We start from the raw sequence: 144,179 nt of genomic DNA, 5'->3' as shown, positions 1-144,179 counted from the left end.
TGCAGTAATGTTTTGTTCTGCTTTAATTTCACAGCCCAGTCATGAAGCCTGATGCCTGCAGGGTAGCATGTCTACAGCAACATCACCGTCTTTAACACTGCCCATCTCTTCCACAGGCTCTTTGCTCAACAGCTTTGGGATAGACTTGAATAGAGCTTGGTTTGGTTACTTCAGCTGACCCCCTCACATAACCATCAATGTCAGTCTATCTATCTCTTAACGGCATATAATTCAGTCATAGTCTTGCAAACCGAATGTGTTTTTTTTTTTTTTTTCAAAAGACAAATGGTGTTGTGAAAAGAACCCGATGTACTTGCTTCCCTTAACAAGTTCTTTTAGCGTCCTGTCTCACCTTGTATGACCCTTACAAGCGCTTGTCATGTTTCAACAAAATCAGTGGTGATCAAGTACTCCTGTTTGTTTATCTTTGTGTCGGTACTGGACTCACATGTATATGTTTAAGCAGGAGGTCTTCAGTATCAGTTGGTATACATCAATTCTAAAAGGCTGGGCAGATAGATTATTATTATCTAATAATTTGATCTATTATCTAATGATTAATTGTTGACTTAGCTGGAGTTACATAAAATGCTTCAATGTAAGAATTGTCTACATGAACAAACTGTACATGTTGCTGAATGCATGGCTTATGTTGAAATGATACACAGTGCCACCACACAGTCCTTCAGATGGGATCTTTTATAGTGCAGTGGAAAATTCCAGACTGATTGGAGCTTCTTCAATGACTTCTCCCCTATAAAGAGCGTCTGTGTTTTTCTTCTAACATCAAGTGACCGAGCCCCAGATTTGTTTTGAACTCTCAAGTCATAGGAGCGTTAAGCAGAGGTAACTTAATAATCGGAGTCCCTGCTGCCATGTGACCTTAGAGAGAAGAAGGGATCGAGTTAGTCACACCAGAGCAGCAGGCCCAGAATGCTGTGCTGCTAAAGGGAGCTGCCGTGCGTTTTTATGAGCCGTGAGGTCTGAGAAAACACGGGTCACACTCCTCCCCTGCCGGGAACATTCAGAGGTTTTCTACGCATCCCAACCGGGGGGCTCGTGCATATCGAGTGTCTCCAGTTTAGAGCGCGGATTTGGGATCGGCACAGACAGGTGAACCGACTCACGCGGCCTATGCGTCCTTACTCGGACCCGGTTGCCTCCGGGAAGCACGGAGCTGGCGGTGGACGCGGGCTAGGTGCAGGGGCCAGTCTGATTAGCCCGGCAGGCATTAGGGGATTACTGGCTGATTGATGACTTGGCTGAGAGGCGGCACGGCCCGGCACCCGCGGCCCCTCCAGTGACCGGCCCTCCCGGGGACTCTTCCACGCCTGTGGAGGGCTCGCGTGCTGCCGATCACGGCGTGCCAGGTGCGAGGGTTTGGGAGGGGGGGGTGCGGCTGAGCTCGGGTGTGTGAGGATTTATGAGGAACTACAAGTATCTGCAGGCAGACCTAGTCAGTCAGAGAGAGAGGCATGCATGCTGAAGACACACACACACACACACACACACACACACGCACACACACGCAGTCATATAAGATTGCTTATTTCAGTCATCCATCATTAGGTGAGTTAGATTTGAGTCGATCCCCAGTAAAAAGGTTTTTATGAGTGTTGGACTAGGATTTCTAAACATTTGATCTTAAAACAATGAAAAATGTCATATTCTTTCCAGAATCAACAGGAAAGTAACATAGAATACCAGATAGCTCATGACCCATATGTAGTAATATTAAATCATATGCTTTTAATGAATCTAATGAAAATACCCTGATAAAAGCAACTTAATAAAATACTGCAACCCTGTTTTCCGTGTTGCCTCATACAACAACGAAAGTCCAAAGTTCAAAACACTTTTGATATGTGAAAACTGAAAATTGTTGAAAGATGCCAAATGGAAAGTTTCAAAGTTGTTTATAGCTTGGTAAATGTTGAGATCTTTGAGATACTTCTGTAAGTGTAAACAACATTTAAATAGTTGCCGCTTCTCTGCCTCCGAGTAGCACACATCTTAGACCATGTTCCATTAGAGCTTCCATTGGCTGCTTGGTGTCTAGGGTCTGGGAGCAAATCCCAAGAACTTGACACATATGAATTTCAGTTATTGTCTGCCAGAGTTGTTTTGGGAACATGTTTGTGTTTCAACATTCTGGCAGGATGTCCCCATTCACCCATATATTACTGTCATAATTAATGTCAAGATATGGAGGTCTGTCATATTAGATGTACATCATACTGGTAATTTTGAAATATTTTCCTTTAAATGGTCACATATATCTGTTTTTGCATAACCTGCAGATTAAGCTATTAAAGGAAGAGTGGAGTTTTCTATGGGCTCATGTAAAAAGACCACATGGAATCACAAATTTCTGTGTCAGACTGTCCTCGTTTGAATTAAGTATGTTCCTATGGACGTGCGGGATGAGTTGTCTTCTTGTTGATTCATTCTGTGTTTCCTTCCTTCTCCATATTCCTTCCTGAGGGCCCTTCCCATGACCTTTTCCCCAAACCAGAAGCAGGGGCTGAGGGACAGCCCCACCATCAGGTTCTCACCCCCCACCATCAGGTTCTCACCCCCCACCATCAGGTCCTCACCCCCCACCATCAGGTCCTCACCCCCCACCATCAGGTTCTTACCCCCCACCATCAGGTCCTCACCCCCCACCATCAGGTCCTCACCCCCCACCATCAGGTTCTCACCCCCCACCATCAGGTCCTCACCCCCCACCATCAGGTTCTCACCCCCCACCATCAGGTTCTTACCCCCCACCATCAGGTCCTCACCCCCCACCATCAGGTTCTCACCCCCCACCATCAGGTCCTCACCCCCCACCATCAGGTCCTCACCCCCCACCAGTCCACCAGTCATGGCTTTTGTTGGAGAGGATGATGTAATCCTGGATCCAGCAATCTGGGAGTGGAGCAATACAAGCCTGAACAAAAGGGGCCAGAAATATTTACACGCATGAAATCTAGATAGAAGAACATGTTTAAACAGAGTGTGTGTGTGTGTGTGTGTGTGTGTGTGTGTGTGTGTGTGTGTGTGTGTGTGTGTGTGTGTGTGTGTGTGTGTGTGTGTGCGAGCGATAGAGAGAGTGAGAGTGTGAGTGAGAGAGTGAATTAAAGTGTGAGAGAGGATGAGAGAGAGAGGGAGAGAACGCAGGATGAAGTATCATGTGTTTAAATTATGACTGTGCCGATAATTATATAGATAATAGTTGTATAATACACGTTTGATTGGCCCTGCTTCCTTGCATTACACCTCTGCACTTACTAGAAAAGAATTTTAAACATGAAAGTTGGATTTCTCTATAAATAAAGGTCTGTTTGCTTCACAATGGATTGCAGTTTGTCTCCATTCTGCATGAGACACAGATATGTATCCTCCGATTCCTTGTGTTGGGCCATGGCTTCTCTCCCCCGTGCTCCTGGGAGTAAAGATGTATTCTTTCCAAAGACCTGCTCAGAAGAGAGTGAGAGGGGGTGAGCTGAGAAGGGTGAGATGAGGAGGGTGAGATGAGAGTGAGCTGAAGAGAGTGAGATAAGGAGGGTGAGATGAGGAGAGTGAGCTGAGGAGAAACCATGCTACCTCTCTTCCTTTCCATCAGTTTCACTATTTTTATGTGCCATGTGCCTGCTGGGTACAGCTATGGAATGCTTTGTCTGTCATACAAATGACCATTTCACTATTTAGATGTTTTCTCATCTAAACAGACCCTCACCATCCCTGCCTGCCTAAAATGCATTCCACAAGAGTGCCTTTTGGATTCATAAGTTCTTGTTAACATTCTTCGTGAAGTGTGGATGCAGTCACCAAGAAATAGGTGTATTTTTACTTTTCTACAGCTTCATATAACATTTCATCACATCTTTCCTGCGGTTTGTCTGGAATACATTACTGCGCTTGCCTTGGGACATGCTGACTTCTTAAGCTCAAGGCAAAGAGTGAAAAAGCTGATTCCTGATGACATCTCACATAAGCGTTCACTTCAGGAAGCCATTTTTGGATTTATATTATCTGTGTTTTGTTCAGTGGTCAGTTTTTGTGGAATATTTGTTCATCCGTGTTGGACACATCCCTGAGAGTCTACATGCTCTGGACCACACCTCTGTTCCATGGCAGAGAGTTTTAACAAAAACACTTCCCATGATGACACAACGCATTTCAGCAATCGGCACCTTTTTTTCTTCACATGGGCATTTTTGACAATCCGTTTCAGAGAAACAGCTTCCGAATGTAGAGGATCATAGAGGCACAGCTTCTTCTCAGCGTAACCTCCTGCTTGAGGTGCAAGAGCAACTTGCTGGCAAGGTCCAGCACGTGCCTGCTCCGCTGAGTGAAACGCTGGAGGCCTCTTCACAAGCGGGTTCGGCCCACCTTGGATCACCTGACAGGAGCACAGCTCCTCAAGTCCACGCCCGCCTCAAAGCAGAAACATACTCCTGAAACAAAGATATAAATTTCATTTTTACCTGCTTCTAATATCACTATCATCGGCGCATTAATTAGTTTCCATTCCTTTCTGTGTGTGCGTAGACTCGTCTTTCCAATAAAATCCTCCGAGGTAGAATTGCTGGAAAGCCGTGCTTGCCTCATCATGCCATTGGCTGCTGATTGGCGTGTGGTCGGAGCAGGGGTTGAAAGCGCTTTGCAGTACCTGCTGTACAAGGACATAGGTTCCTCAGGTCTGCCTGTCGACTCCTATCTGGAAATATACCATTATATAAGAACCATGAATGAAGTGGACAGTGGAATCAAAACAGGCTGTCCAAACAAAAGCAAACGTGGGCAGATCTGGACACTGGCACACTGGTGACTCACCCGCAGGTTCACAAAGCTGCTTGACAAATGGGTTTCAAGGCCGCTCTGTTTTGTTTTCAGTTTTCATTCCTTTGGACTGTTGAGACTGCGATAAACATCATCTCCTAAGTCTGATGCGAACTCAGTGAACCGCACCGAGCTCCTTAGCTCGCTGAAATTACAACTCTCTAAGCTTCGAAAGCGCCCAGGATAAAGAGTGAAAAATTTCACCTCGCTGAATGCTGTGCTGTCATTGCAAGAGTTCAGAGTGGTACCTTGCACACCCTTAGGTTAGAAATGAGAGGTTTTGCTGAAGACATCATCATCATCATTAATGCTCCATATTTTAGTATCCATACAAACATTTTAGCAATGATTATAAATCTATTATAAATTCTAAAAAAGTTGGTTCAATTAAATGCCTAATTGCGATCGGCCACGATAAACTTGCTTATTGTTTTCAAAGCCTTTCTTGAGGCCCCAGTAGGAGAGCATTTTAAAGATGTTCAAAAGGCATATCCTATATCCAGTACCTCTGTGATACCTCTAGCTACCTGGCTCATAAGCACCACAATCCTGCAGTCATAATGACGATTGAAGAGTGTCCTGGTGTAAATCCCACACTGAGCCGTGCCTGGTGGGCACTCGAGGCTCCTCACCGTCAGTGCCGGCTCTGTTTGCTTTGGATACTGGTGATATTAAATACAGGGTCTCCCCCCAAAGACCAACCTTTCTTTATAATTAGTGACAGAGAGGAATGTTCTTTGGCATGGTCATCAGCCCTTATTTTGTTAGCCTCAATCCAGGGGCAGGCTGGTTTGCATAAGGCCAAGCAGAAGGGAGAGCTGGGAAACACAAAGTGAACAGAGAGAAGGAGCGAGGGATGACTATTTCTCTTTCCCTGCTACGGCTTCGCATTGGTACGTCGGGATTTCAGAAAGCATGCGATATTGTTAAAGAGCAACATCTGGACACAACGGGCTACAGAGCGCTGAATCCGAGCCACTGGAGTTTTGAAGCTAAAAAAAGTAACTGAATTTGTCCTTGCAAACTTGTCCGTAATTGTAGCATTTTCCTCTTTGGGGGACTGAAGGCCTATTGAGGGTGAGGGGTCGGGTTGCCTGAGTGTTTTATATTCACTGGCCATTGTTCCTGTTTAATCCACGGTTAGTGGTTGCGTAAGTTTGAGGGGAATGAGCGTGGGAGCTCGTTTGGTGGGCAGGCGGGCGGGCGGGTGGGTGTGGTGGGGGCTCTGTGCAGAGGGAGTGGGCGGAGCCCCACAGGCTGGGCACCCTGGCGGGACTGGCACATACACACACACACACACACACACACATGCTCCTGGCCCTACAGACAGGGTGAACTCTGCACTTGATCCTGGCGGACACTGCACACCAGCCAGAGGAATGCAGCCGGGTCCCTCCTTATTCCATGATTGCAGCTCTGGTTGTTAGCTCTTCTTTTAGAGCTCTCATCAGTCCTCCATTCAACATTTATTTACAGTGGCTCTATCCTCCCAGAATTCAGAGCATTGCACGGCTCCTGACTGGACCCTGTCAAGTGGGATTATTAATGAACTAAAATAAGATTGTGGCTTAAGATGACATTATGTTTACACATCGTTCTTAATACCTTACCTGGAGTTCAGTTTTTAAAAATTCTGTCTGACAGATCAGCTTGGTTATTTCCCAGAACACGTGGCACACGTCCCCTGAAATATCTGTCCAGGTTTCCATTAGGAACATTTCTTTGTTCTTTCACTGAAAGTCACTTTTTGGTCAGAAAGAGAAAAGCTCCCTCTCGACAATGTTATGACAGCCTGCCCAAAGAAAATAAAGTTTACAGGCCAGTGCCTGTTTGTGTTATTTCAGTCAGGAGCCAGCCGATTTAATGATGAATATTTTGGGTGTAAATCAGGTCTTGAATAAACAATTTCACCAAATCGCCATCAGATCTGAACCGAATGGTGGTTAAAGGATCACTCTAGAAGTATGAAATGGCCTCAGGTGGCTGAAAGCTGTATGTTTGCTTGGCTGTGGAGGAACGTGTGTTCTTTGATTTTGATACACTATGCTAATACATGTCACCACATGCATTTTCATGAGATTCAAAGACAGACGCTTCAATCCTGCACTTTATTTCCTTTGTCTTTATTTCCACCAAAGCCAGTGTTTCGGCAGAAAGAAAATGAGAGGGAAAAGGTTGTGCGCTTGTCATTTTAATGGGCTCTCTCTCTCTGGCTGTTGCAACAGTCTTTCCTTTGTAGTTGGCCTGGAAGAGAGATAATCTGCATAATGTTGCCTTTGCTTTGCTGTATCAATGCCAGGCATCAGGAGATCTGCTTTGAAGGCCATTTTCCCGGGCCGGGTCAAACGCTGGTGTTTGCCCCCCTCTCCCCCTGCCTCGGTGTGAGACCGGTGCGATGCAAACCCCTGGGACCTGAATGGGCATGATTGCTTTCTTCTAGCGGCCCTGCTTGAGCGGGCGCGGGTGGAAAGGCCGGATCAGTGAGCCCAGTGTCTCTGTCTTCACCGGAGGGGCTTGCTGTGAACGGATCATCCCGGCTCATCCTGCTTTAGCCTCACCCAGGTCAGAGGTCATCTGCTTCCGCGGGACGAGCATCCTGCCGAGGAAGGACGCCCTCCGCATGCGCGTCACAGGGCGGACGGTGTGAGTAACCGCAAAAGGGCCGCACCCGTCTCCCGCCTCTCCAGGGGATTCTTCATCGCTGAGTATCAAACATCTGACGCTCTAAATGGCTTTGGCTATTAAATAAACATTAAGAGGTTCACCTCAGTGGTCACTCCAGAGTAGTTTAAATGGAGCCGATGGGCCAAAACAACTTTTCGTAAGAAATTTAGGCCACATGAACTGAAAAGGATGATGTCATGGTAGGGCTATTAGGAGAATGTGGATCGCATTAATATTGTATTGTGCAGTCTAGGTGGTTTAGCTGCCCTGTGGCATACACACCAGAATGTTGCTGCTCAGCAGAAAGCCTCATGGCACTTGGCCTTATCTACACTGGGGAGGAAAGGAATTGAAAGAGGAGTTTTTACAGCACAAGCATCTTTATTCAAATGTATTTTAAGCCTGAATGTGACGATGCTGTAATACATTTCATCTTCGATCACGGCCTTCCCAGCTATGTTTGTGACGTAAACACTCAACTCCCTGGTCCTTTGTTCCTCAGTGTAGATGCACTTAAGCTCCTTCAGGAATTCAGCTGAACTTCAACATTCTGGTGTTGTTCAGAGGTTCCACCAAGATGGAAATAAGCAGGGTTTTCACAATATTAAGAATGTTAAAATGAGAAATTACAAAAAGAGTGAGAAATGAGAAAAGAGAGGGAAATGAAGAAAAGAGAGAAATGAGAGAGAAGCCCAGAACAAAAGTCCTTGACTAAGCTGAGTCATTTCATGGGCCTTAACCATATCTGACCACAGAGAAATATTTGTATTTTACACTGGGAGTTTGGCTCCATTCTCTTTGGGCATTAGGCTCCCTATGATCAATTCTCCCATCATCCAGGAGACACCTGGCCAGAAACCTAAGTAATGACCACATAAAGTTAAATAAATACATTTCGATGTAATCTATGTGTCAGTGTAATCAGGTTTCAGCCTCAGTTAAATATCTCGCCCAGGTCCCCTCCCAGCTTTGTATACCAAATAAATGAAAGCACACAATTCACAGACTGTTAAATTTGGATCAGATTGCCAAACTGAAAACTGATGTCGAACTCCGTAGGGCAACTTCAGAGCTCACATTGCAATATTTATCACAATGACTGACAAGCTGTTTAAACGCTATGCATGGAAGGAGCTAGCCACTTATTCATGAAATGTGATTAAAGCCTCATTGTTTTCATCAGACTCAATAAATGTAGTTTAAAAGTGTGCATAGCAATGCTTTTGCATAACATGATAAGGTGTTTTTCCCCATTTTGACATAAGTGCAAGTAGAGTTGTTTGCACAGTAAGATTAAACAGTAGGATTAAATAAACTGGCTATGCAGACAATTGTCTTGTATATTTGTGATGTGCATTATACAATCAATGAAGTGCAGTTCTTCTATTGAATATCAGGTGATTGCATTTTAATATTCTTTATGTTCAGTATTCTACTGGGCTGGCAAATGCCCCTTCAAAACATCTTGTGTTAAACAGTTAAAACTAAACTCACAAGATTGTATCAACAAATACCCTGCCGTTCTTTACAACGTCCTGTCTACTACACCGTGCCATGCCAAACAAAATCCTTTTGCTAGAATATCAATAGGCCGATGCATATCAAATTCATTCGTGAACCTACAACCTGAACCTCCAGCTGCTATTGAAAACGTCTTTTCCCAAGGTTCATATTTTCTCCCTTTTTTAACAAACGCACTGCAAAACAGAGACAGAACATACCCGTGTTCAGAGACACTGCCCCTCTGCCCCGTCAATGTCCTTTACTAAATGGATTTGTAATGCGAGTGAAAAAATGTGAAGCTCCACTAGTTCAGAGAAAGATAATTTATTCCCCCACTTTGTTTCTAGGGCTTGGGTTCATGGGAAGAGGCCAGTGCCAAAGTGGGGTTGGCTGTGGGACAGGGATCCCCTTGGACCCCTGCTTGGCTGCTGCACTGTTCTGACTTCACACACACCGCACCTGAGTACACAGATTTATACACAAGCTTTGCGCTGGAGCCGGAATATTCTACTCACTGCTTACTGACATCATTACAGCTGTTGCAGATTTTAAAAAGAACTGGATGGGCGTACAAATGGCCGGAGGCCTTAGATCCCTTTTTCTTTACACGCTCGCTCTCTCTCTCTCTCTCTCTCTCTCTCTCTGTCTCTCTATGTCTCTCTTTCTCTCTTGCTCTCTATGTCTCTCTTTCTCTCTCGCTCTCTCTCTCCCCCTCTCTCTTTCCTTGCTTTGGCTTTTCCCCTCTGCAGGCCAGCAGACAGAGAAAGGGCCCTGTGCAGGAAGCATTCAGTGCCTCAGGACCACCGAGCCAGAGCCAGGTCATCGTAACCCCAGAGCAGAGCACACACATCTTTCCAATAGGTGAAAAAAAGCAGGCGTCCCCAGTCCCAAAGGGGACTTCATGCTCTCAGTCTACTCAATGTTTCCGATGTCTTTTTAAATGGAATTAATTGATCCCACCCTTTCAATATTATAGAGTCACATGTTGTATCATATAGACCATATCACATTACAGGGATTATGCAGATATAAACAGTTGGCATTTATTTTGAAAGTTTGCTCACTGCTTGTTAACTGATGCCCAAGACGACCTATCTGGATTCAGCTTCTTGTTCAGAGCCTCCCCTAGTTTTGCTCCTTAGGAATGTTCATAAAGAAATGTCAGGTTCTGGTTATGGATTTCAGAAAGGCAGGGTTGCCAACTCTCGCGCACTGAGCGTGAGACACACGCATTTGACCGTTTTCACATGCTCTCACGCCACACTTCCGATATCTCACGCCGAAAAAAAAAATCTAGTTTATTTACCTCTGATCCATATCTATGATTCAATGAGTTACTAGTTCGCTCTGGCGCCAATCACCGGCAATCGATAGATCGCGATACAACACTTAATTTGTGTCCATTTTACGTCCAGCTTTTAGGTTTGCACTGAAATTAATCAGCTCTGCCAACTTTGTGTAATGTGGCTGTAAATTCCCCTTGACATACACACCCTGTTGTGTGCCACTATCAGACAGGGTTTAGCCCAGGTGGCTGGCGTCAAGTCTTTCCCAGGGTGAGCTATTAACTAGGTGTTGGATGGCTAATGCCATCTGTTTGCCAACAGCCAACATGGTCAGTCATAGATTATTGAGTGTGTAGTCAGCCTTCAGATATCGGAATAAACACACAGAACTGCACTGGTGCTTGAAAACAAATGGCCTACTATTGGCAGAAGAACAGCCTCCATGTTGAATTAGGCTCATAATCACTATTGTTGATGTAGCAAAGAACCTTTAGCCCTTTAGACACAGCGACCATGTACTTTTAAGGTTGTTTGTGGTGAACCCCACTTTAAACTGGGATGTACTCACTGACGTGCTTCTTCGTGTAATATGTCATGAACAGGAAGTGAAATCTTGTTGCAAACATGGATTTAAATGTGGGGGTTGTTGGTGTAAAAGTGGAGTTAGATTTCTGGATAGACAGCACTGATGGAAACGATTTTGTTAAGGCCAATGTGAGAAACAGCATTTGGGCTTAAAGTTGTATGTGTCTTGTGTTCATGCCATAATGTAGTTTGAACCAGTTGTTATGGTATAGCTTATAGTCATTGTGGTATAGTTTATAGTCATTATGGTATAGCTTTGAACTGTCATTATGATATAGTTTTGAACATGAGTCACAGCACTTAAACGACATGATTCAGTTCACTGACTAATTGAATCGTTCATCACACAGGTCAGCTGTGTCGGAGCAGGAAACATGCTAAGCCGTCTGTTGCTGCGCTAACCCAAGACAGCAGTTTGACCTCCCAGCAGTTCAGTGTCATAGTTGTCAAAGTATGTTTTTCCATCTGCACAATGACGCCACATGGCCCTCTGTGTTGGGTAACAGAGCAATATAATGTATCTATGAAATCAGAGATGATTTTGCTTACTGGTTGCTGTGGTAACAGGACAGGACACTCAGTTGGCCAGTTAAGCTTCCTTTCAAATTCTTGCATGCGGTTCAGGGAAATTGCGATCAGATCATAGCATACTGTTAATTTGGAATTGTGATATTCCACTTAACATTCATAACTTTTCAAGAGAGCTCATCTCATATATGAAATCCTATTTCTCTATTGATGAGGTTATGCTGGATTCAATTTAAGCAGAAAAATAACAAGATGATTATTCACTAACAGCAGACAAAATGACTGTGAAACTATGTAATTAAATTCAAATCGTTCCCACGATAACGTTTCTCAGTATTTATGTGGAATAATTTAATTACAGTTGCAAGGAGTTCTGATTTTGGAAAATATTAAATTGATCTGATGTCAATCTCTGCTACATTAGATGTTGCAAACTAATGAGACAAATTATGAATCAATATATGGCAAAAAAATATGATGCATTCAGTATTATTCAATGCAAATGCTTTGTCAATAGAATCCCATTAAACAAATATGTGGCCCATATGAAATATTATTCCTAAATATTTTCAAATGTATACATAAACATGCTTCACTAAGGACTATAGTGTATCGTGACCACCTGAGCACTGATATGCAATCTTTGTTTATAATATGGTGTGTATAAAATAAGCCACCACCTGTGGAGATGCTTCATGCAGCCACTGTGGAGACGTAACCTTTAACAAACACTGGGCACTTTAATATGTGACTCACCCTCAGTTTATTGTCCTGGATATGTTCTTTTCAAGGACCTGAGGTCCAAGCTGACTGTGCGGGCTCTCGGCTCTGGTTCAGGACCAGTTGTGACACCCTTTCATTGCAGCTGGCTGGGTCCGATTGCTCCTTTGTGCAGGTCTGAAGAAAGATGAAGGGTATTACACCAGACAGGCCTGGAGGCGGAAAGAAGACCTGGCTCTGTTCGTAGACCTGGAGGCCCCCAGTCAGCTTTTAGACTCATCGTGGAGAGGATTCTGAGATATGGGATGTTTTTTTAAGGTGAAAGGAAAATGCCTTGTCTTCTTGTAACCTTACCCAGAGCCAGAAAGATGACACTTTATCGTTATTTAAAATAGTAGAAATAAGTAGATATGCAGTCTTTAACGTGCTGCAAAGACTTCTGTGAACGTGAGAGAACTATAAGAATGAATAAATGAAAAAAACACACTGTCTTGCCACTGTCAGTTATTCTAATATAAAAGTGTGTAACACAAATCTCCAAAAAAAGTTACAGAAGGAAAGTTTAAAGGAAGCTGAGGAGGATTTTTTCCTTTTTCGTCTGCTATGACAAAACTACTAACTCATGCTAAACCCCTGTGGTTCTCTCGCTGGAAGAGTGATGGTGTTGAAGGTGATGCACAGAGCAGCTTCAGGCCACAGGTCTCCGTAGATCCAGCACACGGTTTGACAGATGGCCTCCACCCCACCGGCCTGCCACCATAAGGATGTATAGCACTGCTCCTCACAACACAAATAACGTACGCTCAGGGGTTGTCATGGTGACAGATGAATCACCAGGCCCCGGGAGGTGGAACAGGTTAGTCAGTGAGACAGCACTTTAAATGGGACCGGGAGTTTCACGCCAGGAAATAAACCCGCGTGTTCATCTGAAAAAGGGTTTTGTTCAAGCAGTCGCATCGAAAACTCGTCAAATCAGTCGTTAATGGCTCGTTACTGAAAAACAGAAATATGCTGTGAGAAATAAATAAAACAAAAAAAATAAAAATAAATAAATAAATAAGGTCTAGAAGGATGAGTTTTGTTCAACTTTGTCAAATTTGCTGTTGAATCTCTGATCCCTTTCATGTGCCTGTAGTGCATTCTTGTTCAGCATGTGTGTGTTCATACAAATATGATTAAGAAAAATAACACATTCTAGGACATTGTTTTATTTGATCACAACAAATAAACCTATATATGAATGTCCAACACATCAACAGGGTTCTGCTTGGAATCACATGCAAGAAAACATATTATAACCTCACCAGCACCCCTGAGTTTGGACCTCCATGGGTCATTGCCTGGCAACTGCGTTTTAAAAAACAAACAGGCTGCCCAAAACCTGCTATCAGCACTCCACGTTCACACATTTCAGACCCATTCTGCCTGGCTCCCATCACTCGCCATGTGACACTTCAGGTCATTAACAGACAAGCACAGGCCCCAGATCAGGCATGCGGTCCCACGCACTGCCAGAGTAGAGGGCACGGGTGTCTCAGCACAGGTCTGAGATCAGCACATAGCACAGTACCACTGCCAGGGGTACAGCACACATCAGAGCTCAGATCCCAGGCCAACTCTGCAACTCTGTGCCCCGAATGCTCAGATGCCTTCAGAGCCTTCATATATTCATATAGCCTCCTATATTCATTATCGGTCAGTCGTTTCTCAGTTCCTTCGGTGGTATTTATGATCTGCATCTCTCAGCAACACCTCTTTTCTTTATCATCTCAACAGCCTTCTTACCCTGCTTGAGGCTTTCTGTAGAACTGATGCTGATGGTGTTCATTCCAACTCTTCCCATCGGTGAAAGGGTTAACTAAAACGTACAAGTGAGTGTGGAAACAGCTAAAGACTTGCTGACATTCACATGTGGACTGGCAGCTGTGCACAGAGGCAAGAGTGCGAATCTGCTCCTGAGCGTTTACGTGACGAAGGCCGTAGGGGCCAACCCTGAGAGGAGCAGTATATGAGAGACGCCTCTGCACAGGCCCGTAGCCCCACGGGGGCCTTCAGGGAGAGGCTAAAACGTGGAAAAGTGTTGCACTGCACCAGGGGATCCGAAAGTCTCACCACTGGCTCTTGTAAATGCCTGGAACAGGAGGCAGGAAGTGAGGCAGGTCAGAGTTACCTCCGAGAGAAAGAGCAGGTCCTTCCACAAACAGCACAATACAAATCACTGCACAGCAGCACAGCAGGAAAAGCACTTTACTGCAGGCTGCCATCAGCCCTGCGCTCCCGCCTCTTTTCCAGATGGCCGCGTGGAGCCCGCGACTCCTGCTTCCTCCTTCGCCTCCAGCTGTCCCGCTCCGTCGCCGAGGGGACGCCAATCATCCGCCGCCACGTGGGAGACCGCCGTGGCCGACGTTGTCACGTCGACGCCGTTTCCCGAGCCTCCTGCGCCAATACCGACGTCGCGCCGATCAGAGCGCGGACGCAGAGCGACGTCAGTCGGGCTGAGCGAAGACCCCTCGTTCTGGAGGGCTGCGGTCTTCAGGGCGCAGACGCCCGAGTCTGCATCCGCACGCCCACATCCCTGAACACACGTGCCTTGTTCTCACGCCTTCTGTTTATTGTGCTTCCATAATTTAAAAACTGGCTGAGAATTACCACATACACGACCCAGACTAAAGTGTGCGACAAAGCTTTTCTAGTAAGTGTTGTTCTAAGATCTGCATGCATAGGTCTGGTGTGATTTTAGGAGCAAGACACACAATGTAGCTGCTTCGTTTTGTCTGTATCATGAAAAATAGAAATAGGAAAAATGGCTCAAACACGTTGCGGTCTAAATGAAACCATTCACACATTCTTCTGCTCCTTTGGGCTTGTGCTGCCCGTTCTACCACTAATAAGTTCATCCAAACTCCAAGCACTGTTTTTTTTTTTTTTTTTTGCATGAAAACGCTGCAATGCAACAGAGTAATACTGCAGCTGAAGGTAATTATGTACATGAGTTCAGAGTGTCCAGGAGAGGTGAAATTAGACTTATTGACCTACAGATAAATCCAGGAAAGAGAGGAAGGGGAAGCTCAGTGAATTAAAGTCTTGGTTGTTCCTGGCGTCCTACAACACGCCATCCCTGGTGTAAATGTGAAGCAAAGGCCGCCTTACAAATTGCTTTGGGTCCAGGAATGGCTTCTGACGTGTGCTGAGCATATGTGTTCCCACTCCTGTCTCCTCGTGGTGAACGTCGAGATGAGATTTAACAAGAAATGCCCTTTGACCCTAGATTATAACGTCTGTCCTTAGGCTGTGGGACTGGTTAATGTGATAATCCTGCTGTGTAGTATATTGGCTTTTGCAAATACAGACTGACTGACAGTTTAATAAATGCGCATATGTCCTGAAAGTTTAATTGAGCTGTCCTTGGGAATGCCAGGATATCTGAAGCCAGCTGACATGGTTATGGCCTCAGCATCTCGGTTTCACCCCTGGAATGTGATTCAGGCTGATGGAAGTAGGCAGAATCTTTTGCCAAGTGTCTAAAAGACAACTTCAGTCCTTCCATTCAGCAAATGGGATCCTTCCCAGCTCAAACAGCTACTGCTGGGTGCCTGATTCCGAAGTTAAATAATTGGATCCAGGTGTTCAGACACAATGTGAAATCCAAATCCTTTAAAGGTTCACATTATTCAAAATTATGCTGCGAAAGCTGTAGCCTACTTGTATCTTATCGGATGGTAAAAGGGAAAAATAAATAATTGAAATGTATTATGGTAATGTTCATATGCTTTTTTCCCTGACATCTGCACATGTGTGAACTGTGTGTGTGTGTGTGTGTGTGTGTGTGTGTATGTGTGTGTTCATGGGTGCATTCATGTGAATATACATCTCTTTATGTAAAAAGATGTGTTGCATCTGTTGCTCCCTCCCTGAGGTGAGCGTGTGAGTGTAGAAGCATGCTAATGTTTGTGCGTGCCCTGCCGTCTTTGTTCAGTGGTGGTTTGGGGCGTAGGGTGGTGTTTTGTCCTCTACGTTCTTGAGGGGACGGCCTGAGAAGCTGGGAGGAACGAGGGTCTGGTGGGGGCTGCTGAGGCTAATGAGAAAAGTTCAGAGAAAGTCCAGCCACACAGATTCAATCTTCTGTAAGTACACAAAAGCACACTGAATTCACATCCAAGCACAGCGCAAGCGGAGAGGCAGCAGGTTCGAAAGTTCAGCCATCTTCGCCTGCCACCATCTTCTCGAACAGCCGCTCTCTTTCCCGTGTCACACGGACTAATTTGCTTCTTTTAGTCAACGCGAGGGTAGAATAATCCACAGGGAATACCCAATGAACTCCCTCAAAAGACCTGTCCTTTCCACATCTTAATCAACACGTAACATATGCAGATTGGTTTTAAGTGGCAGCAGGACCATCCACATGGACAGTGGTTTACAGTGCAATAAAGTTGGTGTGGACTGTGTAGCACAAGTGTGAAATCAGTTCATTCATCACTCTCCTAAACACCATTTGGGTGTCACCTTTCACAGGAGAAAGAGTGTCAGTCCCCCTGTGAGGACAAATAATGAGATTGCAGTGAACCTTTTCAAGCATTTATCCACTCTTTCGAACCTTCGACCTAATTTAGCCTGAGAACGCAATCACAGGCCTCTAAAAGCGTCTGATGCCTAAAAGCAAAAATCTGTTCCCATTTCTTCTTTTCTTTGATTTTCTCTCCCAGCAGTGCCTGCTCGGGATATGAATTCAGACACACTGCGTTTTTTTTTTTTTTTTAAGTATACAGCAAGGTATCTCACAAACACTTCCCCGGGCTGGGTTTTGCCACGTTGCCACGTTGTGAGTATGAGCTGTGCTGGGCTTGTGGGTCAGGGTCTGGCCTTCCTCCAGGGCTGCCTGGGCTTCACCCTGTTAACCTGGTCTTTACGCTCTTACCCTGGGTTTCGCACTGTTACCCTGGTCTTTACGCTGTTACCCTGGGCTTGCCCTGTTGCCCGGGCTTTACCCTGTTACCCTGAGCTTTACCTTGTTACCCTGGTCCTTACCCTGTTCCTCTGGGCTTCACCCTGTTACCCTGGTCTTTCCCCTTTTACCCTGGCCTTCACCCAGTTACCCTGGCCTTTACCCTGTTCCTCTGGGCTTCACCCTGTTACCCTGGGCATCACCTAGTTACCCTGGGCTTTGCCCTGTTTCATGCCCAGATGCTGCTGCCTCGAGGCTTACCTCCTGTGGGCACTACGCAGCCTGTCCATGGTGGAAGGCAGGTACGGCTGATCGATTTCAATTAAATCGCACGAAAAACAGGCTACCATAGACTAAAGTGAGGACCAGACGAGTGATTAAAGCCATCTGGTGTGTTCCGTTGAGAGCGACTAAGTGTCCACAAGCGTTTGGTTTTAATGACTTCTTTGACTGCATTGTGCTGACGACCTGACCTGCTACAGAAACTGGGGCATTATCCGTTGGCTGAGTCCACGCTCTACTCGAACCCATCAAGTGCAAATCTGTCCGAGCTAAGGCACGGCTCCTCTCCTCACACAGCCAAATACTGTTTGGGATGGAGTTCGAATTTGCAGAGACATATTAACAGCCCTGCTGCTCTGCGCTGATGGTGGAGACAGAGCAACTATTTCAAGTGTCCTGGTATGCTGTGGGAAGGCCGATTGGATTGTGTATCACCCTGGTCATGCTAAAGACAGCTGCTGTAGAAGTACAGTAGCACACTCTCACCGCAGCTGACCGAGCTTGAGCTGGAGCAATTAATCAGAGGTTAACCGGACAAACCTCACACGGGATCTTTAATTTGTTGTACCTAAACCCAGTTCTGAAAAAGCACCAAGCACAGCAAAGCTTTTCTAAAAGTAAATATGTTTATGGCAGAGCTTTGCCAAGGAATTTCCCATGACATTCTCCAGGACGTACATAAAAATGCGCTTTTAGAGCGTAGACGTGGAATTGGAGGAAAAACGCTGGTAGTGAATAGAAAGCACCAAACACATGCGTTGATATATTTTCTTATTCACCACAGAGCCATTTGTTCACTTACTGTGATTAGCAAACCAGAACCAGCTTCAGCATGGATGGGTTCTCAGATGTGTTGTGATTGAAACACTAATGCAGTCACCAATAAGTGACAGCAGGACAGATATTGAGAGGATGCACTACTTTTTGAAACATGCACATTTCTCTCTCTCTCTTCATATGTGAGTGCCAGTAGTGACTTCAAATGCCAGTGGATCAAACTGTAATCTGAACTGTGAACCAAGAGAAAATGTGTGTGAACTTTGCTTCTTATGCACGCACTGTGTAAAGTAAGTGTAAGAATAGGGGTCACTCCGTTTAGTGGATTACATTTTTCAAACCCAGTCTTCATTTGGCTATAGTTTGAGCATACATGCTGTCCCTTGTACACACACTGTGAAAGCATGCATATATATACTTTCAATTATATTATGTGAAACTGAATAAAAAGTTCAGTTCCAACCTTCAAGATTGCACCATTAAAGGTTTAAGAACCAAGTCCATAAGCAGATCCAGGATCAGGCATTTGTCTGGGTGAGCATGACATCATATTTTCTGAGGGCTTCATCTCATTTTCAGTATTGTGCTTCTGGAAGGGAACACTGGGGAGCGGATCACCTGCACACAATACGCTGAAGATTGGAAGACACAAAAAAAAAACATCTCAAATTTTCCTTTCACTAGCTTGGAGATTGGCTATCACAGCAGCACACTGTAAATCTGCACTGTTATTGCATTTTTCCATTTTGCCATTGAAATGGAAGCCTCCAACTCTGCCTTGAGATATCTGATCGTACACTGACGTGGAAGGAGTAGGTCCGAGCGTTAACTGTTTGGCGTAGACATGTGGGTTATATAGATGAAGATCAAACATTTAAAAAAAACTTTGCTCATGTATGCTGATTCATACTGTCATTCATAATTCGTACTGTTGATAATGGCTAAATCAAAACACTGTTTAGAAATGTTTTAGCAATAGCAATCTTTGCATTTTGAACCCAAATATGTTTTCAGAATTTCTCTGTCGTAAATAGTCTGGGGTCTCTTTGGGTAGAGTATGTCCACATGTTATTATGTAAACAACCATGGTACCAGAAACATGAAGGGCCTGGATACTCCTCAGGTTAGCAAACTACTGCTGGATATTCAAGAGGAATGTTCCTGAGGAAGAATCTATGCAAAATCATACACTATGTATTTTCGGAGTAGGTGGTTTGTACATATTTTAAGTGGAATAACAAAATTGTTTATGAATAAAAACCTAATGTAACATTAAATTGCCCTTGTTACTTAGAAATCATGCTAGAAAGTACAATTTGAATTCAGTGTAAAGTCCTATATGGTGCACCCCTATTGGCATGAAAAAAGGTCATTTTATTGCAGTGTAATTTGCTACGTTTTTGTAAGACATTAGAAAATGACAATTGTGTTTGTTTACAGTACTTCTCAGACTTTTTAGACTTTTAAAGAAAAAATAAATAAAATAATACCAGCACACGGCCCTTTCCCCACATACTCCATTAGCGCTTTAAGCGAAATATAAGCTGATCTCAGACAGCGCGAGGGAGCTGCAGCTTGAAACATGAGATCGTTCATTATTTATACAAAGAATTAGCTATGTGAGCTGTGACAGACACCTGCATAGGTTTCAGGACCAAGCCTAATTTAGTGATTCCTCTGCTACGGTTTACATAACTGTCCTTTTCTCTTCTGTCCTGAAGGGAAAACAGTAGCTACTAAAATTAACATAGCAGGATAAGTGAGCACACATCTATATCTGCAAATCTATCACGGGTGCTTTCAAATCATGTCAGGGGGAAGAAAATGAGGAAGAACTTAGAGTAATGCCCCTGCTGTCCTTCTTCTCCGTCCCTGCTGCCTTGTGGGCCGAGTGTTGTCTACTTCCCTCATGACGTAATTACGTCCCTCGTTTCCCTGAGCTCACACTTGCTTCAAACGAGTTCCCCTCTTTTTTTCTCTACTCTCCCATTTTGCTGTCTAACGAGGGCAGCACCTTGTCAGCGCCAAGTGTAGGGCATCAAACCGGGCTGAAACACATTGTTGAGAGAGCCGCTGCTCTGAACAGGTTGTAATCCAAGCCCTCGGAGATCCGGCTGTTCCACACAAATAGAGTGAAGGATCCCGAAGCTCTTGGAGAAATCGCCCTTTGGGTCTGCGTACACATCGGTTCAGGTGAGGAAACGAGAGAGCTTTGATTGTGTTCCAGTGCCTGCAGATCCAAAAGCTCTTTTGTAAGCACAGAAGAATGTTTGAAGTAATCAGAGACATGCCCTATAGAACTTGATCATAAATACCATCATACCACTTGTGTAACCCACCCTCAGCTGAAAACTCCGAGTGACCCCTGACGAAGCAGAGAAGTAATTCCATAGTGGGTACAAGCCTATATTTGGGATGGAGTGGGGAAATGATTGCTGCAGGTTTGTTTTGGTTCTTCACTTGAAGAGTTTAGACATGCTATCGGTATGTATTGGCAGAAAGGCCTGTGTAGAGGTTCGCACTCTCTGTATCATTAGCAAAAGATCATGCTATGATATAGCTGAATGCCATTTTACATCATGTGCACCGTGTGTGTGTGTGTGTGTGTGGGGGGGGGGGGGGGGGGGGGTTTATCAAAAACTGTAAGAGATCAATTTCCCCATAACCAAGGAAGGGTACTAAATGTCCAAGCGCTAAGACACAATGCGAGTGTAATCTCTAATCAGTCCCTGCTGTGTTTTGGCAATAGGGGCTGCTTCTTGAATACAAAGTGATGTGTGCTTAAACAAAGGAGGGAGCCCTGTTCGGAACTGGAAAGTGCACTGCCAAAGTCAGACACCGTGATCGAGGAGATAAGCCGAGGGCAGGGGAGAGCCTGGCCATGGAGCCGGGAGACGTTTGAGAAGTTTACAGAGATCAGGGGAAGATCAGTACCGTTCGTGTGCAGCAGTCCGGCAGGACACAGGCAGATAATGTCAGAGATAAGAAGGTTCCAGGACGTGAGCTTCCAGAAGATGCACCAAGGACGCTGACATTACAGACGGCTTTCGTGCATGAAAGATGAGTCAGGGAATTTTTACAGGGGATAATCTTTTTGTGCTCGGTGAGCCTTACTGAAATCCTCCCACTAAGCCTGCTGTGTCACTCACGGCCCGGACCTCTCCTGCCGAATTCTCCTAGTGTGATGCAACATTTTTGCACTTGGAATAAATCTCTGAGAAAGCACACGTAAAAGCACCATAGATCATGTTTATTTCAAGCTGTTGCACCAAAAATGCTCAACTGAATGGAGTACTAAAATAAAATTGCTCTCATATATTAGTTGCAAAATGTTTACCTGCACTGGAGAGTCTCGTCTCCATAAGGGATTCTGTGGGTATGCCTCTCTCTCTCTCCACTACTCATAAACACTACAATATCAACAGACACACTAGCGGAGTTTAACCTTGTCTAACGCTCACCATGTACTCATCATTCACTCACTCTGGGTGTCTTCACTGAATGTGTCCAGTTTGCAAGATCTAAAACATAAACCACTGCAAACTAGTTGCAGACCTGATGCCGTTCTGTGCCCTGCTGCTGTATGGCATATGCTGTATTTTCCCCGAGTGCCTCCTCACTCCTCCAAATCCAGCAGAGGTCACTGTAATTGTACAGCCTCCTGAAAATAATAGAACGATTCAAGGGGATGCAAATGTTGGACTTGGGTCCCAGGCCCGAAACACAACGTTAGGTTCGTTTATGATGTACAGAGCGGAAGTGATTCGTGTTGCCCAGATGCTGAGGGAGCAGATGCATGAAATGAGCACCACAGTTTTCGGTCCAAGGAATCTTCAAGCAGAGGTTCATCTGTTTCCTGCTTTATCTCCATTCTTTATGGCACTTTGGCATGATTATAGCTAGTTTATGATTCGATGCTATGCTTAGGGCTTGAGAAACAAGCTATTTGAAGAAACACCTTCATCATGACATTGTGATATATAGTCCTGTATCCTCATGCAAAAAAAGAATTTTTTTTCTCCTTAAGTAAGGTAATGAGATACATTCTTATGTGACAATGCTATGTAACGGTAAACCCTCCAACCTCCCATTGTTTAATTGCTTTTGGCATGATTTGTGAAGTTTTACTACAACTAGATAAACAACCATTCTATACTGTTCGGAAGCTGTAAACGCTGATAGTATATTTCACTGAACATGCAATTAGGAGACTTTTTAATTCCAGTTATTTTAGGAAAAACCATATTAAAGGCTTTGTTTCTCATTAGGAACTCGTTGAGTAAATCAATACAGAATGTTGGTGGCTAAACGCCACTGCATTTAATTGCACGATACAATTTATTTTTAACTGAACATATCATATGGGTATATTTAACGGTACACATTGAGTTGATTTTAGATTAATTTATTTTGTGACGAGCGCACTGCGGCTACGAACCTCGTCCAAGAAAAGGACGAGTGCCTGGAGTGTAATTGCATGTGTGCCGTAACTGAGAAAATGAATAACAACTTGCGGATTGCGCAGACATGGCCGCTTGGCTGTGGATGAGCTAACGCGCGGCCCGCGGACCTCAGCGAGGCCTGCGCGGCACCAACATGCACGCTGCTTACCGGACCCGGCCTTTCTGCTCTCTTCACAACCACCACGCGGTTTATGTGCGCTTTTTGAGATCTGAGCACATGATGTGTGTATAGATGTGGCGATTGTGTGTGGCGACAGACAGACGACAGAGCTAGTCTGGGGTGACTAATCGAGGGCCCTAATGCAACGCTGCAGTGTACTCGGAGAAAAGGGAACACAGCCGATGCAGGCGAGAGAGGCGCTGCGGAGACGGGCCAGACGGGGCAGCTCTGGGAGGGACACGCCACAGCACGTCTTATCTCACTCCACACAATTTCATGGTTGTTTGAAACAAGTGGGCCATGTGCTACTCAATCAATGGGATTTCAATCTCCAAATGTTTCTAGGATTCGCGGGGAGCTCAGAGGGTCGACGGGATGGCAATTTCCTGCAATTAGCCAAAACCGTGTGCATGCACAAGGCCTTTGAGCTTCATGCCGTCCTGTTGAACTAAGTGTCAAAAAACCCTACAGGTCTTGAACTCTCATGTGTTTAATGCCGAATTCAGTCACTAGGACTGCAAGTTGTTTGTCAGGTAATATAAGAGAAAGATAGCATTATATAAACATAAATGAGATATAAGAGCATTATCAAAAATTACAACAATGTGCTAAAACTGTTTATTGTAAGTTGTAAAATTTAAATATCTTGACAAGTTTATTTTTGGTTTTTTAAGAGATAATTACGTAGGCGCTATGCACTACACTCATAGACTGCCCTAAAGGCATTCAGCAATAGTGTCTGGCAACAAGCACAGAGACCCTGGAGATAATTAGGTACTGGTTAGGAGCCGACCAAACATCACATCAGAGCTATCCAGATAAACGTCACTTCAAACCCCACAGAAATATATTCTTGGTAAATTCCCCAGTGATCAACAGTCACCCAAACCAGCTAAGTCCAGGAAAAAGCAAACTCTCAGAAGATTATTCACAGAATGAAGAACTCATACACGCCTCTACACATTGTTTTTAGCAACTTCTTGAAGCACTTTTTTTGTTTGTTTCACAAATTTCATAATCAGTGGTTTATTCAGCTAAACCAATTCCATGTAATCTATGACACAACAATTCTTACTATAGACCCAGTGGCTTTGTGTGAGTGACCAGCTAAATGTAATGTCTAGGGATAACATTTGTTAACATCAGACTCTTGTGCAGTAAATACTTTCAGCTAACCATCTGCTTCAGGTTCAGCAGTATTCTTTGAAGATGACCTAAGCTCCTGGGCTGAGAACTCCTGGTCAGCGGCGGTTCTCAAGATTGTCCCACACATCCACAAATTTGTTGGGTTTATCAGATGGGATGGAGCATTAAAATAGCTGTTTCCTCTGGAGCTTCAGGAAATGCTCTGACCTTTAACTCCACAATAAATCTATTATGGGAAAAAAACAACGACAAACAGGGCTTGTATAATTCGATGTGTTTTTGATACTCTGGGAAAGCTATTAGAAACTTTTGCTTAGCACAGCACTTCATAAGCATGTATATTTCATCTGTGTCAGTGATGGACTACAACTGCAGTTTTCTTTTACAGCTAAGATTTGCGAGGCCGATGTCCTTGATGGGTATAGTCATTAAGGTGTTCATAAAGCCTGTCGTGGGCTGGCTGCTAGGGCAGAGGCCCACTGTAACACAGAAAGCCGCTCTTAATTCTTGCTGAACTATAGCCACTCGTACATTTTCACTACCTGCATATGGATTAGAGGGAGAGATTCATGGCTCCTCCAAGCCTAGCTCTATAAATTGAACACATAAAGAAGACAGCGACCAGTAAAGGATACTGGGGTTTACCTTCCACTGTGCACTTAAAAAAAAAAACGCATGTCAGAGAAAGATTGCACATGGTCAAAAACACACACATACACACACACACACACACACACACATGCACACACAAGTATGTGGATGCAGACTCCCCCTGCAAAAGCGCACTTATTTACAACTGTAGTGACTTTAACAAGAAAGCATTAAGATTCTCATTTAATCCTAAAACTAATGCTGTAATCCATCCACACATGCATAAAACCTTCTTCAACAACTCCAAGGGCTATTTATTTTTGTCTCCAGATGTTTTCTGACATCCCATCTCAAATCACATGCATGCTCTTTCTTCCTCCAATCACAATGCTCATCTTTGTTGACAGTGTTCTTTGGTACTGCTGCGTGTTTAAGTCTACCATGTGAGAGAGATCGCAAGAGGTAGGAGCTGAGGCCGAACAAATATGAGGCCTCCTGCGCTCTCGGGTTTAATTGGGAGTCATTTAATATTTACACTCATGTCTGCCAATTAGATTAGATTTCTGTAATTTATATACAAGAACACACGAGTGTCTCAGTTTGTGTTTTTGTAACATATGCTCTTATTGTTGGTAGTTCAGTCTTGGTTTTAGTATGCTGAGGCATGTATGCTCAAGTCTCACTAATGTTTAGTACAATTAAAGTGTGACTAAATGTTTGCATTAAATGTTCAATAATTTTTTATAAATGTATCATATTCATAAAAACAGTACTGTAAACATGTGAAGTGTAGCTGCATGTATAATTAGTGTGCTACAATTAGTAGAATATTAGTATGCAGCCTAAGTATTACATACTAGTATTAGTATGTAATTAGCATAGTATAATTAGTATAGCATACATTTGTCTTCTTTTTTCTACCAAAGCACATATTATACTCATTTCCTCCTCTGTAGACTTATGACTCAAAAGGCCAGAACACTGGAAAAAGAAATACAATAAAGAATAAACACCAAAATGGGTCCTCCTATATCTTTTCAGTATGCTGAACTACATGCTATGCCATTTAAAAATGAAGTTGTATTAAGTAAGGCAGGTTGATCTTTACTGCTAGCATCATAGACTAATTGTTTGGTCAGGTCTATCACAATGATGAGAGAGTGTATTCATTTTCTTATTGCAATCACCATTAAAAAAAAAAAGATAAAAAACACATAATAAGTCAAACGTTTGTACAGTATGTAAGATTGAATTCTGTCTGCTTTAAGCATATAATCATAAACTTTTTAGCATACTTAGTCATTTCTAATAGGTGTGCTTGCAAGCATTTAATGAATAGACAAATTTAGATTGGTTTTACATACAATTAAATGCACGCTATCAGCAAGACTGCTTAAAAATGTCTGAACTTGTATTAAATGTAAGTGTGAGCGAGCTTGGCCTGGTGCTGTTCTGGGCACACCTAGGTCCTAAAGCCAGACTCTTCCTGGAAGCAAACTGTGCTCTGTAACCCTAACCCCCTGAATACCCGCTTGTGTATTTTTATCAGGACTCCAGGCTGTGGCTGATGCAACCCGTTGAGAAGGGAGAATGGGGGCATGGAGAAGGCTGGCAGAGCCCTGTACAGACAGGAAAGGGGAATGTGTGTGTGTGTGTGTGTGTGTGTGTGTGTGTGTGTGTGTGTGTGTGTGTGTGTGTGTGTGTGTGTGTGTGTTTATGCACATATAGGTGTGTGTGTGTGTGTGTGCGCGTGTGTGTGTGAGTGTGTTTATGCACATATAGGTGTGTGTGTGTGTGTGTGTGTGTGTGTGTGTGTGTGTGTGTGTGTGTGTGTGTGTGTGTGTGGTGGGGTTGGGTGGTGGAACTCAAACCCTCATACTTTACATTGTAATCCCATCTCCCACTAGCACCTCAGCAAGATTACAGAATTCCACACAGGTCTCGACGAGATGAATCCCGGTTGACAAGCTAACAGAGGAACTGTTTGGAGGGGGAGAGAGAGCAGGGTAATGGAGCTCTGGCCAGCTACCCCCACCTTTTCACTCCCCTATGGGGTTTCACCACACCGCCGCCTCAGTTATTAGTGTCACAGGCAAGCTCTCCGAACGCATTATTAGCATGACAACGCAAACCGCAGACAGAGATGAAATTTGCAGAGAGCCAGATGGTTTCGGGAGTCCTTGACAGTCCCCAGGACATTGTAAATGCTGGGTTTGGTGGTGAATATTGCTGTCATTACTGCAGCTGGGCAGTTTTGTCAGCAAACTGCCACCTAGAAAAGACATTGCTCATCCCAAACTCACTTATGCAGTCAAATACTTGTGATAGAGCTGTTAATCTCTTTATAACGACGTGCTAGAATTGACACCTATATAGATCGTCTAAGCAGAGGATGCTGATTTTGCTAATGTAGAAATTCAGAGTTAATCTACAGATATTTTTTGCAGTGTGCTGATTATACCTGGTCATTGTAAACCACAGATTGCAGATTTATATTGTTAATTTCTATCACTGTTAATTTCTATCACTGAACTAAATAAACTGAGGTTCTATGGTCTGTGTGACACGTGTGATCAGCCTGATCATTGAGAATATGGAGCAAAGGCTTCAGAAGTCACGGGGGAAAGAATATCTTCTTTGAGAAATCAAGTGGATCCATTAAAATTCCATTTAGGTGATATGTTTCCTTATGTACTGCATAATTGCTCATAGCATTTGCCAATTCAAGCAATTCCAGAAAATTGGTGCGAAATGGGTAAGAAAAATGACCAAACCATATCAAACAAATGGGAGAGGTCATATTATTTTATCTGAGACCAGCCAATGTCAATACAAAATTGATGTTGTCAAAAAATTCACATCATTCCTATCAACTAAGGATAGTGGGTAACTTGAACCTCTTTGGAAAAGGCATAATCAATATAATTTCACATCAGCATACATGTTTATGAAATTGCAGTGTTTAGGCAGATAAGCACAGCATTTCGCAGGAAGACAGATCTCCTGCCCGAGCTTCCAATTATCTTACACAGACTGACAGATGGAAAACTTCACATGGCCTTTTCATAGAACACCCCCCCCCAACACACACACACACACACACACACACACATTTCTATGACATGAAAATATGGATACCTTTAAGCAAGGGCCACACCTCAGTGAAACTCAGTAAAATCCTGGAAGAAGTGCCTAAGACAAGACTGGACATAAAGAGTTGGAGGTGTTTTGAATTTGGCATGGCTGTCTCCATAGGGATTTTTTCCAGGACATTCTTCAGTCGCTCTGATATTTGTTTTGGTTAATCTCTCACAAACACTGAGGCTTAGCTCACAGCTTTCCTGCACACATCAGTTTGGCTGAGATGAGCTTGGGGTAAATAATGATGAGTGGAGGACTATTTCATTGTAATAAGAACGGCCGTAAAACATGCCATCAGTAGACAACACAGCAAAAAGGAGGTGCAGATCATAGGCTTGATTTACCGTGGTAACATGATTTATTTTTTTATTTTTTTTGAAACAGTGCCCTAATAGTCTTGCATAGCCTTACGTGTACCATAGCCTCCCTGTTATTCTGCAGTGTAATTGATGAGTTCAGCTCTCAACCATTGTGTTGAAAAATTACGAGGCCACCCAAAAGAACCCACCTAACTTATTTGGCTCTAAGGTTGCCAGGTCTAGCAAAACAGTAAACACATATCATGGGTTCTACCTAGGTTCATGGAATAAATTAATCTATAAATTAAATTAATTAAGCCTCTCCTTTATGAGTTGCTACAGTTGCACCACTTACTACTTTTTGCCAGAAAACATTGACTTAAATTCATTCAAAGTTCCAGCAAACCCACTTTATTAGTTTTGATTTAGTTTGCTAAAAATCTGGTGGGTCTATCCTACTGAACCAGACATTAATATTCAATTTTACTGTTGATGCAGCCTACGAAACTTTGTAACTCAACTTATTCTTTGGTGACTGGTGAAAAAACTAATTATATTTGGTGGCTGGTGAAAAAATGTTCCAGGGGGTTTGTAGTACGGTCAGTTTCAGGAACCATCCCAATATATAGAAGTTAGCTTTTGGCAAATTTCTATCTAAACAAGCAAATGCTAGCTAAATCAATTCACAAGAGCCACTACATTAGCTACACAAGAAGTTAACTAGCCAGCAAATTAAGTTAACGTGGGCTAATAGTTAATAATTAACACTTGCACAAATCTAGGTTTCCCTAGCTTAGCTAGTTAACTGGTATTAAAGGTTAAATAAAAAATAATTATCACAAAATACACAATACACAACTAGAATAGCCAGTCTTCTTAGTAAGCTACTCAGCAACGTGTACCGGGAATTAGAAATACCAGTATTACGGCCAATTTATCTACTTCTGTAAAGTTCTCAAAATTCCCTTTCAGGGACTTTCCGATTGCTGTGCATTTCCTCCAGTAAACCAAAGTTCAGAACCATCTCACTTTGTCAAATGCAAAAGAAAACTCATTTGCATTCAACCCTGAATGGGCAGAATGTCTAACGCCTTACAGTAGTAATCATGTTTGTCACATGTGACGTTTCAGAATTCCCCTTCTGGTCAGTGGGTTTCCTTGTTAAGGATTATACACTGTGCCAGGCGCTAGGGTGGTGACTAAAGACTACGGGAAAACAAACCAGGATGTTTCCTCTTGTCTCTTCCTTACAGTTTCTTCTGTTCCTGGTCAGATCCACCTCATCAGATGCTGCTTACGAGCATTTTGTAATAGAACTTGGTAGCTATAGAGCTTCATTGTGTCTTTTGTCTTCATGGAAATAGTCTTCAAGTCCACAATAAATGTTTCAGGCACCTGTTGCTCTGAACCTTTTTTCACCCCAAATTCCCCAAATCAAGGAACATCAGTAAATGCTAACATGCATGGACCTACAGTCCCTGTTGAACATGGCCACAGCATTGCTCCAGTACCAAACGAGGAAGCCTATCTAAGCCACACTGCCAGCTGTTGGCAAGAGGAGTGCAGATGTGCCGAGTGGATCACCCATGGATTTTCTGAATGCGTCTGCTCCTTCTCCGGAGCTCTAACGCATCTTCAGTGTGTCATGTAGAGATAGCCATGGTGTTTTTCAGACTCCATTTGTCCTTCCTTGTGATTAGTGCTCAGCTTTTAGAGCTCACCTGGTTGACTGTAAATGGGAATTTAATAATGTCAAAAAGAACTTCTCTCCACCACCTCTATGACCTGCCAAGATAAACGCCACGCTGAAACCTCACACCCATAAGTTCCGTGGTGTTCGTGACTTGTCAAGACCTTTTGCATACTAAACTTGCGTCTGAATAAGCATTGCGTTGTTTCCATCTGTTTGCTACACTTTGCCTTGCTCCTAGATTACCGACAGTGTGGTGGTATGTGCAATATGTTAATTTGCCCAGTTCTTCAATAATCACACTGTGCTGTGCAGATGAGGCAAGAGATTAATTCCTACATAATGATGTCAGTTCATATGAGCAGCTTGTTATGATGGTGCCATTTGGCCCGGCACTGCTCTGCAGTTCCATAACTGATCATTGTTGGACTCTTGCTCCTCAATCTGCTCCTTACTGTACAGCCTTGGAGAACAGTCACAGTCTTGAAAGCTCCTTCCCACAATGCCTCTCTGCCGCACAGCCACCAGGAATGGCGTTATCTGCTGGGCAAGAGCATGGTTGCATGATTATCCCCTGGCAGATGCTGAGATGAAGAGGCCCACCACGGTCGCCTCAGCTCAATCATCTCCCCTGTAGTTTTACTGATCCCAGAGCCTCATCAAGTCCACTCGCTGAGAGGCACATGTGAGTCAGCACACTCGCTAGCTCTTGCTAATTCGTTCCATGCACAACATTACTGATTTGTTAAGAAAGGGGGTGGGGGGGTGGACATGTTGTCTGTGTCTCCAAGCATGAGAGCATGAAGCATGCAGGTGGGGTTAACTCCCCTGTGGCTTGTGGTTTGATGATTGTTCCAATGGCAGGACCACCTCTCTAGACTCTCAATTAAGTGCAAAAGGCCTTTAATGTCAATGACTCAACAAGTTATGCTTGTATTTTTTATAGGGCCTGCAGAGTATCAAAATTTGATATGCAAGCAAGAAGGATCTTTAATACATGTTTCCCTGTTTACCTGTGAGGTAAAATCCTGATATTCAGAGATGAACGGAGATTAACTGCCTGTGTGGTGATGGAGCCCACCTGATTCCAGTCTTCAGTTCCTCAGATGACATCTTCATAGAGCTGCATAGTATGTTTCTAAAGGATGGCAGAACAGAAAAAAAGCAAAAAGAAGTCATTGCAAGTCAATGAAGCCCTTTACTAATTATCTTTCTAACCTCAAATTAGCCACAAAAAGACAATTTAAACTAAATTGTTTGATTTAAAATGCTTATCAGCAGTAATGGGGGGAGGGGGATATCCTTTCTGAGTCATTCAGTGTGAGGTCATAATTTTCATTGATTCACTTCCCATTTTCAAATGTAATGTTTGGGGAGTGTATTAATTCAAAAAGAAAGGTTATCTGGTGGCTCCCAGAAACGCCTCCTCATATGTCATCTTTTGGGGAGGTGTCAGATGGACCCTCAGTGGGACTGTGATTAAAGACAACAGCTCTAAAGTTTTATATCATCATGGTGAACACACGCCCTCCTCAAACAATAACAGAGACGGCTCCATTTCACTTACATCCGGAAAGAAAAACATGGAACGTTTTCCCTCAGCCGTTACAGATGAACAGCACACCTCGCATATAACACTGATATTTCCCTCACTGTTTCCAGTATCGTCCATGACTCACTAGAGGTCACGAGGGGAAGGATTTGTCATCAGAATGGCAAGAGTTTTGCTCTCTCTTATCACTTTCAGTGCCAGCAGTCTTTCTTCACACCAAATCCCCTCATGTGCCACACAAGAACCTCCCGAGGCAGTCTGGATCGCCTTATCTCTGTGTGGGATCAGGCCACACTGGTTACTGGATCCACTCTTTGGGAGGATCATCATTTAAACAGCACCAGGCCAGAGCCTACCGAGCCAAAGCCGGTGACCCTTGACCTCATGCTCATGATTGCTTGTGAAAGAGGAAATGGTCTCCCCGCTGTCATAAAAATAATCTAGTCGGTTATAACAACGTTATGCACTGCGAACTGCAGAGTCTTGAGACTGAAAAGAGGTGATGGAAAAATAACCAGGTACGTAAATAACCAGGTTTCAACTGCAACCTAATACAAAGATGAAAATCCCAACCCTGGCGTTTACCCCTCATATTTTGTCTTGAAACAAAAGGGATTGTGTTTTCACCATTTGTAAAGTGATTTGTGATATTTCAACTGACAATGACTTGGCAGAGCAAGTATATGTGTCTCAGCTCCTGGAAACCCAACCCTATGGTGTCTCAAAGAAAGCCAATAAGTACATTATCTGATTCCTTCACATGTTGGAGCACTAAACAACCTGGTTCAGTATATTAGGGCACAGAAGTTGTTTGTTGATTGACACCCACAATTCTAACACTAAAGTGGAGCATCGATTTCTGGAGCATCCTACGTTAACGGTGTTGGTTGGTCCCATTTGTGGGCGATCATATCACCTGAACATATTCCACATTGCCATAATGGAATTTGAGGAGGAGGGGCCTCTTCCTTCATAAGGTGATGCACGCCACCCATATGTTCCCCAACAAAATGGTTCTGAATGCAAATGTCAGTGGGGACAGCTTGACAGCTGGGTTGGTGAGGAGACTCTGGTGTTAGTCACACTAGCTGCGTGTAAATTTCTGCGGGCGAGATGAGAGTGGGAAACAGTCAAGGGGCGAGTGGAACGGGCGGGTGCAATCCCAGCATGCCGTTCGCTTCAGAGCCCACGTGCTCATCGCCGTCCTCATCTGATCTGAGATGTGCTGCCTCGTGTTATAAGAACCCGCCAGCCATATCAGTGATGTGATCACTGCAGCTCAACACGAGGATGCTGCCAGATGCATTGGAGAAGATGGGAAGGGAATAAAAAAAACACAAAAAAACAAAAAACATTGTGACAGAGTCTTGGCCAGTGCTGCACCCGCCATGGCTGCTTCTATCTACTGGTTCCAGACCGTGTGTGTTAAAGACTCACATACCCCCTGTACCATGAGCTTGTGTTACAGAGACACCCTTCACACAGCTGTGCATACGGCTGTCTCCGTCCACAGCCTTATTTGATCTATCTAATCCTCACATCGCACCCATTGGAGATGTAGGTCCTGAGCTTATTAGAAAGGGGCTTCTGTTTAGGAGTCTCTGTGGATGCCAGAGGAAAGAGGTGATTGCCACACGTGTCTGAATGTGTGAAAACTCATTCTGGACCAGATGGGGACTGGATGAATGAATTTTCAGTGCAGTGTTTTTGCAAAAGAAAGCAAGCAGTATAATGTTGCACACTAATCTTATCGCCCTTGCGTAATGACTCTGTGAGGGTAGACATACCAAGTTGTGTCCATATCATATGTGTCCTGTGTTATTGTCATAATTTTATAGAAGTTGAACTTGCCAGAGGAAAATTCAATTGGATATCCGATTACTTGTCTTGAAGTGCAACTTTAGATTGTGTATCTGTGCTGTTTTATCTGATATATACATCCAAATAAATTATATCCTAGAAAAAATAAAAATATTGGCCAACAGAACCGAGAGTGCATACACACAAGTTCTAGGTTAAATAAAGTTTGGACTACTCTCATCATAGTATATCATATAGTGCAATGGTCTCAGCAGATAATGTTTTTGAATCTGTTTCATGGAAAATGGAATTGGAAATGGCAAAGTCACAGAATGGAATATGACTAAAACATTCATATTCTTGGCATTTTGATTTGGATCAGTTTGGCGTGGCTCTGGGAGTCTGCGTAACACCGGCAAGTAGAGGAACGTTCACATGTGAAATATTCCTAATTTTGGCAAAGCTGATCACTTGAGTGAAATGCTGTCACTGGTTCCAAGTTAATCATGAACCTAGTTTCCCAGCCATGAACACCGGCACTTAGCAGAAACCCTCACCTTTCAACTAAAGAGATAATACATGGAAACCCCCACAGAAAGCAATATGAATACCCTGAGGTGTTTTTACTGACCCTCCTCTCATTTGCTTTAAAAAAAAGAAGCCCAACTTCTTCAGCACTTTTTGGACGTGACTCATCTCACTGTGTCGCAGCCCATGTCCCATAGAGACGCCAGGGAAGACCCAGTCATCCATCTTGCCTTTTTTAACAAGAAGCGGGAAAACATCACTGCAGTCTTATAAAACTCCCCAAGCAGTGCTGGGATGCTGAGGGGGTGAACACCGCATGTTCACGAGTCTCACAAGAGCCAGTCCTCAGCAGGCCTGGCCACTATGTGACATTCAACCCAGTTTCTACCCGACAGTCTGTACACTTCATTTGTACTGAGCCTCAGGGGGGCAGAAAGGACACAAAAACACTGTAAAATGATGGAGGGCCAGTGAGGGAGTGTTTAAATTCCTTCAATATATCATAGGCTGTGCTTATTGTGCTTTAGCTGAGGTGTCTTGGTTGGGGACATCAGTCGTATTTTTGCTACCAATGATTTCAAATGTTTATTCAAGAGCACAGTTTGCTGACTAGCAACCCAACAACCACTCCCCATCACTCAGGATCTGTGAAACAACTTCTGTGATGCCATAGCTATGGAACCATTTAAGAAGCTGAATAATCTCTTCCCTGAGTCACATTGTGAGAGATTATTTAAAACTGTCAGAGGTCCTTGCCTGGTCTTCATCTCTTTTCAACAATCAACTTCATGTCTCACCTCTGCTAGCAACAACTCAAGATTACCACGCATTGTTTCTGCATCAATGTGCATAAAGTTTTAAGAAAAAAAATTCAAGGGGGAAGATTATCGATTTTCTGCTCTCACAAATTCTTCATTCAGGATACTGGACACAACTAGACTAAGCGATACACAACCTTTGCATTCAGTCCTGGCAACACATTCTAACGGTCTCTGAAAGCTTTCCTGTCACTCTGCTAGTACAGATGTCTTACAGACTACCAGCTGAATGGGCCCTTTTGTTTATATTAAGACTGAACAAGTGTCTCAAGAGGTGAGGGGTCAGGAGTGGCAAAAGGCATTAGATGCCCTCTGTCATGACCTTTCAAATAACTGCAAGGTGAAGCGAGTCTGAGGTTAATGGTCCCATACTGAGACCAGGCACAAGACCCGACTGTAGCTGCTGAATGTCTACTGCGATGGAGAGTGGGGACGTGAACACTAGAGAAACACAAAGGTATGCGTGAAGAACCACATCAGAAACCGGAAGCAGAACCGAACCCAATGGATATTCCACAGAAAGAAGCTGCTGGTGTTTAAAACAAGAAACTGTAAATTTCCTTGATTTCGTTACTAGAAATGGAACCTGGATTGAAATAAAAAAGCCCTATAGCCCTTACACAGAATTTGCAGTGTGGTTAAAAACACTTGCATCCCACCAGGACAGACCACTCGGAGTGAATTCTCCTCAGACAGCCTGCACACAGACACCCACAAGCTGGAATTCAGTAGTCCTAGTCATTGCAAAAAGATTCATAAAACAAAAATAAATCCCTCATAGGCTATAGAGCAAATTATTTATAATAACACTCTGGAATAAGATAAAAATAAAAACTCATTAAAGCACTGGCTAATAAAATCCTTAGGAGCACTCCTGAACAGACATCAGAGGTCCAGAAATGAAACGGCAGAGCATGTTTAAAACGACCCAGGTCATTTAGTAGTAATTATGTGTTTAAAATGACCTACTTCATTTAGTAGCATTCCTGCAGGCCACCTGTTTCATCTACAGATATCATGTCAAAATAAATCAATTAGCAAATAGAAAATTAGTAATCAGTAGATGTCAAGAGTGAACGACGGGACCCTTTTTAATTCATGTCTATTGACGTTCAATGCCGGGGAAGGCGATGTTGGAATCAGAATTACCGAATCGTACAGAACGATTTGATTCATCACTTGGAAAAGCTGGAACATTTTTTTTTTGCGTTCATACAGCAGCTCTATTAATTTTGACTTCAACGTATTAAAGATTTTGTAATACATGGACGTAATCTGGACCAAGATGATTCACTGTGAAATACATTATCTAAGCCTATCCATGACGACTCGTCACCAGGCCTGCTAATATCAGGTCTGTGACATAAAACGCTTGCGACAGTTCCGCTCCGAGATAGACCAGATGCACTGTGGAGCCTCCAGGATTCTACGGCCATACTGAACAATCTCTGACTCAGTAATGTCAACACTGCAACCAGATGGACCCTGCTAATTTGCAGAGATGCTTTGATTGCACCCAGTAAAATCTTGGGCAGGCAGTAGTTTAGCTTTCGATATGTTGCTGAAAAACTGCTTAGGATTTACAGGCCTCTGGCAAAGCTTCAAACATTAGACTGGAACAGTACAGAGAGGAACAGATATGGTTTTTTGCCTCTTCTAGTAATGCTTTATTTAGTGAAAAACTGCATAATAAGGTCTCTGTATTTCAGCTAACTTCTTCCTCTGCCATTTAGCGTCTCGTATTTCAGATTCATAAGACTGAAAGTATGGTACAAACATTCTGGCTAACTATGGGTATTGTGAGGGCCTCAGGCTGTAACCACACTGCTCAGTGCTCTGTTGTTACTGGTCTTTCATAGCAACATTGAATGACATCCTTCACAATACCTAATGTTGCTTCTTCAGTCAGGAATGGGACTTCTTTCTCTTTGTTTCCAGAGAGATTGTGCCCTGTGAGAATGAAGTCCCATTTGTTGTAAGAAAACAGTTATATCAGAGTTCACATTTTAGCAGAACAGCATAAAAGAGGGTGGGACCATTGAAGTCCAGCAAACTAAAAAGAATGCTAATACTTCATGGGCTATAAATCATGAGGCATAGGGACATTAAGAACTAATGAACTCTGTGTGTGTGTGTGTGTGTGTGTGTGTGTGTGTGTGTGTGTGTGTGTGTGTGTGTGTGTGTGTGTGCCTTTTTTGTTCTGCTCATTAAACATGTCCATGACTACTATGTCAAAAGGCACTGCTGTTAAAGGATTTGTGCTATTTACTGTAAAGAAATGACACATTGACCGTAAAACCAAAGGATATATCCATGAGCCCCAGAGTAATCTGAGATCCAAACGGTATCTTACCGTAAATATCACCTGGGGAGCACATTACTACAGTACTTTGTGCATGGCTGGGCTGTGTGCAATCTAGAAGCTTCAACTGCAAGTGGTGTTGTCTGAGCCACCTACTGTATGCTGACCTGAAAATCTTCCGTCATCCGACATCAGGAGAGTGCAAAACCCACTCTCCCTGTCGCCTTTACGAACTTGACATGTCAGCAACACTTAATTCTGCTCCATCCCTATTGCCATAGTAACAAAAACTTGTCACCATGGTTACGGTGAAATTAATGGGAAAACATGCAAAAATTCATTGGCAACCCAACAAAAAACATCAGTGACCATGGCTACAGTGGATGAGTGCAAAAATTCCCTTTTGCCCTGTCAGTAGCGAGGCTCTCAGGAGCAGTCTCTGTTTCTGTATATTCTGTCAACTTGTTTCCCAAGACTTACAAGTTCCCCCCACTGGGAGGCAAGAAAAACTATGCAAAAGACACTTTTAGGGCCACCAGATGAAGTGGATGAAGAAGATGAAGTAGATGAAGATGATGAAAACTCTTGGTTTCGACTGCACAGTCTGTGTGCAGCTTTGTCCAGGGCTACACCGTGTGGGCAGTTGAGACTGGAGATAAATTACTGGAGCATAAATAACGTTACTCTGTTATAAATATATATAACCACTTTATTATGTACACTTTGCTAGTACCAGGTTGGACCACCTTTTGCCTTCAGAACTGCATTTATCCTTTGTAGCACAGATTCAACAAGGTACTGAAAACATTCAGTCTGGTCCATATTGATATGACAACATCACGCAGTTTGTCTATTGGATTGAGATCTGGTGACTGTGGAGGCCATTGGAGTACAACTCATTGTTGTGTTCAAGAAAGCAGTCTAAGATGATGCCGCGTTATCCTGCTGGATGTAGCCATCAGAAGATGGGTACACTGTGGTCATTAGGGGATGGACATGTTCAGCAACAATACTCAGGTAGGCTGTGACAATATTCAATTGGTATTAATGGGCCCAAAGTGTTCCAGGAAAATATCCCCTACACCATTGCACCACCACCACCAGCCTGAACCGATCAACGTGGTGTTCAGAGATGCTCTCCTGCATGCCTCGGTTGTAACGACTGGTTATTTGAGTTACTACTGTCGTTCTATCAGCTCGACCAGCAGTTTCTGAAATACTCAGGCCAGCTCGTCTGGCGCCAACAACCATGCCATGTTCAAAGTCACTTAAATTACCTTTCTTCCCCATTCTGATGCTCGGTTTGAACTGCAGCAGATCGTCTTGGCCATGTCTACTTGTTTAAATGCATTGAGTTGCTGCGATGTGATTGGCTGATTGGACATTTGCATTAATGAGCAGTTTGACAGGTGTACCTAATAAACAGGCGGGTGAGTGTTTATACATATATAATAACTATCAAATCTGATTGCAAAGTAGTGGAAGATGTGCATGTGTTTACTTAATAATAATGTACCTTTTAATGAAGACTGTCTACCAACTTTCTGCTTCATCATTACTGACAACAGAACGGCTGGCTCTGTGTTTTTCTTTGCTTCATTTTCTCTCTCTCTCTTTCTCTCTCTCTCTCTCTCTCTCTCTCTCTCTCTCTTTCCACTCCTGGTCTGTCAGCAGCTTCTGGAACAATATTTATTTCCAGTTTCAGCATGAAATTCATCCTCTCATTGTCTTACCAGCACAGAAGATCCACAATCAAACTTTACAGTAAAGCCATAAAGAGGATCATAGTGTCCACCTAAAAATAAACTCTTGGTGAGAGTGTTATATATTATTTTAAAAGATAGTTGTAGGTGTTGTTGTGGTTACATTCATAATTGCTTTTAAAGGTAAGTTAAAGACAGTTTCCTCAAAGAGAGAAATTAAGGCTATGTGGGATAGCTGGTAGCGAGCGATCAGGATGTTGGCTTAACCCCTTGCAGAAAGAGGAGCTTCAAGCATGTGGCTTTGGAAATGAGGGCCTTCCACAAACTCCCTTCTAGCCTCAGGAAAATTTACTACATAATTACATACTCTGAAAAGCCATGCCATGTCCTCTCTAGGCCTATTTGAGAGTCTCTGCAGAGCTGTGGACACAGTGAGATCCTTGACCAAATCAAAATTCTTACCCACCCTCTAATCAAAAAGCGGGAGTCCAGCACTATGCTAGAAATTCACCATTTGCTCCTGTATGCGAGCCTCAAAACTAACAATTTAGGTGTAATTCTCAGCCTGGTCAACATTTTCATTTTGGCTCAGGACAACAGCTCCCTGTTACAGCTGGCCTGAAGAAGACAAGTCCCACCATTCCTACTGGCGTGTGCACAGAGGGCAGCAGCAGAGAGCAACTACCGCCAGGTTCTCAGTGCGGTCGAGGCATGGCCGCCTTTCTGAATGGGCGGACACAGGCTCCAACAATACTACCACTGTAATGCATGCAAAGTGCATATTTTTGGTGGCACGCTGTCAAAAAAAGGAAGATGGCTGGAAGGAGAAATGGCGGCTGTCAGAGTGACAACACAGAGACTGAGCCGTTGCGGTGTTGCGCACCTGACCACTTTGGGAGGGAAGTGTTGCACTGAGGATCTGAAGCACAGTCAGCAACCTTCTAGGAGAGGACTGACATAGCCGGTCTGGTCATTTGGCTCGTGTACTGATGTGGTGGTATGTCTCAGTGGTGAAACTAGCCATTGACAACTGGCTGTTTTAGTATGGCAGTGTACCAGGACTGATATGGTAGAAGACTGAAGGTCAAATAGAGTTTAACATGCAGTTTTCAGTAGTCCGTGGTAACCATAGCTGTCTGTTTGTCTTTCTTAATCAGTATGAATAGGACAGACTTGTTTATTGTTTATAAGGTTCCAGGCTACAGGAAATTCTTGGTCAGTATTCAACAGATGTAAAATTGCATATCCTTCACAAACTTTATTTAGAACAAATTTAGAATTATTGGAGCATGATTAACTTTTTAACTTCATTATTAGTGTGCAGCGTCGCACCTGGATGTTGTTTTCATTTTGATATACTAACTTTGCCATTTTTACATACATTTGTAAAGATTTAAAACTGGACAAAATGGTCAGAGAATGTAGAAAGATGTGTAATTGTAACAACTTTAACCCAAACACCATTACATCTATTGCAATTTACAATAGCACCATGCTGTCTATTTTTAAATAACTTTACATGTTCAATGTGCTTCTGTACACTTCAGCACTCACAATGTACTGCTGTTGGTATTCTTCTTGTCAGGGTAGAAAAGCTCAATGTGATGGTTGATGGCAAGTTATAAACACTCAGGGTCTGGTTTCCCAAAAGAGCCGTGACCTTGGAATGGCAGCACTGTTGGGAAAACCAGCCCCAGATCTGTCTCCTGTTCGTTTGTTTAGGTGTTCAAGTGAAAAGTGAAAATAGATTAGAATTAAAGATTCATTAGAATTCTACCCACACAGACGCTGGGACCACGTGGGGTTGGAGAGCGGACTATGGAATAAGCAGAACAAGGAGAGGACTTTGGAAAAGAATGAGCTGTGTACACCACTTCATTCAGAAGGCGGACTGTTTAATCCCAGGAGATGGGCCTGGATGATCTAGGCAAACAGGGATCACTGAAACCCAGCACCGATGCCTGAGCCTGGGGCACAACTCTCTATCTACGCCTAAAACCTTCTGCACACAGTCTGCCATAGACACCTATTGGTGAAAGTCATTTATGAATATTCCTGGGTGTTTTCGAGCAAAGTTCAAAATTAAGGGTTGTTTGTAAGATTCTGTGTGGATCTTGAGAGTTGGATCATGGTGACTCATCCCCCCCACCGCACCCATTCGCTTTACTGTCCCATTAATTTTACAGCGATGATATCTCACTACGTAAAACACATATGTTTTATACCAGCCACTCGGATTACTGAATCCAGTGCTTCAAATGCAGTGTGTTATGGCATTTAATGAATATAATAAATCTATGTTTATTTGCCCACCATCTTTGTTGTCTCTAATTGACAAAGAGGCTGAAGCAGAAAAACCTCACGTTTTCATATCCACAGATGCATTATTCAAAGCATCAGTTTATTACTTCTGTAAACGCTGGTAGCGCCAATGTGATTTATATTTATTTATGTAACATATGGTACACTTGGGCACACGGCGACCATATTTGCTTATACTAATGGGAACATCCTGAGAGGGTTGCAGTAGGATTTCAGCTGATGTTGTGAGGGCCATTGCTCATTCACTGCACAGCGCTCCCCCCATTTGTACACAAACAGTGAGACAGACCCTTCTATCAGCAACACCCAAACTTTTTGTTTCTTCTTTCAGTCAGTGTGTGTGTGTGTGTGTGTGTGTGTGTGTGCACGCGCGCACGCACGTGTACATGTGTTTGTGTGTATGTTGGCGAGGGGAGCTTTCTATGTGGGTGACTGTATACACAAATTGAAGACAGGGAAAATAATATTTTCAAATCGGGTAAATATTCCCGAGACACGAGTAATCATGGTGACAGACGTTGGTGGCGCCCATCTCAAAAAGTTTGATATTGGAAAGGTTCTTTGGATGCCTTTGTTTGTTTCCAATTAAGCCATGTTTTCAATGTCTTGTTAAATGAAGGTGAAACCGTACTGCAGAGAGTTTCGCCGAGGCTGCGCCGTCACAAGGCTGGAAAAAAACAAAAAGGACATTTGAAAAGATCCTCCAGGAGATGCTCCATGGCTTCCCCTGCAGCTGACATTTACAGCGGAAAGTCTTCTCTCAGAGTATTAAATGCTCTGGCCAGAACAAAATCTATAGTCTTCTAAAAGCCTCATATGCTATTAGTCATTTAAAGATGTAATTGTAGATGGGGATAGGCTAGCCTCCGATCTGATCCAGCGTAGTGCTGTTAAGATTTACAATCATGTGGCAAAGAACCTTTCCATGTGTATCATATCAGCCCAGTAAAAGCAAGCACTGAGGAACATCACTGTCACCGAAAGGTACACAACAAGTCTCCACACAACACTGGGCTAACCACAAATCTCAGCTGCTAATTTATGGTACTTTGCTTCCTCATTAGTAACTGGGCTACATTTCCTGCTTGATTCCAGTAACTCTAGCAACTTGTATCTACCTTTTTTTTCTGAACAGCAGAACAGAGCAGTTTGAAACCTTATATGATTGGAAAGGCGTCTAGGTTCAGACTGAAAGCTGTAGCCCTCAAATGACTCAGGAACTCAGAGGAAAAAGACTACAGAGAAGGGTCAGGGGGCAAAGTCTGTCTTCACTGGAACACCTACACTATTGTTCACACTTCAGAGTACCTTTCTATATCGTAATTAGCATTGTTTGCCAGGTAAGGACGATTTACAAGGAACCTAACTTTGCTGTTACTGAGACTGCACATGGTTATTTTTGGACACATGTTTAGTTCATCTCAGGCACATTTAAGGCTCAGAGAAGACCCAACTGTCCCTCACCCCCTCACACTACACCGCAACAGATGTGACACAGACATAAGAACTCCACTAACTACCAGCTGGTCCAGGACACACATTCTGCTCTGAATACTTTAAAAGCAGTGTGTTTTTAATGCAATATGTAGAGCATCAATCCTCCATATTGCATTACTCTACTGATGTCTAATTGTCCAGTACATTTAGGAACCCATCAGTACCTCCCTAGCATGGAAATATTCAGTAGTAATATTCAGTAGTCGAGGGACTGGCCTACAGCAATTCTAATCGTTGCTAAGAGCGCCTTCTACTGGGCATCTATCAAACTGCTTAGATTAAAATTCGTAAACCCTAAACAAGCATCTGTAGCAACTGTGGATTTGCAAAGCCAGACGCACAGTGTGAAAATTCATGAAGCGACATGGGAGATAAGATAATAACTACCGAGGAGAGGATTTCTTTTTTTTTTGGCACAGTTCATAAAACAGGATTTTCGAACAGCAGCAGTGTCAGATACAACACACACTGCTCTTCTGATGGACGGCACATGGGGGACATGTGTAAAAGCCATTCTGCTGCAGCCTATAAAATAAACGAGGAACATTATAACAGAGAATATTCAGATATTTCAGCAGTGGTACAATAGTTTCAAAGATTAACCGTTCTTTAAAGCTATTAATACTTCTTATATAAGCCACAATTAAAAATTCACCACTATCGCTCCCTGGATCTGTTTCTGTCAAATAAGGATTATATGTTCCTCCAAGAGCCACACGCTTGCTAGTGTATTGCAAAGATACAAATATTTTATAAGAGAGAGAAGGAAAACATATTGAGCAGTGCTGATATTTGAAAAGTTCGCGCCCACAGTCCGAATCTGTTTTTGATACTGCGGTGCAATCAATTCAGTCTCGCCTGGCTTTTTTCACACTACCAAGATGTTTTCTCACAGAAGCATGTCCGCCTTGTCCAGATCTACCGATCCATTTATCCACCGTTCGGTCCGAGCCGTACTGCAGGAACGTATGATTCAAATGTAGATCAAATTCACATTTCATAGACATGTAACGCTCACCTGACTATGCAAACGTCATTTGTGTTATGGCAGTGTGAGGATATAGTATTAGATTTGTGCGTTTGTGTCCTTAATTCTACGGAACCATACGAGTCCATGTGGATGAGGCGACTGGACCGACGCAGAGTGCGCACAGGAGCGCGTTACTGCAGCGGCGAACGGTGTCCATTTACACGGGGAACGTATGTGGCAGCGACTGTTTTGATTAAGGATTTCGTTAAATGCGTTGTGTCTTGTTTTGGTCCACGAACTTGGCATCACTTTAGCCATCAGCGTGAAAGACGGGATCCTATTGCCGAGGGGAGGAAAAAACGCTGGCGTCATGCCCAGAGCGGGCAAGTGCGCCTCCCTTCACCGCTCTTTGGGTCCGGCTGTTTTTAAAAAGCCAAGACCGGCCCGCCGCTGCTCAGTCTGCTCAGAAAACTTCTCCAGAGGGGAAAGTGCTTCTCCAGAAGGTCCAGATTCGAGAGCACCGAACTGCCTTTGCGCACAGATCGGACAATACCGCCATCAAAAGAGGAATGGTTAGAGAAAACATCCTGTTTGGACGCTGTGCATAAATTAGACTAGATGGTCGGATGGTTTTAAATATATAACCTTCACTGAGGCATTTCTTTGTTTTGGCTGACTTTGGATGTGGACTTTCAGTTTTATTTATTTCAAAAATCTAATGACCTGAAGCAAACGTCAGTTTGCTTAATTGAGTATTTTTGTCACAATTCTCATCGGAGGGGAAGCATTTGAAAGAGAAAAAAAACATGCTATACAATTTTTTCGTGGTTATTACATTTTTCATGGGTCTGTCCCGATGCTTCAGCTCGTACGTCCCCTGCGAGCCCTGCGATCAGAAAGCGCTGTCCATGTGTCCTCCGGTTCCGGTGGGCTGTCAGCTGGTGAAGGAACCGGGCTGTGGCTGCTGTCTGACCTGCGCTCTGTCCGAAGGTCAGGCGTGCGGGGTCTACACCGGGACCTGCACACAGGGGCTCCGCTGCTTGCCACGGAACGGAGAGGAGAAGCCCTTACACGCCCTTCTTCACGGCAGAGGAGTGTGCACCAACGAAAAGGGATACAAGCCGGTCCATCCACCTATCGGTAAGCCGTCCAGCATGGTGCGCGTTGAACTGGTGAGACTAATGGTTCTTCCTTGCGATATGTTATGATGGAGACAGCTGTCGTTGGCGTCAAGGTGAGCATATATCGCAAGATAATGGCATTTTATAACCATGCAAAGGTGCTTTCTTGTTCGCTGATGGGTTTGGACAGGTATCATTTCGTTTAGGCTTGTGCATAAGTGAATGTATACCGGATATGTTGAGCTATCTTTGGAGAATGGTTGCTGAAATTCACAGAATCAGCCTCACGAAGCTTCTCCGCTGGTTTATTCTCAGATGCATGACCATATCCGCACGTGCTCTGCTCACCAAGGCAGTGCGAATGTGCAGTTTCTTTAGCTGTGCGCAGAGGAATGAAACCCGTCCCCACAGTTGACAAACGTGGAAAGACACACATGGTTAATATGCGCAAATCACGGTTGATGTATTAACTCATTCCGTAATGAGTTGATATAAGGAACGTTGTTAAAGGTAATGCAAAATGACCGATCCTCAGAGCCATGATAAATTACATTTTCCTAACAGAGTCCTCCAAATGCATCTGGATGAGAAAAGAAAATAGTTGGCGTGTAAGACATTTTTGTTGCCTACTAAAGATCTTTTTGCAGTATTCAGTTCATTAGGTCATTATCTACCCATAGGAGAGTGCGAGGGAAGAGTCGTGGGCCAGTGAATCTTGGTTACTCTGAATTTAGGTTTACTGGGGGTGGTGCTGAGGGTCAGATTACTGTTCAAAGATTATATCAAAGGGGAGGAGGATGGCCCTGGTCTGGGCATGTGCTAGATTCAGTGAAATGCTCCAGAAAACATGCACTTTTATGTTTACTTTTGTCTGTATGCATTGTGTGCATGTTAAATACATACTATAATGTCAATATATAGGCCCATTTTATTATAGACTTATTTTAGTGGCCAATTTAAATGCTAAACACCCCCCCCCCCCCCCCCCAAGATCCGTCCACAGAACAGCATGAGAATGGTATTTGCTCTGTTGTACACACATTGTTTGGGAATGGTAATGACTATCAAACATTTCTTAAAATGGAACAAGAGATAATAAATATGGTCGACTTCCTTCATTATAGCCTTGTTGGTTACATGCATACACAAGCACACAACACATTCACACACACACACACACACACACACACACACACACACACACACACACACACACACACACACACACACACTCACGCACACATATTTCAAAAACCTGACTGTGTCAGAATCTGGACATGAGTGTGTGTGGAGCAGCACTGAAACCGGAGAGGCATTTCCCAGCGTGTGATTGCATTGGGCGCATAGTCGTGCCACAGTGATTCAGCAGATTACATTAGGAGCTGCTGTCTGAAGAGCTATTTATCAAGCACTGGATGGATTTAGAGGGTCACTTCTCGTATACTGTAGTGTTGTGTTTCAGCCAGGTTTCACCAGCTGCCTGTGGCAGACACAGAGAAGGAGGTCAAGTGTCCTTGACCATTGGAGGATTATGAGACACTAGCCTCTGCCTTCTGATTCTCCTGCTTTTGTGCTTCTAAAGCAATAGTTCAGTCGGTTTAATTGTCCTGCACAAAGTTGTTTGCCCATCACGGGCTGGTCAGATACAGTTTCACAGCTGCTGCTGTCAGGTGCCCCACACCCTGAGAGACTCTTCTGCCACATTATGGGTGAGGTCTTACGTCTGGCTTTTGTTTGGTCTGATCCTCCGGTCTTCGTTTGCCTTTCAGTTGAAACAGTGCTCAAAAGGGGAGCTTGTGATTTGGAGGTGAACTTGTTGGAAAGCTCATGTCTCCGGAGCAGGAAAAGCTTGCAAACATCGCAGTCAGATCACATTAATAAACGTTAGCAAGCCTGTAAACGTTAGCAAGCCTCTTCCCCTCTGAGTACATCAAGAAGCCTTATGTTACATTTCATCCGATTGCCCTCTGGGATTTGGCAGCCATGTTTAAAGGTGCTCATGTTCAGATTAAAAGCTGGAATTCCATTTGATGGAGCAAGCAGTGCATTAGCAGTGCAGCCTTTATCAGAGAATCATCATCTGTGTGGAAACATCAGAGCTAAAACTCCCAGTGCATATCCAAATGGAATGACTGGGACTGGGTCTGTATGTGAGACGCACTGACTGGGAGTTTTACAATTGCATTGTCTAGTACGTGGAAAATATCCATAACTGTAACCACAAGGAAACGGAATGAAGGTGTATGATTGTTTGGCTCTGATTCGCCTATATTGTATCAGTGGTGAGACGCATTCCAGTGGCATTGAAGGCAGGCCTCCAGTACTCAGTTTTCAATCATTACATTAGCTTTCTGTGCCATATTCCATTGCAGTATCCAGGCTGCAGAGCCCAGCGGAGTCTCAGAAGGCCACTCACCTTCAGCCGAGGCATGTGGCCCGAGATCCTGTTTGGCACGCCTAAGTGATTTCGTCCAATAAAGTTTAACAGGGATCTGTGCAGTGTGTATTTGTCAGTGACACCTGGGGGAAGCTGGTCGGGTAACGGCTGCAAAGCCGCCGGCTGCCTCCTCTGTCGGAGGAGAACGCACCGCAACGCTCCAGCTCGCCCCCGTGACACCTCCCCCTCCCTCGCACCAGCACCGCCCCCAACATCACAAACATCCCAACACCACCCCCCCCCCCCCCATCCCTCGCCGCCACGGTCGTGCTCTTATCATGCGGCGCTTCTCGGGTCGCGCAGAGGAAATGAAAGTCGTGGCCCGGAGCGACAGACGTGGTGGCAGAGTCTCGCCGTCGAGATGCCAAGCTGCTGAAACATCCTGTCCTTGGCCGGCGCCGCTCGCTTCAGTGTCACATTCCTCCCCAGCGAGACGTACAAAAGGTGCCTAAATCCATGCCTGCAACACCGGTTCAGCCGTGGCTGCAAGCGTGTGGAGGGATTGCGACACGGGCCAAGATTGTTATTTTGTGTCGGGGAGCAGCGGAGCTTGTCACAACCGGTGACTGTCTTAAGCTTTCGTGAAGGGGGACGAGGCACACGCACTGGTGGAGTGAGTTTCATCCAACCCAAACTTAGATGTTGGGTGAGACCTCAGACCGAAATTAGGTTTTGCACAGGATCATAGTTGCCTGTGCTTCCTCTTGGGGGTGGGGGGGGGTCTTTCACGAGGTGCGTGATGTAATGCAATGAAACACGCGTGATTTAACAGTAACAAAGTTGCATCAGTTCATTTTGTATTTAACAAACAATTCTTTAGGCCTTTTCATTAAGCATTATTGTCCATTATTTAGAGCTAGTATGACACCAATGGAATGCAGTGAAAAACGCTTTCAGATGAATGAGTACACTGTGATGCAGTAGATGTATTCATATTATTGACAGTGGTGCTTTTTATCTTTAATGTTTATTTAATTTTACTGGCCAGTGTAATTGACATACTACTTGAATGTATTCCTTTAACGTAAGTCTGCCTTCTCGGAGTACTCCAAATGCAGAAGACTGTTGCCAGTCTTACATCGGTTCAAACGGAGAATGCAGATGTACATGCTTCGTAAGTCCCAGCAGGTGCTGCAGGTGCCGGGCACCCAGGTCCTGTCCCGCAGCGCGGCGGACGCAACTGGACGGCTGAAAGCAGCTTGCGTCCTGGTCTTCCTTCGTCTCTTTGTCCTCCTGCAGCTCTGCTGCAGTTGCACGATCACACCGTGGGACGTGGGCCAGCTTTTAAATATTGAGCAGCGGAATCTGGCGTAGGATGTCGACGCTGGCCAGGAACCTCGAACAAAGCATTGGATGCAGGGCCAGAGTCTAGGCGAGTGGTGTTGGCTGCTCAGAAATGCGGCTGGTGCACTCTGGGACGTCTCTTCTTAATCGCCCACAACGATGAAGTGTGGCATGGAAGTGGAACTCTTATGAGCTATGTGTGGATAATTGAAAACAAAAACAGGTTTGCGTAGCGCGAGCCAAGACTCAGGCCTGACGTTCATGACGATTTTACCACAATGCTGTTATTGCCATGTTGAAGATATGCAATGATCGGTCCATCCTGGAAAGGAAAGGAGAGGGATTTGATTTCGTCATTATACCTCAGGCTGCAAAGGAGCGTGGGATATTGATGAAGTATAATTGCTCCGTGCGCATGTTAATATTTAAACAGAGGCCTATCAGATGCACCTTCCGTGGCCACTCAGGTCCTCTCGCCTTAATGAAAACTTTGCAAGGTCTGAGGGGAGAGATACCAATACCTCCTCAGCAATTATTCCAGAGCTTATTTGAATAGAGAGGGTGCACATGACGTGTCTGGCTTGGCCTGGGTCCAGTGTCTTGGCAGGGGTTCAGATGTTAAACACAGACTCGCTAAGCTGCCTTTACAAGCTGGGGACCCTGAGCACGGAAAAAGTGAGGTTTGTCCGCACACCAAACAGTTTGGCCCACATGCAGAAAAACTTCAATTTGTCTGTTAAAATAAAGAAAGAAAAGGGAAACAAAATAGGGGTAAGAAAGAGGGAAAAAGTTAATTGTCAGCAAATGACCTTAGAGCGACCTCTGACATCTGCTGTTAGTGTGTACCTGGCCTGCATATATATATATATATATATATATATATATATATATATATATATATATATATATATATATAATTTGCACCTTTGCATTGTCGGCTTCTTAACTCTGGAAGGGCTTTTGTAATTGGGTGAGACAGATAGCATGCTAGCCTCTCATGGAGCATGGCAACAGAGCACTTTTCAGTGCAGAAATATCAGTCTGCCAAGTCATGGGTTGTAAGATTAAATTCAAGGAGCCAACCACGGATCTGATAGCAAGTTCAGAAGCCAGGAGCCCAGCTCCACTAATCACCTCTCCTCCACGACCCCATGTCTGAAGCTTCAGACAGGCTCTTTCAACACTGGTCTGCAAAGAACATGGTGGTCTTTTACAGCAATTATGTGGAGAAACTAGTTGAATGATTTTTAACAACGCACTCCCATCCGCCGCCCCCCCCCCCCTCACACACACACACACACACACACACACCCACCACATACCTTATTGCTGTGTCCTTAACAATACTTGACACATTCCCATTCCAATATTTGACCCTGCCTTTAACACCTACTGCCATTCTGTCGGATTTCAGTACTGGATAAATATAGCCAGCACCCTGTAATACTGCCTTAGACTGCTGGGTTGAGACGTTATTTATACCCTCTATACTGTAAAATTGTCTGGAGGAATCAAGTTTGATGACATTCTCTCAGACATTTGTCCTCAGATAGTCTTGACATTTGCCAGAATTGCCTTTGTCTGGCAGTTGGGATCTTGAAAATTTGTGGTTTAGAACTTTTAGCCTGTGTCTGCTGAGGTGTTCTAAACTTCCTCTACAAGTTTGTTTTTTACCCAAACACTCAAAGATAAAGTTACCATCACGCCTTACATTTGTCCAACTCACTAAAGCCTTTTGGTTGCCATGGTATTTGTGGTTGCCCTGACTTCAAAGGATCTAAGCATGGCTTAAAGGGGTAAAGCAGTCTTTGAAAACAGTTTCTGTTTTCCACTAGAAAAGCAGCAGTCACTGCAAAAATCTGTCATCAAATCAATGGAGAAATATTTGTGGTTCAGTTCTAAAACCCATCCCTTACTGCAGAAATAAACTAGGACTTGTCAACACTGACAAATATGTCGATATTGTCACATTCTGGAAAATGCTATTTGACCATTATTTGTCATTCTCATTAAGAAGCTCTTAATAAAGCTTTTAGGCTACTTGGTCTCAGCTATTTGGCAAATGAAGTGAAGTCACAGTGAGATTGAAATCCCATGTTATGCTTATTCCAGTGTGCACATTTTGGTTTGGATCGGGGATCTGGAGATGTGGAGGTTGGTCTTCTCATCACCTGTCAGTCCCTTTTGTAAACAAATCCATAGGAAACATTTGTTACGGAAAGCAGTTGGTATTTTCAGTCACCACTCAGGCAAATGGTGAAAAAATTACTAAATCTGAGTATAACAACAACAAAAATTGTAAACATGATACATTTGTGTGTGGAGAGGGTGAGTCTAAGAAAAATAAAAGGAAATGACGGTTGTGAGAAACAATGCTGACTGGCTCGTTGTCGTTCGTGTTTTGAACAGATCGTGAATCTAAAGAGCACGATGACACGCTGAAGACCGACATGACCGATGAGCAGTTGCCCCATGCCAAGGTGCCCATTTTCCCCAAGCAAGACATGATCAACAGCAAAAAGCAGGCCGCCATGCGCAAGGACAAGAAGAAACAGCAGGAGAAACTGAGATCTGTGGGCTCACCGGACTACTCGCCGCTCCCCGTCGACAAACACGAAACGGAGTTCGTAAGTTGGCCACGGGGGCGGGGCATGCTTTGAAGGTGGGGCCGGTGGCCTGATCACAGATGGCTAATGGAAGTGTTGTGCTGTGTGTTGTGTGCGTCGCAGGGCCCCTGCAGAAGGAAGCTAGATGGAATAATAAAGGGCCTGAAAGACACCTCCCGTGTCAAACCTCTCTCCCTCTACCTGCCCAACTGCGACAGGAAGGGCTTCTTCAAGCGAAAGCAGGTGTGGCTTTTGGCTCCTTTTGCTCAGCACGGAACAACGCCATGTAATATCGTAGAGAAATGCCTGATCAGGCAGCTCTTTTCTAGGCTATGCATGCATTCATCTTTGTTCCATGTGGCCAGAGCTGAGCTGGAAGTGATGGCTATCCGGTACTTTTCTGTAGTACTCATTTCCCCATCTTGCCTTTTCATCAAACCCCCACCCCAACCTTTCCCCCCTTCCCTGCCCTGCAGTGCAAACCCTCGCTGGGGCGTAAACGAGGCATCTGCTGGTGCGTGGACAAGTACGGCGTGCAACTGCCGGGCACCGACTACAGTGGAGGGAACATCCAGTGTAAGGACCTGGAGAACAGCAACAACAACGAGTGAGGGGGGGCGCGTCCGGATCGCCGGACCCAGGGCACCGCGTCCGGATCACCGGACCCAGGGCACCCGTCCTTCTTTCCTTCCCACCTGTCCGCCCGCCAGACACGCTGAGATTTGATGCGAAAAGAAAGAAAAAACAAACCAACAAATTGAAAAAAAACTTAAAGCTAAACTAAGGAAAAAAACAGGAGTGTTTTTTTTTTGTTGTTGTATTTTTTTTTTGTTTTTTTTTGACTGAGCACTCATCTCTAAGCCAGAGGTCCCAGCCAATCAGAGGGCCTCTAAGGCATCCACTTTAAGAGCTGGGTCCCAGCAAATGATTTTTAAAAATATATACATGCAATTATATATTTTTTATAGAAGTTGGGGTTTGAGCATAACATACAGCAAAAGAGTATATGGCATGTTGAATATTAACAGGGCTATCTGAATCTTTTACATCTTTGAATTCAAGGTGTCAAAGGAGATAGCTTGAACTCTTATATTGGATGAACTATTGTGATTTTTGTTTCGTTTTCCAAAAGAAAGAAAGAAAAAAAAACGATAGGAATGTGCTTATGAGGCTGTCTCTTATCTGGCTGTGTGGTCCTGTCAGAGCACTTAGGCATTGGGGAACCTGTTTGGAAATGTGTAACTTCACCAAGTTCAGTGTATGCGTGTGTGAATGCGCACGCATGTTAAAGAAAACAGCATTTTTGTTTTTTTTTTCTTTCATAACACCTTTTATAAAAGAATGTCCCTTTTTCTTACTTTTCCAACTATGATTTTGTGGCCAGTCCTATACCCCCATCCCCTCTCTTCCCCTCCCAAGTCTCGCGGGAGCAGCTCTAGACTAGGTCCTAAGATGGTGCCCTCTCTCTCTCTCTCAACTTGCAGCTGTGAGAAAAGGGGCGGGGTTGAAACGCAAGCGCGTCCGGCCGGCCTGTACTGAGGGGATGAGTGAGTCGGTAGCTCCTCCAGAATGCCAACTGTGCCTATGCAAGCCGGCGCCGGCGACATGGCAAGCCGACGGCTCCCGACCGCGCGCTCGGCTTCAGTCACGTCCGCAGACTCAGATTCCTCGCGAGGAGGCCGAAAGAAACGTCCTCCACAAAAAAAAAAAAAAATCTTTTGGCACCAAGTTCTGGCATTCGCAGTTAAAAAAACGTTTAAGGAAGTATTGGCATCAAAAGTGGGACACGTGGTGTTAGTTAAGCTTGAAATAGCTTCCAAGGTCCTAACGCTAGAATCTCCCCTTCTGAGGATTGAAGAAATGGCGATGTCCACCTTCACGAGCGGTCGCGCGGTCCGTTTTGGTGACGTTGTCTTCAATGCATTTTCGCGCTCTTTTGTTTTGCCTTCAGTGAAGTGTCGACTGCCCACTTTTGAGCCATTTTCCTAGACGAAGTGCTCTCACTGAAGTAGATACGACCTTGACACGATGTTACCTTTAACTGTAGCTTAATGAATGTTTTGTTTGTTTGTTTGTTTGTTGTTTTTTAACGAACAAAAGAACTGGTGCTTGGAAAAGGAGCTGTTCATTTTAGCGTGTTACGTGTTTTGCATTGTCGCATCCACCTTGTTTATATGGAACCTTGGTCGTTTAAAAACGCAGGTCTTCCCAAACGTTCACTTCCCCCAACCTGCTCGTTTTTTTCTTCAGGCCACAATAATTGCTTGTGCCGTTTTGGTCAGTCAACACAACACACACAGCTGCACCTTTATGTGCTCAAGGCACATCTACTACCATGTCATTCAGTGTTTAATTTTAGTTTGTGTGTGCGTGTGCGTGTGTGTGTGTGTGTGTGTGTGTGTGTGTGTCTCAGTGCCTTTTTACATACAAATACATTTGAATAGTGATGTGAACGTTACACAGTAGCCAAGGGGTTAAAACTTGTTAACCTTTTTGTATTGATGAGGGACCTCAATCACATCCATATATATATATATATATATATATATATATATATATATATATATATATATATATATATATATATTATGTGTGTGTGTGTGTAAAAGGACACCAAAAAGATATTCCATCACACATTTAAATTTAAAACAACTCTTTAGAATCACTCCATGTAATGAGGCGATGACTGAGTTTTTTCATTATCAGCTCAAACTAGTGGATGCACCTGTTTCTCTGTCTCTCATTTTTGTTTTTTGTTATCTCTATGAATAAGCTGATTATTGATTTGACAGAGACTGCAAATATATGTAATCGCTGAAGAGAATAATTTAAGTTTGATTTTGTTTAGCTTTTTTTTTTTTTCCAGTCAAGCTACATATTAACAGGGATACCCTGAGGCCTCAGTGGTCATCTCCAGCTGGTGTTGCCCTCAGAGGAAACCAGTGAGAAAAGCCATTCCCTGTCACAGTGGTTCCACTCAGATCTTATTACACAACTCCTGTGATCATAGTTTCATGTCTGGGAGGGGGCCAGTAATGCTCAGTACAATGAGATTGAGAAGCTTCATCAGTGAGCTTGACTCCTGTGCTTCTCTGTTACACATAGCTACTATATTATAAAAAAAAATCAAAAATGAAAAAAAAGAAATAAATAAAACTATCACTCCTGTGTTGTCTCACAGGTAGACAAAGAACCACAGGTCCCCAGAATGGACCAATGGCGTGTCTGAATGGAATAACGTGATAAGGGACTCTCTGAAGGTGTGGAAAGAGAATGAGAGAGAGACAGATAAAGAGAGGGTGAAAGAGTGTTCTTCAGGCCATGGGTTAATCAGACCTTGGCGTGTGTTTGACACGAGTCGTGGAGGAGGTGTACTTCCCTCTGTTTTTTGCACAGAAGGCCGGCGCAGAGCGTTCCCGAGTGCCAGCGTCACCCAGGTCCCGATCCGTGCTCAGCGCCCCCTCCCAGATTTAGTTTTTATTTTATTAATTTTTTTTTACAAAAAAAAAAAAAAAAAGCAGCTTGCACTTTTGCATTTCCTTCTTTTGCCACATGACAGCTTCCTCCTGGTGGTGCCGAGTCATCGGCACCTCTGTTCAGGTGTAGGAGGAGCAGGCCTCACACACAAACACTGCCTGCGGATCTTTCGACAGGGGCTTAGCGGCCCAAGCCCAACAACCGCCTCTTCGTCCGCTGGGGGGGCGGAGCAAAAACAAAGTCATACACAGCTACTGATCTCAGTCCAGTCTTCATCTACTCTTACAGCTTACAGACTATGTGCCTCAGCGGCATCCGGGGAGAGGGAGAGAAGGTGGGAGCCCTAAGTGGTGATCTCACTCTGGGCCTCACTATACTGCCCATCAGGGGGCAGAAGAACTCACACAGCAGCACACATCACAGTAGATACCGTTAGCAGGCTAGGTTTACGGGGGTCTCGGAATCTGTGGAACAGGTCCAGGCGCACCAGTGGAAAATTTATGGCAACTTGTAACTGATACAAAAGGCTGTAGGAATCTGGTGTCCATGGTTTAGGTGTTATACGCATTTGAATCTCGTGGAAACGAGCTGATATTAAATGGTCCTGGTGCTTTTGTGTGTTTTAGTTTCAATACTAAATGTTAACTGGTGTATTGGAACAATGGTGTTCACATCAACCAAAGACACTGCTCTTGTACAAACAAACCACAAGTCGGACTGAATCCGGTCACTGAAAGAGAACACGTCTCTGATTCGCTGAGATTCTTTAATCGCGTTGTTAAGTGTGATCAATAACGCTGAGAACTGTCCCATCAAACCACTACAGGCTGGAGTGTTGCTTAGTGCCTTCAGCAGATTCCGAATCTCCAAAGTGGCTAGATGAACACAATATTCACACAACTCATACAGATACAGTAGTGCTACAGCTTTCGTTCTGAATGCATAACAGTTTTTCTTCTTCTTGTTTTTTTTTTGTTTTTGTTAGTTTTTTTATTTGGTTAACCTTTTTTTGTGGATGAGAAAAGACTTGATGATAGATTGATCACCCTGACATGTGGCCTAACTTGGCATTTGAAAAAAAAAAGACCCATTTGTGGCAGGAGGACCGTGAAAATGTTCAGCATTTGGAACTCTTAATAAAACAAATAAAAGAAAAAAAATCTCAAATTATTAAGAAAGTGAATATCACTGTGTAATATTTATTCAACTTGTAATTTATGTACTCTTTTAACCTTTGTCTTTTTTTGTTATGACAAAGCATTTATTTAAATAAAGTTATGTATTCATTTAAGGTCTGTTGTTAGTTGCTTTCTTACACAACTGACTTGTGTAACATTTGTCACTTCTGCTTGCTCTAAAAAGGAAAGCTGTTAAACTACAATCTTTAAACTACATGAGAGTGTCTAATGAGACTTCTCCTCCTGCACATGCAGACTAGTCTCTGCACTAGCGAACGGCATGAAAGTGAGAATAATTTCATATCGTGCATGGAAGTAAAATGTGGGGTGCTTATGATGAGTGATTTTTTTAGTGGCTGCAGTAGAAATAGTAGCGATAGTATCACCTTGTTATTAGTTTAATAGATATGTCAAATTGTTTTGCTTTGCGATTTAATTCCTGTAAACGCTGCTGATATTGCCGATAGGCTAGGGTGGGGAAAATGGCCTAGAACAAGTAAATATTGCAGGTTTATTTCTGGCAAAGACTTCCTCCATTAAAAGTCTGCCTGGAGGCTAGTCACCTGGTTCCCAGTAGAAGGCAAAGAAGCCATGCAGGAATTAGGAAGTCATTCAGCACGAGCTCCAACATCAAGGGCCAAACATAGACCAACACAAGGGACAAACTCACCATTCAAATGAGAGAGGATGCCAACTCTTCTGATCAGTTTGGAGAGGGTCGTGTTGTAGAGATAGCACATTTTAATCTCCATTACGGGCAGATTAGATAGTGGTGGGAGGATGGGATGGAGGATCTGAAAATTGGCATCTTCTGAACTGAAATGTCAACAAAAGTGCAGCCTTCACCTTTTGCCGCAGGTTGGTGGCGGAGATAAAGGACGGATGCTGAAATGGTCAAACATGGTGTAATCCAGACAGCATTCTGATAACAACTTTCACCCTATACAATGCTGATATCAGTGCCGAATATGTTTTTGCATCGCATATTGCAAATGTGTGTATGTGTGTGGGTGAGTGGGGGGATGACGGGTGGGTCGTTTTCCTAGCGTTCAGTTCAGGCCTTCCTTCCTCGGATAACTGATAGCTGAGGCTTACAAAAGCCAGATGTGACTTATCACGGCGTTCGCTCTTGAACTAATATGGGACGGTATTTATTCCCAGGAGGCAGATGAAGAGCAGAGCAGTAGATGCAGACTGGAACACGTGCAGGGGATTCGATTTGTGAGGCAGTGAACATGACAATTACCATTGCCTTCAAAGAATCCAACAACTGCACATTAGACTTCAAAGAATCCGTGCCCCTTTTATTGCTTAATTAGGCCAACTACTATGGTTGGTTACACGTGCCTTGTTACACCATGCCTAGAATAATGATTATCACAGGCTAGGATCTGCATCAAACTACAAGCACACAGACATTCCATGCATTTTAAAGTCATATATTGACCCATATCATGTATAGACCAAAATAAAACGATGATAATATTATCTGTATTATCTGTAAGCAGTCACAATGAAATGTGACCAGCTGTAAATCTTTTCTGTATTAGTCATGGGGCAGTAGACAAAGTCCTCCCAAAATTAGCTCACGTAGCCCAAATCAAAGTTTTATTTTCTATTGTATCACAGACCTCTCCTGTGATGCTGTTGTGAACATTTTGCCAGTGTGATGTGGGAGGGGGAGGAGGAGGAGGATGGGTGGTTGTGTGTGGGGGGGGGCAAGGTCATGGCAGGCAAAACACACCTACACAAGCAGCACACAGCAGTCTGCTCGACCGCAACCTTTCCATGAAAGAACAAAGTAAAGAACTGCCCTAACTTTTGCTGCTGGTTTCATCCGATCTTTCTGCATGAATCATAAACGAAGGTACAAAAAAACAAGAAACAGGTTTGAAAACAGTGTGATTGTTCATATTGCCCTTTATTACAGGACTTTAACAATAACTGCTGGTACATGTGCATTTACAGCTTTCTCAACCCCATTCTGAATCAGCGCCAGGCACTTTTTATTTAGCGACTATTTCAATGATAACAGGGCAAAAGCAGGCAACGTCTGATGGGCACCAGAAACGCTCACTGTCCGACGCTAACATGCCTACAGCTACACAGTGACACACAAAAAGCAGGAGAAAGAGCAAATGCCAGAGATACGGGCTACGTTGAACCTGCCTAAGAACATCTCCCTGTTGTCCAAACACAGTGAGCAGCTCTGACAGTTTTACACGGCATCAGATGGTAAATACAGCTTCACTCCGGTGTCCTCTGGCTTCAGGAACGGCCCGGAATCTTTCTACACGCATACACACATGCATTCATGTCACTATACGCGTGTGCATACACAAACATACACACATTCAACAAATTCTTTCGACAAATCAATATGACCAAAGATCACAGGAATTGGTTTTGCTTCATTTTCAAAGCAGGCCAGACTTCACTGTAACATCGGAGCGTATACACCAATCTACTTCAGAGACCAACTCAAATAAAAAGCTCACGGCCAGGGTCTCAGCAAGCTCTCTGCTGGCAATGGCACCGAAAACGAACACAGCCTGCACCACCACAACGCCAAGTACAGAAAAGCAAATGTACCAAAACTAATTTTAAAGGTGGCTCTACATGAACTTTCCATGTGAGCTACTGGAGGTTAATATGGCTATCTGAGAGGTGAACTTAAGAGATCCAAGACACATTTGTTTACAATCAATCAAACTTCATAAGCTGCTATTTCGGGGTCCAGTCATTCTGGATGCTATGCTTGCAGAGAGGAAACAAGAGGGCACAGACAGACAGACAACATGATCACATTTCACAAGACTGATTAAGATGTGATCCCCAGCTTTCACTATGGTCAATCGCAGCCCTAATTTAAACATGCCTACCGAGCACCAATCATAGCCCTGTTCCTTCTAAACATGCCCACTGAGCACCAATCATAGCCATGGTCCTTCTAAACATGCCTACTAAGCACAAATCATAGCCCTCGTCCTTCTAAACATACCTACTGAGCACAAATCATAGCCCTGGTCCTTCTAAACATGCCTACTGAGCACCAATCATAGCCCTGGTCCTTCTAAACATGCCTACTGAGCACCAATCATAGCCCTGGTCCTTCTAAATGTCCCTACTTATGCAGATCAGATCTAACCAGGTGGGAAACATCCCGACATTTGCTCAGCCTGCTCACTCACCTCTGTGCACCACTTGGAATCCATTTGCACAACTGCGGAGTTCCATTCCCCTCCACTAACCCCTGCTCTGAGCCCTCTCCTGTGGCCCGCCCCTGGAAGATGTCAAATAGCTTTGTAAAGCATGGCCCATCTGCATTACAAGCATATATCTGCAAACCTGTGTTTATTTATAGGAACCTAACCCACTTAGTATCCCATTTGTCAATGTCAGCTTGTGTCCTAATCTCAACCTCTGTCAGCACGTCATTAGTAACTATCCCCAGTCCCTCAAAGCCACCCCCCCTCCACCCACAACCACACCCCCCCCCCCCCCATGCTCCCTGGCCCCCAATTTTTTCTGCCTTTATACAAGTCCATGCCTTTTTTTCCTCCTCCACCTTTCTGAACAGCCTGAACACCACAGGCAAGGCACATCCACTACAGAAGATGCAGCTCCGCAGGTTTGGGTGGAGGAGGGATTGCGGGTGGGTGATGGAGGGGGCAGTGAGGGGGGAGGAAGCGCTTTGAAAGAACTGTTGAATACAGGAAGTCAGCACTGTTGCACTCATCATCACAATGCATCGTGAATAGCCACAAAAAAAGTCAATAAAACGATATTGTTCTAGCTAAAACTGCATACATTAGCATAACAATAAGCCTATGATATAATTCTCTACTTTGTGTGCGTTTCCGGTTTGAATTCGAGTGGTTACAGCAATAGATAGAAAGGTTCTAAAAGAAAACGTGGACCAAACTAAGACAGCAATGGAGCCTCAACCCAGGAATCTGCTCTCATACATTCAGGAGAGCACAAGAACCTCTTTTCATGCTTGCTGAGTTAAGGTCCAGGACAAGCCTCCGAACAGGAGGACGTCTGTCTCTCATTGTTAAATTTAGCATACAGATGGACCGTAGAGGCGGGGGACACCGTTCGTCTCTCCTTCCTTTGCTTTTGTCATGACACGCAGCTCTTTCTCTTCCCCCGTGATTAAAATGCAAATCAAACCAGAAATGAAACATTTATACACATGTACACACAGGAATATATGCATGCAGGCCTCGTCAGATTCCTCTCTTTGTTCGGTGGCTTCGTTTGCTCCCCGGCGGGTGTGGACACGTCTATTTCTCCAGGCCCGCGGGGGGCTCCAGCTCCGGTCCGCCATGGAACTGGCTACAGTTGGGGTCACCCCTCACCCTGACAGAAGATGGAATCTGGATGCCAGTGTGGGGGTTCACGCACCAGCATTCGCCCCTCTGCCCGTGGGTGGACATGTGGCACTGGAACACAAGAGAGGGGCGGGGACAGTGAGGCAAGGGGAGGCGGGGTTTAGAAGGTTAGTGGAGTGCTGGAGAAAAGCAGCGACCGAAAGGGAGGGGTTTAGGTTGGAGCCAGGCGCCCGGTTGCGACCGCACCCGCCTCATTGGCCACAGCGTGGCTCTGTACCTCCCACTGAGCACTCCCAAAATTAGGTCATAATTGAAGTGGACGTCGCTTACATGGGGACCCAAAACATGGTAGAAGAAGAAGAAGAAAAAAAAAAACTTTCCAATTTTTTCCTTCAGTGACAAAGAACAAAAAACCTGACAGTTACAGTAATGGTGAGCGGAACAAGACAAGAGTGAGGAACAAGGAACAATTTGTGGTGATGAGGATGATGAGGTAGACTTTCAGCAACAAAACAGAGCTTTCACATCAAGAATAATATGCTCATTCACGTCTCCTGGGCACAAACACTCCCGTTTTACCACCACTGTGTAATCCTGTGCGTCATCGTGTTGGTATGGATAGCCCAGCTCATATCATTGTTTTGACTCTAAAAATAAGCCGGTCTCTATCAAGGGCATGCAAGAAATCGAGAAAAAAAAAGCCAGATTGCAAAACAATCTAAATTTCCCACAATCTGCTGGCAAGAGAAGTACGGCCTTGTGACTCCCAGTTTAGACACAGACACCTTCGTATCAACATAACATGGTTACTTCCGAAAGTGTGGGAGCAGGTTTTCAAACACGTCTAATCTCACTGTCATTCCATCATGTTTTCATGCCACGTTGTGCAATGGATGTGGATCAGAGGTTGTGTGTTGCCTCATGCTAACGTTATGCTACGGGGGGGGGGGGGGGGGGGGGGGGGGTTGTGCTCGTCGCCGCCGTGCCGCCTGGGTCCAGCGCTAACAGCTTCGGAGACAGCGTCACCTGATGGTTGTAGTATCTTGTTTATCGGCTTTTGATTAATGCTGGACAAAGAGGACAAATTCTTATCTTTCTCTCTGAATGAGGAGTTGAGTTATGGCGGGAGACAAGGTCTCCATGTTGCTGCTGATATAGCATGAGGCTAAGAGGAGAATGAAGGACAGAGAGCTTAAGAAGGTTAAAGTCTTCCGATAGGTTTCAGTCTTGCGCCATTTCGAGGAACACGGATGGTGAACCTCCACAGGTCTGCTGAAGCATGGTAACTTGGATAACCTTGCCTTGAGTGAACACATACCTGTTTCAGATTGTATTGTCCTTTCTGGTCACAGTTAGGGAACTTTAGCTCGTACAGGTTCTCCAGAGGACCCTTGTTGTCATGGAAGGTCATTTTAGAGATCTCGTCCAGCACCTTATCCAGCTCTTGCTGGCACTGACTCTGTTCAGCCCAGCCAGACACACACACACACACACACACACACACACAGAAGAAAGAGGGAGCAAGATAAGAACCAGTTCAGCAGCCTTATAAAACATAGCTGATATTCATCGCCCGCTAGCCCTGGTCTCTCTGCTAACACCAGGAAAAGCAGCTGCATCAAAAGAGCTCTCTCACTTTCTACCTCCTCTCGTTCAGGTTCTCCTCTCCCTCTCTCCCCCTCGCTCTCTCTCTCTCCCTCTCTCTCTTGGCCCAGGATAAGAGGGTACCAGGAGTGCACTCAGCCAGGGATCTTATCCGTATCATGTGGATGAAAAGCCCAGCAGCAGGGCGCACGCTACGCTCAGCACCCAGCTCTCAACACACATGACATCAGCATCACATTCTCATAGAGTTTCTGCTGATCATAGGACGTGTGATGGATGGACGCTGATGATTTCGGAATCCTTCCCAGCCCTCCATGTCAAAGCCAGACCCAGGTTCTCTGGGTCCATCCCTGTAGGGAACTACACAGTAGTGCTATTACTATCATGCTGCTCTGTGCTAATGGTCTCATCGGATGTCTTTTTGCTCGACCACTTTTTATTGCGTGTCATCACACAGAGAATTAAACGAAGGGGGAAATTGGAGAAAGTATATCAGTTTTTCAAGCATCTGTAGTGGCTAAAGGGTCTGTGTTCGTGAAGCCATCCATATCTGGCAGCTTCAGAACTTGTGAAATTAATTCTAATAATATACTTTTCCAGAAGACACTACACTGCTAAACTAGAAAGGGCTGAGACTATTTCCAGCCAAGCAGCTCTTTGAGAAGAAAAGCTTGTGCAAAGAAATGTCTGAAATCATTTTGAAGGAGACAGAGCTGGCAGGTTTAGGATGAGGTCATGCAGCGCTGGTCACCTGGCTGAAGGTGCAGGTAAGCTACGTTACCTTTCCAAGAAAACTTAATTAACTCACTGTAGATATGTGCTGATGGCCAGATGTGATAAAGGTGAGCAGCAGAAATACCAGTACGATGAGGGTTGGCATTTGGGTGCATTGGCAGAGCTCACTGAAGCATTTCTGCAGAATAGTCTAAATACAGTCATCAAATCACTCACCGCTACACCTATCTGTCATTAAACTCATTCTAATGGAGCTTGCACAGTAAAAACATGGACCTGCTACAATGATGACTAGTTTTCAAACTATTAAAGCTGGTAAATATTTGCAAAGATGCAAATATTACATTTTTGTGTGCCTCTGTGTGTGTGAGTATGTGTGTGTGTGTGTGTGTGTGTGTGTGTGTGTGTGTGTGTGTGTGTGTGTGTGTGTGTGTGTGTGTGTGTGTGTGTGAGGGTGTGGTATCTGCTGGTTTTTCTGCTGGCAAAAATATTCTGCCTATAAAACCAGACAAAATCAGTGATCACCTACTGGGGCAGAAATTTTTTAAAAACTGTATATTTTGTTTTTAAAACCAAAGCAACAAAAACATTTCTTTTTGGTTACCGAGGTAATGGTTAGGGTTAGAATAGAGCTCAGAACCTCATGTTTTGACAAGGCATAAAAGCAAATTTGTGTGTGTGTGTGTGTGTGTGTGTGTGTGTGTGTGTGTGTGTGTGTGTGTGTGTGTGTGTGTGTGTGTGTGTGTGTGTGTGTTTGTGTGTGTGTGTGTGTGTGTGTGTGTGTGTGTGTGTGTGTGTGTGTGTGCGCGCATGTGTGTGTGTGTATGTGTGTGTGTGTTTGTGCGCGTGTGCGTGTGCGCGTGTGTGTGTGTGTGTGTGTGTGTGTGTGTGTGTGTGTGTGTGTGTGTGTGTGTGTGTGTGTGTGTGTGTGTGTTTGTGTGTGACAGATAACCAGAAGAGGGCACTGCTGTACTAAATACAATGCCAAGGTCAGCACTGGGATTTCAACTGCATTTTCACACTGGCTCAGCCTGTACCATGTCACCTGACTGGTAAACTTGGTTCCTCGGATGACACTCGCCTGTCTGGGCCGAGGACCCTTGAGCTCCTCCACACGGTTGACCATCATCCTGGTCCTTTGCTCGTTCTGATGGTGCCTATAAGCAGTCTCCCTGATGTGCCAGTAGTTAGCGTCTTTGGCCAGCTTCTTCTGAAAAGGAGACCTTGTATCGTCTGGATCTCCTGAGGTAGGCAAAATAAAATGGCACATTTTAAACAACAAGCACATCAAATCACAAATGGGATAAGCAGAAAAAACCATCGCAATACGCAAGCTCAGTTTGCAGTGGCGCGTACTGCAACGCAGCCAGTGACTCTTAACGGTGCAGTGGAAGCACTTTCACTCAAATCAGAGTTGGCAACATGGGGTTTGGCAGATAATCAGAGGACAGACAAAAGTGTCAGCTGGATCTTAATATCAGATCCTGAACTAGACAGAGATAGCAGTCTTTCATCTGCATAGGGCTGGTTCCGTAACGTGCAGGTGAGCTGCTGGTAGCCATCTTGCACTCTACAAGCACTCTACCACTCTTATAAGCAGACAGGCTACAGTTGAAGGCTGTAGACTAATCATTTGTGAAGGAGAAAGCAGTGATCATTTGGAAATCGATCCGTTTGAGTGCCAAGCCCTACTGTGGTGTTCTGAGGCAGGTACGGGGCCCATTCCAGACTTCATGGATCCAGATGTGCATGACCTCAGTCTCTGTCCCTTTCCTCCAGATGCCCTAAGCAAACGTTATTTTGTCTCCTTTAATCAGTGGACCATCAGGGTGCAATTACCATCATAACGAACCCATCTTAACGAACCCATCTTTCTTCCTGTTTGTTCTGGAATGTGGTGTGCATGCAGTCCCTTAAGGGGCCCCACTGGGAAAGTCCCACTCTGCGACGTCATTTCTGCTGCGAGCGGGCCGCTCGACCTCGACGGGGTCGTCTAGCCCGCCGTCCCATCATGCCACGGCTGCAAGTGGCGCTCCGCTCCAAGATCCCAGCTCCAGAGTGACTGGATATCAGTACGGGCCCGAGTGCCGGAGTGAACGAGCATGTGCAGGAACGACCAGACACTCTCCTTCGTCCGTAGCGTTGCACCCATTCGGGACAAGACAGGCCTAAGAATAGTGTGAGAAACTGCCAGGCAACTTTTCCAAGACTTGCCTCATTTCAAAAACTGGCGCAAGCTCTTTGCAGTGGACACCTGCCATTACGTAGATCCTAAAGCATCCTCACTCCTTGTTCACATTCCCGGGACTGGCCCCAGCAACGCCTCCTACTCAAAAGGCCTTTCCTCTCTCTGTGTGCGGCTTGTGTGGTCTGGCCGGACATGCTGACCTCTCGCACACTCTCCGACACTGCAGTGCAGGCGGCCACACTGCTCACACTGACGCGTGCAGTTCAAAATCAATTTCTATATTGCATTATCTGCCTTGATCACAATAACTCAATTACTTGATTTCATTCTCATTTTTCTTGATATGAAAAGGCTAATAAAATCAGAAAAAACAGGAAGTATTTAAAAAGGCCATGCTTATAATACTTATATTATTTTTAGATTTCCCCTTAAGGCAAAATGGGTAAGGCAGAGGAAAGACCAATATTATTTCATTAAGATACAAATTAACAAAAATTTACCTCTAAATGTACAAACTCTTTAGTTCTCAAGATTAGATTAATTAATCTCATTGGATTTTCACATAACATACAATATACATATGGAGTCTATTTAAGTAAGCCCACAACTGTATATATTTTGACTATATTCATTATAGATTTTGACTACATTCATTATAGATTAAAGCCTGAAACCAGAACCACGACATAGTCCAAGCACAAGATTAAACTGAGCTACTTGTATTTAATATGTCTTAAAAACATGTACACTATTATACTTGTGCAGAAAGCTCTGGTGACTGCACTGGTTTGCTCGATTAGTTCAAGCCTTGGGTGCTGAACCACCACCCCAAAGTGCCCCATCACTGCACGCAGGGAGACAAACCAGAAGACAAAGATATTGATTGAATCTTGTCCAGCGTTTACCCTTCTGATCAAACATTGACAGAATGGCTTTGCAGCCCCACTGAGCTTCTCGTAGAAGAATAACAAGAACTGCCACAAGAGCAGGGCGGCCATGTTGTTTTCCACAGACGGCTGCAGTAAGGTCTATGTGTCTGCCAGACCTGCGCCATCAAACAGTAATGGAAGAAAAACACAGACAGCTGGGATGCCTGAAAAGCTGGCGGCTTCCTGGCTCTGTCGCTTATGCAAGCGCTCAACTTTTGCAAGGGTTCTGATCAGGCAGTACGCAGAGGCACAAAACCAAGGTCCACATCACAGCAGAGTTTCCTTTCTCCGGTGAAGCTGTTACTCACCGTGGCATTCCCTCACGGGTGTGTGTGTGTGTGTGTGTGTGTGTGTGTGTGTGTGTGTGTGTGTGTGTGTGTGTGTGTGTGTGTACACAGGCAAAAGGTGTTTAGAGAGGGACTGTGAGTATATCACTAAAAGGTACAATGTTGTATTAAGCCACAGAGTTTCAAACATTCACTCTTCACTTCTTCTACACAGTTTCTACACAGTGTTTATTCAGCTTAAGCCTCGTCTCAGCCAGGATCTATTGTCATATTTTCATATGTGGAACACATCAACTACTATTTCGAAAAGTTCAAGTACCGTTAATTCGAAAGTTGGAAAAGACTTTCAAAAGTTTCAAAGAATTTCAAAGGTTTCAAATAGACTAAACTGCCTTTCCACAGTGTCCCATAATGGAGTCAGTAATGGTGCTTTGTGGCAGTATGCAGTATGGTGCTTTTTAAAACAGGACTTAAAACTTATCTTTTTAAATTAGCATATGGATGAGATTTTTATGTTATATTGTATTTTTATGCATATTTATTTGTATCTCTTAATTGTATCTTATTTTTCTTGTGTTGTACAGTGTCCTTGGGTGTCCAGAAAGGCGCTTTACAAATAAAATGTTATTATTATTATTATTATTATTATTATTACCTACTGCACAAAGTTCTAAACTGAGCACACGTGATCCAGATCCCTGTTGTGACTTTTCTAAATGGCCCTGTTCTTCAGACGGTGTTGAGCTGCAGCCGTAGAGACATTCCCTTTCAAGTGGATGGCTAGAAAACAGATCTTGGACTTAGAAAATGCATGTTTTTTTGTTTTTGCCATGTGTCTCTTGTAATAGGAAGTGAAGCAGGGCTGTGTCTGCACCACAGGAAGCCCTCCTGCTGTGGCCATCAGGCACTTTTGATATTGCAGCTTTAAGAGGTAAAACATGTGACTGCCTGGAACTTAAAGCTATAATTAAGGTACTTTTGAGCGATATTCCGCACAGCAAGCTTGATCACGCTGGTGGTGGCTATTCCGCAGTCAGGGTTCATGATATGGGTGCTGATGACTGCCGGGCACTGTGCTGCTGTGTTTATCAGGATGGACAGACCATTCCTGCAGCGCCCATTTAGTCGGTGTGTTCATGTATCAGCTTGTAAAGGTTACATGGAGAAACAGAAGATCTCCTTGACGAGTTCACGGCAAGACCGTGAGCCTCTTCCAAGGCTCCATGTAGCCAGTTGTCACTCTTCTAACCATGCACGTTTCATATTAGTCTCAATGTAGTTACTCAACCACTCACAGTCATTACTGAGCATTACGCCCCAAGATGAATAACTTCTTAATAAGTCTGGAGGTTAGGAGGTTATATGATGTGAGGCTTGGCATCTTCAGAGGTCTCATTTTGGGAAACACTGTTCAGAGAAGCATCTTAGTCACAGGCCAAAAGGGTATGTTCCTGTCACGGCCTGTGACGACCTGGGCCTATAGAAGCATGTTGCTTGATTCTTGCTGATAAAGCATTCTCAGCCTGTGGTTAACCAGAATGTGAATATACCACCATGTAAGCTGCTGTTCTGTCTTGTCTTATCTGTAATTAGAATTGCAACGGTGAAACAGAAGTGGTGTGATGTCACCAGCCACAAACGCGCCCGAGGCCGGGCTGGCGAGTGGGCGCTGGTGAGGGCGCTAGGTCGAAACGCCGTCCGCAGGAGCCGTGTGCGCCGAGGTCCCGAGCTTGCGTACTCCACGTGCGAAAGCGCTGCGTGGTCTGCTTGCTTTCGGCGCCTCCCGTGAGCAGCTCCCTATTGCATGCGCAAGGTCAAGTGCAACGAGGCGTTTGAGTGCTCGCGCACGAGGAGGCGGTAAGCAACATGGGGGAGGAGGGGCTTGGCACCACGTTTCACCTCAGAGGAGAAGGCAGTTTCGGGTTTTCCTGAGGACAATGCTCGGCCAAAGCCAAGATGCCATTAAACCGTTTGATTTGTTATGTAGCATATTGTTGATCTCTTTCTGACACCATAGCAACTAGATTCTACCTGTCATAGGCTCAGGCTTTTGACATCATTCCCACCTGCTCAGCACTCAACAGATAACACATATGAGATGTTGCTAGGTATCTGATATTTTGGACAGGGGTTGCCATGTACAGCAGTTTCTAAACCAAACAAAAATTATTATTATTATGCAAACACCCAAAAAATCCTCCTTTTAGAAACAAACAGTGCTGATATGACATTCTTCTGATGCAAGCGGACTGGATGAAAAGTAAGCCATCTTTCTTTGGGATGAGGTTACACAGTGTGCAAGTATCCCTTCTTCTGCCCTTCATTTGAAAGCACTATGCCCATATAGCACAGATTTGGCTATCACAACTGCCAAAATATCAGAAACAGACAAAGCAACTCTGAAAGTTCAGCATCAACCATGCAGAGGTTGCGGAACAGTTTCTTCTGCAACCAGAAAAGGCTTACACTGTCAGCACAGCCACAATGAATATGCACAATTCGTTCCACAATTTTCTCTTTTTTGCATATCGTTTGTGCTGAAGAGCACACACAATTACAAAACGCTGCTGTATTCTTCCCCTGCACTGAAAAGGCAACAAGATTTCGCCTGCAAACTGTTTGCCAACAAACTGTTCTCCTGCCTATGTTTTAACTTTTGAACTTTTCATCTCTGTTTTCTGTCTGAGTATCGGCACCTCAGGCCTTGTCAGTTTTACAACACGAGGTGAAAGACAGTTGGACGTGTCAGCCGAACGGTGCTGCTTTGAACACAAACGCCCCGATTTCTTTTCCAGACTGCGGGGGGTCACATGAGAGGGCTCGGGGAGATGGGGGGTCAGAGTTTATTTCCATCGCATGACTGACGGCCCTCGACACCCTTAGGCGAGAGTGAAGCAAAGGAGCTTCAGCGGGGTCGCAGGTGCCGACACGCTGCCACCACCCATGTCCCAACCCCTCCCAACCTCCACCATCACCCCTCCACTATAATTAGGCTGTGTGTGTTGGGTGTTGGAGGGGTGAGGGTTGGGGGGGGTGGGGTGGGGGGGGGCATGCTCGAGCACATCACCACACTGCAGGCCTGTGAGGGCAACCAGAGCAGACATGTAACAAAAAAACAAGAGGAAAACAAACAGATAAAATCATAATGTGCACTGAAACATAAAAATCTACCCAAATGTTTCAGCCATGGAGAGAGAGAGAGAGAGAGAGAGAGAGAGAGAGAGAGAGAGAATGAATAAACATAAACCCACATCTGAAACAAAGAAATATCAGGGTCCTCAATGTCATTTTGAGTAATTAAACCTCCCCACCATCACTGCCATCACCCCTTTGGTGCAGAGTTCACTACTCATCCATCTACATGTTTCATTATTTTATAATTAATATGTAATAATACGGTGTTAAGAAGGGTATTATTGTGGCTTTTTACATCTATGTGAAGATTCCATGGGCAGAGGACCTAAAACAGCAGATTCTATACATGTTTCTGAAACATCCCTTGCATGATAAAAACAAGGACAATTAAGTCAGACCTGTCCGATGACACCATACACATATACCAAGGAATACAAATTTAAAAAGGCAACAGCTATCTCGCGCATTCAAGTAAAAGATGCTCTGCTGTGTGGCCCAAGGCAGAGTGCCGGGACGCTTACCTCAGTCTCACAGCCCAGGGCCATATCTCACACTTACAAGCACGCTTTGACTGCAGCCCATTGATCAGCTGTCACTGCCAGAGACGTGAAGGCCCAGGGAAGAGCACGCAGGCAGGCGGGAGCCCAGCATGAGGAGGTGAGGGGGATACACGTCCCTTGCGGACACGTCGCTCTTAGCAGGGAGCGCTGCATGTTCACCCAAGCGGCCTGCAGCACGGGAGCCGAGCACAGGTGGGGCGACGAGCTCGCGGTTCGAACGCCACGCGCTTCACGTGTGACGACCGCTGCGACTTCACACAGTTCGGAGCGGCAGGGCTTTGCGCACAACTGGAGCTGCGACCGGTCTGTACGCAATGATAAACCGCACCCTATAAAGTGATAAAAGGACTTGGTCTTAATTTGCATATTTCAAAAATATTTAAACGGTAGATAAAATACTTTTGCGACCAATCAGAATCATTTTTATTCCGCAGTGCTTCTAATGTAGGCCCTACACGAATTTGCTCTGATGTGGTACAAATAGAATACAACATTCAACAGAATATGTTGAATAGAATTTATGTTTATAAAGAATATTAGTAAATGTACAGTATGCACATAATATATATGACTTGAAGAAACAAAAAGGTGTAGTTCTCCGATCTTATCACACTCGCTCACTTGTACGCAGTATTGCACGCTCACCGTCTGATATATTTTCAATGTCACGTAAAACACGTTAACTAGCACTGTCATTAAAAGCCAAATGCATACTAGATTGATTTGCAACATGAGACTAAAAGCAGACTTTCCGAACTGCGCACTTGGGACTGCGGCCTGTCTTGGACAACGAAGCAAAACGGATGAGTCATAGCAGCAGCGTGGCGCTATAGAGACACGCAAACCTCGCATCTTTTTGTTGGGCCTCGCCGTTACACTCGTGTTAAGAGTCCCACCATGAGCAGGTCACGTTCAGCAGCGGAGGGGATCTTCTGCAGGGCTCGTTTGGAGCACATATCTCACACAAGCCCATGATGACAGACATGCGCACAGATACTATTTCTGATTCTTCATAAAACTACTAGTGGTGCATGGGATTTGGTATAACTGAACTCAACTTTTTGAGGGAGGTGATCTCAGTTTAATAAGCCAGCCTTCAAAATTCTTTTTTATATTAGCTGGATTTTTACATATTGGACCGTATTTCATTGTTTAAACTTGCAGTAGTGTTTTATACGGCAAATCTGAGTCACTGGTTCTGACAGGGCCAGATTATTTACCCCAAGGGTTTGGCAGGCCTCGGGCAACCCAATGAGCTCTTGGTCATTCCAAAATTCACTGTTTCATGCAGAAACATCACAGGCACCACAGCTGGGCAGATTCACATGAGAGGCTGGACCAAGTTCAAAGTCCATTGTGCTAATCGTTGCCAAACTACATTAACCTTTTCCCCCTTTGATTTCTTGGAAATTCAGCAGCACATTATGATAATGGCGGGCAATTTGTTTCAAAGCAAAAGCCCCTGGCAGGGTTTAGTTGCTGCAATTACCAAAAAAGAAACCTGTGACAAGGAATCTGGGTCGCATATTGAACCTGCAGAGAGATGCCAGATAATGTAAGTTTATTGCTCATCCTGTAGTTTAAAGCTGAAATGACAGAACTAATCTTAAGTTACAAAAATGCTTTAGATTTCCCTGATGCACATTTCTCTACCCACGCAGTTAAATCAATACACCATTTAAATAGGACGAGTTAATTTAATAACAGAACAAAGTAAGCAATGCGGTCACCATGTAAAATGCGACCATCAAATGCAGCCCCCATTTTAAAAGGGAAAAGCAGTTCTTGGATTTTTTTAAAGACATGCATGACATCTGAAATAAAGAAGAATGTAACAAGGTTGTCTTTTATCTCGCTTCTAAATAATCTGCTCAAATTACGTTATTACTGCGGCGTTATCGCGTCTTCAAATGATTGCACTGCATATTCCTAAAATAAAGAAGGTGTAAAGTCGCGAGGCTGTGGGCGGAGCGCGAAGCAGTGGGCGGAGCGCGAGGGCAGAGGGATGGGGAGAGAGGCGCCAAACTGTAATGCATAGTGAACGAAAGTCACACGGTCAACAGTTCAACAGGTGATAAACTTGTTAGCTACAAGAATCCCAGCCTTCTGGTAAACCGATGAACTGATATATTCTCAAACTCAATGGCTGACCGGACACAGTAACCTAACGCATTCCCTGATAAACTCTCTGTGGATTTCTTAGCAGTTCACTGAATTATCAGTCCGTGCAGGAGCCACCAGAGCAGATTACGCATGAATTACATATGTACGTACATATTAAATTCACGATTAATAAGCACTACGTGTTTAAAATGCAGTCTTAAAAGTAGAAAGCTCAAGGACATCAATTGAAGGGCGTATCAACATGATATGACCATATGAAGTACACCAGCCTCCCATACGCGCAGTATGTAAAGCACAGCAGCGCACAAACGCTGTGGCACGTAAACTTCACGCAACGCACAATAACCGTGATCACAGTCGCAGATAACTCACCGTACTCTGGATCAGAGTCATCCTGACTGGCGGTGGGCTCCACTCTGCTCTCGCACCGTCCGAGCCCTTGTAACAATTTCTGCAAGGGTAATTCTTCACCCGGACTCGGATTACACCGCAAACCACTCCCGCACCTCGGTGTGTAGACGCCGCAAAGTTCTCCGAGTTGTCGGGCGCAGACGGGGCAGCAGCCGCAGCCGGGCTCCCTCACGATCTCCACGCAGTCGGTGGCGGGCGTGCAGGCGGCTTGGCGCTCCGCGGTGCAGCTCGGGCACCGAAACACAATCTCACCCGACGAGCTGCACGGCAGGGCCAGTGATGCCAGCAACACACTGTAGACCAACTGCAAGAACATCGTGTTAACGTAAAAAAAATGTGTTTAGATTACAGTTTGCGAGCTGCAAAGCTCAGGTAGAAAAGTAAAAGAGGCTTTGAACAGGTGAGGTTCGGCGAGGCGGTGTGCAGGGTCCTGTTCTCTGTCATGTTCCTCTGACATCACGTCTAAGGGGGCTCAGATACCGTGGAGTCCAATACGCAGTTGAAGTCAGCCTCGCACAACTGTGGGCTCACGCAGACACGAGAAAAAATGTTTTGGAGGAGAAGGGGAGAACCTGTGTGCTCTACACACTCTGTTTTTCTACTTTATTTGCTCCGTGGTCCAGATTGTTTCTTATTATACTTAATGCAATGTACGAAGTAGATGAAATACGTGCCAGATAGTGTGTTATTTGTATGAAGTCAGCTATGCGTTTGTAGAGGATCTGTCTCGGTTGGTTGGTCTATGTGAAGTGGGTCTGTTTACATAAAGTGGAAACGGAATTGACTTTAACATTATTGGGTAGTTTGTGTATTTTAACAGGAGCACTCTGCCCTTTTGTCATTACCATAGCAACTAATTAAATCCACACCTTACATCCAAAGCCCTGGTTTCTTCTTGTGTATTGTGGCTGGTAGTCTGACAACGAGGTAAGTTGGAGTTGCCTATTAACATAACCTAGGGTTAAAGTTACTGTGTGTTATGGTTGTTTTCCAACCATTTTCTTCCATTGCTGGTTTAGGGGTGTTAGCAGGTTTTTGCTAGTGTCCTTTCTCAGGGGAAATAATATGCAGCAGCTTATCACACAATATGCTTAGAACCTATTTGGAAGGAGAGAGGTTTGATGAGTTTAGTCTGAAATGTATGTTTGATGGAAATACTTGAAGAGAACGTCTTTTTTGAATTCATACATAATGGAAGATATGAAAGATTTGATTGTAGATCCAACTGTTCTCATAGTTGGTCCATGATGCTTTGATTTCTCGGTTCTTGCATTGGATGCATTGATTTCTATGAAAATTCCAACTAATTTCTAATAAAACCAAATTTGTTAATGATACAAAACCACCTCAGTACTAGAACACAAGCTAGTTTAGCCATACTACTGCCAAACTAGCTCACTCACCTTCTGTCAGTTCACTGGTTAGCACAGTAACATCAGATGAACATACATCTCAGTACTGTGTCACGGCAGTGTGTTCTTCACATTTATGACTGACAATCCAGGTTAAAGATCTGGACATCTAGGTATTGGAAGACAAAATTTCAGCATCTGCAGATGTGCAAAAAAGGGGGTTAGTGTCTAAAAAGCTGGATAGGATATATTTTGCACTTCTGAAGATGTGACAGACAGGTTTTAATATCTGAACTTCAGGTCTTGGTCAGTTTTTAAAATCCATTTCCTCACACAGAGCAAATACATCTGACCAAATACATCTGACCAGCTTCACAGAAATATTGCTGTATCTGGAAATCTGCCTGAAAACCCACAATTAACCTTCATGAGGCAAAATACTTCCCCAATGTTGTTAAAATAAAATATATATATGAAGAAAATTCCCTGGTTAACTGCAGCATATTGTGGTTAAAGATGTAGAAATAGGAATACTTTCAGGGAAATTCACAGGGTTTCCAGGTGAAAAAATAGGTATATTTCAGACAGACGTTCTCCATCAGCTGTGGAAGGAAGGTGCTTCTCCAACTGTATCTGTTCTATATGCTTCCTCCTTCAAATGTTGTCCTTCCTTTGGACTACAGCATTCCTGATTTTATTACGGACCAGTTCCATGGCAGCCTCAGCAAATCACCCTATTAAAAGTTGAGAAACTGATTACTCTGGAGTACCCTAATGTGTCATAGTGGTGCAGAGGGCTTGTAAAAAAAATAGAGAGAGAGAGAGAGCGCGGGAGTGAGAGAGAGAGAGAGCTTGTAATGTGCAGGCATGCACAGACTGATACCAGTTGAACAGTTTGGGGGTTGGGGGGTGGGGGGGGGGGGGTAAGCTGAAGTGAAGAACCGAGCAGTCTGGACATGTGCAGGAACCGGGACTAAGCCTTGTACAAATGTGCAAGGATGTAGTTGATGGCAGGGTGTTCTTGAATATTTATCATTTGTAGTTTTACAACTGATGCAGCAGCAGTCGTGAAACGCTACAGTAAATGAGCGAAGGAGAGGGTGCTGGGAAAGGCCCCCACGGCCCCGTGGCCCGTCAAGACCTGGCGGGACACTACGTCTCAGACGGCTTTACACTGACAGCTACTGCTACTTTTAGAATTAGCTATGGTTACACTGTACAATTGTGCAATTATTCGACTACAGTACACTATAAGAAGAGAGTTTAAATGAGTCTTGATGCTGAAGGTATCTAATGATGGCATATATATTTGCATTGATTCTTGTAAAGACGTCAACAATACACATCCTGGAGACATTAAAAATCATCATAAAATGTTTTGTTCTGGTTCCTCGGAGGACGCCTTTTAAACGTTAGATAAATACGTTAAAATGATATTTTTGTGCATGTGTTTTTAGGTGTGTTATCTGTTGGGACTATGTTTGTTACAGCAGGGCTAAAGTAATAGGCCCCTTTTCTTGCAGTTTTAAAATAATCGACGTGTTTATTTCAGTATTTTTATTAGACTGTGTAATTACAGAGGAAGGGTGAAGAATGAGAAAAGTTGGAGAACGCCACACAGCTCATCAGGGTCTGAACACAACAGCCAGCTAGCTAACAGCAGCATGAGGAAAAAATCTCTAAAAATGTTTTCAATTCTTCATATAGATTTAGTATTAAATTATTCCAGTGGTATATCCAGTGGCGATATTAGTGGATGTCCTTCAAGTTCCTTGAAGTTTCGTGAAGTTCTGACATGTTTTGTCACACCCCTAATTAGAGCATGCTGTGACTATCTGTAACCAAACCTGCACCGATTAGAATTGGGGTCAAATTTGAGGATTCCACAGTAACATTTTCCTGTTTCAAAATGAATAAATTATGGAAATGCACCCCTAAAGATCGAAGAAGAAATGGAGAAGGTTTAAAGAGCCACACACAGGTGGCTCCAGTATCAGATTTGTCTTCTTTCATTCTACTGGATACTGAAACAATACTGCAACTATTTCACCTGCAACCCAGGTGAATGAACATAATTGGTACATTTATGGTTAGAGTGCTGGCATTCAACTCAATGCGTAGCATTTATTTATATTTTTTGACTAAATATAGCTAGTATTTCAAGTGTCAAAAACTTGAAAGCCTGTTTCCTGTTTGGTCTTGACTAAAATATTCCATGATCTGTTTCAGCCCAACCCAGTGAGGCAAACATCATTCAAAAGTCACCAAGGGTCGTGCAGACTGGCAGCAGAGCAGAAGACCACCTGTGTGACTCTCACAGTACAAGGCAGCGGGGTCAACACGCTCTGACGCTTTCTTGATTCCAAAGCTTCCTGCCTGTGATGCTTGGGTAAAATCCCAGTGACCAGGCACACAGCTATGTGACAGAGCAAGACATTATATCTGGGCCATCTTGAACCCTGTGACGTGATGTCTGATGGGGGAGATGCTTCCTGAACATCGGCTCAGTCCACAATGACGCAGTGTGTATGAGCACGTCAGGAACATTACTGTTCTGTTATCACCACGCTCTCCCTGTTAGCATGACCAAACTGAAGACTGCAAGGCAATCAAATCCAAGGTCTGTGACATTTACGGTTATTACAGAGCATTATCGGTCTGTGCACATGTGGATAACACATCCCCGTGCATGGTTTGCATCATATTTAGTTTGCTCTTTACACTGATGCTGCAGTTTGTAAGCATTCACAAAGTATAAATAACATTATGGAGAGGATTTAAACTGTATACTTGTGTTCGGCAGTTATCTTTACCCTACTCAATGTAAATACACTTTGCTGTGGCCATTGGCTCAGTTTCGTACTGGACAATAAACCAGATTGTCTTCTCTGCAATTCCAAATTATGAAGAGATGTAGATTTATTTGTAAAGTAGACTTTGAAGAGGGTTGAAAAGGGTTTTTCTTTCTTTCCACTCTTTATTTCTTCACATTGAAGTTTTATCTCAAACTGAACAGGTCTTTGGAACCCCATCCAGTGTGCCCGGGTTATTTTCCACACTTCCTCCACCTTCCACGGATTTTTCCAGCCTTTTCTCCCACGCTGTCTCTTGAAGCATAAAGCCAGACAGTGTCACCTCGTCTCTGAGCAAGGCCTGTTGGGTAATGATGCGTGTGCAAATGTAGCCGAAGCATCAGCTCTGTGTCTCACACCTGGACAAGCGATGCAGTTTTCCACAGCAATCATGAAGCTCCTCTAAAGCTTCTTAACTAGACATTTGACTGAAATGATCGCACATCGAGCCCTTGGGGGCAACGTGGCAACTGACTACTTCAAAGTGTCATGGAACGTTCTAGATCGAACTCTCACACAAAGCCATTTGCCCCTCAGAATAAAGGTGTTGCGGCCTCACAGCTGTGTCCTTTTCTCAGTGTCCATGGAACACAATAGGCCTCTTGCATTCCAGACATGAGACATGTACCAACAGCGTATTCAAGATGACAAAAACTCTGCGTGCGTATCCAGTGTGTCTGTTCAGAGGCTAACAGGATTACGCCTGCATCATCTTCAAATAGAAATAAATTCTTGCCATCACTCGTGGAAATTTCTTCCTTAACAGATGGATTGTGATTATATTATGTGTTTGTTGCCTGGCAACCTGAGATGGATGTGCATTAGTTAAATTACAGAAACATTCAATTTTACTCAAAAGAAAAACGTAAAAGAAAAATGAACCAAATTGTGGTAAAAGGTATTTTCACAGCTTTTGGAGAGGCCCATCTTTCAAGTGGTCTGCTCGTCAAAGCAAATTAAACATGGCACTCTGGCCCCCTGTCAAGTATTCACTCTCTTCGTGTAACTGAACTGAACTGAAGCGAAAAGAGAAAAGAATCATGTGGCCATGCAAACGGTCGGCTGCACTCTTACGAGACGACAGGCTGCTCGACACTTTCCAGTTCCAAATGCTGCTCAAACGAAGAGGAACAAGCCGGGCCTCATCTGTTAATAATAATAATAATAATTTTATTTATGAGTGCCTTTCAGGATACTCAAGGACACTTTACATGGTGTACATAATTTAAGACATGGCACATGTTAAATAAATTAAATCAATGAAATACATTACAATTAAAATAAATTAAGAATTCATATAAGCAATCTCAAAAAGATAAGTTTTTAAGTGCTTCTTAAAAACATTAATTGATTGGCAAGTGCGGAGATACAAAGGGATAGAGTTCCATAATTTTGCACCATGAACACTCAAAGCTCTTTGACCGTACATACACAGTTTAGTGGAAGGAACTGAGAGCAGTTGAGCATCAGCAGACCGGGGAGAGCGAGGAGGACAGTATCTGGACAGACTAGAGAGAGCGAGGAGGACAGTATCTGGACAGCAGACTAGAGAGAGCGAGGAGGACAGTATCTGGACAGACTAGAGAGAGCGAGAAGGACAGTATCTGGACAGACTAGAGAGAGCGAGGAGGACAGTATCTGGACAGCAGACTAGAGAGAGCGAGGAGGACAGTATCTGGACAGCAGACTAGAGAGAGCGAGGAGGACAGTATCTGGACAGCAGACTAGAGAGAGCGAGAAGGACAGTATCTGGACAGCAGACTAGAGAGAGCGAGAAGGACAGTATCTGGACAGCAGACTAGAGAGAGCGAGAAGGACAGTATCTGGACAGACTAGAGAGAGCGAGGAGGACAGTATCTGGACAGCAGACTAGAGAGAGCGAGAAGGACAGTATCTGGACAGCAGACTAGAGAGAGCGAGAAGGACAGTATCTGGACAGCAGACTAGAGAGAGCGAGAAGGACAGTATCTGGACAGACTAGAGAGAGCGAGGAGGACAGTATCTGGACAGACTAGAGAGAGCGAGAAGGACAGTATCTGGACAGACTAGAGAGAGCGAGAAGGACAGTATCTGGACAGCAGACTAGAGAGAGCGAGAAGGACAGTATCTGGACAGACTAGAGAGAGCGAGAAGGACAGTATCTGGACAGCAGACTAGAGAGATACTCAGGTGCTAAACCATTCAAACATTTAAAAACCAAGACAAGAGTTTTGTATTGAATGCGATATTGAACTGGGAGCCAATGCAATTCATTCAGCTTTGGGGTTATGTGTTGTGGTATCCAATAAGACCATGGGAAGACAGTTGGGTGTGGGCGACCCCGGGCGGGTGGAGGTGTGACCCGGGTGGGTGGAGGGTGTGACCCGGGTGGGTGGAGGTGTGACCTGGGTGGGTGGAGGTGGTGCTGCTGAGATGTGGTGTCCAGTCAGTGGGCAGCCACATACTACTCTTTCTCTCTCTCTCTCTCTCTCTCTCTCTCTCTCTCTCTCTCTCTCTCTCTCTCTCTCTCTCTCTCTCTCTCTCTCTCTCTCTCTCTCTGAAAGAAGAGGCACTTCAGGATTCAGAAACTGAGCACAGAATTTCTTCCAGAATCTTCCAGATATTCAATGTCCTTTGCATACTGAGCAACATTTGCTTGGACTTTTGTTAGTTTTCATTGGTGACCTAAAACCATTCCTGTTATTTAAAAGAATAAGAGAACAGTGTCACAAAAGAACACAGACACGTCAGTTCAGAGTTTGGGACTCCAAAACACATGTCCTCCTAACAATTTTTCTACTTATACTTGATTGGCTAATACAGTATATTCAAAGTATCTCATTTAATGGCCACTGCAGTTTTACCACAAATATGGTTATTTTCTGATTAGCATAACAGTGCCTCTGGTGGTATTTTTGTGAAATAGCTGTTTTATTAGGAACTCAACAAAAAATCCTTTTTTTTTCAATTTCTCTCTTGTATGGCAGAGAGGCATGGGTGCTGAGCTCACAGAGTGTTTAATGCCAGTCTTTATTCTTTTGTCTAAATTTAGTCTGAGGGCCTTTGACTTGCAAAGACAGACAGAGAGAGAGGGAGGGAGGGAGGAAAAACAAAAAGCCACAAAGCACAGGAGTCTTGTTCTGCTCGTGGAGTTGGCCACAGTGAAAATGTTTTATGGGTAGAATTCAGGGGAATTATTATGAAAGTACTTGTAGGCAGTGCCCTGCCTGATTCAGCTCTCTCATTCTCTCTGCAATCTCACTCGAACACATCTTTACAAAAGCATTCTTACTTATATGCATGTATTTGTGCACTCTCTTACATCCGCATTACACACACACACACACACTGCACACTACCTCCCCTCAGAGACTTGTAGGTCATGAAGAGGTCTCCTAAAAGCACAGATTTATGGTATCAACACTCAAGGGTTAGCATTAGTGGGAAAACTGCCAAGTAGTTTATTGCTGATATCTCATTACAGTCATTGTCTTCAAATGTTTTAGAGACCAGTGGCAGAAACAAGGCTCCCTTAAAAATGGACTATTGACTACCACTGTCCTTATTCATCAAATAACCGTCATTGCATTGGAGGCGTGGTGGGAGTGAACGTGTTTTGAACCCAACCGCTGCAATGGCTGATCCATCAAAAATCCCTGATAGTGGTGAAGCTGGCCGTTTGCTTCTGGAGCAGGCATGTCCCGCCTCTCCTCGCTGAGTGAAACAGAGGGTGTCTTTGTGCTATTCACCTGGGAATAAGTAGAGTTTAGAATATGCCTGAGAAAGAAGATCACCAAAGGACATGGGAAAGGAAGCAGGCGGCCCAGCGCTCAGGGTTGGTAATTGCGAAAGCGAGTTCTCAGTCCCATTGCTAAAATAAGTGACAGAGGACTTCACTAAGGGTTTCAGTGCAGTCCCTCCATGTGCTTCTTGAGCGGCACTTCACGGACAGTGAAAGCTCCTTTCAAAGCCTTCAGAAGGTCATATGAAGTGAGGAGGCATTCAGGCCCAAGGTAAGCAAAAACAATTGCTCCAAATTAAGCCAAGTATTATTGGAGAATGCCAAAAATGATTCCAAGAATAAAGTTCAGCAACCTTCATTGTAATCATGTAAATGAACATATCAGTCATTTATTGGAAAGAGCTGTTGTAAATTGTACTTTCCCCATTAACATTTTGCATTGTGATGTTTGAGGAAAAGGGAAAAACATGGTCATATAAAATTTTGTTAAAATTTTCAAATGGAGTTTTCAAGTGTGAGACTTGTTTTCAAATAGCATATTTTATAAGTGGGAATATATTTCAGGAATGTTTCATGGTTCCCAGCTGGTCTCACGGAGAAACACGGTCTCATGGAGAAACACGGTCTCTGGAGAAACTCATTAATGGTGAAAGTGTAGAACCAGAGTAAAGAATGACCATCTGTTATCAGAGGAAATATTTGCTGGGAAAATTTGGTGTTTTTCTATCTCCATGCCGACAAAAGAGTACAGATGCAAACATTAATTGCTAATAAATTCCTGATCAAACACGCACAAGATGTGTTGTGAATTTTAATGATGATCAATCCTAATGATTCATGGTGTGAGTTATTGAACTGTATATTCTGAAGTGAGTAAGGCTGGGGTCTGTTTTATAAATAATGCAGACAGTAAGTAAACAAGTTATCTTTTTAAAAACAATTGTTTAATGTTGCTTAATGTGCAGTTTAAACTTTAAATAAAACACAATGTAAAGTATTAGATCTTCATAATTGTACAGAGACAGAACTACTCAAAACTTTGTTTTCTGTAGTAACTAAGTTCATAAGAAGAATTGGAAAGAAACTTGAATGACCAATATGGGAAGAGCAAGACTTGCTGTCTGTAAGGGTTTTCTCTTGCTTTGACTACTTATCTTGAGCCTCGTAATACAGTGAAGGAAAAAAACTGTTTCATAAAAGCACGGCCAAGACTAAATGTGCATCTTCCCAACACCAGCAAGAGTCAGACATATTCATGAGGCATCACTCATGAAACATGGGAAGCTCATCAAAAGCAAAAAAAAGGGAAAAGGGAATTTTTGACATGGGAAAAGAGGGAGTGGCCAGATGAAACTGAGCAAGCACAGATACCGTCTAATAATTTTGCTGGAGAAGGGAACCTTTCTTAGCCATCCTGTGTAATTAATTTTCTCTTCACAACTCACCTTGCCGCCATAACACATGCCAAAAGGCAAACCAGAGACGGCTAAAGTAAAAATGGCATTCCTGGATTTGTTGGAAGTCCTTAACTGTTGCGTGCTCTCTTCTCAGGGATGGAGTGGAGTGTGAGCTCCGTGTTCGCAACAGCGTTCGTCATCTGCTTAGCGTCCGCAGGTGATTACAAACATACGCTTGGAAACAGACACTGCCGTGGGATGAGCTCTGGAAGGGAAGATCAGCCCTTTGATTAAGCAGAAAGGTCCTGTGCTTCAAACCCTGCTTTCTGCTCTTGGGTTTTATATCTAAAAATAATTGAAACCATGCCTCCAATGTTAGCCACAGTGAGTAGCGTGAAGCACAGGGCCATTTTTCACTGCCTCGTCCTTTCTTTTAGTAATGGACTGTGATTTATGTACAATCTCATTTGTTAATAGAGGAAAATGCCTTTTATAGTCTTGAAACCACCCACTACCTAAAATTTACTGTGCTATCTAACGGATACTGTTTGTTCCAATAGATCGAGGAACATATAATATTCTGTTCATTAATTATATTAAATTGACGTTTTTTTCAGGGCTTAATGGGACAAGGGTTTGGCGCTGTGACAGGGCCACATTTGATAATCAGGTTCACAACCACTGTGTACCTCTGTACAAGCAAAAAATGGCAGGCAGTAACTACCAGAAGGAGTGTCCCTGGCCCACCACTAAAGGGTGTGTATATAAGTCTTACAGCTTTTAACAATGCCCTCTGAAAGATCTCTGCTGTGCAATCAGGGGAAAGTCATGGCTCTCTGCTTCCCTGCAGGGTGTTGTATCAGGTATGAATTCATTAGAGCCGGAATTAAACGTGTGACTGTACCCTTTACATCCTGAGATGCATGTGTCATGTGCTGTCACAACTCAAAGAGCTTTGCTGTTACGCCGAGTGCTTATGTGTATGGATGAATAAGCCCGTCTCCCGTCAGCAGAGCTGCTAAATCACGCATGACCACATGTGTAAGCGGCATGGCTCTCAAAACATTATCTAGTTCTGATGTGAGACATAGACAGTGTGTGGTGTTTAAGAGAAAAACACAGCTAACCTACCTTGAAGCAGCAAATAGTCGCTTTTTTGGTCAAAAAACTTTTTTTTTTTTACCAAAGGCAACACACACACACGCACACACACACACACACACACACACACACACACACACACACACACACACACACACATATATATATATATATATATATATATATATATATATATATATATATATATATATATATATATATATATATAAGTTATATATATATATATATATATATATATATATATATATATATATATATATATATATATATATATATATATAAGTTATATATATATATATATAAGTTATATATATATATATATATAAGTTAGGGTTAAGATATATATATATATATATATATATATATATATATATATATATATATATATATATATATATATATATATATATATATATATATATATATCTTACATTAATTACATTCATGTCTTGGGAATTCACATGCATATGGCCCAGAGACATACACTCAGTGTGTGCTGTGGAACTCCTTAACTTCACTGTCACCTCTTTGTCCCATCAGCCACTACACCCAGCTGGACATGTGCGTGAGTGAGGTGGCCAAACGCAGCAGGTGCGTGGAGCCTTCCCTGAAGGACGAGATCTTCCTGGAGCTCCATCGGACGTATTTCTCGCTGTGCTTCTTCATGCAGGACCCCGGCGTGCATGTGACTCTGTTGCTTGTGCTGCCCTGTGTCATAGCCACGTTCCTCTTCCCCTTCTGTTGTGTACATCTCACCAGCGCCACCACCTGACCCTTAGGGTCAGCACAGGCGGTCAAGGGTCAGGGTCGGGGTCAAGGTCAGGTCTGGGAAGCTCCTGGATGTGCATCCATCTTGGTAGTCTCCATTTGTGTTTCAGTAAGGGCAATGGTTCAAGCAGATGTCACAATATTCACCAGCAAATATTGACGGTCACCAATGGAAGGCCTGTATAGATGAAGGAAGGCCCTTATAGATGAAGGAAGGCCTTTATAGACATCCAAACCAATGAAATGCAAGTCAGTAGGCTGCATCTGTTTTTATCATTGATCTATGGCCTAAGGTCTTTACAGATTACAGTAGATTAGGATTGGTTCTGAAATATATATATATATATTTTCTATTTCTATGTTGTTTTTCTATTTCTGTGATTGGCAGTATGGCATTCACACACCAGCTCTATTCACAGTTTCTAGCTGACACGTGATTAATAACATTAAACGTGGTGACAGGAACGTGTGTAAATCACTAGTTGAGCTTGTCCATTCTTAACATGACCTCGTTGCACCCTGTGTTTTTATTCCTGGTACATGTTTTAAGTTACTGAGTTATTTTTGCTGACATGCAGTCTTTCATATTTGTAAGTAGGTCACGCCAATGGAAACACTGCTAGTCTATGGCTTAGCTGCAGCATATTTGTAAGGACTATCGGGGGCTAAAAGGGTACAACATAAACCTCATACTTCCCTATAAAGTATATAAGCATATTTTGCAACAAAGGTTTTGAAACACATAATAAATATTTATTCTGAGACAAAAAAATAACAATTTATTTTACAATGTTTTGAAAATGTTTTTACAGTAATGGCAATCAGTACAGCTATTAAAATAGCCACATAACAACAGCATTTTTTTTGTATTGCTAAAGCTAAGGTAAAACATTATTTAACTACTGAGGTTTGTCGTATTTTTGACAAACTACACCTCTCACATCCAGTCAACAATCTGAATTCTTAACAAAAATTCTACACAAGGTTTGTTTTGGGGACATTCTGTTGACAATTTCAGTACAAATGGTACAGCATATATAAACCATAATAATTCCACTTTTTTCATTATAGAAATTCCAATGCGATCCTCATCGTTACACGTCTTTGTTCATAAGTGCTAAATGTGTCATAACTAGAGTACTCAGGACCTTAAGAGAAAACATAAACCAGTGTGATTTTGAATGTGACCTTTAAGCAGCTCCCTTTAGACACTGAAAACCAAAGTGTTAAACTAAGATTCTCCAGCCATGCTGAGATGATCTCTGTACCGAAGGTGTATCCCTATTCTTCCCAATGAATGACTCTTGAATAGACCGTAAATACACCACTGAATATGCACCGGCCGGTGGAACATCACTGACTCCAGCTGCTTCCGATTGTCATCACTCACTCTCAATAACAGGTCGTTTGGAAGGACTGGCGGGTGGTCTGTGCAACTAGGGTGGTCAGATCCTGTCTGTAAGCCATCTCAGAGTCTACACCCTGCCAAGCCCTTACACCAGTCCAACTTGTTTATTTTTCTCCAAGTTTCATCTCCATCTTTTAAAAAATCCACATGAAGGAAGTGGTGGTCTTCTGCCTTTTGATTATCTCAAATAATACCTTCATGTCTTAATTCTTTTTACATCTTACTAAAAGCTCGTCTTAGTTCTTAAGCGTTTTGTGTCCACCATTTTAGGCCACAGCCTCACACACAGACACACTCGTTATTGCAGTGATGGCTCCTCTAATATTGACATCACAGAAGCCTGCTACACGCAAATTAGCCTGTTTACAAGTTCCCAAACTTTTAACATGGGCTGTGATCATCATAATCTATGATGCTCTAAATGGGATTCATTTATATTTTCCTGAAGCACGACATTCAATGGAACATAATAATTTAACAGTGTAATAATTTTCAACAAACATGAATAATTTTGGTCACAATAATGCAAATTAACCATTAATCGTCATATCAAGGGTTCACTGAGCTTTGCAATGCATCGTGAAAGGTATAGGTTTGTTTTTTTTTACCGTATCGCATTAGTACAACCCTGAACTAATGGTGGCAAGGGGGGGTCTGTGCAAGGACTCTGTGCGTCTACCCCGGCACTCAACACGGACACCCCCACCCTGACCCCAAAGCCCTCTGGGTCATCTGGATTTTTGGATGAGCAACCTGTCTGTAGCCTTGGCAACCACCACCACTGCCTGGACATGTCAGCTGTGCTCACAAAAGCTGCCTCGTCTAGAGCCCCTTTGTTCCCCGCGCACAGTTATTGGTTTAAGCCATTCCTCCTGCTGTGGCCAAGCAGCCTTACGACGGGGGCTGAGTTAGGCGAGGTGAAGAGGGGGGCACCGTGTTACCAGCCGAGCACAACAAGAGTCGCTGGAGTACATACATTCACCATGTCACACAGCATGTGGGCCCCGCTAGCACACTGGCAGGAATTTGAGACCAGAATGCATTTGTACATAGTGTACCATCTTGGTGTGTTCCTAGAGTAGTAATACACCTCTTAAATGGTAGGTACATCCCATACTCAGAAAACACAAAGGTATTACACAACAAAGTTCTGCACAACAACTGTTTTTTTAAATCTATAATAATCCAATGAAAATGTTAAACATTTCACAGTTATGGCTTAATGTGGAATTAGACGCTCCTCTAGACTAAAAAAGGGACTCAGTAACTACGTTTCCTTCTTTAGATCCACTGTGTGCTTAGTGTCTCCTGCAAAGACAACGAATTGAGCAGACTTGGCCAAGATGGCAGTGCTGCTGCCTCCCATAGCAACAAATCCCCAAACCTCCTACCTCCCATAGCAACAAATCCCCAAACCTCCTACCTCCCATAGCAACAAATCCCCAAACCTCAGACCTCCCACAGCAAGAAATCCTCATACCTCGCATAGTAAAAAATGCCTAAACCTCATACCTCCAATAGCAACAAATCCTCAAACCTTGTACATCCTAGAGCAACAAATACCCAAACGTCATGCCTTCAAGAGCAAGAACCTCTGCACCAAACTCGAGAGTACACCAAAGCCAGGTTTCTGTGTTCTCGAACCTTGCGAGACTGTAGTAGAACTTTCCAACAGCCACAAGACAATTCACACTGTGATTACTGTAAAGATGTAAACTATGGGCTCCACTTTGGGACGCTACTCAAGGCAGAAGTGAATATCTGGTGGGCCAAATGCCCTCCCGGGTTCGGCATCAACACAGTGCTCAGCTCAGTTCACGTTTGAGGACCACCCAAATGAGTTCCTCGACCTACGACCTAGGACCTGAAGGCCAGACTGGGTAGCAGCATTTGGTCTTATGTTTGATTGAATTAAGTATTACTGAAGATTTTCAACACTCAAATCCCTCTCAACATAATTCCCTATTGCAAGTAAGCAAAAACAAACAAAACCCAACAAACCTCAAAAAAAATAAAATAAAAAAACTTTGCAATGGTCTGTAGGGAACTGACAATTTCTGGGAAATTTTGCACTTGAGGTCTGTGTGTTGTGGGGAATGTACACAACTAGTGAGTACACGAACAGCTTTTTATTTGCAGTCTAAAGGGCGACTTTCTTGATGGCCAACCACAGCGCACAGGCCAAGGTCAGAGACGTGCGCATTTGGACGAGAACTGCAGCTCATACTTCTGTTCTTCCGAAATTTACGATAAGAGCTTCACTGGACCTTAAAGCAACCTGGCTTGGAGCCATGCTAAACAGCACGGATCTACTGGCTGTGGTGTGAGGTGTTTGTTAGAAGGCCATGCATGTTCTTTTAACTAGTTAGAGTTTGGTGAATGGGACCAAGGTCAGGATTCATCTATGACCCCTTCCACAAATTTGGCTGCAGATTGCAGATGAGTCAAACTCTCATGCCAAGTGCATCCCTTTATAAGGGCAGTTCAGCAGCCATGGAATAACATTGCCATTAACATTACGTAGTACGTCTGTACACATTTAAATAAACTTATCTTGTATATTATGGCTTTAAGTGTTCTTATAAAACATTAGCTAAAATGGAGCTGAAAATGTAGCATGTCTGAGGAGGTCACACTGTGAACACAAAAACAAAGAAAAGTGATGGTAACAGACCCTAGAGAAAAGAAAGAAAATGTCTTTTTCAGTGTCTCTCTGCTGAGGAGGAAGTTCTTCAACAACGAGGAACAATTAGAGAGTCTGTATAGCAAGCAAAGCACAACAAATAAACACAACGCCAACGCCAAAGTTTAAAGTTTGGGATGAGCCGTAAACTGGGGTCTGAGCAGGCAATCAAAGACATCTCCTTCAGTCCTCCCAAAGGACATGGACTAGTTTTACAGCACACAAGCAGAGGGACTGCACACAAAGTGCATTAACCACCCTGAGTTTCCTGAACTTAGGTGCTACTGAAAGTCATTGAGACCCTGTGGGCAGAGCCTACAGTAAAAAAGAGAAGGCAACTCAGATCTACAGGCAGTGGGCTTCTATGGGGGAGGAGCGTCCACTTTATGAAGTGTAACCAGCTGTGCTCTGTACACCATCTTCTGTGCATAGGACACATTATACACACCCTACACAGCACTGCACACTGTGCTCCCACATCCGAAACAAACAGAAGGAAATCTCTCAGATAGTGAGTGGGCTTTAAGGTGCATTGTACACTCTGTGTGTTTCAGTTAAAGAGTTCTAGAGGCATTAGCAAGACACAGACCTTCCTCTTTTTGGAGGAAACAAAAGCAAATATATAGAGAAATGGAGTGTATGTGTCTTGCTAATGCCCTTAGTACTCATATATTAGAAATTAAATAACAGGGACAAACAGTATCTAAATAATATTAATCTCCTGGAAATATATCCCACACCCCCCCCCCCCCACCACCCCCCTCCCGTGATAGCCTTGTCTACACAAGCATGTGAATCTCATTGTACTCATCACGACCGTCCTCGTCGAAATTCGGTGCATCTTCGTCCGCATCCAGCTGAAGGGGAAGAGCAGACACACACACACACACACACACACACACACACAACCAAAAAAAAAGTCACGTGGCATGGCCATGTTGATCCAGCCACAGATTTACTCCCCCCATCTGTAATGCCCTCAGTCTCAGTCCTATGAACTGAGGAGCACCTGAGCGAGCTGGGCTCTGAGTGGGTGGGGGCGGGAGTGTGGGTGGAGCCTGGTGGGTGTGGGGTGGAGCTGAGACCACTCACCGCTGCCAGCTCGCGCTCCTCAAAGATCCTGGTGAGGATGAGTCTGCGTAGAGGCACGGTCATGATGAGGATGAAGGGGAAGGCCAGCGAGACCACGGTGGACTTCACCACCCACAGCAGTGCTATACACAGCAGCTGGATGATGGTGAACAGGTTCATACGCCAGGTCTTCACCTACACACACCCAGGCAGGGAGACACGGCACCTCTGTTCAACTACAACAGATCTTTTCTTTAGTTCTTGTCTTGCAACTACCAGAAACTGCAGTTTGGTCTAAAAGTTGTGACGTTAATTCAGAAGGCCTGCTCTTTGGGTATCTGTCAAAGGATGACAGAAATGTGTGTTTGGGCACCACCTAGTGGGTGTTAAAAAGTGTTAGGTGAAGTTTTTGGTAAATAATTACAGATTCCTCATCTACACACTGACACTGGCTATCTTCATTCAACTGAGAACACCAGTCTAAAATAGTACATGCATCATCTAGTAAACTAATTCAAAATATGCAGAGTATAAACAGTATATAAATATGCACAGTAAATGGTCAATAGCTTTGCCAGTGTTATCGGGTTACCTTGGTAACGTAGGTATGATCAGGGTGGTGTTTTGCAGGGGTCACCATAAGCGTGATGCGCTCATATAGCTGAATGCCAGTCAGAGAGGTGACGCCCATATACAGGAAGATACCAAACAGCACAGCCAGAGGGATGTGTCGCAACACGTCCGTCATCACTATGGACACGCCTACGGATCAGAGGAGAATCAAACGTGAGTCCAAACACAGGAAATGGAAATGCCGAATTCATTTTTGCCCTGGTTATAAAAGCTACGAGTTCACTCACCTACAAGTATGGCCACACACATGCCGGTCACCCTCTGCTCTTTGACCTCCTGAATCACGGGCTTCTCTCCTGGAGCAGTGGCCTTGCTCATGACGGTCAGCGCGTTGACGTGGGTGACGGAGCGCACGGTGGCGGCCGTCAGCCAGGGCAGGCCGAACAGCGGGCAGACCGCCCCCAGGGTCACAATGAGCAGCAGGTCCAGGTGGAACCCAGATCCTTTCACCAAGTGCCTCTCCTTCTTACTCACTATCAGCCTGGTGGGTGGTGGTTGGGGGGGACGACTGAAAACCAATCGAGGCTACACAATCCCCAAATAAACATATTCCCATGGAATAGCGAAGACCACACTCACGAAGTGATCTGCGTCTCCATGAAGATGAGGATGAAGACCAGCAGGGCAGGGATCACTGACGCCCCCATCATCCACATGGGGAAAGACTGCTTGTCTCCAAACGGGCTGATGAACCAGCCGCGTTTGTCCGGGGAGGTGACGGAGAAGCCGGAGGGCACGTTCAGTTTCTGCAGCGACACAACGGAGGCGTTAAGAATCCCGGGCTTTGCTGGTCAAGGTACCGTGCCGAGCATTCCACCCGCTTTCATATGAACTCGGACAGAAGCCTGTCGTCAATAACTGTTGTGGTTACCTGCGTGTAGGTGTCAGGGATACAATAGTCCACGATCACAGAGAGTAGGATTGAGATGGGGATGCCAAAGTCTCCGATGACTCTCCTGACCTTTGGATTTAAGCGAAAAACCAGACAAACAAAGCGAGGTTTGACTCGGACGTAATTTAGTTAAATCTCAATGCTGTTTTCAGTACCAGTGCTGTGTGGTTCCTCAATGGCTGTACCTTGCCTGCAAGGAAACGGCTATTACGGAACTTTCTAAGGAAGAAGGCCACGAAGAAAGTCCCCACCATGAGGACGAGGGAGAGCAGGGCCGTGTTGGGCTGGTTCAGGACGGGTCCCTCTACCAGCACACTCCCTTCAGGGGGCCCCAGAGGGACAGCAGAGGACGGGTAGCTTCTTAACAGCGGGTGCTCTTGGAACACCTAAAACCAAAACCATTAATTCAGTGAAAACCAAGTAGATACTTGCCTGTAGACATGTTTGCAAACAGTGGAAATTTGGTGGAGGGCTTAGGTTGTGGTTTTGTCAGTGCTGCGCACCACTGCGTGAACTTTTGGATGGAATGACTGTGTGTGGGCACTTCCGTTCTTGGAGACGAGCCCATACCTTAAAGAGTCTGGAGAAGGTTTCATAGATGAAGATGAGTGAGATGAGGAAGGCGAAGATCTCCTGAGTGAACGGTGAGATGTAGCGCACGAGGAAGCTGCCCTCAACCGCCACGATTACCAGCACGATGAAGATGAGCCAGAATCCGATCCACACGCGGCCCGTGAGGTATTCGAATCCCTGCGCCTGGCAGAACTGATCCGGAGAAAAGGACAGCTCACAACCGCGCTCACAACCGCGCTCACAACCGCACACCGCCTGGCTTACACTCACGTTACAAACACGGAGGAGGACGAGTGGAGAAAACGCGGTTGAGGTGCTGTTCCTACTACTGAACATTTGAGTGGAATCTGTGAACCTTCGTGTCAAACTGTAACAGCAATGCGCGTTACACACCACAGAGAGGCTGGTAAGAAATGAGCATTCAGCACTGGCAGTAGCACTGCAGCCCTGATTGGCTGGCGGTTACCTTGAAGAAGGCCTCCTCGAACACCAGGAGAGGCCCAGAGAAACCGATGATGAGCAGGGGCTGCCCCGCCAGCAGGGAGAACAGAACCCCGACTGTCGCCGTGGAGATCAGAAGCTCTGACACTCCCATCATGCCTTGCGTCTTCTCCCCTAGAGATAGCAGAACGTACGCTGACTCTCTAATCACGATTCACATGAATATATTCAAAGTAATAGAACTCTTGACAGTCAGCATGTTTAATAAAGAGCTTTGTATTGGTTGGTTTACAAAGAAAGGAGCTTGGGAAGATTAATTTACCAAGGTCTAAAAACCTACATGCATTGCCGAGCAGGCTTAGGCCTAAGAACTGCATTACCCAGCAGGTCTGGGCCTAAGAACTGCATTACCCAGCAGGCCTGGGTCTACGAATGTCATTACCCAGCAGACCCCCGAAGGTGATAGTGGGAGAGAGCGCTGCGAAATATATGAAAATGACAGCAGCGATGCACTGAGAGTCCAGCGCGTCCTTCAGGTCACTGATGTAATGTGGGTAGCGCCGCCGGATGTCGTGGATCAGGCCTCCGAACGGGATGCCGGAGCGCTTGAGCGGGTCCACCTCCGGTTCCTCATCCTCCTGCTCATCGAGACTCCCATCTGACCCCAGGATGGAGGACACACTCAGGCCAGGTTTAAACAGTCAAACAGATCTTTATTCTTGGCCAGATCACATTTGTGATCATATCAGGTGAAAATGAATAATATATGATTCACTCATGTTTGTGTTTAGGCTGTGATTGTAGAATGGCACTATGGCTAAACCAGGCAGACAGGGTGGTTTATGGCGAGAGAGGAGACACTCACCTTTGGTGTCCTGGCCAGATCCAGACACAGCACCGGTGCTTCTCCTAGTCTCCCTCTCCTTCCGCTTCCGAAGCATCTGTTTCTGGAAGGAGGCCACTGTCTTGAGCAGGTCTTTGCCCTCCACATCGGACGGGGGGATGACAACGCTGCAGTCCAGGAACTCATTCATGCCGCTCAGGAGATCCTGCCGGTCATCGGCAAAGTAAGCCACCTCGTGGAAGTTCTGAGGAGAACACAGAAGAGCTCTGAAGAGCACTGAAGATCACAGAAGCAAAGCATAGCACACAGACAGCAGGTCTGCCAAACGCCTCTCTGCTAGTCGAGCTGATGGTTTCTATCATTACTTCAAAAAATACACTTGGGCTGTTCTCAGGCCAACTGTGGGCAGGAGTAGACGTATAACATAAATGTGTCCTCACTCCCCAGTTAACATGTCAGCCCTCTCCCTGAATTTCTTCAAAAAGCTGGACAGGAACACTATGAACTTTTGTTATAGTTACTAAAATGGTCATTTTATGAGGCATCAACTTCTTACCTCAGTTTAGGTGCGATATCTTAATGGTCTAAATTTGTACATGAGAAGATTATGTAACTGAAGTCTGGAAATGCATTTCTCCAAAGGATGTGAATCCTTGTGTGAGCCCCAACCTTATCAGACATGAGTGTGGAGAAGGATCGTCCAATCTCGTGGTAGTCTATGTTGGTTTGTGGAGGCCCCAAGAGCACAAAGATGAACCGCACAGGAACCGGAACCTCCAGAACCGACTCCAGCATGACCGCCTCGTTCAGCCGCACGAATGCCATGGCAGGCTGCTCCAGGAAATCGACACAGCCTACACACATACACCAAGCCACCCACACGCACACACACACACACACATACATACTGCTATCTCCTTTGCAGGCTCATAAGTCAAAGTTTACACCTCGATGAATCAAACTAAAATTGGATGCATGGACGCGGACTCATAAAAGCTAGCGAGGGCGAAGGAAAGCGGGAAAACCGTGACACGACACGTCTTCTTCTGAGAGTGCAACGAAAGGCAAAGCGTCGGAGCAAACAGCGGGCCTCAGAGCTTACCCACTAAAACCACCGTGGCCTCCGCATCCTTGGGGATCTTTGCCAGCAGTTTCAGAGATCTGGCTGCAGCATGCACCTCGGCAGGAACACCGTGCAGGGTTTGCTTTTGTTAACAGAAGAAAAGAGTTACAACTGTATTGACATTAAACACCACTCCAAGCTGCAGCTGAAGAGATTTGGCAGGGAGTGCAAGTAAATGTCTCCCCATGGCTTTGCAAGAGATGCCTGTTCCACATGTGGGCTTTGTGTCTCCTTGTGTCACTGCTCTCTGGATTTTAATGAACCATTTCGCCAGGTTTTTATCAGTAGACACTAATATGCAGAACCAAGTTGCCAAACGGTAAATCAGTCTAAATCCATTTAACATGATCGTCTTTTTTTTCTTTTTTTTGCCCTTTTATGGGTTGTTTTACATTTGCCAACATTTTCAGCCATGGGGACCGTTAAAAGTTTCACAGTTACCGTATCAGGAGGCTTTAACGAGAAGCACCTGTGTGCTTATTCGGGCCCTAATTGCACACACGTGCTAAAATGAGCCCGGGCGTGACCTGTTTTCCCATGGCACATGCGCCATACCTTCCCCGCACTTCACATGGAGTGACCTTAGCACCTTAGGAGGTCACGCACCCAGCCTCCTAACGAGACCTGCCCAAAGAGACAGCCAATGATATCAGAGCAGATCGGAGAGTGTAGCATCCAGGTGACAGTGCCCCTCCACTGAGAGTCTGAGACATCTCTTGGTAACTGTGAAACTGAGACGGACACGCATCTGCAAAATGCTTATATGCAGCTGGTGACTGGAGCTCGTGCACAACTCTCACGTGCACCCTTCACGCGCACCTCTCACGTGCACCTCTCACGTGAACCTCTCACGTGCACCTCTCATGCAAACCTCTCACGTGCACCTCACGTTCACCTCTCACACGCACCTCTTTGTCATGCTCTGCTGCTTTGATGTCACATGTCTCAGCATGATCTTCAGACACCAATGGGAGGCTCGTGTCGTGCACATGGTTGTGGTTGTCACGGAAGGTGCCCAGGCTGTTGACCGAATGGTTCTGGTGGAAAAGGCCGTCCTTCTCATCGTTGGGGTGACTGGAGAGACGAGCGCTATGTTAACAGGAAGGCCGGCTGTAGTGTTGTATCAACTTTCAACTGCACACGCTAACTTTAGCCAAGACCAAAATACTTGTGCAATCCTTGATCAAATTTAGCAACATTGTGCAATCCACAAACCAATTTAGGAACATTTGTGCAATCCTCAAACCAATTCATGAACATTTGTTCTGATCTGCATGTCAAGAGAACAAATATGCTTGCGTGTTGATTTAGGTGCTCGGTTGGCTATTTCCCGGCTTATCAATGTCCCACCCGGATGCCGTCCAGCTTCGTCTCAATATTTGCAAACCAAACACAGAATCCCCACAATTCAAGAATCCAAATTACAGTCCAAATCCACATCTTCTGTTCACTCCAAAGTAATCAACATGAAATGCACAAGATAACCAAAATGCAACATGTGGCACAATAATATCAGACACAAATTGAACAGGAAACATGAGCCTCACATCCACAAAGTGGGGGAGGGGTGGGGGGGGTGGGGTGGGGGGGCAGGACTTGAGAAGGGCTGTTGCTGTTGAAAAAGAACAACCCCATTCCACCCTGCAGCGACTGCCTGCGGTGATGAGGACCAGGCGGTGAGTCCTCCCGCACGCTGCCTCACCCCCCGCACACACACACACACACACTGTCATCGGCGTGCGTCCAGCCAGTGACGTGGGTCCATTGAAGCGAGACAAACGCAGGGACACAGGGGCATGAACAGCACCGCGAGCTTTCCGCTCTGCAGAAGTACACTGCACCTTGAAGTATTTCTTTCCACTTCATAAATACATATCTTGGAATGGATGGCCTAATTAGACGTGTTTTCCCATGAAACGCTGCTGCTGAGATGATGGTAAAAATTGCAGAGCGGGTTCTGTCACCAATGGCCAGTCTGGAACAGTGTAGGAAGAGAGCTATAATTATTAACAACCATTTCCAAGGCGTGTGTGTGTGTGTTCATGTCAGTGTGTGTGTGTGTGTGTGTGTGTGTGTGTGTGTGTGTGTGTGTGTGTGTGTGTGTGTGTGTGTGTGTGTGTGTTCCATATGTGTGCATGCTTGTATTTTACAGTTGGCCAATAAATGACCACAGGTGTTGCCATCTGGCTCTGGATGCACTGTGACATTGAGGACATTCCGATCCGACCTGTAAAGGAGTGTAATGTCTCGGAAAAAGTGCCCAGTATGTGGGGTGAAGGATTCTAGCACCAGTGGTCTGGTTTTGCTGCCCCACCACTGGGTCTGTGCTGGTCTGGTCTGGTAGACTGGGACCCAATATGCCAGTACTGAACAATAATGACTGACATAACAGAAAGCCTCAAGGGCCTGAAATCAACGTGTATGCAATTCATCACACCATTCACGCAAAAAAATAAAGGGCACACAAAAGGGTAGCACAGAGAGAGCAGCACATAGAGAGCAGCAGAGAGAGAGCAGCAGAGAGAACAGCACACAGAGAGAACAGCAGAGAGAGAGCAGCACAGAGAGAGCAGCAGAGAGAAAGCAACAGAGAGAGCAAAAGAGAGGGAGAACAGCAGAGAGAGAGCAACAGAGAGAACAGCAGACAGAGAGAGCAGCACAGAGAACAGCAGCACAGAGAGAGCAGCAGAGAGAGCAGCAGAGAGAGAACAGCAGACAGAGAGCAGCAGAGAGAACAGCAGAGAGAGAGAACAGCAGACAGAGAGCAGCAGAGAGAGAACAGCAAAGAGAGAGCAGCAGAGAGAGAGAGAGAGAGAGAGAGAACTGCAAAGAGAGAGCAGCAGAGAGAGAGAGAGAGAACTGCAGAGAGAGAGCAACAGAGAGAGAACAGCAGAGAGAGAGAGAGAACAGCAGAGAGGGGATGATGCACTGCAGGGTCACAATCTTAATGAAAAAATAAAGCCCCGTGTCATGTGATGGCCTTTCCAGACGTTGTAATCCAAACGGTCTTTCATTGAGCTCATGTACCATCTGTGGGTTTCCTGCTATTTACTAAAACAGTGGACGTTTCTAAAAGGGTCACCGCTTCCTTCCTACAAGCAGTAATTCTCAGTGGGAGGGAGGCCATGCAGTATCGGTCTGGATTAGGGCTCAGGGTGCTGTTCTGACCTCTCTAAAGGGCCCCGGGGGAGTTATTCTGAAACCCAGTGAAGCACGGCACAAAACCACTGCGCACACACACACACACACACACACATACACACACACATACACACACACATGCTGGCGGTCTTATGCTTTTCACAGAGAGAGATGTGTCTGAGGACACATTTATCATTGCAGCATCAACTACACAACACCTACACAACACCTACATGACATCTACACGACATCTATACAATACCTCGGCTGCACCAATATAGAAACAAGTATTTTTTTGTGAAAAAAAGAACAAATCTCAGCTCAGAAGGGACGAGCATTACCACTACTGCCACCTAGACCTCGATTTGTGCCACATCAACTCAATCTATTGGGAAGCTAAGGGTCGCTCTGAGCATGCTCAGTGCACAGGCAGTGTGGTGGTGCTGGTGCAGGACGTGGGATGCAGGACGCCCTGACCTGTGCTTCAGCAGTAAAGCGCGCAGCACGTTGGCCCGGTCCTCGGCTCGGATCTGGTCAGAGATGATCATGCTCTCTACGAGCAGGTGAGCAATGCCTGGCAGCGTGGTCTGATCCAGGTCCAACATGACCACACCTGCATGAGCAAACACTTCAGTGAGACATCAGAACCACAGTGAGGTACATAACACTAATGGATGTAAGGACAGGCGTAAAAAGGAAAAATATCATGAGGTTTTCATGAAACATAAGACTGGACATCCCAGTTCATGGTGTGAATGATGTAAAAGAACACCATGAGCTAGTTGACCAGCTGTATCCTGTTTACTGACCACTGGTGCTCATGATACGGGAGAAATTATGGGTTATTATTAGTTACAGGTTATTGTCATTTCATAACTATATTGTTTAAGCAGTTTAAAGATATGCACCAATGTGTAATAGATTTCTCAAACATCATTCTTCACAACCTACTTCATCATTCACAGTGTTTGTTTTTCAAGCTTTGGAAATTGTGCTGTTAATACTCTAAAAAAATCCTTCATTCCTTCATTAGTTGCGAAGTAGTAAACATGAACAGGGTCTTCACAGTGTGTCATTAGCTTTCTCACAGCTTGTATTTGGCAGAGAAACACGTGAACTATTTCACAATAACTCCGCAGAGCTCTGAGATGAGCAGGAACCCAAATCAGCCTTGGAAAAGTTTACTTTGCACAGAACGCTTCGTGTCTGCATGGGACGGCGTGTCGGAGCGTGTTGTGCTCGGTTCTGATGACCAGACACGGGGCCAGGGCCACACACTCACCGTGTGTGATGGTCCGGCGAAGCTCCAGGAGGCTACGGAAGGACAGGGACGCCACGTGAGGTTTCCCCCAGCGGTCCGTCTCCTCTTCCACGTCCTCTTCGAACTTGATCCAGCGCGCCATCTCCCTCCAACGCATCTCCTGGTTCTTGTCCACGATAAGCTCGTTCAGCTCCACAAAGACCTAACGGAGCCACGAGGAACCCACTCATCGAGCCATACCCACAAACAGCACGGTCGTCCACAACACCACAGCCCAAAACAGAACATTTGCCATGCAGACAGGAGTGGTACGGCTGAGCTGTCCAACTACCTCCGGGGCTAGCATGTATCATTTACTTTTTAAAAGTGTATTCTAATATCAGTTCTCTGTTTGTACATATAATTAAATTCAGAAGAATATGCTGACGTTGGATCAACATTCGTACTCTGTGAAGTGCAAAGCTTATGAAATCCGAACGTACAGAGGAGAGCCAACCTTCTCTGGCTGAGGCGCTTACCACAGCCTGACAGGCAATGCTAATAAACAAGGCTCCAGCTTCAACTAAGGGATTTTTTTGTAATTAATCCATTTGTCAGGTCTGAGTGAGCGTAGACTTGGTAGGCGGTGGGCTAAAGGCAAAGGATCAATACATGGTTAAAGCAAAATGCAGGCCAGGAAGCTGCGCAGCTGTCTAAGGTTTAGCGCCTCTATTAGTGCATATTGATGCTTCGGAGGGGATGAAACGGGAGGAACCCATGGGGAGACGGATCCGTAACGGTAATCAGTGAGGGCAGGGTCATTATTCAGCCCAGTCTAGTCTGCTCGGAGACCATTTCTTTCGCTTCCAACCTCATAAGTTGTCATTACACGGGCCAAGCCAAGCTCTCCGCACAGCAGCGTCTAGGTTTGATGTCTTCGTCCTCACCTCATGAGTCTTTTTGTCCTTCTTCTTCCTCATCTTCAAACTGGACAGAGGAGGCGAACTGAGGCCCGTCCGCGTGAACTGGCAACGCGACGACTTCTTGACCAGGTGCCGTCTCACGCCTGGGTTATCCTCGAACCGGTGACCTGCAAACAAACATCAAAATAAGCAGAAAACGACTCAGAACAACGATAACATTACATTATTGGGAAAGGTAATTTCAACTCAACTTAAAACTTAGAGTGATGTTTTGCTTTGAGAAGAACAGAAGAGCAGAAGAGGAATTCATCACCAAGCTAAATTATGTGGTAGAAAGAATTGTTCTCAGTCCCTGTTTGCAGATAAACATCACTGTATTAGGTCATGTTACGAGAGAGAGCGTTCAGCGTGATACTTGCATTACCATTTAATGGACTCCTAAAGATTCGGAAAATCAAGCCCTGAATTGTTAAGACAATAGTTAATTGCCTCTCTGAGAACATGTCGATTCCAAGGATCTTCTTGAGTTTGGGGAAGTGATAACAAAAGGCTCTGGTATCCCGTGCAGCCCAGCAGAGAGGCAGGGTAGCCCGGGGGGACGGGGATGGGGGACGGGGACGGGGACGGGGGCAGGCCGGGTCCTCCATCAGAGCAGCCCCAGGACGTTCTGGGAGCAACACTGACATTCTGCTCGTTTTGCTCCTGGTCTTCTAAGCCCTGCTCTTCCAAGGCCTGCAGTCAGAGTGACCAGCCATAGTTCCTCCTGGACATGGCTGCCGTGCCCTTTGGCTGGACTCTGGTTTGGACTGTGAGGGAGTGAGTTTGGTCAAAACACCAGGGGATGAAACCAACTCAGACCATAACCACACACTAAACACACTTTTAAATTATTTGTGGCTTTTAGTAATAGGTTTTAACTCTTATAAACCAGTCATTTCTCTCTCTCTCTCTCTCTCTCTCTCTCTCTCTCTCTCTCTCTCTCTCTCTCTCTCTCTCTCTCTCTCTCTCTCTCTCTCTCTCTCTCTCATTTTCTCTCGTTTTCTTTTACTCATCCACTTTCTCTATGCAATCATATGCGTATCACATACTGGGATCCATTCTTACACAACACTCTACAGAGTACACACATTACACAGGTACTACGTATCTGACCAAGCAGTTATCTAATGCTGCATTCCATAAATATCCGAGTATCTGTTTATACAGCACATTACAGTTTAAAACACAATTTACTCAAATGACTTGTAACTGAACTTAAATTGCTTGTACAGAACCTTAAATGGCTTATGGGCGCAGACCAATGCTGTCGATTTGCCTGGTTGACTTCCATGTAAAAATATAAATTAGGATAGAGCAATTGAAAACTGCGCTAGACAGCACACAATGCAGTGTTCACAAACTGGCCCTGTGTTTGAGAGCACAGCAGAGGGGATTGTTGGGTGTGCAGAAGGAAGTCAGTACCACTGTCTCACATTACAGCTCAGCTGTCTCACATTACAGCTCAGCTGTCTCACGTCACAGCTCAGCTGTCTCACGTCACAGTTCTACTGTCTCACGTCACAGTTCTACTGTCTCATCACAGCTCTACTGTCTCACATCATAGCTCAGCTGTCTCACATCACAGTTCTACTGTCTCACGTCACAGTTCTACTGTCTCATCACAGCTCTACTGTCTCACATCATAGCTCAGCTGTCTCACATCACAGCTCAGCTGTCTCACGTCACAGTTCTATTGTCTCATCACAGCTCTACTGTCTCACATCATAGTTCAGCTGTCTCACATCACAGCTCAGCTGTCTCACGTCACAGTTCTACTGTCTCACGTCACAGTTCTACTGTCTCATCACAGCTCTACTGTCTCACATCATAGCTCAGCTGTCTCACATCACAGCTCAGCTGTCTCATGTCACAGTTCTACTGACTCACGTCACAGTTCTACTGTCTCATCACAGCTCTACTGTCTCATCACAGCTCTACTGTCTCACATCACAGCTCAGCTGTCTCACATCACAGCTCAGCTGTCTCACATCACAGCTCTACTGTCTTATATCACTGCTTGGCTGTCTCATCACAGCTCAGCTGTCTCATCACAGCTCTACTGTCTCATCACAGCTCTACTGTCTCACATCACAGCTCTGCTGTCTTACATCACAACTCTACTGTCTCATCATAGCTCTACTGTCTTACGTTACAGCTCTACTGTCTTATATGACAACTCTACTGTCTTATATCACAGCTCTACTGTCTCATCACAACTCTACTGTCTTATATCACAGCTAAACTGTCTTACATCACAGCTTTACTGTGCAATCACAACTCTACTGTCTTACATCACAGCTCTATTGTATCATCACAGCTCTATTGTCTTACGTCACAGTTCTACTGTCTTACATCACAGCTCTACTGTGTTCTATCACAGCTCTACTGTCTTACATCACAGCTCTACTGTGTTATATCACAGCTCTACTGTCTTATATCACAGCTCTACTGTCTCATCACAGCTCTACTGTATCATCACAGTTAAACTGTCTTACATCACAGCTCTACTGTATCATCACAACTCTGTCTTACATCACAGCTCTACTGTCTTATATCACAGCTCTACTGTCTTACATCACAGCTCTACTGTATCATCACAGCTCTACTGTCCCACATCACAGCTCTACTGTATCATCACACCTCTACTGTCTTACATTGTAGCTCTACTGTCTTACATCACAGCTCTACTGTGTTATATCACAGCTCTACTGTCTCATCACAGCTCTACTGTATCATCACAGTTAAACTGTCTTACATCACAGCTCTACTGTCTTATATCACAGCTCTACTGTCTTACATCACAGCTCTACTGTATCATCACAACTCTACTGTATCATCACAGTTAAACTGTCTTACATCACAGCTCTACTGTCTTATATCACAGCTCTACTGTCTCATCACAGCTCTACTGTATCATCACAACTCTACTGTCTTACATCACAGCTCTACTGTCTTATATCACAGCTCTACTGTCTTACATCACAGCTCTACTGTCTTATATCACAGCTCTACTGTCTCATCACAGCTCTACTGTATCATCACAGTTCTATTGTCTTACATCACAGCTCTACTGTATCATCACAGCTCTACTGTCCCACATCACAGCTCTACTGTATCATCACACCTCTACTGTCTTACATCATAGCTCTACTGTCTTACATCATAGCTCTACTGTCTTATATCACAGCTCTACTGTCTTACGTCATAGATCTACTGTCTCACATCATTCTGCTATACAAGGGTGTCAGCCCTCCATTACAAAGAAGAGACAAAAACCACCACCCTTGTGATCCTCCCAGTCCCGTGTTGGACAGTGTTGCTGGATGACATCAGGTCTGTTATCAGTAATCTAATTTTATAAATTAGCTCTTCAAAGCAAATCACAGTCAGGGGTCAGGGGTCAGGGTAAATGTTAACCTTTGGTTTGAATGCAATAGGGAGCAATCTGATATTTACTCCCACCCCCTGTTTTTACAACTGAACCACTGGGTAAACCACATTTCAGTGAATCAGTAAACAGGATGTGCTCATGCCTCAGTAAGCTGCAGACTGGAGTGGATGAGCCTAGGGCCGTGTGTGTGTGTGTGTGTGTTTGTGTGTGTGCGTGTGTGTGTGTGTGTGTGTGTGTGTGTGTGTGTGTGTGTGTGTGTGTATGAATGGAATGAGGTCCCTGATTGATAACCTCGGTCTCCATGCCCATGTCTTGTTACCATAAGCCCTAGACTGCTTCGATCGTAATATCGCTAACCCTCGTATTAGTCCTGGGCCTCACAGTAATTAGCTTGTGTTTCCGAAACAGGATCAATGAAACAACTCAGTCCAAATTTTCCACTGACAATTTTCCAATGTCAGCTACAAGTACTCATCAGTGAAAAATGCTAAATGTAAAGTTCAGTTTGATAGCATCAAATGTTTCCAAGTCAGCTAATTATGTCCTAAGAGAGACTGACCACCACATGACCTCTCTGAATATCCCTCCAACGGCTCTACAAATCATTGACTCCTCAAAGGCTCTTAGATGAACATGCATTATATGGCCCACAATCACCATTAACAGCTGTTCTCCAACAGGTGTGATTCACACTACTCACAAAAAGGTCCGGCAGGGGAGCCGAGATGGCTGTGGATGGCCTCCAGGAGGTCATAGTCCTCAAAATCCAGCACAAACTCCTCAAAGTCCTCAAACCCATCCACGGGAAAGCCTCTGGAAGGTTCCTCATCTTCCCCGAGGTGTCCTTGAGTTTCCTCATCTTCTGCCTCCCGGTGGTGATTGGCTGCTCCGTCTTCGTGCTCCTGCTCCACTCCAGTCATGTTCACGCTGATGCCTGTGCCTCTCCCTGGCCCTGGTGGGGGCCGTGCCCATCCAACGTGTGTCACTCGGGCACCACAGCCTACCTCTGCTGAGGTTAACGTTAGTGACAGGCAATGGTGCAGGCCTCCATTAAGCTGTTCTACTGGATGAAAATAAAAATGTTTCCAATCTGCAGTCTAGTGGATGCAGCCAGCTGTTAGCATAATCCACAGCTGCTACCGGTCTCCAAGCTCTTAGATCTTCTTGCGCCCGCTGGTGGGTTTCTTCAGTTCCAGAGGGAGCTCAGAGACGTCACACGCTTCCTGTGCTCACCAGAGAGAAAGCACACGAGCAGAAACCAGGCCAGCGAGTAGAGCAAAACAAATGCGGCAAACAGCAACGAAAGAGGTGTGATCGAAGCGCACAACGCATCCAGCATTCCACAGTGCCGTCCTGATGAATCGACCAATCGGATCCACCTGGGACGCTGCGTCTGACGAGGGATTTCTCGAGAGGAGGCACAGCTGAAGTGCAAGAGCTTCTGTGGAGGACCAGGCTCTCTAGCAAACGGTCTGAAGAGCAAGCACTCAAGCAAGCAGAGGGGATGCTGGAGATGTCTGACAGTTCTGAAAAAAACACCGAAACAACCGATCTGCTTGAGTTTTTTTTTTTTTATGGTCTCCTATTGGTTCCCGTTCGACTTTCCGTTACGTCATCACTGAACCATTGGCTCAGCCGCTGTCCTGTTTTCCCAGCCCCGCCCTGCTGGCGTGAGTCACGGGCCCTGTGCACCATCCACTGCCCCTGCCGCCCCCCGGGCCCCTGATGCCCCCCTAGAGGCAGGCAGGTGACCATCCAGAAGGCAACCTCGATGATGCTGCCTCTCCAGATTCACGACACGCGCACAACGTGCAGACCCGCTGGCCGGGCATGGCGCGGGGGAGCCGGCTACCACATCGCACTTAGTCAGACGATGTCCAGACGCATCCTTGGGGAGTTGTGGGGCGGGAGGGTTGGGGGGGGGGGGGGGGGGGGGGGGGTGACAGAGAGCTACACATTAACGAGCGCTGTCTCTACATCGCAGGTCTCCATGGAAACCGTGATCGCCTCCGGCACTCGCGCATCTCTCATCTCCGCCTCTCTGGTACCTGACACACACTCCACACACACTCCACACACACCCCACACACACTACACACACACTCCACACACTCCACACACACTCCACACACACCCCACACACACTCCACACACACCCCACACACACACACCCCACATGACGGCTCACACCGACATGGAGCCAGAGGCATCTGGCAGAATGCACTTGCCAATCCTGCCACTTCAACCTGCTAAAACAAGCCAACTTCAACCACGCTTGCTTTTCAAGATACAGGCAGATGATACTGTATAAACCAGCTGAACGTAAACAGTATCAACCACACCATTAAGTCAAGGTTAAAAGTTAAAGATTCTGAGCATATGGGAAGTTAATATGTCATTCACAGACATGCGCTAAATGCTAACTACAGACACTAGGAGTGTATATGTGAGGTATCGACAACTCCCTTTCAGGACAGGACTCAAACTCACTGGTCTTTTCCAGTGCTAGTCCAAATTCTCCAGTGTAACAATCAATGATTCCCACTATGTGAACACAGGAAGGGTCAACAGGGTGGGAAGGGGGGGTTCCAGGGATGGATCATTGATCCAAACGACTGTGTTAATTACTGCCTGAAGACCCTGTCTACAATTCTCACATAGAAATGCTCAGTCTCTCTCACTCTATCACTCTATCTATCTCTCTATCTCTCTATCTTGCTCTATTGTAATCTCTCTGTCCCTCTAACTCTATCTAACTCTCCTAAAAAAAGGCAGAGATTCATTAGATAAAGTATTCATACTGTTCTTCGATTTACACAAATTCTACATCAACAGGCCAATAAAACTTTTGCTATTAAAGTTTTTTGAGGTTAAAATAAGTTGCTATTAAAGTAAAATGAACAGTTAAATGACTTTAGCGTATGGTTTGACTGTTCTGCATTGTGAATGCAGTTGTCACGGTGCCCATCCCCTGGTAACGGGTAACCCGTGGTGACAGCTAAGCAGGTGCGTTTGTTTGTTTACTCTTTCTCTTGTCTTTCTCCTTCGCGGTAACTCCCTCAGGCGGCAGCGTGCAGCACCTCAGCGTGCACACTGGGGTCGTCACTCTGTTGTCCTGCTGTTGTTGGTGTGACCTTGTCAGTCATTGGATGTTACGCTAACTTTCTTTCTTCGGTAACGTTGCTGTTGCTTGTACCATTGGAGACTGACGTTTGCTTCCTGCCTTTTTCCTTCTGTCCTTTTTCACACGCGACATCGATGTTTTGAGTGTGACAAATAAAGCTTTACTTTTGTTAACCTCTTAAGTTACCTCTCTTTTCTAGTAAATGAAGTAAACTTGATTTCAAATGAATCCCCTATTCCAAAATGTAACATCTGTCTAAAGCTTCCAGTTCTCAAACAGAAAGACCGGTTCTTCTCCACTATAGTCAGTGTGTAATCCTGATAACATTGACACTGATACTTTACATCTCTTATATCTTGAGGATATGTATTTGAAAAATGGTTGCAAAGCAATTCTGTAAGCTTCCCTGGACAAGGGTGTCTGCCCAAGGCCATCTACATAGATGTGGATGTACATCAACATTACCACATATATACACTGCTCAAAAAAATAAAGGGAACACTTGAACACAATGTAACTCCAAGTCATCCACACTTCGTGTTCAGATAGGAAGCAACACTGATTGTGAATCAATTTCAACTGCTCTTGTGCAAATGGAACAGACAACAGGTAGAAATGAGAGATTTTCAACTGATTTCAAAGATTTTTATTAATTGAGATCTAGAATGTGTTATTTTAGTGTTCCCTTTATTTTTTTGAGCAGTATATAATGCAAGACAAGAGACAGTATATATGTGACGTTGGGTGCGAGGCGAAGAACGAGACACAAATCCAGCTTCACAGGCACAACGACACGTTTTAATGCTTACAGGTATTGCGCAATAGCGCACGCTAAACAGACACTTACACACGTAACGTGTAGACTCAAACATTAGACAACGACGAGCACAAGACACTGCGCGAACGCACATTAAATAGACAGACCACATCAACCCCACGTGATGACGAGACGAGCCACAGGTGAGACGGATAATGACAAGACGCACCCGCACCCACGGAGGTACACAGACGCAGACGAATAGACGCAGACAACGTTAACACACGCCCCAAAGGAAGGGTTCGGGGACCGTAGCGTGACAGACGCCCCCACCAAGGGCACTACCCGTCCCGGGGTGCCAACAGGACTGAGTGCCCCGAACCCACGTCGATGGGCGGATCTGAAGCGCCCAGTCCTGCGTCTGGGAGATGAACGCCCTCGGCGGAGAGTCCGCCACGCACAGTCTAGAACACCCTCCCTGGGAAGACGGGGGAAAACACGTTAGACACATTTAACGGGACATTCACAAACACACACACAGGTACACTTACACATAGTGGCACGAAAGGGAAAAACAGGTTAGGCACACAAATGGGAAGACTTACGAACACTGGCATACACAAACATGAAACAGGCGCCAGACTACGCGCCAGGAGTAGAGCGATAAGGGGAGAGAGATCGGGAGCTGCCGGTGCTGCAGCGGACGGTCCTCCTCCGGTCCTCGCAGCAGACCCTCCGCGGGGTGCAGCGCGACCGGCGGACGTGCCGGGTGCAGCGCGACCGGCGGACGTGCCGGGTGCAGCGCGACCGGCGTAGGCGCCGGGTGCAGCGCGACCGGTAGACGCCCCGAGCGGACCGCCTGGGAGATCCCCTGCGGTCTCCATCTCCTCCTCCTCTTCTCCTTGGTCCCACTCCATGGACTGCTCCGGGCTGCCACCCCGGGAGCAGTCCATCCTCTCTCCACCGTAACGATCGGAGGATGGAACCGTCTCTGGTGTCCACCTCCCCTTCACAGTCCCAGCGGAACACTCAGAGGGAGGCGGACTGCCTTCCTCCTCCGACTCGAACTCCTCCACCTCCTCATCGTAGCCCACAGCGGGGAAGGAGCGTTCTGACGGAGGGTAATCATCGTCTTCCTCCTCCTCTTCCTCACCGTAGCCCACGGCAGGTGCGTTGCACTCGAACGGAGGGTAATCGTCGTCCTCCTCCTCCTCGCCGTAGCCCACGGCAGGAGCGGAGCACTCGGACGGTGGGTAGTCCTCCTCGTTCCCCTCTCCCCCACCATAATCCACTGTGGGGGCGTAGCACACGGAGGGAGGGTAATCCTCCTCCTCGCCGTAGTCCACGGTGGAGGCGGAACAAACCGAGGGAGCCTGATCCTCCTCTTCCTCCTCGCCCTCCGATTCCTCCCCCTCGAACTCGCTCTCAGGGGTCTTCTCTGTGGAGCAGAGTTCAAGGGAGCCGACCCTCAGGGGCGAGAGGTCTCTGGTGGGAGAGGGGTGTCGCTCCCTCCACATCCGCACCGCGGTCTGGCGGAAATACTCCGCCAGTTCCCCAGTGCTGGCCTCCCGAGCCCGGAGCAGCATGATGCTGCATAAAGGGTCCTGCTCCATAAGTTCGGGAGTAACGGTGGCCGCGCGGTGTTGGGCAGGAGCAGAGGCATGGCGGCGCTTGCTGGGCTTCTTGCCCTTCTTTGGCCGGGTGGTGTAGCCTGGCATGGCTTGTTGTGTCTCTGACGGCTCGTCGTTCTGTGACGTTGGGTGCGAGGCGAAGAACGAGACACAAATCCAGCTTCACAGGCACAACGACACGTTTTAATGCTTACAGGTATTGCGCAATAGCGCACGCTAAACAGACACTTACACACGTAACGTGTAGACTCAAACATTAGACAACGACGAGCACAAGACACTGCGCGAACGCACATTAAATAGACAGACCACATCAACCCCACGTGATGACGAGACGAGCCACAGGTGAGACGGATAATGACAAGACGCACCCACGGAGGTACACAGACGCAGACGAATAGACGCAGACAACGTTAACACACGCCCCAAAGGAAGGGTTCGGGGACCGTAACGTGACAATATATACTAAGAAATACCTCCAAACATCACGTTTAAATTATAAGACGAGCTTTAGGCTAAACCATTTGGAAATGCTATTACAGGAACTGTGTAGGACCTTTTGATGAAGAAGAGGGCTGCTATTTCACTTATGATTGCTGGTTTCAGAGCAATTACCCTAAAGCTCCAGCCAAATCCATAACAACTGCATTTGGCACCCTGTTCTTCTCAATCACTACGACATCACATTAAAGCTAAAAAGGAGGCGTATGGAAATTGGTCCTGATGTCAAGCACTGAAACTAAAGGGGTGTGGCCTGAGTTATTTCTACAAGGGAGTGGTCTGGGGATGTTTTCTAAAGGGGTGTGGCCTGATTTATTTTGACAAGGGAGTGGTCTGGGGATGTTTTCTAGAGGGGAGTGGTCTGGGGATGTTTTCTCATGCATTACACTTAATTGAGCTAATTTTATTAAGGATAATTGCTGGAAAAAATAACAAGCCGCTCATTCGTGCATGTCCGAGTCCCAGTGATCCCAAGAATATTTCTCCATCTACACACTCTTTTACTACAGTTTATAATGAGGCTGGAGTATTTCCAGGCCAGTACTGACCCACTAGTGGCCCAGCACTGGCCCGGTGTGGTTCTGCTCCTTGCACAAACACGTTTATGAGTATGGACATGCACACGGCAGGCACTCACAAAACAGCCCACCACAGGACCGTCAATGCCAGTCTCATCGTGAACCACAAAAACAAACCAGAGATTACAGAGCACCTCGATCACTCCTCCCAGAAAAGGACACACACTGCACAAGGGAAGAACCGAAAGTCATCATATTGAAATAAACACTTCCAGAAAGGAAATGTTTCTAATAATATTTCCTGATCATAATGAATAAGACATTGAGAATTAGACTGAATAACCTAACGTGTTAAATAAAGTAATCTCCTAAAGTTAAACAGCAGATTCATTGTCCAACACTGAATCAAGATATTTACATTTGGTCTGATATTGTTTATTATATTGTTAGGGCTTGGCTATGGCAGAGAAAAAGCAGACACAAACCAAAACAAGACATGGCATGAGTTTGAAAGCCAGTCGTTGGAGGGCATCCCAACCAAAACACAGCCGTCCTGCTCAGGTTCGCCTCTCGCGCTGCAGTCGCAATATATGGAAACATTAAGAAAAAAGAAAAAAAAAAGAAATTAAACAGCATGCAGTTCATCTGCTCTAATAATCTCTCCCAGTCTGCGAAAAGCATAAAACACCGCGTCAAAGCAGTTGTTAAAAGAGGAGGGAAAGTAGAGGTTGGAAGAGAGAGAGAGAGAGAGAGAGAGACAGAGACAGAAAGAGAGAGACAGAGAGAGAGGAAGAGAGAGACATATAGAGAGAAAGGAATGAACGTTATAATAAAAATATTTTTTAGCTCTGGACAGGTCTTTATTGCATTCAGAGAAAGTTCATTGTAATAGGTGCTATTATTTTGATATGGGAAAGCCTTCAGTTTACTAGTACCAAAAACAGACATATCAGGTGCCGCGTTGGTGATCACAGACGTTACCCCAGGACAGACGTTACCCCAGGCCAGACGTTACCCCAGGACAGACGTTATCCCAGGCCAGACGTTACCCCAGGCCAGACGTTACCCCAGGCCAGACGTTACCCCAGGACAGACGTTACCCCAGGCCAGATGTTACCCCAGAGTCTTTCTTACTCTTCATGTCATCGAGGTCAGCGGTGGCGAGCATCTGGGCCTCCGCCTCGTCGGTGGGCACCTTCTGGTAGACAGCCGTCTCGGCACCCATCATACTGCCGATGAAAATGCGGTCTCTCAGGTCATAGCTGCTGCGCTGCAGCCCAGACGGCCGGTGCACGGGCCTCCGGCAGAACCAGCCGCGTCCGCTAATGCTGGCCAACTCCGCGGGCAGGCCAGACCTGCAGGAGAGTGCACGCACCATGCATTTTGCGTGAGCGCTTGGAAAAGCTGTGCAATTTCGAGTGTGTGTGTGTGTGCGTGCGTGTGTGTGTTGAGATGATGGCAGGGAGTAGGAGAGTTTTGTTGCTGTAGCACACACTATCATTAGGCCTTCTAGCTAATTCAGTGCAGACTAGAAAGATGGAAAGCTTGAGATAATAGTTCTCTTGCTAGCTGGCTTGAGGTTTATCAGCCAGCAGAGGGCGCTAGAGTATAGGCCAGTCAGTATGCCAGTCTGTCTCAGCATAGTACTATATTTTTAACTATTTAAACTTTTAAGACCCGATGAGGAATCAGATGGCACAATTGTACAAGGCAGCAATGCAGAGTGCAGCTCATATTATCCACAGTGTGTTATCTGGATGTTATTTATAGCCTTACCAAACTGTTTAGATTGCACTTCCCTTGTTTGGTTTTTGACCAGATGGGACTGAGGGTGGAGATCAGATGTTATTGATGCATTTGGGCCATTATCACTAAATATCATAAACACTGCCAAATTAATGTAAAACACACTAAAACATTGCAAATTATAAACTAACAACAAACAGCTGATGATAATACGTTTATACTATTAAAATCTTGTTTTCTTATTTTCCCCATCAGAATTAAAGAGAGATTGACTTGACAATGGCATAATATAAAGGTTTTCTATAAGGCTGTAAAACTAAATGTGGCTTCTGTAAAAAAAAATGCTCTGGGTGATTTAAGACTTGACAGCTCTCTTACTGCGAATTAGCACTGTACTCTCAGTGTGTAAAACCATATTACCACACACACGATTTGACAGAAGCGCTCGTGTAAGGGCCTTGCGGCTACAAAACATATACGTCATAATGCACACGGAGCGATAATCATCATTTTGGGAGGTAATTAAAAGGTAAGGCGCTCCTGCCAAGTACGAGATGTAGAAGCACCTGAGATAAAGGACCACGTAGCGCCTGCTCCCAGCGGTTCCTTTAGGAGAACCGATGGCTGGAGGAGGGGATCAATTAAGGCCCGCTTTACCTGATAGATGCCTCCTCATCGTCCTCTTCCTCTTCCTCTTCCTGTCTGTCATGTGGCACCTCCTCCTGGGCTCCTGCGGTGCTAGTGGGGGGCTGCTCGAGGCAGAGGGGGCTCTCACTCTCCATGTGGAAACTGGGAAGAGGGAGGGGCTTCACCAGATCCTGCTCCATCCCCAAACTAAACTGAGAGAGGACAAGATGTGTGTGTTACCCTCCCCCGCGAGGATCCGTCCTCTCACGCAGCCATAACCCACTACACCTGACGCACAGGGAGGACCTCCTTTATTTAAGCGTGCTGACGAGTTCTCGTTTTGCCGAATGTTTAGGACAGACAACTGTCCGATGTACAGTCAGCAGATCTATATATGATATGTCAGCTCAAACTGCACACATTCAGCACACACACACACACATACACACACACAGTCAGCAGTTTTGTATGTACTTTCACTCTAAATCTTGATCTTGATCAGAGCTGTAAATGTGTAAGACATATGTATATATATAAAGTATTTCAGACTGGTTCCTACTTCACTGAATATTCTGATATTAAAGAAATTTGATCTTAGGTATACCAACTTTCAAACATTCTTAAATTCTGAGGTTAATGATAACAAAACAAGTAAATTAGTTGACATCTCTGGTGCTCAGAGAGAGGTGCTATGAAACTGGATGACTCCACAATCGATGGCTAATTCCCACAGACTTGAACTGACATAAACACTGTGGTTCTATGAGACTAAATACAGGGTCAACATTACTGCCGATCATCACTGATTCTATGGTAATATATCTCTCATGATCCATATCATCTCATATGATCTGTATGAGCCATGTGTCATTTTTTTTGTTTCTGGGAATCCTCAGAAAGGAAAAAAAACTTTGACCTGAAAAAAAACAACAACGAGCATATCACATGTAATTACCTGTGGTTGCTGCTCAGACGTCTCAGTGGGTGTGGTTGCTTGGCCCTGCCCCTCAGTCTCAGACTCCGCCTCCTCCTCATCAACCTCATGGATGGTGGGTGTGACCTCAGAGGGAGGCATGGACGTCTTCTTTTTCTTGCGTTTCTTCTTGCGACGGCGGTCCATACTGAGCACCCTCTTCCTCAGTCGCTGCGGGGGGAGGTGGGTGGAGAGGGGGTGGTGGGTGTGGTGGAACGTGTGCCGATGGTCTGGGAGAACAAAACGGTGAAGTCAGCGAAAACTACGACATGAAGGTGTGTAATAATGTCAGAGGCAGCATGTTACTGTAAACACTGTGCACTGTAATATTTGTATCTGATCTGCTGGTCTGTTGTCAGTTGAGAGTCCTTTTAAGCAGGCTATTTTGGCAACAAGATTTTGCTTTTAATGCATGGACTCATTACCTAGGACACCTATCTAACTGATAATTACAATTTGGAGTCAGATAGATTTATTAAGCATTTACATGTATAAAACCTTAATCTGAGGCTACTGGTCCTTTTGTCTATGGTGAGCAAAGGCGTTCAGCTCGTTGTCTTAACGACTGCGCTCACACGTCGAGTGTTGAGGCGCTGTTGCATTGCAATGTCGATCCAGCAGTGTGCCAGCTGACTGAACGGCTCTGAGTTGACATCGGGGAGCTTGTCCCCTCAAGCTCAGAAGGACTACAGAAGCTTCCAGAAGAAAGCTGGATAATGTGCTCAGCTGTACCCAGCCCCTCTACAGAGTCCTTTTCTCTGTCACCACTGAATCACAACCTAGTTCCCACATCACACATTTGTCATGGTGTGTCAGCTGACAAACCTGACTTGATCTAGGAAGCTTAGTAGCTGAAATCCAGCTTAGAATCACTCCCAAAGGATGTAGAGAGACAGAGAGAGAAAGAAGAGACGGAGGAGAGACAAGCCATTCATCTGTCAAAGGATTCATGCTCTGGGCTTTAAGTGCTATAACAAACAAGGCTAAGAGCTGGAAAGGTGAAGCGTGTGTTGAAGGAGATCTCTCAATCTGATGGTTGGAGGCTTTACGATCGTCATTTGCCACCACCTAAGTGAGCCGAGCGAGCCAGTTCCACGAAGATGCCGGACCACGGCTCGGTTCTTTCACTGGAGGCCAGGGATGTGAGCCAGGAGCTGCTGTGATCTGTCCAAAACGTAGACACTCACATTCAAAGTCCTTCTCGTTGTAGCTGCGGCCCATCTTGTCTGCGCCGTTAGCGGTGGTCTCGGTAATGATGGCCCCGAAGCGCTCCACGGATAAGGCCTTCTCCCAGTTTTCATCCTCCAGCCCTGCTGAGCCTCTCGTCTCCTCCGCCAGAACCTGCAGGTAAGACCGCGGACACAATTACACAGACGCTCTGCTGCGTTTACCAACTTCTGCAGATTAGTACAGCTGCTCCTGGTAATGGGATTTTATCCCAACTCCCAGAACCCTATCACAGTTAAGAACCTCATTTTGGGGGTGATAGTTTACACAGCGAGTCTTTGGTGTCTATAGTGGATTTGAGTCTTAAGCATAAAAAATGAAACTTACTGAAATATGACATATTCCACATGATGCATATACTGTATCACAAATTCAGAGTCCTCCAGCAGTTAAGTCTGAGTTACATTCCTCATCAGATCTACATTTGCATCAGGAAAACGCTCGGTGATGACATCTGGTCATCATGTCTGAAGTGTTAAGGAACAGCAGCACCCTCTAGTGGCACTCCTTGTGCAAGTCAGGTATACTAAGGCCCACCACATTCTAATCAAAGCGATTGTCAGTCATGGCACCTGCAATCACCTAGAAATCAATGCTATTGACCCACACCATAGATGTCTCAATCAGGTTTACCCTCAGCCTAATACATTGTCATGCTCTGTACTCCTCCCCACAGGAAGGGGGGGCTCTGGCGCCAGGGAGTCGTGTAGCCGCTGGTCTCTTGGCCTGGAATGCTTTCATGTCGGCTTTGAAGAGGTCCGTGAGCGATGGGGCGGGTCGAGGGAAGCTGCATGACAGGCTACAAGGCCACCAGATCCGTCAGCGTAAATGTCACCCACCCATCGGGAGGCAAAGCAGCAAAGCACCAACAACAACCGAAATGGCCGTCTCGTGCGCCCCCCCGTCATGTCTGACATGACGTTAGAGTCAAGACCGGCGGACAGGCCGCTTACGAGGTCCGGGAGGCCCCGAGCAAACGACGCTGGCATGTCAGCTCGGAGAACGTCAAGACTCTGAGGGGCGTTTATCGATGACATGGGAAACCACACGTGCTCTTGTCTCGAGATGAATCACAATTTAATGAGGCACTCAAACGCCTTCAGAGGGGTCCTCTCAGCGCACGGGGTCTCGGGTGCCCTCTTAGAGACCTGAGGGATAATTAAGCAGAGCAGATGGGCCAAAGACATCAGACCCGTGAAATGGGTGACAGAACAGGAAGCTGCTAATGAAGCCAAACAAAGTCCTCTTTGTCACCCGTGTCCCTGGGCTTTGCGTGAATTAATCAGGACAACATTTCATTAAGCTCCTGGTGCTTGCCCCCTGTTCGCCCACTCTTTCATCTCCATTCAAATGCTTGACTTTAATAAAGATGGCTGTGACCTGTGAAGTCAAACGATTAATCATTCCCTCTGAAATAAGCAGGCTAGGATCTGGGCCAGCTTGGTGCCACAGAGAAAGGGCAAAGGGAAAAAAGATTTGGGTTGTTTTTAACCATACTTGGACATCAGTTCTCTCTTGATCCTTTGGAAGCTTAATACGAGAGAAAACAGATGCACAAGTAAAGGACGTCAGCCTTTATATAGCTGAGTATTTTTCCTAATGGGTATATGTACCACATATGGTCTAACAGACATAACATTGTAATTAATGTTCGCTCTCCTTTCTCACCCTGATTGTCTCTACATGACTATGCTTTCTCTTTCACTCTTTTTCTGTCACCCTCCTTTTTTATCTGTCTCTCTCTATTTCATTTGTTTCTCTCCACAGACAATCCTGGTGCCGCGTGTCTGAAGCTTCCTTCTTTCTCTCCACAATTGTTTTGCCTTAATTACAATTGTGTGACAACAAAAGAACAAATGCAAAACAGCAGAGGGCTTTTTTTTAGCAGATCACTTTTTAAATGCCACTTTTGCATCTCTTTACTGTATGGACCACAGAGGGGACAAGGGACCCAAAACAAACACTCTATTGTCCTCCCTTTCAGAGCCCTGGCCTATTGTGAAAATGGTAATGCTTGGATCCAACTGGGATCGAGCGTTGGCTGTAGAGGTAATGAACTGCCTCTCTAATCAGCAGTGCATTCAACACTGGGGATGAGGACAGGACTGTGCTGGGTAACCTGGACACAGGCGGGTGAACGGCAGTTCCAGCCCTCGTCTCCCCTGTCCTTCAAGGACGCAGTCAGGGTGTCAAGGTCTCTGGCACGGGGGACAGACTTGGGGGAGATGGGGGTCCCAAGGGTGCTTAAATGATGGAGAATTAACATGAAAAAAGTAGAGATGAAGGGGCTATTGTGAGGTGCAGTCCCAGATTAGCAGAATACCCACAAGGCTGCCGGTGTAGAGGGTATCAAGTCACATGCCTAATGGAGGCCCACCTGAAGTCTTTCTGTAGAAGCTCAGAGCACCGTGTGGTATTTCAGCATGATGCCTCCCCCAAGTCCTGAAAGGCCCGGATGTCCCACTGTTCTCCTGATCATCTCAAGTCTTGCGTGAATCTCCAAGAACCCTGCCTGAGCCCCCTTCATGGCTAGGCTATAGTACACATATATATCTCAACATTAACATAAAGTTAAACTCTGACTGCTTGCTTGATCTGGAGAATGAACAGATACTAGATGTGTTGGCAACAGGCAAGAAGCAATTTCAGCCCAAAAGTGTGTGTGTGTGTGTGTGTGTGTGTGTGTGTGTGTGTGTGTGTGTGTGTGTGTGTGTGTGTGTGTGTGTGTGTGTGTGTGTGTTTGTGTGTGTCGTGCTCCATGCAAGGCAGACATGATGAGACAGGACTCAACAAGCATGACACTGTTTATATATTAATAATGGTGTAAACACTAATAGCTGACCCTAGACCAGCCCTTTGAGTGGACTACTATAGTGTATGGCCCCTCCTTTCAATAACACAGCTGCAGCAGTCTACCAGTGTCCATGGCATACTGGAGTTGTCATGCCAACGCGATGGGTTCAGGCTGTGAGTTCGACGCTAGTGCAAAACCTTCAAACCGAAGGGTGCACAAAGCTCTTGGTTGGGTGAAGTGATCCGCTCCAAAGCCCTGCAGATCAGGGAGTGTGCAGGCCACAGCCCACCGGAGCTTCTGCACTGACACCCGTGGAGACACCAGCACTAGTAGCTTTGCTGTTACAGTGAGTCAGTTCCTCTTCCGCTGGCGTTCAAGTAGCACCACGAGTCCTTGGAAATAGAATCAGGAGTTGCGTCTCAAACGGACGCCTAGCCAAGGGTCACTGAACGGAGTCGCAAAAATAATCCCATGCATGACTCACTTCACATGAACCTTAATGTTCATCAAATTCTATCACTCCGATGACCTATGTGCGCCATAGCCCGTGGGGCCACGCCCACTTCTATGCAAGCTGAAAGTGAAACCGCAAAAAATAGTAACTTTCCGGTTTTGTGGTTATTGGTTTCACAGATGGCTTCAATCTCATATGCAGTGAATACAGTGGTGGAAAGGGCCCTGTGGTTCACTTACAAGACACACTTTACTTGTCCTGTAAGTGAAACACGTCGGGGTCACTGTCAGCTTCCTACTTGGTTTTACTCCTTACAGAATATGAAGTGAAGTTCACTTCCCTTTTTGGAATACACGCCATTCTAATATTTCTTGAAGAATCTCTTTTCTTGTTTTCTCTTTTCTCTCATTTTCTACACATTCTCTCTCCATGCATATTTCTCTCAGGTCTTTTTTGCTTATTTCACCTCTGAATCACCCTCGCTCGCTCAAGTTCTTCGGTAAGTGAGCATTAAAGCTAAAACCATCAAACCTTTCCCTTTATATGACATTTTCTACAAGGACAAGCAAATTAATCACCATGATAATACCAAAATCTCATTACAAGCCCTTTCTGTGCAAAGCAAAGGAAAGGGTTTAGGCCAAAAGTTATTGTTCCCTTTCTGCAGAACAATGTGTCAAAGAAAGATAAAAGGGGGGTGGATGTGTGTGTGTGTGTGTGTGTGGGGGGGGTGTGTCTTTATAGAACAACCACCCTTGTGAACATGTTTCCTTTCAGTCCCCTGTTGAACAGTGTCAGATATCTGCTGTCGATGATATAATTCTTGAAACGAGGGGGCGATGTGCAGTGGAGTATTTGGTTCAGCGAACGCAACCGCCGTAATTCAGATTCAGACAGACTGTCTCCCTCAACCCCTTCCAACCCTCCGAATTTGATTTTGTCAGTTCAGTCACTGGTGCTACGAGCTAAGTGCTGATATCTAAGGACAGAAAGCAAGATTATCTGTCCAGATGTACAGTTCATCTACCAGGTGCATTTGAAATATTTTTAAAAGAATTCTTGAGCCCATGAAATCTCGGTTCTAAGAATTAAACTCTTATTTCTGGTCCGTGGTCCATTCAGTTATGTCCAGGCTCATTACAGCTAATGCAATTCCAAAGCAGCAGATTAAAGACAAGCAACACTCGGCAGTCCAGTCCGATGGTGCACCGTTGATATGACAATTACAACTACACAGAAAAGCAGCAGCATCCCTGCACCAGACCCAGTGACAGACACAGGTGGAGTCATGATGGTGCAGGTGGAGGTAACACTGCCCTCTGAGCCTCCCCTCCCACAGCTGGGGTCAAGACATGCTTTATCAACCACCTGTACAGTGCGCGGAGATCAGCCTTCTCTGAGTCCTGGGAGGAGAGTTAACAGCTCTGGCCTTTACTGAAATGACTCCACTAGCACGGCAGTTAGCTGGCGGACTACGCATTCTCTCTGACGTCAGACGGGGAGACGGGCGGCTTCTGAAGGAGAGGGTCCACTCAGCTTGACCACACCCCCTCTCAGCTTGATCACACCCTCTCTCAGCTTGACCACACCCTCTCTCGGCTTGACCACACCCTCTCTCAGCTGCATCGTGGCATTAAGATGCCGGGATGAGGAAGCGTCCCTGGTCATGTGTGTCTCCCATTTGCCTTTAGTTCTGCTGACCCAGGCACGCCCAGTGTCAGTGACATTTGGATTGTTTCACTCTGCACCTTTTTCATGATTACTTCACACCTTATTGCCATGATTCATTCATGACTTACTTACATCATAAGGTTGTGTAACGCTTTCTGTTTCTAGTTTTCATGCTAGAATTTTTTACACTTTACCAGGAAATTTTAATTCGATACGTTTGTAGGGATTATGTAAAACTTCAGTTTTAACCTCAGACATTGCTCTTAGAAGCTGTCCTCTTCGAAGCTGTCCTATTAGAAGCTGTCCTCTTCGAAGCTGTCCTATTAGAAGCTGTCCACTTCGAAGCTGTCCTTTTTCATCCATTTGCCTCCAGCTGCACGTTAACAAATGCTGTAAGTGTTAATGTTGGTGTTAAACACCGGGGAATTAGCCCTGTGTGGTTGGCACATCAACATCACGCAGTATGCGTTAAGGAAACCGCACCGGTCCATATTTGGAACTGGAATGTAGGACAACAGTCTGCAGTCGCTCATGTTTAATTCATCTCTACGGCAGTATTAAAAAGATGAGGCTGAAAGATTGTGAAATCCTGTAAGTAAATCCCTTACAATCCATTGCTGTGCATCAAACACAAATGTCAAGAAGCAACTCTCCCCACCTCTGTGGCTGCCTGATTTGTATGAGTTTGTAATTGACCAAACATTTGCATCTGGGAATTTTTCACTGCTGATATGTCATATTCTAGACAGCATGAATGCAAACGAGTACCCAGCACCTGTAAACCAGCCACTGAACACCTGTGACTGGGATAGTAGCCCAATCACAGGACACTATGATTTGCATGGCTTACTCCTATTGGCTCCTTAGGACCCTTTAGAAAATCGGACAAGTAGGCAGATCTTATTCCAGTGCCCAGGGCTGGTCACAGGCTACTACTCTTCTTACAACCTGAACTGAAATGTGATCTGTGGCTGTCAAAAGCCCTCAGCAGGCCCCAAGGCACTGCCAGCCCCCCAGCCGTCATATATAAGCCCTGCACGGACTCACAGCTGGCCATATTCCACAGCACACTGGTTTCCCGTGCGTCTCTGAGCCAGATTAGGCCGACGTTTTCCCTCCCTGTTCTTCAGCTGTCTGAAGTCTTTGTCTTTTCTGAAGAGTTATGATCTCTGTTCTGAAAGCCCCCGCCCACCAGTCACCAGGCTGAGTGAAAGCTCCTCTAAGACAGATGGATATCAGCAGGAGAAGAGCCACTCACACACCCAATACTAGAGACCACCAAAGACCTGGAACTGATCATCAGCCTGTTGCCTCATGCTCGTGTGCGTGAGTTCAGCTGTTTTTCTTAACACTTCCTAAGATTACTGGAGCCTAATGAACTTGCCCAGAAGTCCGATCCCTTCCGACTGTAGCGCTAACTTCCTGTTGTGGAAATACGAATGTGTGGAGGTCCGTGGGACCATGGGACTGTGAGGCATCCAGCCAAAGAGGCTTCACTAGTCTTGCTTTTGGGGTTTTGTCTAAATTTAAGCATGTCCCCATGTTTGAAAATACTTATGAAGCAGTAGTATATTGTAAGTGTCCGAATACCTATTATTACTGTAAGAAAATCTCCATAAGACCAGGAGAAGATGGGAAAAATAAATGCACAGTGTGGCGTTAAAGACGATCACTTTTTACAGCATTAGAGAACTGGCCACTTTCATTTCACTAACATCTATCACAAGTCAAGAAATCTGTGTGTTCAGCAGAATATCAAGACCACACCATCCATTAACGTCACTGCTGACATGACTGGAATATGTCAGCATGTCCATTAAAACCTACAGTGTTATCTCAGGTAATAACATCGATCGTAAGATGCACACGTCTTCTTTTCCAAACCCAAGACCGTGTTCGTGGTTACCGTGACCACGTCTTCCATTTACCTGGCAACACACGGAGTGCTTTGTGAGCTGTATTCCGAGCACACAGGAGGACGGCAGAATGAGATGACAGCTGAAAGCAGCAGAGAAAGATGTTTTGCAGTAATACTGAACCACTGAAGAAGAGTCCGACACAATGATGTCTGACTCACACTGAGCCATTTCCTTCGCCTTCAATGAGATTTGCTTAATTTAGGAAGAAATGTTAAAATGCACTATAATAAACTGATTGCAAACATTAAATTACAGTCACTTTGTCAGCACAGTGCCCTTTGTTTCTAGAGCACATTGAGCTCCGTACTAGACTGAAAACGGCATTTCATCTCTTTTGCCCTCTTCCCCTCTCTCTCCCTCTCTCTGTCTCTCCCCCTCTATCTGTTCCTCTCCATCTCTCCCACTCCCTCTCTCTCTTCCTCTCTCTCAGCCTGCCACAGACTATATTCTGAGTGGCACATAAGAAGTGAGTAACAGAGACACTGTCTGCTGTCTGCTCCGTGGTAACATCTGCCTCGCTGTCCCATGTGACGCAGCACCACAGCCAGGTGTCTGGCCCTGGGCCACGAGCCCCCCCGGTCCCCTGAGCACCCCCCATGGCTCAGGAGGCCTCGGCAACACCAGCTCAAATGAGAGATGTTTGACTCCCTCTACTTTATCAGCATGAACGTGGCAGCTCACTGGTGTACGGAGAAGACGATTACACTGAATCCACACCGAGTGTCACTGAACACCGAGGGTGACCACGCTGAAGGAACTGCATCACAGCAACTTTGCATACACACAGTGGATACACACGGTAGACATACTTAGCCAATCCACTTTTCTCAATCCTGCTTGTGGCAACTCCTACAGGTCATATATGTCATATGTGTGCCAGTGCTATGGTAACACCCCGAGCAAGTAAGAGAGCATGCAATGTAAATATGACAACAGAGGTTACGGGCTTTGTGTCCTACCTGATGTAGGCTGATCAACACATCTGTCTCGGGGGCATGGCCTCCTGTCGCCATGGGGACAGGCGGGGGCACAGCGACGGCAGTGTGGGGGGGGTCTGAGATCAGCCCTTCTCTTTGATGGTTGGGTGGCCAGTCAGCCTGTGGGGTGGCATAACCTGAGAGGACACACAAAGAGGCATGTGTATTCTGAGCCATGCAGATCAAGCCCATGTGACTCAATACACTATCACAACTTGGGAGCCATTTACAGGCCAAGCAGTGAGCATGTATTTCACTCTATTTCCTCCTCCCTAACTGAACAGCAGGTCATATGATGGTTCCTGGTATACAGTCTGCTGCAAAACACATTCAAAAATGCAGTAAGGTAGCATCTTAATTTGTCAATACATTGTGCAGTTTTATGAAAAGCAAGTGATGCATTTTCTGTGGGTGCCCTGTTATTCTGCGGTTGTGGCTGTGATTGTGCCTGCAGGACTCAGTCCACCCTCGATCACACCTAGGAAGACAGATTGATTTGGTCCTGGGTCCTAATTTGGCCCCGCGAGATTTAATGCAAAAAATGTCTGGCAGGTGCGTCAAGGGCAAAGTCATTCTATCCCCAATGTACTTCAAATCCACTCCAAGCCAAATACTAAATCTTAATCTGCTGTGCATCTGTTCCCATTAGCACAATTGCATCTTCCTGCCAACTTGGACCACATTACACACAAAGAGAGACACATACATACACATATTTGTACATACTGTATTTGTATGTATGTAGGTGTGTGTGCATGTGTGTGTGTGTGTGTGTGTGTGTGTGTGTGTGTGTGTGTGTGTGTGTGTGTGTGTGTGTGTGTGTGTGTGTGTGTGTGTGTGCATGTCACCTTGCTTAGTATAATAAACAGCTCGGCTGAGAGCAGCTGCAGGTGATTCGTGCTGGTAGCCACACTGCTGGACACTGCTGGACACTAACTGGAGCTCAATAAACCAATCAGGTTCATCAGCTGAACAAAGAAGTCACCCTGTCCAGGCTGCAATCGCTAACTTACACAGAGGCTGTTCGGTTCTCTGTGACACTCTGTGACACTTTGCCAATCGGAAAGAAAGATTCAATATAAAACTGTAATTATTAAACCACACATACACATAAACCACACATTATTTAAAGAGCAAGGGAGGAATAGGACTCGTTTAAGACACATTCTCAAAAACAACATTGAATTCATAAATAAAGTGATCTTCATCATTCCCCTGTTCTACACCTGCTCTTCAGTATCGGACCTCCGTCTGTTCATCTCTCTACTAAACACAGTCAGCAGGGAAACCATCGAGCAGCCATATTTATACACCAGATCCTTTTTTCTCAAATGACTCATTTGCCATCTGCTATTAACCCAAGTGGAAAACTGCTATTAATGTACCAATATACACACAAGGCAGCTTGGGAGCTCTTAATAATCCCAACATTTCCAAAAGCAGAGCCAACTGATTGGTGCTTGCCTGGGAAAGTTACAGGTGCCTCCCTTCCATGTAAACATGCTAGGGACGTCTGATCCATAATTACCCAGAGCAGCAGGTGAAGCCAGGCCCAAAACTGCTCTTTCCAGCCTCACTGGATGTCCCCCAAACTCCTGACCCCCCCCAGAACGCATGTACTCCTCAGCACAAACGCGCCTGTACACATCAGCCTCACACAACGACAGTTACATAAACTCCACTTCAACCGAACTAAAAATGGATGCTCCTGCTACTTCCTGTACATGACCCGTGTTTGAGTTTCACTTCCTCTTTCCCCCACTGTGGTCTCAGGCTCAGCAGAACAGTGCATGAGAAGAGCCAAACACATCACCTAAAAAAAAAAAACCTCCACAATTCACATGAAGCCATTCACCACAAAACAAAAGCATTAACTATGGGTAATGGAGTCTGTTCAAGTATTATCCACAAAATCTAGGGCTTCGGGTCAAGTAAATAGACAAGTGCTTGATATTCAAAGCACAGCCTTGCATATTTACACGGGCTTCAAGATTAGCCACACAGACTATCAGTCACCAAATGACACGTGGAAGTATTCCTGGCCTCATGAATGTACACATCTAGTAAACGGGCCTGGTACTTCCTCTGGAACATATGCAGGTCATGTTCAAATCCATTTTAAATCATCTATTATGTACACATTAGGAACAGGCTTTTTTTTCCCAAGGACAGTCGGTCAATGAAGCTAATGTACTAATGGCTTCTTAACACCAATAATTAGTCCATGAAAGCTAAGTCAGTTTCAGGTAATGGTTTTAAATGATTCCCCTGTGCTCATGGACTTTACAGAATTCCACTGCTGGCAGCCCGTTAAAAATGCTGGGGTCCGTTCTCCTCCAAAGTGTCCTTGAGAACTCACTCTGTGTTCAGATTCTGTGCCACACTGTGTCGTGTTTATAGACCCAGAAGGTCGGCCTAATTATTCTAGTGCCCGACTTTATCCCGCTAGTGACTTTTGGCAAGCAGACAAAATGCACAGTGAGATAAGATGCCTGGAACACACCACAGGATCTGCTAGTTAGCTTCTCTCCGTTGTTATAGCACTATGCAGTCCCTCCGAAATACAGGGAGCCAGGGGTGTCTAAATAAAGCTCTTCTACGGGCTAATGACACATGTTCCACCGTGCTCTAAATAAAGCTACTGCGCTCATTCTGATATGACAGTGCCCCAGAGTTCTGAGCATTACATATAGTTAATATAGCAGGTCCTGATATATTGCAGACAGGATGAACACACCATTCTATACTGCACACATCCATGCAAATCAGACCTGGACTTTTTCAGATCTGGGGTTCTGAATTCTTCTGGCTTTTCCACTGGAAGGCGACACCAAATTCCACAGCCTAGCGGAAAGCCTCAATAAACAGAAACATATTGACCTGTCAATACCAACCCTAATATCTTCTCCATATGGATGTTTTTGTAAACATTGTTTTGTTTAGAAGTGTTTATTAAACCACAACTTTGCAATGTGCTCTATGCACAAATTTCAGATAAATGTTTCCCCTCTAATGGCACCACATACAAAATACAAAGCATCAGTACTACAATACGCATTACCGATCATTAATGCACATATGTTGTTTTGCCACAACATTTCAGTGCAGAGACCATTCCAGTGTGCTGCATGCACACGTGGCAGTCAATGTCTTTCGTCCTCACTGATCCTGCAGCAAGTGGCCGGCCACACGGGTGTGAAAGCGGCATCCTCCGTTAGACAGAAACCCCTGGGGGCCTCCTAACAGGTGTGATCACAGCACAGCCCCTATATATCACAGATGACTGCATCTCAGTACACACTCGGGAGCTCTCGATCAGATTAGTGGCCCTGGCAGCTCATCCTGTGAGATGAAGGGTTAGCGCAGCGCGCTAGCACCTTCCCTTCTCCTCTGAGCTGCACCAGCTCGGCCCCAGCTGTTGGAGAGGGGGCGTTTAGGGCCACGGTCACAACATCTCTACTTGATCCCAAGTCAAGGAGCCGGTCACGGACTTCAGGTGAACAAACATCCACTTCTGCTCAGACGTACACGGATTGTGCACAGTGTGGACTTTCCCCTGCATCTGTTTTAAGAGGACAAATGCAATCTGCCCCTTTGCGACTGCCATGAACAATCACTTCAGAAGGAGTGGCATCTCACACACAGACTCAGCAAAGGGGGAACGAGACAGTGTCCCTTCACCAACAACAATAAAGTTAAGCAACAATGAAACATCCCCAAGTGCCCAGTAGGGTAAGTGAATGCTGGGTACTCTTTTTTGAGGAACTGTAACCTGAGTCTTTTGAAACTGCTCTAAATGTCTGTATGTGCTTATAACACACTCTCTTCCAGTACTGTATCCTACTATCTGGCCAGCACTCTGTATACATTCATACATTCACTGAAATCTAAGCCTACATTGTCATTAAAAAAGAAAATAAGCATATCTTCTCATTTTGATCTTGCTACACCATGGGTTTCTGCAGTATCCTCAGCTACACTGAAGCCTCTTTCATCAACAGTTTGCAATAACAGTAACTGGCAGCACAAAATTTAATTTCTAATGCATGCCCCAAAAGCCATGTGCAGTGGGAATGCACAACCCTCTAGACCCTGTAAAAATGATTTAGCAAATTAAAGATCTGATTAATGGAAAACTGTTGGCAGAACTGACAGACCAGAAGCAGGCTTTCAGGTTTTGTGCACACTGACTGCTAGGTTATAAACAGACAGCTGGTACTATAAAGCATTTATGAATCATAACACAGACCTTAGGTTGAAGTATTCTAGACCTCCACTCAAGGAACTGACTCACTATATTTAGGAAATGTGATAAATAAATAAATCCAGGGTTTAGAGACAGTCGATATTTGGGGCTGTAATGAAGTGTTGATTATTCAGTTGTTACCGTACACACATACCACAAAAGGTGCAAGGTGTCTAGCTATCCTATTGGATTCTTGGAGGTCAGATCATCTTCACTGCTCTCTGGCCATGAACTCATAGCTGATTCCAGTACAGCCACCGCACTGTTTCTCTAATGGTGGCTAAGAGGTCTTAGCATGTCAGACACGACAGGGACTAGATTTGGATTGACTACCACTCCTTTGCAGACTAACATTCAGCGGCCCATAACCAGCTGAATGATGCACCCCTGTACCTACATGGGTGGCCCTGGAACACATAGGACTTCCATTACACCCCGCCACTTGAGGAAATATTTTATACTCACTTAATCTAACATATCTGTGTTTGGGTGTGCACGTGTATATTAGGAATCCATGTGGGTAGCAGAAACATCTGCAAAGATCATGACCTGTCGTCATATGTTGACGTGTTTACGTGGTACTGTCGTCATATGTTGACGTGTTTACGTGGTACTGTCGTCATACGTTGACGTGTTTACGTGGTAGGCCAATGCGCTTTGCACCCGGCTTACAATGAAGATGTGTTTAACGTTTTACAGAAACTGCTGCAGGCACTGTTGCACAGGGGCAAACATGCAAATATTCAATTTAACTGCAAAATAACAGTGCAAATATGATAAGTAAAAAAAAACTAACATAACCCCAGGGAATTACATATTTCTGAACAGCAAAACCTTAACAAAAGGCGTATAGATATGAAAGAAATAAAGAAAAGTGATATTATCTGGATTAGGCGATAGTTTTCACAATAGTGCTTGAGTTACAATTAATCCACAGTCTTTTGTAATAATTTGTTGAGTTATTTGATGGACTATCGCTCGTTGCGATAACCTACTCCAAGCTGGTGTCAGCGTTAGCCTAACCCAAACCACATCGCTAAAACGCAATGGCCTTTGTTCTGGGCAATCTGAAGGCTCATTTATCTGCGACTATTTTTCATACAACAGTTCCGCGATTTTTATTAAAGACCAACCAACAACAGAATGTATCATACATTAGTAGCCTGAACCAAATGGCACATAAATCGATAAACCCGGTAAGCCGGTCATCGCGCGCTACATCACCTGGATCACCTGCTCGCGGTTCCTCAAACATCTCGTGCGTTGCCCGTAAAACACCTGGTCCATAATTACGATATGAATAAACGAACTCGACTATAAGTAGAAGCCGTGGATTCAAATTTTTTTCTCAACGCATCGTGCCATGCGCCTTGTCATTTGCAGAACGAAATAGGTTTCACCTACGGATCTCTCTGATGGAGGCGTCTCCTCACCAGACTCAGGTCATACAAGTTAACGACGCTGCTTACAGTGGCGTGAAGAATCGCGTAAGTTGTTGCATGAGACATTAGCATTTGCCTACCTGTGTGTTTTGGGAGTCGCCTAGCAGAATGAGTCTGAAGACGGGCAGTCAGACAGCACGGCGGCCGCGATGCTCCATAGTGAAAGATCTCCACCTCCCAGCTGCTGGGCTGCGTCTACAGTGATGCTGGCTTCGGTCACGTGACGCAGGGAATCAGCTCTGAGGAACACTGTTGGTGTGGCTGATGCTAAGGTGAGACTTCACACTTTAGAAGGTTCGGTCATTATGAGCCAACCACGTCGATGTATATTGTTAATTAAGTGGTCCTAATCATAACTATAATCACAACCTTAGAAATGAACAGCATAAATGGTTTATTTTTTTAAAGGTTTTTGCTTGAGTGGTGTATATATAGGGTCTGCAATCTGATCAAACTTGCAGTTAACAGCTACTTTAAGAATCATCATTATAATCATCATCATAACCTGACAAGTCTCTCTAACCTCACACTACGCCAGCAAGATAAAAGTAATTTCAGGGTAACAACAAGTGTGTCGTGCGATCATGACAACCTTGAGGATTGTAAGATAGAGAAATGATGGTGGTCAGATTCACAGGTAAGGTGGTGGTGTATCTGGGCAGGAGAGGCTTGGTGTGATGTGATCTAACAGGACGAACTCACATGAGCTGTGGGTTTTCTGCGGCCATCCACGTTTCATCTGGCTTCTCTAAACTCTCGGGGATTAAATAGAGAGAAAGTGAGAATTCACCTCACAGCCAGGTAAAAAAACCTTTACTGTATTGGGTAAAGAAAGAGGTCGAGATGTTTGAGGATGCCAAACGATTAGATGTGTTGACAAAGCAGAATCAAAACCTCGGATGAAAAGAGACTCGTTAAAGCTTTGATGTTGTGCAGTTAATTAAATCAGCATACTTCATTTACAGAAATCTATCTTAATTATGTCTGTGCACACTGCATTCATTTATGAATTCGATTTATTTATTGTAATTATACTTAGGCAGATTGCTTATTACAGATTGTTTATTTATTTAATTTTTTGAGACTGCACATATATAAAGCATACATATGATCATATTTCATTATCTTTTATCATTCTTTGAAATGACTAATGGTTATAGAACACACCAAAACATTTTTGGGATGGATTAGGCTGTAGGGAGATAAAACTGCAGGTGTAGATCACTCGGCCATACGCTACACAACGGTGATGCCAACTAATCAACTCATATCAGCTCACCTGGTTCAGTGCCAACTCCATCCATCTCACCTGGCTCTCTCGCCTTACGGAGAAAGGCCCGGAGAAGCAGATGTACTACCTGCCATATTCTGCCCTCATGTGGCATGAACGATGTTGCCAGAGGGTTCTTTTAAAATCACTTGTTCATGCCTACTGACAACTCCCAAGTATAAGCATGAGTCAAACCGTGATGCTTGTTTTTGCTTTCTTGATTTTTTGTATGCGAAGCTTAAATCCGTGGCACTGCAGAAGAAAAAAACCCTCTCCTCTTATCAATTACATTTTAAAAAATACAACACCCAGAATTTTGAATACCCAGAATTTAGAATACCTTGGATTTAGAATACCCAGGATTAGTTGTAGTTCAGGGTCATGTTTCTCTTTCATTATAAATTCTTACTGTTTGCATTAAGTCTCAGTCAGAATTACAGCTCTAAATTCTCTATACAAGAGGAAATGGGTGTATTGTGCATGATGGTGAGTTAATAAGTAACTCTATCCAGGTAAATTTAGTGGCAGGCTGAAGTGTGACAGGTTGATTCCCGAGCTTCCAGAAATAACAGAAAAGAGGAAACTTTCAACTGACATTTCAAAAGTAAGACATCTCAGCCACAAGGGTGTCCTACAGCAGCAGGGCTATTTTAGCCCAGAAAATGATTTTGGATGGCTCCACGGAAAACCCAGGGACACCACCCTTCGACTGCAGAGACAAGGCGAGTTGAAGACATGCACCAACAGCGCAAATGTGGTCTTGCAACTACTCTGGGGCAGTCTGGACAAAGCCAATGATCTGAATATGAGCTGAAAGAGTGTAAACCACTCTTTACACAGCACCACTCAACCCCCTTCACCATCACCATCCTTCACATACCTCTACTCAACCCCCCTCAGCCCACAGCCACTGCCTGGGGCATCACAGCCCCCGCACATAAGAGTAACGACCAGTCAAGAGACAGCCAGAGAAGCTGAAACCTGGCAAAGCTGCAGGACCTGATGGAATCATGCCCAAGGTACTGGAGGTTTGGGCTGGAGGTGGTACCAGGAGGTGCTGTGGAAAACGTCCTGCCTGGTTCCTGTTCCAAAGAAGCCAACTTCTCCTCCCCGAGTGACTACATACCAGTGCTATGATAAACATTGTTTACAGTGGTCTGACCCTGTTACTGTACTTTGCACACTGCACATAAAATTTCAAATAAATTTAATGCTTATTGTGTTTACATTCTCCACCTTGGGCTACTGCAATAATTGAATGACTCAAATCATGCAATAATTGATGCTCTAGACTTTCCTTTCAAATCTGATGGACATGTAGGCAAGGTCTATCACGGTTGGTGGGTGGGATGAACCATGCTGTTGTTTGGGTAAGCACGAAACCTGACTGATGCTCCAAAGCCAGCTGGCTCTCCTGACCCAGTCAGCACTTCAGAGTGAGAAACGGCACTTCCTAACCCTTAAACACTCACATTAGCGGTTGTTCTCTGAGGCACTTATTTCTCATACCATTATATGGTTTAACACAGTTCAGGACTTTCACTAGCTTCTTTGTTATTATTACCTCTATAGATAAAGGCCCCGTGCAAGAAATCTCTACAATATTTCTTTCACAAGCCCTAATGGGTGGAGAGACTTTTATTATTTATTGTTTTTATTACTAAGTCTTGGAAACTTTATTCAGCATTGAATGCCAAAGCATGACGTCAGATGACATCACGAATGGTGAGTTTGTGTCTCTGGCTCAGAGTGAGTCTGACTCAGAAGGCATTAGTAAAGACACGCCACGTTGAATATTTATCACCAAGTTTTACCAGTGTATTCCTCCTAGAACCAACGCCCACACACCGATGTCTCGTGGCTGGTGTCTGGATCACGTCGGTCACCACAGATTCCTGTATGATGACTGCTTCTGTAACTTGCTCCAAACACCCTCCTGCTGTTGTCGTAGCAATCAAACACCAGACGGAAGTGCATTTTAAGTGCATTTTAAATATTACATTTTCCTATCGCCAGAGAAAGGGCATACCACTATCTGAGCGATAGCTGTATCTGCACCTGCACAGCAGCGACAGGTACGTCAGGCGCAGGCTGCGCACGTGGCCTTTCCTGCGCATGTGACCGACGGGCTCGTGCTGGTAATTCAGACGTCACATTCAGATGTCAAGGAACTGTGACTTAAATGTCATGATCAGTAAATTTTGTGTTTTGCCAAGACAAAAAAGTCATGTTTTGCTGCCTATGCCCGTCATAATGCATAATATGCCCTTCAATAATTTTGTTCTTATCTTTTTGTGGCATTGTTTGTCTCCACTAGAGGGCAGCATTGGCCCTGGTTAGAGATTGCAAGTGCCACGATGCTGGTATGTACCGCACAGATGACTGAGTGTTAGTCATGCGGAATACAGAGATGCATTAACAATTGCAGCAAAGTTTATGAGGTCAGATGTGTCTTGGCAGCTGTGCCTTCAATTTTATGTGAGTCATGTCTGTGTTAAGATGCGACATCTTTCGTTTGCGACTTGTCAGGTTTTGGTCACCAGGGTATACTATTTGCTAAATAATTCGCCTGATATTTGTAACAAAGTTTGTGAGGCTAATCACTGAAAAGTCCCTAAATACAGAAACCTTTATACTAGGTTACCTAAATTGCTTTAGTTACTAGTTAACATTTTCAGTATAAAGATGACCATTATAAATAGAAGTTATTTTAGCTTGTTTTCTTTTATCATTACATTACTTCAATAGCTATTACTATAAGAAAACATCAAGGTTATGGACTGTTAGTAGGACTCATCAGTTGTCTGGACTCTCAAACTGAGTCACTTTGGTCTGGTCTTTTCCTCTGCACACTCCTCAACCTGGAACAAATGTGTCCTCTTACTAACCTTGATGAATGCACTTCCTCTTGTTTTGGGGGAAGGGTGAGGGAGCCAAGCATTTGAATCTTTCTCTCGCTCGCTCCCCCCCTCTCTCCACTCCACCCCCCCCCCCCCCCCCCCTCTGTGTCTGCCTCTTCTCTCTCACCCCATTTGATCCACACTGTCTGGCTGATTTTCAAAGGACCTCAGGAAGCACAGACAGGAAGTTAATTGTTTTATTGTACTCTTGTTTGTGGAGGCTTCTTGATGCATTTCTTGTTTTTCAAGCCATTCTGACAGAGTCAGAAGGGCAGTAGAGGCTTTTACTATCTTTCAGTATTTTAAAATGTATTTTAAAAGGAATAATTAATTATATTCACACCAATTCTGTTAATAACGAATAAGAATTGGCTTGTTTTTAGATATAAAACCATACTTACATTTAAACATGTAAGACTACCGTTTGAGAGTTACATTTTTGATAGGCACCAGGCAAAGACATTTACAAATGAAGAAAGGTGAGTTCATCGCAAACAGTTGTTCAGTGGTAGCGCGCAGAGGCCACGTTACATAATCAGGAATCAGATGAGAAACACGTGGTTTTCATTACATGAGCCCATTCAGATGAACTTTGGCAGATCTTGGAAGAGCTTTTGGGTATAGCCTATCAGCAAAGGAACCTGCAAGACATAATATATAAGCAGCTGAAGATAAAGTTGAGTGTCACTTTGGGACATTAGAAGCTGCAGATTTGTCATCAGTCATGTCCTCTTATCATATTGATCTCAGATTGAATGAATTGGATGAATTAAAGATGAAGTCACTATTGTTTCCCAATACATGAATATTCTTAAATCAGATGACTGCTTTTGCAGCTCCTCACATCTATGCAAAGAAAATGTACATGGCACCTCTATACCTTGAAGAACCCTAAAATGCTACTTATGTATAGAATCTAACATCCTCAAAAAACAACCTAAATACCCAGAACCCCCCTTGAGTGTCAGTAAACCATGTCTTTAGCAGTAGTGGCCGCTTGGCCCTGTGGGCCTGTTTGTTTTGGGATTCTTCCCTTGATCAGATAAGCCTGTAGACACACGCACAAAGAACACAGCCTAGCTATCCAACTCAGGCTGTGGATGTTACCAAGACTGCTCACTTATAAATGAATCAACAACGGCTTTGTTGCAGCGATATTGACTTTGCTGGCATCTAAAGAAGATTGATTCATTAACCAAGAAGAAGAAGGCCCATGTGTTTTGGGAGTGTTTATCACTCCCTTACACTTCTTTTGTATTTTGTTTATTAGTTAAGTGACCATGTGCAAAGGTCATATGGATCTTTGATTCATTAAAGAAAGACGTTGGAATGCAATCCCGACCCACAAACAAGAATGTTGATGTTTATTGTAGTCCTGTTCATCCAGGCAAGCTCTCATGTGGAAATCAAGGCTTTTGCCTTGATCTCAGCAAAATGATGAATTCTAATTTCTGTATTACAGATGTTTACAAGTAAGTGGAAGTTCATCATCGCAGACGTCACCGTGGGTGTCACCATGAGCGTCACTGACTCATGACGCTGTTTAAGACCAGTGGAGCCAAATTTTGGCATTTGCTTTGAAACACCTCTCTCTTCCATGGAATCTTCAAACTCTGTTCACAACTCTGAGTCAGATTGCACAGTTTGTGAGTGTGAAATGATCTGAACCTTTCAAAATATTATCATCTAAATCATGTTCTGGTTTATTTATTTATTTTTATTTACTTGGGGGGGGGGGGGGGGGCTTTATTTGTTGGAATGGGTGGTGCGAGTTGGCAGTAATCATATGCCTCCACCCAGTGTTCTCAAACGTGAAGGGCTTATAATAACAAAACCTCTTTACCCTCCATTAAACTGAAGCAAACTGAAAAACACTCCAGAGAAAGACTTTGGAGGAGCTTTGAACAAATTTTGACTGAACAGTACTATATTAATATTATTAAGCATTCGTTTTATACCAACAAAGTGTTGCTCTGTTTAGCAAAAGGTCTGCAGAAAGGATATTAGAGGCCCACACTGGACCCCAGTGGCAGAGGCTCTCTAAAGCAGACCTGCACAACAGTCCTTAACCAGACCTACTGATGGACAACCGTTCATGCTGGCAGTCTGCGTTCAGTCTATGACATTCCAAGAACTCCAAACCCACACAACAACCTCACCGTTTTTTTTTTATTTTGAGTATCACCCAGTTATCAACATCAGAAATTGCTCAAAGTCTGGGTGTAACTTTGCACAATCAGTTGACCTTTTCAACATGTTTCAAATGTACTTTATCTGATGGCCCTTTCTTTCACAGGAAGCTACCCAGGTACTTGTTCAGTCTTTTGTCATCCCAAAGCTGGACTACTGCAACTCTTACGGGTCTTCCTCAACGGGTCATCAGACATCTACAGCTGATCCACAATGCAGCAGCACGACTGGTCTCTCCAAGTTCACACGTCACCCCACTGCTGCGCTCTCTTCACTGGATTCCAGTAGCTGCTAGCATCAGATCTAAAATCTTCATGCTAGCCTACAAACCCAAGAATGGACCAACCCTCCCCATTAGGTAATACCAGGTAACGGCATTGACTGTAGTTTAGTAGTAGTCTGATTCAAGGGTATCTTTAATCCTGACTTATCTACGGTGCTGTCTGAATGTAAAATATATTCTTGACCTGCAGTCATCTTCCGCACTACCCATAAACATTATCAGTACTACCAGTCTAATATGTTTGGAATAATTTCAGATGTCAGTATCTGTTTTTCCTCCTCTCACAAATGAACGCCAATTTTAATTCATTTAAGACTGAGAAGCGGTTGGAACGCATGACTGCGTATGCAGGCACGCAAGCCCAGGCTGGTTTTGGAATCTGAGACTAAACGTTGTCATTACCAGAAAACCTTGGACAGTTTTACAAACACACTGTCCAAATGTATCCAAAAACAATCTCCTTCCTTCCAAGGCCTATCACAGCTCATTCCTCAGACACACACTCAGTCGGGTCCCCGTTATTGTACTACGGGGTACTTGGTCAAAGTTGCCTTCATTACAGCATTAGTTGCTCACTGATATGGGCAGTGAAGATTCAATATGTTCCACATAGGTAAAAAAAACCCTCCATCCTGCACAATTCAAGCCAAGCAAAGCTTCACTTAAATAAACTGATATTTTAAAAGGACGAGGGTTGCCAGTTGCTGGATTTTCATGCATTTAAGTTGATTAAAAAATAACTCGTCTTGCTTCCAAAGAGAAGAATGTCAGTGTGTACGCAGTGCCTTGGTAAATGAGTGCATTATGCTTCCTGAGCGATGACTAGAGGCCTCAAATACCTGGTTTGCACAAAACCAAAACTTTTTCCATTACATCGTTTTCCTTTACACAGACTGTCCTCTCCGTTTTTCACCCTGAACACTTTCGAATGCATAACGATCTGTGTTTATAGACACTGTTGCTTGCAGTACAGCGGTTACCGCATTTGTCAGTGGGAAGAACTGAAGAGATGACCTGACCATAACAAACCCAGTGCTGCCGTGCATGCTCTGCAGATGTCTTCAGACTGCTGTGAAGGTTTCACAACCAAAGCAAAGTGTTTACTGTATTTACTCCTGCTGGTCTGGGCACAGGCAGATGCGTGCGGTGCGGTGAACTCTGGGAGCCGTGCGCTGAGCCTCTGTCCATGGTGTCCGGATGTTGCTTTCTTAAGCAACATGCCCGTGGCATTCACAGATGTTCTTGCTTAACTGCTAGTGTCAGGCACACAGCTGCAGACTGCTGGAAAGAATCTGGGTGGTGTTTGTTCTACTCCGTCACAACGCATTATGTGTTTTACCGGGAGAACCCAGCCTGAGTTTAGCCTTTTATTGTTACAGTTCCTGCATTACCATCACAAGTCCCCATCGCTATGTACTATGGTTTTTGCAGAATGATAAACTCTTTCATAATTTTTAGTTTAATGTACTCCCATATTTATGATATTTTAGTATCGTACTTAACCAGGTCTTATGTATACACATCTAATTATCACAGCGTAAATTATTGATAGGTCAATAGCATTTACTGATATTCAGATTTTTTTTTATCACCCAGATCAGTTGAGAATTTTACATTAGAGATATGGCTATATTTTTATATTATATATATAGTATGGTCATAAGTCAACATATTGTGGCAAATTCATTTTTAATGGATTTGAATTTAAACAATGATTTTAAGGCTGAAGTACAGAATGTCAGGTTTTATTTACAGCATTTGATAGATGTTCCATCCCGGATCCGCCTTCATCACTATAGGCAGTGAACCCATGACCTTGGTGGGAAACACTGGGCTGAACAGGATTGACCAGGTGAGTGTGAAGATATTTAAGGTCTCCACAAATCAAAGCCATTTTTACACAGTCTCTGCTCTTCAGTAAATATGGAACAAATGAAACATTTAGTGATGGGTGAAATCAAACACAAAGTGTTGTAGTAGATCAGTATAAAACATAAAAAACAAAAACAATATTTTGGTCCTTTTGTCCTTATTATAATAGTATATAATTAGAATAGACATATTGGACATAATGTCTTATCAAACACTATTGTGATAAATATTAATACTGTAGATTAATTTTAGAAAGTATTCAAAGTTCTCATTCAAAGTACTCATTAAGACATTTAATTAAGACAGTTATCAAATCAAAAACACAAAACCATAAGACTCTACAAATGTCCACTACCTGAGGAGTGTTCATAGATACACACGAGTGCAGCTGCCACTACCTGAGGAGTGTTCATAGATACACACGAGAGCAGCTGTCACTACCCGAGGAGTGTTCATAAATACAGACGAGTACAGCTGCCACTACCTGAAGAGTGTTCATAAATACACACAAGTGCAGCTGCCACTACCTGAGGAGTGTTCATACACACGAGAGCAGCTGCCACTACCCGAGGAGTGTTAATAAATACACACGAGTGCAGCTGCCACTACTTAAGGAGTGTTAATAAATACACACGAGAGCAGCTGCCACTACCTGAGGAGTGTTCATAAATACAGACGAGAGCAGCTGCCACTACCTGAGGAGTGTTAATAAATACACACGAGTGCAGCTGTCACTACCTGAGGAGTGTTCATAAATACAGACGAGAGCAGCTGCCACTACCTTAGGAGTGTTCTGAGTAAGTCAAGGCTACTGTTTAAGCACTGTTTAAGAACACTTTTAAGTAACTGACCACCAATGAAGAATGCTTTGCAGTACCTGGTCTCACTCTATATGACTCAGAGATCAAATTTGTGCTCTATGCAGAGGTGTCAATTCCAGGTTCAGAAAGTAAAAGTCCTCACCAGGATTTTGCTCAAGCTTGCTAGATTTTCTAATTAGTACAATCCAGGTAAAATTAGTGGAATCAACACAATCCAGCAAAATCCTGGTGAGGACTTTTACTTTCTGAACCTGGAATTGACACCTCTGGCTCTATGTAGATGCTTCTGTTGTACTTAGCAGGTGCTACGGCAGAACAAGGACTCACTGGGTCCTGGGCCCTGGACCTGCTGGAGCAGTACCGACAGACCTGGGCCCTGGACCTGCTGGAGCAGTACCGACAGACCTGGGCCCTGGACCTGACAAAGAGCCAGATCTCAGGGAAATATGTAATTCAATGCAATTAAATGTCAAATTCATGTTCACATTCAAATACCAATTCACATTTGGCTGAAATATTTCAGTCTGTTAAAGAATGGATTCTGGGTATCACTGGAAAATCAAACTTTTGAACTATGGGACAAACACCCATTATGGACACCGAAGATTGAAAAAAGATCCAGCAATTGCAGAGGAAAAGGTAGAGCTGAATTAGGCGAATTCCCTCTATTACTCAAAATTCAAAAAAAGATTATTAAATAATGGCAACATTAAAAAATGTAAACCCCCATACCTACCAATACCAAGCCCTGCAATGCCAAGAGTTGACTAGAGAAAACAGTCCCCTCACTCCAACGGTCCTGACAGTAAGATCACACTAGCACTGTTCCACATCAGGACCAGTCTGAAATGCAAACAGTCATACCAAACCAAATTACAACACTTCAAAAACAAAACATCACCTCCACAAACACTAAGCAATGGGCAGTGCTGTCTGGCCTTAAGATGACAGCTCACGGTAGCAGACTACCTGCTCACAGTGATTGATTTTAAACTTAGAACCATGCTGACAAAGTCCAGCCTTAGTGAATGCAACCTTCCCATGCAGACCAACCAATAGAATAAATCATGGCTACCCAGAGAGACTCTGCCAGTGTAACAGGGACTGCAGACTGTGGAACTGCATTTTCTGACTGAATATGAAACATTTGACCAAATGCACCACACCATAAATTTGAGATGACCCCAGGAAAGAAAGAAAACAACACTTTGGCAGTGCAATATCACACACACAAACCTCTATTTATTTATTTATTTATTTATTATTTCTTTCTCATTATTTAGCAGTTTTCTTGTCATTTCATCTCATTGCCTTTCTCATCTTGGCTTCCAGTTTTCTTTCATGCCACTTACTGTTTTTGTATGTTAATCATTATTAGCATCGATTTCATACTTTCCTTAATTACAAATGTTCGTTCATGCTGTTTTACTTTAATAGTGAGTCAAAGTATTTGAATTCTTGAATCGAATTTAATTGAGTAGAATTGAATTGACTTTCCATTAGGTAGGAGAAGATGAGGAAAGTGATTTGGGCATGATAGGTCCTTGACAGGTACAGGAGATGTCACTAAGCTCGGCTCTGTCCTGTTGAATCTTGCAGCACTCCCCTGGGGTGCTGTGGACTGGTATGTTTTTACACCACATAAAGTATAGAACTGAATTATCATACTTTTAGACTTTTTCATCCAATCAGGACAGAGGTGTGTAGGCAAGCCAGACTTATGTAACTGTTCTTTTTTAATGACCCAGCCACCACAGAAACATAAAAGCCCTGAGTACCCCAGACAATCTTGGGGGAGTTATGGGAAGAACATTAATCCCCTTTAATCCGTTTGCTCAGGCACAAAAGGCCTCCAACTGATGGAAATGTCTGGTTCAGCAGACTCTTGTGCTCAGGCATCAGTGGTATATATTCTCGCTTTGTCCCTGTTGGTGAGAACCTCTCTGCAACTACTTCAGTTTACAACATGAATATGAAGGCAAGAGGGAAATCAATTGGCTTTCTAGATTCACTCCTTTGTGGGTTCTCCTAACAACTCAAGGGCAGATGGCACCTACATTCCTGAATCTTTGTCTAGACGAAATACTGCCGTGACATTACTCAGCACTCCTACAAGAATGACTACAGCCTCAGATAGAATCATAAAAGGAAGCTCAGTGCACTGGCTGTGGGGATTATTATCAGTTCAGACCTCATACCTTGTAGCTCAGCTAATTCCCTCAGTATTTTTCTAATACTGTCCATTTTGAGATTTTTTTTTTTAGACATTTTGGGACTGAAGCTTCATTAGGCTGCGGTTAGACATTGAATCATCAGATGCCCACATCATACATGTGAATCCTTCAGTGCTCTTGCCCAATTCCTTTTTTCCCCTTTTGATCTGATGAAAAATTGTTCAGTAGATTATCACAATCCTCCCCACAGCGCAGATACAGCTGGACGCTTAGCAGCACAGTGCTTCGTGGTAGAACTACGGACTTTTACTGTGAAGTGAGATGTTCTTAATTTTAGTCAAGTCAATCAACTGGCCTGAACAGCACTGGATTTTACTTGCAGAAGGAAAGATTCGAGGTTTATGTTGCGTAATGGCTATGCATCATATCCTTCTGAACTGCAAAGAAAACATTACAAAAACGTCATTTGCAAATGTTCATTTCTTCCATGATGTCCCCTTGATATGGTGGGAACCTATGATTCCTGGAAAAGAGCTTAACTAGTTTACATTTAAACCAGACACAGGAGTTCATAAAGATATAACTTTAAACCATCTAACATACAGTACAAATAAATGAAGAATCTGAGAATTTTTCAATCTAGCATATGTCCAGGACAGGTTTTTTCCTTGTATTCTTCATACTGAAATTCTGCAATAGAGAATTCTCCTAACATTGTACATTAGCAAGAACACCCAATCTGCTCATCTTGAAGATGTTCTTTTTTATGGCTGAAGAAGAGTGATGCTTTGTTTCGCGAAAGTCGAGGTTGCCCAGGTTTTGCTAATATAATTTATGTGCTTGGTGTACCCTGAAATGAAATCCATGAAAATCTTTAACTGCCTCTCCCACACTCTCCCACACTTCCTGTCTTCTAGTTGAGCTCAGTTTCCACCTGAGAAAGCATGCCCGTGTCTATTCACACCTGGTTAAAGTAATATCACCCACATGGAATCCCTCTGGGAGACTCTTAAGGGAATCACATTTTATTATTATACTCTCTTTCTTGGAGTCACAGCATGGATCAGTTTTCATAATGGTGGAATGGTATTGACAATGGTTGGCAGGAATGTCTTTATGTTCCTGTGGCTGTTGACAGCAGCCAAGTTCTCCTTACGGATTTTCAGCCTTGTCAGATAGGCCTGAGAGAAGTGGACCACCTAAGGGAGTCAGAACCATGTTTCCCATTCATTTGAATTTCGCTTAACAAGTTTGTATACATACTGCATTTTTTTTCTATAAAAAGTGCCTTTACTATATTAGTTAATATTGCAATTTAAGACAAAGTGTGACGCTGGGAGGCGGCAGACGGACGAGACACAGATCTGCTGGTTTTCCAACAACGACACGTTTATTGAGAACAGGTATTGCGCAATAGCGCACGAGAAACATGTAAACACACACGTAAACGTGTAGACTCAGACAACGACGAGCACAAGACACTGCGCGATCGCACATTAAATAGACAGACCACATAAGTCCCACGTGATGACGAGACGAGCCACAGGTGAGACGGGTAATCACGAGACACACCTGCACCCACGGAGATACACTGATGCAGACGAGTAGACGCAGACGACGTTAACACACGCCCCAAAGGGAGGGTTCGGGGACCGTAACACGACACAAAGCCTTTAAATATGAAATATATTATGGATTATAAATATATATATATAGCATGATTTAATTGCTGTATTTAATTGCATAATTAAATTGATATTGCTGATTGACCATCAGTTGATATTGCATTTAATTGCTGTAGTGCATGGTGAGATAGTAGAATGTTTTATTTATGTCAATACAACTAGAGAATCATTAATAAATTAAATGCAATGTCTAAACTTAGCACATCTAGCCTAATTGTTTACAATAATCTGGTGATTCCACAGTAACACCAACTGCAGACACAAACACCAACATTTACAGTAGGTCATGGAATAATGTCCTTGAAAACCATACTTACGATAACATGGCAGCAAATGGATATGGTTGCTAAGAAACTGGGCATATGTATGATGCTAGCCCACATGTAATGAGTCATAACTTTGTTTTTCCACTCTGATCTGATAAGAAGGCACCAACCTCTGTTGGCTTAGGTCTAGACTCATGCACAAAACAACATACAACTTTGCAAAATGTACAATGTGTATATTCTGTTTTGGAGAAGTGACATTTCAATTAGCACTGCTAACTGTTTTCTAGGCACGAGCCCAGTAGTTATGAGCTAAAAAGTAAAAAAAAAAAAAAAAGCTAATCACCAATGCATGGTCTTTATTTCCCAATCAGTTCTTTTGTGAACTGTGCCCCTGGGTTCACCTGCTTCACATATCATCCACTCACACTTATTTTGCAGTGCTAAGCTCACTATGAAGGTTCATGTTTACAGCTTTGCAGAGGATTACAGAGAGAATTGCAATATTAAAAGACTCAGGGAGAATGTTTTTAGAGATAGTTTTAGATGAATTTTGAGATGAATTCTCCACAGCTTCCTAACAACAAGTTTTATTCCCCTTTCACTCTGTTCCCATTCTTTAATTCTATCAAACATATCACACTCCTTCTCATTACTTCCCTGTTCCACGGAGCAGAAGAACCTTCAAACTCCAACCCAGGATATCAGTCCTTCCCCTTTTACCAGGACCCTCATTGTTAGACATAGTCAAGTATTGGTTTGACTGGGTCGAGGGACACAGGCAATCAAACCTCACCTTATAGTCCAAACATCATTCTTCTGCAGAGAATTCTGCATTACCCATACACCATTGCTGACAGAAAGAATGAGAAGGATATCATCAGGTTTGGAGAGGTGAAAACCAAGGAAACTAAACAGATGCATGTCTTTGTAACATGACATCATAAGCACGTGTCAAAGAGAAGTTACAGGTAGTTTTTCAATTGTTATCTCTGCCTGTGGAACAAAACATGTTATCTACATTTGCAGTATTGCATTAAAGGCTCACACACTGCTCAATCAGCTGTGCAGTGTTTTCAGCAGGTATACCAGAGATACTTAGAGCCTCAATGGTCAGAGGACAAAGAAAGAGCTTCTTGGGTACACTAGATCCAGCGTGTTCAGGGATTTATAATCTCCCACTAGGATTATCACGGTCAAACCACGCCATGTAACATACCAAGGAGAGCAAAAGAGCAGAAAGTAAAGGATGATTGTGATCTACATATATAAATGTGATCCCTGTTTCATAGACAACATGGATATTGTCCAGCCAAACTTCAGACTATGCCAGCTTTCCATAGATTTTGCACAGTAAAAAAATGAAAGTAATTTGCTAGACAAATAACAAAAAGAATACTAAGGCTTTATTTATACTGTGAGTTGAAGTGTCCATATTACATTTATTTTATTTTCTTTGATCAAATGTGCATGTTAACTTGAAGCATTGAATACAGTCTGATCTATCTTGTCTATATATTAAACATTAGAAAATGTTTTTTTTTTTTTTGGGGGGGGGGGGGGGGGGGTTCAATATGAACTTCAAGGAAAGACGTTAGATGTGAGTGTTTTTCTTCCTTCTGAATCATTCTTGATTACATGTCTACATGCAGCCCAAGTTATTTTAAGACATCTGGTCAGTTTGAACCAGTTTAGAACAGTTTGGATCTAATTCTTTTGATAGACGTCTAAGAAAGCTCCTTCAAGACAGAAATCACAAAACAGAAGCAATATATACAGAAATATATTTCAATGATACTTAGTCATATTAAATATGTAATCTTCATCTTCCTTAATCACGTTAAATATATAATCGTCATCTTCCTTAAGCACATTAAGTTTGCAATCTTCATCTTCCTTCACCACATTAAATATGTAATCTTCATCTTCCTTAATCACGTTAAATATATAATCGTCATCTTCCTTAAGCACATTAAGTGTGTAATCTTCATCTTCCTTCACCACATTAAATATGTAATCTTCATTTTCCTTAATCACATTAAATATATAACCTTCATCTTTGTTAATTATGTTAAAAATATAACCTTCATCTTCCTTAATCATGTTAAATATATAACCTTCATCTTCCTTAGTCACAATAAATATGTGATCTTTATCTTCTTTATTATTTTAAGGGATGTCTGCCTGTAGAGTCGTTAGAATGTGGTGAAAGAAAGCTGACTAAAAGGGCGTTTTTCATGTAGTTTAAAGATTTATGTTTCACAGGCCTTAAGCACAAATGGAATGAAAAGATATTGCAATTAAATATATCTGGTAAGATATCTGGTGTAGATTTTACTGTTTTTTTTTAAAGTCTCTTCAGGGTATTCTGATGCTAATACAACCCCATTCACTGTTTTTAAGTCTCTTCGGGGTATCCTGATCCTCATTCACTGTCTCGGAACAATAATGTGGACTGTTGGGTCTTTGAACTGTCCCACCTCTTTCCGTCACTCCATGAAACAGGAGCCACATGGTGAACCGTCCCTGCTCATTCAAAAAAAAAAAAAAAAACCAAAGACGTCACCGCTGGTTAAAGTAGCTTTGTGGGTATTTGGCTTTTTAAGGTCACCACTTTTGCACCTGTAATTAAATTCGAACATCATCATTTCACATTTTACAATAGTGTCATTCACTCTACAGTATACTAATGTTTTAAGTCTGAGATCTGCTGAATACCAGCGAAATGTGAAAGGTCTTCTATATTGCCATTTTCTATATTTTACAGGTGTAAAGGTTTTGAATGAAACAGTCCAAGTCTGGCTATTGGTTTGTGCCTTCAAAACTCTCTACGTTCTACACAGAGGTCTTTCTAGAAAGTTCTTTAACTCACTGAAAATGTGTCTGTGAAGTTTGGTAAACTGGAGATCATTCGAAGGGGTGTTTCCATACTGTCTTAAATAACTGGATAACGTTCTGGGAAGCAACGTTTACCAGAACCACTGGGTGCGCCTCAATGCCACGGCATCCAGCTGCACATCTCCTACCACGTGAAATCTGAGCCACGCAGCAGAACTCCACCCTCCATCCCTGCTTACGGCTCCTTCATATCCTCTGCTGTCTTCTTCCGAGACGTCAGACATCAAAGCTCCCTGAAGTCTACATGTAAGTGCATCTTTTGATTGTTTCCTAGGCAGCCACAACACTCAAGAATTCACCCTTTCATCTTTCACCCCGTCTACGCCTTTTTAACATCTGGTTGAGGTATGTACACTGCACACTGATTGGCCCTGCAGTGAACTAGACTCCCAGCACACCCTTTGGCCGGTCCACCAATGAATGGGTTTTTTTTGTGGGTTGGAACTAAAAGAAGCAAATGAGCATAGCCTGGCTGTTTTAAGTTAAAGTGTTATTTGACGACAATTTCAAGTGACAGACAGATAATAATTTGCTTATTATCAAACCCTACTTCATACTTACTGTCATTGCAAAAATACAAAACAATCTGCTTGATGTCTTCAACAAACTCAAATAAAAAAGGAGAAGAAACATGATGCACTTCACTTGTCCTGATCTGTCTCTGGGACTTTGGCATCCGCCAAATAAAAAATCTTATTATGAAAAAAATAGCTTTACATACGTACCCTTTACAACACATTTACACTCTGTACTGCTCATGGCACTGGAAGTACATGGGTGAAGCATACTGTATACTATACTGTATACTATATAGCATACTGTATACTATACTAAGCATACTATAGCACATAACCCACTCAGTGTGACCCAGACCCTTGGTAAACTTTAGACTGACACATTTACATAGCAATTGTTTTTTTGTTGTTTTTGTTTATTTAGCTTTTTCTTTGACATTTACAAAGATTAACAGTCACACTACCCACCCTTAATAAACAAGGCTGATGCCAAGTGACAGAACAGAAGCTTCGACACATATAAAGAAGTCATCAACCAAAGCAAACATACAGAGCTGCTGTAAGGCGATCGCATTACTGCCTGTCCCACATTCTGGGTGGAGCAGGAAGAGTCTGCCATATGATCTCACCCAACCTCTTTGAGATGCTGCTCTGGTAAGGTGCTCCAGGCATGTGGGCAGAGCACCCGAGTTGCATGAGATCAGCCTGCTTTGAAACACCGATGCTCAACTCCACAAGAGCACGAGAGGGCCAAGGGAGTCTACCCTGGGTCCATGTGCTTCCTAGTATTTTAACTGGTGGTGAAAGACTGTAGACAAACTTCTTGATTTCTCGTGCCACCACAAACAGAATCTGTTTTTAGATTGATGGTGAGGTAGAGTATGTGAGGGTATATGAGGGTACGTGAGGATATGTGAGGGTATGTGAGAGTATGTGAGGGTATGTGAGGGTATTTGAGGGTACGTGAGGGTATGTGAGAGTATGTGGGGGTATGTGAGGGTATGTGGGGGTACCTAGAAGGAATCTAGTACAAAGGCTGGATACAAAATTTATAAATTTGTCACTTCCCCTGCTGTAAGATTATATACGATAAACCTATAAGAAGCTTAAGAAGAATATTTCAGGTAAGATAATGTCAGGCAGGAAAGTCTTGACAAGTGACCTGACCCTATTACTAATTTAGCAATAATTTAATTACTTTCCAATTAAAATATGAGTCATGGCCCACTGACTTTTAGGTCACTGCATAAAAAGCAAAGCAACTGTTATTGTTCAGTTTTGCTCAACATATCTTGAAACTAAAATTAGATCAAATGTTTCATGCAGAATGGTTTTGGGTAGCTACATGTTTTTGCTTACTTGGTTAGTTATTTATGTTTTTATTTATTGGTTGGTTTATTTATGACACGTCTCACGCTGGAAGGGTGTGTCATTTGGAAACATTTTGGATAGAACCCACCTAAATATCTGCTCAATTCAGATAAAAAAAACTCAGCTCCATGACGTTCATCACAATAAGAGGTTCAGAAAATTATTGGTCTAAGTGTGTAGCAGCCACTCATATCTTGGTC

General features: G+C 44.3%; 4 protein-coding genes and 3 long non-coding RNA genes across 15 annotated transcripts; 5 read left to right on the top strand and 2 right to left on the bottom strand.

Moving 5' to 3' along the window:
- The first annotated feature begins 9,765 nt into the window (after positions 1-9,765).
- LOC143511606 (uncharacterized) lies at positions 9,766-12,481 on the top strand. 2 transcript variants are annotated; one of them, XR_013130188.1, is made up of 3 exons: positions 9,766-9,858; positions 11,219-11,319; positions 12,292-12,481. It is a non-coding gene; the product is annotated as an uncharacterized LOC143511606 (long non-coding RNA). The 2 variants fall into 2 exon arrangements; XR_013130189.1 differs by having other exon boundaries at positions 12,188-12,299.
- Positions 12,482-43,543: 31,062 nt separating this feature from the next.
- On the top strand, positions 43,544-55,315 carry igfbp5b (insulin-like growth factor binding protein 5b). Its single transcript, XM_077002482.1, has 4 exons — positions 43,544-44,239; positions 50,351-50,568; positions 50,671-50,790; positions 51,024-55,315. The coding sequence occupies exons 1-4, from the start codon at positions 43,906-43,908 to the stop codon at positions 51,156-51,158; spliced, it is 807 nt and encodes a 268-aa protein (XP_076858597.1). The 5' UTR covers positions 43,544-43,905; the 3' UTR covers positions 51,159-55,315.
- A 3,376-nt stretch (positions 55,316-58,691) lies between these two features.
- On the bottom strand, positions 58,692-71,983 carry igfbp2b (insulin-like growth factor binding protein 2b). The gene is made up of 4 exons (XM_077002480.1): positions 71,475-71,983; positions 62,961-63,121; positions 60,858-60,998; positions 58,692-59,650 (listed from the first exon to the last, which is right to left on the bottom strand). The coding sequence occupies exons 1-4, from the start codon at positions 71,827-71,829 to the stop codon at positions 59,492-59,494; spliced, it is 816 nt and encodes a 271-aa protein (XP_076858595.1). The 5' UTR covers positions 71,830-71,983; the 3' UTR covers positions 58,692-59,491.
- Positions 71,984-72,230: 247 nt separating this feature from the next.
- Positions 72,231-76,546, top strand: LOC143512321 (uncharacterized). Of its 3 annotated transcripts, none has more exons than XR_013130429.1 (3): positions 72,231-72,440; positions 75,095-75,485; positions 75,882-76,546. It is a non-coding gene; the product is annotated as an uncharacterized LOC143512321 (long non-coding RNA). The 3 variants fall into 3 exon arrangements; XR_013130428.1 differs by having other exon boundaries at positions 75,862-76,546; XR_013130427.1 differs by lacking the exon at positions 75,882-76,546 and having other exon boundaries at positions 75,095-75,773.
- Positions 76,547-79,373: 2,827 nt separating this feature from the next.
- Positions 79,374-84,136, top strand: LOC143512317 (uncharacterized). The gene is made up of 4 exons (XM_077002479.1): positions 79,374-79,709; positions 80,990-81,052; positions 81,453-81,591; positions 82,498-84,136. Exons 2-4 carry the CDS (start codon positions 80,992-80,994, stop codon positions 82,727-82,729), a joined length of 432 nt encoding a protein of 143 aa, XP_076858594.1. The 5' UTR covers positions 79,374-79,709; positions 80,990-80,991; the 3' UTR covers positions 82,730-84,136.
- Positions 84,137-87,562: 3,426 nt separating this feature from the next.
- On the bottom strand, positions 87,563-125,959 carry slc4a3 (solute carrier family 4 member 3). 6 transcript variants are annotated; one of them, XM_077002476.1, is made up of 24 exons: positions 125,815-125,959; positions 120,029-120,183; positions 112,192-112,345; positions 110,987-111,234; positions 110,062-110,243; positions 108,793-109,013; positions 108,144-108,233; positions 97,722-97,864; positions 96,817-96,997; positions 96,012-96,147; positions 93,302-93,467; positions 92,373-92,475; positions 91,940-92,124; positions 91,292-91,514; positions 90,869-91,084; positions 90,452-90,600; positions 89,983-90,177; positions 89,598-89,798; positions 89,392-89,481; positions 89,100-89,266; positions 88,748-89,001; positions 88,480-88,649; positions 87,909-88,082; positions 87,563-87,673 (listed from the first exon to the last, which is right to left on the bottom strand). In XM_077002476.1, exons 2-24 carry the CDS (start codon positions 120,080-120,082, stop codon positions 87,596-87,598), a joined length of 3,780 nt encoding a protein of 1,259 aa, XP_076858591.1. In that variant the 5' UTR covers positions 120,083-120,183; positions 125,815-125,959; the 3' UTR covers positions 87,563-87,595. The 6 variants fall into 6 exon arrangements, with proteins under 6 accessions (XP_076858591.1, XP_076858588.1, XP_076858589.1 ...); XM_077002473.1 differs by lacking the exon at positions 125,815-125,959 and adding an exon at positions 121,575-121,711; XM_077002474.1 differs by lacking the exon at positions 125,815-125,959 and adding an exon at positions 121,511-121,705.
- On the top strand, positions 112,256-113,290 carry LOC143512318 (uncharacterized). Its single transcript, XR_013130426.1, has 3 exons — positions 112,256-112,351; positions 112,648-112,752; positions 112,908-113,290. It is a non-coding gene; the product is annotated as an uncharacterized LOC143512318 (long non-coding RNA).
- Positions 125,960-144,179: the final 18,220 nt, after the last annotated feature.

Source organism: Brachyhypopomus gauderio, chromosome 4 (genome assembly GCF_052324685.1).
Source record: "Brachyhypopomus gauderio isolate BG-103 chromosome 4, BGAUD_0.2, whole genome shotgun sequence".
Taxonomy (NCBI): Eukaryota; Metazoa; Chordata; class Actinopteri; order Gymnotiformes; family Hypopomidae; genus Brachyhypopomus; species Brachyhypopomus gauderio.
The sequence above is the reverse complement of the archived record's forward strand: the minus strand, read 5'-3'. Positions and strand labels throughout refer to the sequence as shown.

Coding starts and splice junctions, on each gene's coding strand:
- igfbp2b (XM_077002480.1), bottom strand. CDS start 71,829: ATGTTCTTGCAGTTGGTCTACAGTGTGTTGCTGGCATCACTGGCCCTG. Junction 63,122..71,474: donor TGACTCTGATCCAGAGTACG/GTGAGTTATCTG, acceptor TGCCTACCTCAG/GAGATCCAGACGATACAAGG. Junction 60,999..62,960: donor AGGGTCCTCGGCCCAGACAG/GCGAGTGTCATC, acceptor TGGGCTGAACAG/AGTCAGTGCCAGCAAGAGCT.
- igfbp5b (XM_077002482.1), top strand. CDS start 43,906: ATGCTATACAATTTTTTCGTGGTTATTACATTTTTCATGGGTCTGTCC. Junction 44,240..50,350: donor GCCGGTCCATCCACCTATCG/GTAAGCCGTCCA, acceptor TGTTTTGAACAG/ATCGTGAATCTAAAGAGCAC. Junction 50,569..50,670: donor ACAAACACGAAACGGAGTTC/GTAAGTTGGCCA, acceptor TGTGCGTCGCAG/GGCCCCTGCAGAAGGAAGCT.
- LOC143512317 (XM_077002479.1), top strand. CDS start 80,992: ATGGAGTGGAGTGTGAGCTCCGTGTTCGCAACAGCGTTCGTCATCTGC. Junction 81,053..81,452: donor CATCTGCTTAGCGTCCGCAG/GTGATTACAAAC, acceptor CGTTTTTTTCAG/GGCTTAATGGGACAAGGGTT. Junction 81,592..82,497: donor CCCTGGCCCACCACTAAAGG/GTGTGTATATAA, acceptor TTGTCCCATCAG/CCACTACACCCAGCTGGACA.
- slc4a3 (XM_077002473.1), bottom strand. CDS start 121,662: ATGCGTTCTGGGGGGGGTCAGGAGTTTGGGGGACATCCAGTGAGGCTG. Junction 108,234..108,792: donor TGACCTCGATGACATGAAGA/GTAAGAAAGACT, acceptor TTGCGACTGCAG/CGCGAGAGGCGAACCTGAGC. Junction 93,468..96,011: donor GCTTTACTGCTGAAGCACAG/GTCAGGGCGTCC, acceptor TCGTCTCTCCAG/TCACCCCAACGATGAGAAGG.